This window comes from Lepidochelys olivacea, assembly GCF_965140295.1.
Source record: "Lepidochelys olivacea isolate rLepOli2 genome assembly, chromosome: 15".
Classification (NCBI taxonomy): Eukaryota; Metazoa; Chordata; order Testudines; family Cheloniidae; genus Lepidochelys; species Lepidochelys olivacea.
The window spans coordinates 30798140-30928469 of NC_140425.1; the positions used below are offsets into that span (position 1 = coordinate 30798140).

The 130330-nt window shown below is 48.0% G+C and overlaps 5 protein-coding genes across 5 annotated transcripts; 2 read left to right on the forward strand and 3 right to left on the reverse strand.

Moving 5' to 3' along the window:
• Positions 1–15120: 15120 nt before the first annotated feature.
• On the reverse strand, positions 15121–22624 carry LOC311531781 (uncharacterized protein). Its single transcript, XM_084649480.1, has 2 exons — positions 20592–22624; positions 15121–15626 (listed from the first exon to the last, which is right to left on the reverse strand). Exon 1 carries the CDS (start codon positions 22600–22602, stop codon positions 21457–21459), a length of 1146 nt encoding a protein of 381 aa, XP_084505606.1. The 5' UTR covers positions 22603–22624; the 3' UTR covers positions 15121–15626; positions 20592–21456.
• A 14941-nt stretch (positions 22625–37565) lies between these two features.
• Positions 37566–44430, forward strand: FICD (FIC domain protein adenylyltransferase). Its single transcript, XM_084649246.1, has 3 exons — positions 37566–37636; positions 40006–40353; positions 41444–44430. The coding sequence occupies exons 2-3, from the start codon at positions 40020–40022 to the stop codon at positions 42517–42519; spliced, it is 1410 nt and encodes a 469-aa protein (XP_084505372.1). The 5' UTR covers positions 37566–37636; positions 40006–40019; the 3' UTR covers positions 42520–44430.
• A 495-nt stretch (positions 44431–44925) lies between these two features.
• SART3 (spliceosome associated factor 3, U4/U6 recycling protein) lies at positions 44926–68796 on the reverse strand. Its single transcript, XM_084648633.1, has 19 exons — positions 68491–68796; positions 66133–66259; positions 65272–65376; positions 61444–61628; positions 60343–60448; positions 59237–59361; positions 58556–58711; positions 57453–57591; positions 56879–56986; positions 56132–56209; positions 55831–55889; positions 54955–55064; positions 54606–54718; positions 54047–54123; positions 52535–52703; positions 50157–50617; positions 48744–48896; positions 46659–46846; positions 44926–45926 (listed from the first exon to the last, which is right to left on the reverse strand). Exons 1-19 carry the CDS (start codon positions 68680–68682, stop codon positions 45746–45748), a joined length of 2832 nt encoding a protein of 943 aa, XP_084504759.1. The 5' UTR covers positions 68683–68796; the 3' UTR covers positions 44926–45745.
• A 2046-nt stretch (positions 68797–70842) lies between these two features.
• Positions 70843–76135, forward strand: ISCU (iron-sulfur cluster assembly enzyme). Its single transcript, XM_084648847.1, has 5 exons — positions 70843–70995; positions 72634–72747; positions 73615–73725; positions 74507–74585; positions 75599–76135. Exons 1-5 carry the CDS (start codon positions 70894–70896, stop codon positions 75694–75696), a joined length of 504 nt encoding a protein of 167 aa, XP_084504973.1. The 5' UTR covers positions 70843–70893; the 3' UTR covers positions 75697–76135.
• Positions 76136–89673: 13538 nt separating this feature from the next.
• On the reverse strand, positions 89674–103464 carry TMEM119 (transmembrane protein 119). The gene is made up of 2 exons (XM_084649189.1): positions 103214–103464; positions 89674–91947 (listed from the first exon to the last, which is right to left on the reverse strand). The coding sequence occupies exon 2, from the start codon at positions 91930–91932 to the stop codon at positions 91033–91035; it is 900 nt and encodes a 299-aa protein (XP_084505315.1). The 5' UTR covers positions 91933–91947; positions 103214–103464; the 3' UTR covers positions 89674–91032.
• Between the last annotated feature and the right edge of the window lie 26866 nt (positions 103465–130330).

Genomic DNA, 130330 nt, shown 5'->3' on the forward strand with positions numbered 1-130330 from the left:
ACCACGGCACCGGCAAAGGTGACGCGTACGCCCATCAGGCCACAGCACCAGACTAGGTGACGCGTACGCCCATCACGCCACGGCACCGGCAAAGGTGACGCGTACGCCCATCAGGCCACGGCACCAGACTAGGTGACACGTATGCCCATCACACCACGGCACCCGAGTAGGTGACGTGTACTCCATCACGCAGCAGTGCCAGGAAGGGTGACACATATGCCCAATCACATCACAGCATTAAGGAGGGTGACACATATACCCATCATCTGTGGCACCAAGGAGGGTGGAGTGTACATCTGTCAAGTCTCTGGAAAGCTCCTGTCTTGGCCCTGACGTGTCTTCGCAAAGGAATGAGACTGGCACGTATACGCTGTTTGCAGCCATTTCAGTCCCAGGATATCAGAGACGAGGCAGGGGAGGAAATATCTTTTATTGGACCAACTTCTGTTGGGGAGAGAGAAAAGCTTTCGACTTCCCCAAGCTCTTCTTCAGGAAGATCTGGGGAAGACCCGAGGCTCTGTTAAGCAAGAAAGCTCGTCCCTTCCACCAACAGGAATTGGTCCAATAGAAGATATTACCACACCCGCCTTGTCTGGCTCTTATAGGCAGGAAGAGGGGTAACCAGGCAGACATAGGTCCAGGTTCGCCCCCCACTACTGGCAGTGAGTGATGGGGCTCTGACACCCTCCCCCCTTTTCTGTCTGTGCCATCTGTGTAGGGACGAATGCCCCTTCCAAAGCCAGAGCCTTTTTAATGAGAAGCTACAGTGCTAAATTGCATTCCTCTGTTCGCTGTCTCCTGACAGTCCAGGCTCTAATGAGATTCTCCCTGGCTAACGCATTTTAGCAGCAGCCACACTGAAAACTCATATTCTGATCCAGCAATGACTTAAGCTATGCAGAGGACGAGAGAAGGGATGGCCCCCAAGAGGACTGAGCTCCATTTTCCCAGCACCGTGGGGGAAAGCAGGTAATCTAATCGACGCAGGGACATTTCCCTAATGCCTGCTGCGAATGCAGCTGTCAAACACTTTTGCATTAGAATGATATTGATGATGGAGACACTGGCATGCTGCAAACAGCAGAAGGTCCTTGAAATGGGAAGAGGTAGCACGAGTCCCTCTTTGCTGCTGGATGAATTCCATCTAGCCTTTCTGAATAATGCACAGGATTCGGCATGGAGCGGTGCCTCTGAACAAAGCCTTCACTGGTCAGCGCAGTCAATATGGCAAGGTGAAAATCCTCGAGAGCAAACCATCCCAATGCCGTTCACCTAGGAGCAGTCAGTTATGTCGTTCTGCACACAGTCACCTGACCTTTCAGACATTTCTCTGAGATGCTCTGGGTGCAGACGGGATCAGAACCTGGACTCCTGGGCTCAATTCCCAGCTCTGGCAGGGTCTTGCTCTGTCTCCTCGGACACGTCACTTTCCTACTCTGCATTTCAGTTTTCCCACCTGCGAAATGAGAATAATATTTACCCTACTTTATAAAGCCCTTTAAGATCTTTAGATAAGAGCCCTCACTAACCAAGACTGTGCTTACTTACTCCCAGGGCTGGAAAGGAAACAGTAGCAAGGTCAGCTCCAGCCCACAGGACTGAGCTAGGTACAAGGAAGGTACATGGTGACAAAGGGAAAGATCAGCCATTGCAAGAAGGGTCACACAGAGAGCAAAGCCAGAGCCAAGGGGCGGCAGTAAAGCTTACTAGGTAACTTTACTACCTAGTAGAGAGTTTGTGCCTTTCCCCACTGGGGTAAGGGTGGTGAAGGGCATCGGGCATCACCAGGGCTTGAGAAAAGCAACAGCCTGGAGAGTAAAAGGCTGATACTTCCTGGCACATGGATACTCGGAAGCCAGCAATGAGAGGGTTAAATGCACAGTGGCGCTAGAAAAATCCTGTTGGTTATTTTCTCCTGCCATGGAGTGTTTACGCTCAGAGGGGATGGCTACCACTGAAATAATGCACCCGCGGCTGGCCCAGGCCGCTGGCTCGGGTGTGGGGCTATAAAATTGCAGTGTGGATGTTCAGGCCCCAACCGGGAAGTCTACGCTGCAATTCTATAGCCCCACGAGGCTGAGTCAGCCGATCCGGGCCAGCCACCGGCGTTTTATTGCAGTGCAGCCAGACCCAGACCCCAGCCACACAGAAGGGCCATGGCCTGGCATTAACATTCTGTGGTTCTACCTATATGTTGCATATCGGTTATGCAAAGTCCTTAGGAAATGCTTTGATCGCAACAACCTAAGCGCTGCTGTTTCTTCCCTGATTGGAGAGGAGGGAACACGGGGAGGTATTAGACTCTCAGAAGTGCCTATTTTCCATTGCCTCTCCAAGGCATTTAGGCTGGTTGTGCTAGGATGTGTGGGGGTGGCAGGAAATGTATGTGTTTTCCCCTCATAGCGCGTTTCTCCTTCCACTTCGCAGTTAATGATACTGTGCTCGGCACAAAGGAGAGACAAATTGCAGTGATACTTAAAGCTAATTAGTCTGAGAACTGACTTGGAAATTATTATTAGAATTACGGAAAACGCGGATTTGTTTGGAACTTCTTGTTGATTTTAATATGGAAATGAAGCCATTGGAAATTCAGCTATGAACGGGGTACAGATTATCTAGCTCTATTGCTCTCGCTCTCTCGCGCCCTTCAGAAAATGGACTTCCGATAGCTTACCATTAAGCCGACGAGGGAAGCAAAGCTGAGTCTCTCCGCACGCACGCCCTCGCCTGTTCTCAGACAACCCTACGCCAGTCACAGGCTGGATTGGGATTTCTAGTTCATGTGCATCAGGTCTCATGAACTCGACTCATTGTATTTTACGCTCTTGTATTTTATGCTGGAAAGATCTCAGCCAGTCACGAGGAGCTGATCGGGATGCCCTGTCCTGCAGAAGGAATTCCACTAGATAGCGTGGCGTTCCGGACACACCCTCGCTGCTGGGGAGGTGGAAATGTAAAAAGCCAGAGTAATTAAACATGTGGTGGTTTCAACACCCATACATTACGTAAAGCTCTGCAATCTGGCTGGTTCCATTGGGTCCATTTCTGCCCAGTCCGAACTGCTAATGCATATGGTCCCCCACGCCCTCAAATTCTCAGCTGAATAGTAAATATTATTTTAACTCAATTAGGCAAAGATATAGAGTCACTGGCCATTTCAATATAATAACCATGTGACGGTGCTTCCTGCTAACTCAGTAATCACCATATCACAGGTTAACGAGGCCCTCTGTCTCCAGGTGGATTTAGCTCAGAGTACATCCTAAGAAGGATGCTAAGCAGCCTCACCACGCTGATGGCTGTGGATCGGCCGGTGCTGTGAACTGGATTTCTGTGAGCAGCAGTGACCCCCTGTGGGCCTCTGAAACACTGCACACTTTTCCCAGCAGTAGGGCCCCGTGAACAATTCGCTCAGCAAAGGTCACCCTCTCTCCTCCTTGCAAGATTCTCAGCTGGCGTAAGCGGGCATGACGTCACCGGTGCTTTGCTGATTTACACCAGCGGAGGAGCCAGCCCTCTGACTTTCCCCAGCCAATTTGCTGTCAGCAACCCTCCGATACATGTTTCGTGCAAACCAATTGCAGCCCGTGAACTTTTCGCTGCGACGACTAATTTGAGTTCTCGCCAGCGACAAATTTGATAGTCTCACTGCCCTGTGGATCACATAAGTCACATGGCACATGCTCCCTGATTGGATGACGCCAATCTTTCTAAACAGGCCGGATTAACTCAGTGAGAGGGTGGGACACACTGTAGAGGAGCAGGGCATTGCTAGAAGCCACAATAACGGGCGAGCAACAGGCTTAGAAACGTCAGGACACATCGAACCATTTCCATTCTTCACTTGCGTAAGGAAGAGTATTAGGCTTGGCTCCATCCCTGGATCTCAGACGTGAAGTAGCCAGGCCCGTTGCTGATTGAGGGAGACAGAAATTCAGTGGGCCTGTTTTACCCAACCCAGAACCCACACCCCTTATGGCCCCGCAGTCCACACGGGAGCAAGCTAGAGCACCGACTCTGTTGCACCCCCCAGCTCAGGGGCTGGTTACTGGCCAAGGGGCAGGGTATAGATTGGACTGTTCCCCAGGGTTTTTCCTTCTCTAACAGCCACAATTAAACTGAAGCATCTCAGGGTCTTCCAGAGGAATGTTGCTCCACTGAGAAGTGTCATGCTGAGAGCCCTGGAGAAGGAAGCCCCCTCCCCACGCATTAGCCCCCACCAATGTGCCTCCCCCTCCAACCTGGAACGACCCCTCTCCAAGGGCAGGTGAAGTCAGGTCTCCAGGACTCATTCCTTGGCCTCTCCGAGGAACTGCCCTTATCACTGACAGAGGAACTGTCACCTTCGCTGCTTTACAGACATTCCCGGCCATTCCCACACCCCGCAAGTAAATGTCATCAGCCTCCTTTTACAGACCAGAAAACGGAGGCAGAAAGGTTAAGTCATTGGCTTAAAGCCACGCAAAGAAGCAGGGTCGCAGCTAGCATTAAAACAACCCATTCCTGGCTCCCAGGCCTGTGGTTAGACCACCCCTGTCCCTGCTGAATCTGCCAACAAGCAGGCCACTCACAGCTGAGGTTCGGGCGGCGTGGGAACCCGCCCACTAGGAAGTGTCTCCATAGACACCAAGCAGCCATTGGGGCAGGTGACACATAGGTAAAATCACCTGTACTCTGCCCACCCTATCTGCTACTATCCCCAGTGGAGTTGCAATGGTGCTTATGAATTTTCCCGTGGTGGATGCACCTCAGAGGACATATTCCAATGCTGAGAAGCTGTAACCACAAGCCCTTCAGCCCCCCATGTTAAAACATGGTTGCAGCCCAGTTGTGTTCTTCACAAGAACGACCACATCAAGGGCCCCAGGCACCTCCGTTCAACCTGGACATAGCGTAGCGGGGACTTAACCACGTCCGAAGCCCTGCCACAGCCTCAGCCAGACCGAACCAGACCACGCTGGAGAAATGAAGGGATAGGGACAGAACACGTGCAATGAACATGGCACCGGGCAATGTTTCAGCTGAGGTTTAATAAACAATAACAATAGATTTTAAGGCCTGAAGGAACCGTTATGATCATCTAGTCTCTCACCCTGCATAACACAGGCCATAGGTTTCACCCCTGAAAATTCCTGCATCTAGGTCAAAGGTAAAGACGTACAACCTACAGGTTCTGGAAGGTCACAGAAAAACGTGTGTCTCTCTTGAGGCCCATGTCAGAGAAGCTGCTCGAAATGCAGGCCTAAAAATGAGAAACAATACTCCCAAATCAATAAAGTGTTGACCCTCTCTGAGCATCCTGTTTAAACCACTGTCATCATGCACCTTTCATACAAAAGCAAGGATGAAAATGGACTTGCTACATACACAGGCCCCAGGGTAAAGCTCTTCTTGCTGGTCTGATAAAATTCACTGAAATCCATAAATATTTCAAGGCAACTAGGTTTCATCTCCCCAGTTCAATAACCATAGCTCTTCATGCTGCAGCAAAGTTGGGGAGGATTAGAAAGAAGTTATCATTAAGGAACAGCAAATAATTTTGCTTCTATTGGACTTGAAGGGGAATATAGGGATTTCTATGGATTATTTGGCCCTATCTAGATTAAAAGCTTGTTAGAGTCAAAAATAATGTTAGCAAATAACACTGGCCTATTCCTCCCATTCATCTAGTAATGCTATTACCTTGGCAATCTCTTTGAAATTCATAGCAGATTACAATGTGTGTACAAGTTAATACTTCCAGTGCCTTACAGCTAGGATATACACCCGGTGACAGGGCATTTTATAGACACAGACATGCATCTTGCATTAGACTTCCCACCCCACAAAAGGCAATGGGGTTGATTCCACAGTCCTTGCACAGAACTGTCACCTTGCATGAGTGAGGATTGAAGATCCCGTGCCCTGGTGTAAGGCGGCTGTATGAGATTTGCCATGGGTGGCTAATCAGATAGAAGATGTCAGTGCTTTAAAAATCACCAGTCGCCCACTTCTGTTTGGTTGTTATTGTGTTTTTAAAACTCCTGGGTTATGGCCACAAACGTATGGACGGATATCCGCTTACATGAACATACATTCATCTATGTGGCCATAAACTTACACCACACTTTACACTAAGATGTCCCAACTCTGATCAGCCTCCAGTCTAAAATGTATGGCCCAACCATTCACTGGGAACATGAGCCCTCCTGTCCCCTTGGCATTCCAGCTTGAGAGGTCCTCTGGGTGCTGCTGTTCACCAGGGGTGTTATCCTGGCCCAAACTCCAAAGCTACCCAAGGGCTGTGGCTGGACTTCATGGTCCCAGAGGAAGACTGAAATCCAGTGCCATTGTCACGGCTGGTGCTGAGTCCTGCCCCACTCCCCTGAGGGTGGAGTCTGAAACTCCACCCCTCCCGCCTCATAAGGGGATGGACATCAGGGGATGCTCTATATTTAAAGGGACAAAAGCGAATGAGATTGTCCCTTGCGGATCTGTGCTGGAAGGAGCCTTCCCCCCAAAACCTGCCCTCTCCCTCAGCCCTTCTTCTGGGGTGCCACAGGGATTCAGGGAGCAGGGCTTGCAGAACCTCATGCCACAGTGGAAATCAAGGAGCTGGGAGCTGTACTGACTCATTCTGGGGCCCCTCCACAGCCTGAGGGGGCCCCAGCCCATGGCAGCATGGTGCCTGAAGGGACTGCCCATGTCTCCCCTGCTCTCGATCCACAGGGCTGGAGCTGCCTTTCTGAATCATGAGCTTCGATTTAAGTGACTCCAGCAAAGCCGCTTCTCCGATCTCCCTCGGGACTCTTCCCCCAGTGTAACACATTGCCCCCTCCTGCAGAACCACGGATGGTGCTCAGAGGCCTGTGACTGCCCCCCCCGCCCCGGCAGCAGCTCTGTGGCTCATCCTGGAGTCTCTGGAGGAAACAGAACTGTCCCTATAGAAAGGGGCAGCCCATTAGCACAGAGAAATGCACAGAGTTTGCTCAGCTCAGCTGGAGAGCTCTTTTCAAGGGCACAACAAGGCATCAATCAATCACTGGCTTCAGCAGCTTGTGTTCTCAAGACATTACGGTCTCATAAATACAGGCAGCCGGCATAATTAGTGCGGAGTTAGAACGGGGAGAATTTTAATGTAGGTGTCGCCTGCCTGGAGGGTGCAGTAACCCGCCAACCCACACCAAATGCCATATATTTTTGCATGGCACAGAGATGGGGTCTCTGCATCTCACTGCCAAGGACACCATGGACCCTGGCACTTTCATGTCCAGTTCATTTCAGTGTCTGTCTGAAACTTGGCATAGCCAGAAAGTACACAGCTGTCGCTTTGCTCAGTCACGCTACTTCGGTAAATTCCACCACCGCCACCTGCTTGGAAAAGAAAAGAAGTGTGTCTACTCAGCTGCTTGGGTCTTCTCACTCCCTCCACCAGGCAAATGGAGCCCCTCTGGGGCATCAGCATTGGGATAGTCACCTGCCCTACAACCACAGAGTAAAATCCCCGAAAGGTGGACTCAACCTCTCACTTTTTAGCTTTTTGTGGTATGCATCTGTCTGGGCTCTCCAGTGCCCCCTTTCTCACATACTCACTCTCTTATACACACATACACACACACCCCATTCTCTGCAGCCTACCTGACGTTTCTATAGCCCTTTTTCTGGAAGGTAGCGCAGAACTTTTCAGAATAATGGTTGGATGGAAATTATTCCATCCACCACTGAAGTGCAGCCACCTCTGGGATGGACACAGCAGCACTATACAACAGGAAGCCAAGAAGAGCACATCCCCCAATGAAACTATTGAGTTTATCCATAAGTCTATAGAATTATTGTTGAGGAGAGCCTCTTCTTTCGCCCTAAAAGGAATTTCTTTGCCAGGAAATTAGAGAGAAATGAAAGCCATGCTTGCAAAATAATCATTGCATTTTATTTATATTTAACAGCACCCTTTGTACCAGTCTCAGCCAAACTGAGATTTACAATAATACATCCAATTTTATAGTACGTAAAACTCTACACACCTAATACAAAACTACAATGAGAAATCGCTCGCGCCTTCCATAAATTACTGCAGAATGGCGCTACTTTTAGCCTCACCGTCAGAGGATTTCTGAGTGCACACCAAGCAGGTTTTAGCTCATTGTGCTAGAACTGAGGCAATGGTCCCAGTGACGGGGGGGAAGGCAGAGTTCCAGTTGGATATGTTACTCTAATGCCAATGCCTCCCGTGTTGGTCCGATGGGCACTAGGCCCAGATCCCTGGCTGCAGCCAAGAAACACACTGCACAGCTCAGGATGGGTGCAAAGTTGGCTTTAAGCCATCTTTGTGCTCCATATCTTGGGCTGTTTGTGTCCATCTGATCTAAATTAGAGCAGTCGGCACCAGCAGCCCCAATGGGCCAACACAACAGCTAGGAGACAGCAGAGTGCAGAGAAACTCCAGCCTCACCTTCCCTGGCCAGCAACCCCTATCCCAGGAGAGGGACTGACAAGAGACCCCATCTCTGTGCCGCGTGAGGATAAGGTGGCCTAACCCTTGCTGGCCCTCCTGGCACGAGGGCTGCTTTGTACTGTGAATGTAGTGTACAAGTGGCAGTAGACTTGGCCAGGAACTGGGCCAGACGTACTGCAATTTTAAAACTTGGTTTTCACCGTGCTTGGTCTTTAGGGAGATAGTCAATTTCTTCCTCCATCCCGAGGGGGGATATGGCCTGGAATTCTGTGTCCGGTTCTGGGCCCCACCTTTCAAGAAAGTTATAACTTGGTGAAAAGTCAACCACAGGATCACTTGTGGGAGACATGATCAGACTTGACAAATATGCAAGATGCAACTATCCAAGATGCAAACCCCACGGAAGGAGAAGAGTTGTTTAGCAGAGCCGGAGGGAGAATAACTAGAAGTAATGGGATGAAATGTTATAAGTAGGGCTGTCAATTAATTGCAGTTAACTCACACAATTAACTCAAAAAAATGAATGGCAATTAATCGCATTTATAACAATAGAATACCAATTGAAATGTATGAAATATTTTTGGATGTTTTTCTACATTTTCAATATTGATTTCAATTACAACATAAGAATACAACGTGCACACTGCTCACTTTACATTATTATTTTTGATTACAAATATTTGCACTATAAAAATGATAAACAAAAGAAATAGTATTTTTCAGTTCACCTCATACAAGTACTGTAGTGCAATCTCTTCATCGTGAAAGCATAACTTACAAATGCAGATTTTTTTTGGTTATATAACTGCACTCAAAAACAAAACAGAGTAAAACTTTAAAGCCTGCAAGTCCACTCAGTCCTACTTCTTATTCTGCCAATCGCTAAGACAAACAAGTTTCTTTACATTTACAGGAGATACTGCCTCCTGCTTCTTATTTACAGTGTCACCTGAAAGTGAGAACAGGCATCCGCATGGCACTTCTGTAGCCAGCGTTGCAAGATATTTACATGCCACATATGCTAAACATTCATATGCCCCTTCCATGCTTCGGCCACCATTCCAGAGGACATGCTTCCATGCTGATGCTGCTCATTAAAAAAATAATGCGGCAATTAAATTTGTGACTGTACTCCTTGGGGGGAGAATTTTATGTCTCCTGCTCTGTTTTACCCGCATTCTGCATATCTTTCATCTTACAGCAGCTGCACATGATGACCCAGCACATGTTCATTTTAAGAACACTTTCACAGCAGATTTGACAAAACACACCTACCGATGTGAGATTTCTAAAAATAACTACAGCACTCGACCCAAGGTTTAAAAATCTGAAGTGCAGTCCAAAATCTGAGAGGGATGAGGTGTGGAGTTTGCTTTTAGAAGTCTTAAAAGAGCAATGCTCTGATGCGGAAACTACAGAACCCAACCACCAAAAAAGAAACTGCTAGTGGCATCTGACTCGGATGATGAAACTGAACATGCGTCAGTCCTCACTGCTTTGGATCATTATCAAGCAGAACTCGTCATCAGCATGGAAGCATGTCCTCTGGAATGGTGGTTGAAGCATGAAGCATAGGAATCTTTAGCACATCTGGCATGTAAATATCTTGCAACGCCAGCTACAGCAGAGCTATGAGAACATCTGTTCTCACTTTCAGGTGACAATGTAAACAAGAAGCAGGCAGCATTATCTCCTGAAAATTGTAAACCAAACCTTGTTTGTCTGAGCGATTGGCTGACCAAGAAGTAGGACTGTGTGGACTTGTGGGCTCTAAAGTTTTACATTGTTTTATTTTTGAATGCAGTTTTTTTGAACATAATTCTACATTTTTAAGTTCAACTTTCATGATAAAGAGATTGTACTACAGTACTTGTATGAGGTGAAATGAAAAATAAATTTTGTTTTTTACAGTGCAAATATTTGTAATCAAAAAGAAATATAAAGTGAGCACTGTGCACTTTGTATTCTGTGTTGTAATTGAAATCAATAGATTTGAAAATGTAATAAACATCCAAAAATATTTAAAATAAATGGTATTCTATTGTTGTTTAACAGCGCGATTAATTGCAATTAATTTTTTAATCGCATGACAGCCCTAGTGATAAGGGGAAATTTAGGCTGAATACTCGGAAAAGCTTCTGGGCACTAAAATGTATTAGATTGGGGTCTCCCAAAGGAAACCTCATTGCTCGGGGAGTTTAAAACAATGCCAGATGAGACGCTTGGAAATGTGCCCTAAGCACCCATGCGTTAGGTGACCTACCAGGTCTTGTCCGTTTCTAATGTCAGTGAGACGGGAAAGCAAAGTGCAAGGGGCAGGAAATAAAATGGGGGCGGGGAACTCAGAGGACAGAATGCAGGAGCAGCATTTATGTGGTCTAGCGAGAGGGATTCCAGGGAGCATGGTCAGAATCTGAGTAGAAAATAGCCTCTGGGGGCAATGGAAATGAAGGAAGGGAACTCTGCACAGCCTCAGCAGAGGGCAGAAGCAGGAGCCTCAAGCAAAAGGAAGGAAAAGATTTGGGGCCAAATCCAACTTCCTTTGAAGTCAAGGGGAGTCTTCCCTTTGCAACTCAAGGCCCTGTGTTAGACATCGGGGGAGAAAGCCACCCCTCTCCCAAGCACAAGGTGCACCACGCCGATGCCTATTTTGAGGGTCTGAGTGGTGCATAGACCTTCACCCAGGGGGAATGTCACCCAGAAAATCTAAACCCCCCTGGGGAGGTGGCAGAGGTTCCAGAATGCATTCACCTGAGCAGTCATGAGAACCAGCACGGGAACGGTGCTCCCCCCAGAGTGCAGGCGGATCAGACTGCTACATCAAATGGCTTGTCCAGGCTCTGCTCTGTACATGCCTGTGATTATTCATGGCACTCAGATAGATACGCTCTCGGTCCATTGCCGGGGTCTGGGTTTGCACTGGAAATGGATCCAAATGCACCTTCCTTGGGGGAACTGGGGGGTGGAACATTCCAGCTCAGGTAGTTGCCTTAACAGGACGTCCAAGTCTTGCCTTTGGCCACTCAGTTTTGCACTGGGGTGCAGACCTGCCTATTTCGCATCAATACGAGAAAACATATGCAAGATCCAGACCTTCCACCTTTGAAAAGCCATATTCCCTTCAGACACCCCATTTGAAAGCAATAAGGAAGCTCAGTGCTTGTTTGACCCCGGAACACAGGTACGGTAGTCCAGAAGGAAGCACTTTCCAAAGCAATAAGGAAAGGCAGCACTAGAATTTGAACTGCTGGGACACAAATGAGCACGATTCCACTGAGCTGGCTGGGAGGTCTATGCCAGCAGCTCTGATTTACAGTTTGTCAGGCAGTGGAAGTGCTCCATGCCAACAGATCATTGCACCCTTCACTGACCCAGTTATCCATCAGAGAGCAGCTCACTTTCAGAGCGGCAGTCCCCTGTCACTCGCGAAATATAAATCTGCTCAGCAGAGTCACGGGAAATCATTGGTGGTTTGCTGCTTGGGCCTCAGAAATTCAAAACCCAAAATGAGGTCGGTTGGTTTGCTTTAGATCATGGATTTTTCCTCCTTGCTGAAGAAGGGAGGAAAATTTTGAGTTCCTCAACCCACCCACCTCCCCGGGCTGTAGAGGAAGAAGAAACAATAGGTTTCCATGCCTGTGCTGGTGTTAAAGGGAGTAAACTCGGGTTTTGATGGAAGAATTATAACCCCAAGCAGCCTGGCTGCAGTATAGGCTCAGTGTAAGGAAAAGATTGGATAGGACTTTAACCTGGGACACGAGCCTCATGTAGGGCCAAAATGTAGGGATTTTTTTTGTTCAAAAGGAGGTGGATTTACAGATTCTAATGAGTAAAATTCATCCCTGCGGGACTTCAATGATACCTAGATCTGTCAGGGGCGCTGGAAGGGGTGGGTCTGGGGGTCCATGCCCCCCCCACTTTTAAAAGAGGGAGGGCTATGCCTTCCACTTTTTATCCACCCTAAGGATGAGCAGGGGGTGGGGTCTTGAGGGGAAGGGGCAGTGCAGGGGCAGGGGATCAGGGAGAAGGGGCAGTGAGAGGGTAGGGGCTCGAGGGCAAAGGGCAATGCAGAGTGTGGGCCACGGTTCGGGCTCCAGGGCCCCCCCCAACACACACACACACACACTGTTAGGAAGCTTCCGCCAACCCGAGATCTGCTGTCCCTTTGCACAAGGTGCGAATTTCACTCTGGATTAAATGGTTCCTTGAATGTATCAAATACAATTAAACCACGATGTTTGTTTAATTCAATCATTCCTTCGCAGCCTTGGGAACCCAAATGCACCAGCATGGGAACCAGGAAGTGAAACTGACGGCAAAGAAAAGTATCCCTCTCCAAGGGGCAGAAAAGGACAAGAAGTAAATGAGCACGCAGCAGAAATGGTGCAAATATAAAGGAGCACCTCTCCGATCATTTCTCATGCCAAGGAGCTGTTAGAAGCAGCAGTGAGGAAAAGAGATTGCAATCAGCTGGCAAGAGTGTACGTAGCTGCTTCCCTCTTTGCTAGGTGGAATGAGAACATCTCGAGTGTGTGTGTCAGAGATGCTGCACTGCTAGACATTTAGGAAGATTCTCCTTTCGTTCCAGTGACAGGGGCCTATGAGTATTGGAGCAGAAGGACGTGACTTCTATCTCTAGTGTCACTGCGGCATGAAGCAGAGTGACAGGAAGGAGGTTCCCAGGAGGTCACAGATTTGTTGCCATGTGAGATTTGCCTTGGCACTCTCTTTTTCAGTAAGAGAGGAGAGGATTGGAGACGGCGTAGAAGAGGGTGATGAGCAGAAGCAAAGGGAAAGGAAGAGAAAGGATGCATCTGTGTTTGGATGCTTCCCTTCTCAGCAGAGGAATGGGAGGGCAGGGAGAGAAATGTGGGACACGTTACGACTCTTTAGACACCGAGATTTACGGTGCCGTGCAAATGCCTTTGCTTTTTGCTCCCATATTGCACCTCAATTTAATTAAATTTAATTGAATTGATTTCTTGGAAGAAGATGCAGCCAAGCAGAGAGTTTATTTACAGCAGAGTATTTCAAACAGCTGCACTAATAAAAGCCAGCAAAAAGAACACGAAGGAGATCTAGACAGCACCTGGTGCAGGGAAAGAATGGCCCAGTTTGGGTTGGAACTGACACTACTTGCTTGCCTTCCATGCCCAGGATTTACCTTCCTCTGAAACACCCCCAATCATATCCACCAGCCATTGCTAGCACCAGCCCACACTCACTGGCATTATTGTGCACTGCTGATTTGCTGCAAGCCCAGATGCGTCTGTCTGGTGCAGAATTGAGCCCTGCCCAGCTTTAAGTGTCTGGCACGACAAGCTTTGGCCCTTGCCCAGCACTGGGGCCTGGGGAGCTACACCGCCATGGTGAAGCGAAGTGCATTTCGTGCTCGCGACAGGAGTCGCATTGAATTGGATCGTTAGAGAGCAGAGTTCTCTTTTCCCCCCGAAAAGGCACAGTCCACGCAAGTGTCCCCTGCTCTGCCCCGCTCTGTGCATCATCCCTGACCGGCAGGGGCTGCCCTTGAGGGAGTTCAGCCTCGGAGTCCTTGGCTTCTCTGCGGAGACGGACAGCCCGGGAAGGGCCATGCTGTGTTTGTGCAACGCAGGCCCCTGGGCTGAGATCAACAATTCCAGCACACAGCAACCAGAGGGCACAAACCCTTTGGTCCTTCCAGGCCTTTCCTGCAGCGTGCTGAGAGTAACCCCTGGGAGTGCAGAGCTCCTTCCTCTGCCTTTGATTTCAGTTGCAGCTGAGGATATCAGCACCATGCAGGTTGAGCCCAAGCTCAGGTCCTGACCCTACTCCCCATGCAGACAAAGCAACGCTGCCATGGACATAGCAAAACTGAGCCCCACGGGGAGCACCATGCAAAAGGCCAGATCCCCAGCAGGTGTAAACCAGCGCAGCTCCTGAAAGCTCATAATGCACTGCAAAGCTTTCTTCTGCTTCTCAGTTGGGCAGCTAGTGTATTCCTAGTCTAGTCTCGAAATTCCCTTCCTGCTAAACGGAACGAAGACAGTGGGCTTAAAGCAGAAAATCACCCTGTATTCCAGATGGTCTGAAAACCCCTGTCATTTGGCAGCTAATCATGGATTTTGCTTTCACCGCACTGAGTTTCAAACGCCGAGAGGTCAGGCTCGGTTTAGAGAAAGCAGCAATGTGTTCTAGGTTTTTATCTCTGCTAGACTGACAGCGGAGATGTGCCAGGCTCAGAATTCCAAAGCATTAGATAGATGCAAGAATGTTGTGCGGTTTGTGTCAAGAATAACAGTCTTTGTGCTGAGACGTGTCTCATTTCCACCCTCTTGCCCCTCAAATCACTGCTCCCCAGTTCTGGTTTCTTGCTATAATCAGACACAAATCAGACACGGGCAATGTTTACGTTTTTAGGCTCACTTCCATTCTGCAAAAGCAGGGCAGTACAGTCATGCAGTGGTTAGAGTAGGGTGATCAAGACAGCTAGAGTCTATCCCTGGCTCTGCCACTGGCTTTGCTGGGAGACCTTGAGCAAGTCATGGCACCACTCTATGCCTCAGTTTCCCCATCTGTAAAATAGGCAAAATCTGTACTTACCTCACTGGGAGGTTTGTGGGATTTTGTTAATCAAGGTCTGTACAGCCCTTTAAGATCCTTGGTGAAAGATGCCAGAAAAGGACAGCTTCTTAGTATTTAGTATTTATTACAATCATGCCATTAAATATTCATGTTGCCGGAAAGAATATGCTGGGTCACATCTAACCCCTCCCACTCCAGCAGCAATGAAGTGTCCTCTGCATTAGGTCCCCCATCATTCAGATCTGCCCTGACACACAGCTTCAAAATATTGGTGGATTTTGTGTGTAATGAGGGACCAGTCATTTGTGGTGGATTCCACCCTTTCGTCTTCATGGACCTGTACGTGAGGAAGGGGGACTCCAGATCTGCACTTCTCTACAGGTCCATACAAGGCCATGCCCATGTTTCTGATGGAGGAACTTCAACATGTTCAGGAGTTTGACTGGGTAAGTTTAGATACTCACAGGAGGGCTTCGGTCTGAAGACAGAGTTGGATGCCCCAGGAGCATGGGCTTCTTGGTGAGATTTGGGGTGTTTCTTGGTTCCATTGTGACAGAAATATTGCGAGAACCTCCTTTCCTGTGCTCTTTAGATATTTGCACTCCTTGACGGAGTGAGGACGTAGAAATGCCTGTGAAAATGGGAGAAACAACAAAAAGTCACTGAGCTTTTTAGACACTTGAAGAAGATTCAAGGCTTGGGTGAAGATTCTGACCAGCTGCCCCATTCTTTATACTTCCCCTCCCACCATCTTGTCCCTGGAACGGGGCTTGTTTGGTCTTCTGGGCACCAAAGGTGTGCATATGCTACACGGCAAGTGTGAGCAAACGGGCCCGCTCAACCCCCTCTTGTGTGAAGAACTGGATTTTCACACATCAGACCTACCATTTGTACTCACAGGGAGGAAGCACAGGAAAGCTGCCTAGAAGAGATTGCACACTCAGAACCATGCCCGTGCAATGGAGGGCCCTTTGAAAACACCGTGCAGAATGGAAGCCCTGAGCTCTTCTTCCCTAATGTCAAATAAACCAACGGGTGACCGGGGTACTGCCACGTCTGAAGCTCATCCACATGGATTCGGATACTTGTTAGCCAGGGAGGCACCAGGGTTTGCGTAAGGTGTGAGATGTTCTGCACCGGAATGACAGAGCATCCTGCGGCTTGAAGCTTTACTGAGACTGGACGCTGTCTGGACAGAGACAGTAGTTTTATTGTATGGCAGCACAACGCCTACTACAGCAGAGCCTGGAGCCCTGACTGGGGCCGCTCCACGTTACGGCAAACAAAATAATAATCATTCCATAAAGTATCCTGTAGTTTGATTAAGACTGTGGTAAAAATGCTGGAAGCTGCGGGAACCTCACCACTCTAGGGTTCCCTGCACTTCACCATTAGGAATGTCTGCCCCCGGCCGCTGCCCATTCTGTCCCCAGTCTGCGGATAAAATATGGGGTTGCTGTCCCCAGCGCGGTTCACAAGCAGCGAATGAGAGGAGGAAGTAAATCAAAATAACGTAACCCACTTCTGAAGCCAACTTTCTCCTTTGAGGGCAAAGACAGGCTTAGAAATACCTGGTGCACACCTGAGGGAAGCTGACCAAAGAGGAGTTCTCTGAAAGGAGCCAGTTTGCTGCTGGTGCTGTATAATCCCAGCAAGCAACGCTGCACGTGCTGTCATAACAAGGCCTAAAGAGGGTTTCATGGCAGAACACTCCTCCGACGGGCCCAGCACAAAGGGAGGCAAGCACTGAGAACCAGCCGACAACCTCCTGTAGGCAAAACTCTGCCTACAAATGCCACAGACTCCCAAGTGCTGGCGTTAAACCACTTAAGAGGCACGGCAAAGATCTCCTGCACTGATTGCTCATGCCAGAGAAAAATGGGGAAAATCAACTTTTAGAAATGAGAGGCTAAGGCGAGAAGCAGATGTGCCGGCAACACTGAGGCAAAACGAGGCTTTTAGAAACCAAACTTGAGCTTTGTGCAGATTAGACATTAAAATGAACTCAATTTCACGCCCCATGCAAATCTTTGCCAGCTGTCAGCTCTGTAATTGCTGGAGACTAGGTGCAATAACTAAACAAGAACAGAAATACAGCAAGTCCATTTATTAGGAGTTTATTGTTCTGGGACTTTAGCAAGCATGCCTAGCCTTTACCATAGACATCCAATGCCAGCAAAACCCTTTTCAATACAACATCTGCAAACAAAGGAAATACAGGACTAGGCCATTATTTATTCCTGACATTCAAGGAATCCCAGTTCAGCCACAGTTACTAGGTTTCTGTATGGCCCCACCTTCCTTAATCTCCCAGCTGGCTGAGCGGGTCTCAGGGAGGTCACATTTCCCCAGAACAGAGCATGAGCTAGGTGGTCACGATGGACTCTCTTGGCCCACTAGCTGATGTTCCCAACACTACACCAACCCACTGCCTCCGTCCACAACCTGTCTGCTTCCTTTCCCATCTTCACCCCAACCTCTGGGGTGTACAACGTGGAGCGACACACTCAGTGGCTTCATTCCCGAGTGAAACACACGGAGAAGAACACTAGACCTGACCGAGATCAAGAATCCTTCCGCTTTTCATTGCCATTGGTAACCAGGTTGCGTCAGGTGGCACATTAGAGCTATATGAGGCCCCAATCCCTGATGTAAGCAGCGGAGCTGTGCTGAATTATGCAGCAACGCTGGCTGCTTATGAACTCGTTTGTCAAACCTCCGGTTTACCAGAATGACTCTATAAATGTCGCGCAGAGTAAAAATCTGTAACTCCTGCCTGCAATCATTTGCTCTGCACCAGGGGACTGGCACTCAACATCTTCCAACGTTTCCACAGCGTTTCTTCCGGTCCTCCAAGGAAAACAAAATCCCTGTCTGAGGAAAGCATTCTCTCAATCTGCAGCACGGCTAGGATGCTTGTCCACACAGCAAAATGCCATGTGGGCCTAACTGGTTTCAGGAACCAAGCCAGGTGCAGGGCTAAGCAGTCAGCACCGCGTAGAACATGGTGAAGATTCACGTGGTTGAGCGGCTCGTTAGCCAGGAACGGTACAGAGGCAAACTGTGTTTTTAGCCGACCAGGGAGAGCGTGGGAAAAAGCGGCCGTATGGGAAGGAACAGACAGCAGCAGCAGTCCACCTGCCACAGGCTGCAAGCCATTTCACAACTGAAGAGACTCACAGAGAGAGACACACACAAACAGCGTGGTGAGAAGATGCTCAGAACAAGTTTGCTAGGAAGGAGCAGGTGATAATAATAACGCTCCATCAGAGTCGCTTCTTAGAGCTAAGACATCAAAGCAGGCGTTGGCAATCCCTTTGGCTTCCAGGCTTGACGTGTGTGTATGAGCAGAGGTGCGTCCCTCTGCTCTGCTGTGTAACTGCCTATATCTCTGTGGTGTTTGCTTTAAATCCCTGGGTAAAATACCTCATTGTGGACAGAATGTGAATGTGGAGGAGGCTTGGATTTACTTTAAGTCAAAGTTGCAGAAACTTGTCTGCATCCCAAGCAAGGGGGAAAACTCATAGGGAAGTGTTGCAGGCCAAATTGGATGAATAAGTATCGCCGACCGGTTATTAAGTGAAAGCAGAAAGCCTACAAGGAAATGGAAGAAGGGCTGAATCAGCAAGGAAAGCTTCCTCTTGGAGGTCAGAAAGTGTAGGGATAAAGTGAGAACTGCCAAAAGCCAAGCAGAGTTGGACCTCGCAATGGAAAGTAAATCCAACAGTAAAAGCTTCTTTAGCCATATAAATAAAAAGAAAACAAGGAAAGAAGAAGTGGGATCCCTAAACACTGAAGAGGGGATGGAGATTAAAGATAATCTAGACAGGGCCCAACACCTAAATGAAATTTAGTAAGGGTAATGAGGAGCTTGGGGACAGTGGGACGGTGGCTAATGGAAGTAGAAATTACCACATCAGAGGTGGAAGCCAAATTCAAACTTATTTATGCCCAGATGTGGCTGCTGAGGAAACAGTGGAAGAGCCTCCTGGGGTACCTGCTCTCATTGGCATGAGGTCAGATCTCCATTTCAATGGGACCAGCTGCTGAGGTGCTTTGCGGCTCATGGGGTCAATGTAAACAGTTTTTAAAACTGTTTAGCAGGGAAGATAAAAGCCAGGTGAATATTCCAGCTTCCCAAACCTGAGCACCTTCCAGGACCTCTTTTACCTTTTGACACTGAAACGGACAGAAGAGTAAAACTGGACTGAAAGGACTGGGAGTAAAATGACAGCTGATCGGGTGTTACCCTACAAATGCAACTCGAATCATGCTTTGCCATTAGAGTGAGACTTTCATCAGAAAAGGGCCCCAATTCACTTTACTAACTCCAGCCCAGAACCTGCATTCCCAGGACTGCCACCAACTTCCTCAAGGTTTGGGGTCATGGCAGCAGGGAAGCCAGTCCCATGGAGTTTGCAGACACAGGGCTGGATTCTCACCAGGTGCAAATCAGCATTGTTCCATTGACTCTGCCGAGCCCTCCCCATGCTGCTGGACTACAATACATCCGGGTATAACGGGATCCTCTGGCCACAAGAGTGTCTTTTCCCAAACACCAGGGCCTATCTTCATCAATGCTTCCTCCGCCCACATCAGAGTGAGTGGCGCTTTATTCAGTTTTAAGCTCCAGAGTGTCAGTTTCACTTCACTGGGATTTTGATGTTTAAATGGCTTTTAAACACCGTGTTTATGGAAGTTTCCCATTATCAAGCAGCGCTCGTGGGGTGGGGGGGCCGGATTAACAAGAGCATTGGCAAGCAGCCCAAGGTGATCAAAAGATTGAGGAGTCAGGATTCTGAAATGTCAGAACTTTAAAAAAATTCAAAACCTCCTGAGTAAGTCCCAGTGCATCCCAAGCAAACCAACAATAATCGAGGCCCCGGTGGCTGCTGATGAAAGGGACGGGGGCTGCAGAGCGACTGATAGCATATGTGGTGGGGTATGGCTCTCTGACAGCATGTGCATGACTGTGGTGGGGATATACACCCAGCAGGGTTGGGAAAGGCCTTGTCTGCACTGTGTATCCCCCCAGATCCCAAGATTTAGAAAGAGGGGAACGAAGTGGCGAGTACTCAGATACAATCCTGATCTGCCCCAAGCATGCTGGTGTAACCCTTCTGCCCGTCAGAGTTGGCAGCAACAAGGGCCGGGTTCAATATCTAGGGGTTCCATTCCAATAACACAATGCAAACCGGCTCGAGCCCCCACCCAGTGACCTGGGAAAAATATATACCACCCCCGCTGGGCGCCTCCAAGAGGCAATACTTCCCCTCTCGCAAGCACATAGTCTGAGTGTAGCAAAAGTCTTTTAATAACAGAGAGAAACAATGTGGCATTATGTTGGGGAAACACCACCAACAGGATTCATAACACAACCCATGAGCAAAAACAACCCCACCCCAGGCAAATTGGGGCATGCCCTTTTCCCTTTGGTTCTTGAGTCCAGCAACCCCAAATCACCCAAAGTCCCAAAAGTCCAATGCCCCAAAAGTCTCTGTCCCTGGTCAGGGCAGCCCCAGAGTTCGAAAGTTTATCGGCGGAGCTTTACCTCCCAACCTGGGTGGAAATGGGACGGGGGTAAGAGGCACCTTACGTGATCTGAAGCTGACCGCCCCATAGCTCCATAGCGGCGCTCCGCCAGCCGCCCCACGAACTCCTTCGCTCAGCTGCGCTCCGCTCCGTCAGCCGCCCCACCAACTCCTTCGCTCAGCTGCCCCACGAACTCAGCTCCACGGCCCACAAGCAGCTCCTGCCATCCACACACTGCTCCGCGTCGAACTGCTTCACCAGCCGTCCCGCAAACTGCTCCACAATATATCTTCAGGCTCCCCCACTACTTAACACAACACTCAGTGATTTCAGCTCTTAGGTGAATTCAGCTTGTAGTAGGGGAGCCCCAGTGCTGGTGCACTGTCAGCCCAAAGTCAGCTCAGCAGCCTATAACTAGACTTCTAATGAAATCAAAATTAGCTCTGATATTCCACAGTGGAGAGAGGAGGAAGTGCAATCAGCATGTAAGGCCCTCACCAAGGGGCCCATGCCACCAAGTACTACTACTTGTCCCCAGCCTCTCTCCATTCACACAGTTTTGGAACCCATGACCCTTGCCTAGCGAGTGCTACTTAGTTGATGGTGAATCCCTCCATCATAACAAAAGGCCACGTACAGTTCCAAGCACAGTTCCCATAATCAGGGTAATAACAATTTATTCTTCCTGCCCCAATAACAGAGACACTGGGGATCCCACAGCAGCCAAAGTGACCATTTGGGCAGCTATGGTCTCATTCTAGGCGTGGTGGGTGTGCCTATGCAAATGAGATCGGCCCCTGAAGTTCTTTTCCACAACTTGCCACACCTCACCACCAGATGTCAGGGTGGAGCTCATCCTGACACTGCTTACATCCTCCCCCCAGCCGAGACTTTGTCGTCCCGACAAATCACACTCCCTTTATACCAACTCATTGGTTTCCTCCAAAGGGCCTCAGGAAGCCCACTTTAGCTTCCACAAGCCTGTGTGCTAAATGTATTGGCTCCTCACTAGTCACCCCAGGTGCATCATAAGTTAACCGTTTCACTGGTCTTATCACCCTGTCTCGTCTATTGAGAATCTCTGTTGCCGAGGTAGGGGGAACATCCTCTTGAGTGACGGATGGAGAGGCTTCCCTGGAGGGTCCCTCGGCTACTGGCGTAGGCCCCTGCACTCCTAGTTCTAACGCTGGAGGGTCCAAGGTGCCCAGGACATCCTCTACCTGTCTGTCCCCATTGTCCAATAACCTGTGTTTGTCATCACAGGGGGGTCTCATCAGCAGCACCGGGGTATCAGAAAGGGGCCTAAATAGTTCCGCCATTGGGTTTAGGGCGGAAGAGGGAAAACTCTCGTTTGGTTCAGCTGATCGAGACTGAAATCTTGTCTCCATCCCAGGATACACCAGGGTTGTGTCTTCCTCCTCAGACTCACTCTCAGATGTGCAGAATAGGGGTAAGTTAGCTGCAGGGGGCCCACTGTCTGTGTTGGATGGCGGCTTTGGTCTAGCACCTCTGTTCTGCCCGGCGGCCCTGCCGTGGCCCATCTCACAAGGGGTGCTTACCAATTCCCCCACAGGGAGCAAAAGGTTTCTATGCACCGTCTTTATTTGCCCTGGACCGTCTTCAGGTTTGATCTTGTAGACCGGCAGATCTCCCAGCTTTTCCATCACCAGGTAAGGTATTGCCTTCCATCTGTCAGCTATCTTGTGTTTGCCAGCAATACCCAAATTTCGCAGCAGGACTCTGTCCCCCGGCTGGAGCTCCTGCGAACGCACTCTAGCATCATATCGATGTTTGTTGCGGTCTGCGTTCTTCCGAGCCGCAGCGGTAGCTAAGCGATAAGCATCCCGCAACTTTTCTCTTAGTCGGGATACATACTGCTGATGAGTTTCATAGCTATCTCCATCCTCTGATACACCAAAGCACAAGTCTATGGGTAATCTTGGTTCTCGCCCAAACATCAAGAGATATGGGGTGACTCCCGTAGCATCGTTCTTTGTGGCATTGTAGGCATGCACCAGAAATGCGACATGCTGGCTCCAGGTTGCCTTCTGCTCTGGTCGCAAAGTTCCCAACATATCTAATAGGGTTCGATTGAACCTCTCGGGCTGAGGATCACCTTGGGGGTGATAAGGCGTTGTCCTAGACTTTTTAATTCCTGCTATCTTCAGCACCTCCTTCAGAAGGTGACTCTCAAAATCCCGCCCCTGATCAGAGTGTATCCGAGCCGGGAATCCATAGACTGAGAAATATTTGTCCCACAATACTCGAGCAACGGTGGTGGCCCTCTGATCACGTGTGGGATATGCTTGTGCATACCGTGTAAAATGGTCAGTCACTACTAGAATGTTTCCAACATTCCTCTTGTCTACCTCCACAGACAAGAAATCAATGCATACCAACTCCAAAGGTTTGTTGCTGGTGATGTTCTTGAGATATGCAGCCCTCGTGGGCAGAGTTTTCCTTTGAACACATCGAGCGCAAGTCTCACATTTCCTGCGAACATCTTCAGCCATTCGGGGCCAATAGAACCTACTACGAATAAGTTCCAGGGTCCTCTCCATCCCTAAATGCCCAAAGTCATCATGCAGGGCCCTCATGGCCAGGGCTCTGTACTTTTTTGGCAGTACTAGTTGTGCTCGTTGTTTTTGTAAAGGGTCAGTGGTCATTCGGTGTAGCACTCCCTGAATCAGTTTTAGTTTGGTCCATTCTCTCAATAGTAGTTTACCCTCCGGGTTAGGTGGGACAACCGCAGCTGGGCTTCGCCCCTCCCTTTTGGCAAGTAGTGTATCACGAATGTCAATATCTTGCCGCTGGGCTTCTTGCCAGTCAGCCGCATTGAGCATGGGCAAAGGAGATTGGTCTAATGCAATATAGTTCACCGAAGCAGAAGGCATGCATTCAGGGGGCAGGCCCAAAGCTTCTGCAACACATCCCTGAAAGCCTTCACGGGCCTCTGGCTCTCGGCGACTCACACTGCAAATAGCTCTCACTCCATCTGTGGGTATCACAGCAACTTCTGGAGCCTGCGGACGCCTGGACAATGCATCTGCATCTACATTGCTTCTCCCTGATCGGTACTGAATGCTGAACTCATAGCTAGCCAAGGCAGCCACCCATCTCTGCCCTGTAGCATCCAGCTTAGCACTTGTTAACACATAAGTCAGTGGATTGTTGTCTGTCCACACCTGGAACTGAGCACCATACAAGTAGTCTCGAAATTTCTCAGTGATGGCCCATTTCAAGGCCAAAAACTCCAGCTTGTGGGTGGGATAGCGAGTTTCACTATCAGACAATCCTCGGCTGGCAAAGGCTACCGGTTTACATTTGCCTTCCACTTCCTGGTACAGGACTGCTCCCAGACCCTCCAAACTGGCATCAGTATGCAGGATAAATGGTTTGCTTGGGTCAGCAAAAACTAGGACTGGAGCATGAGTTAGGCAAGTAATGATTTCTCGAAAAGCCCTTTCACATCTCTCATCCCACCGTGGCCCAAATGGTGCAAAGGGGCCATTGTGTCTCTGCACAGGAGGCTTTGGGGACCTCCCCTTATTCTTGGACTTAGATTTGTTCTTGCTGGACTGATGTCCCCTGGTAAGATCATTCAGAGGCTTTACAATCGTAGCATAGTTTTTCACAAATCTGCGGTAGTAGCCACTAAATCCAAGGAAGGTCTTGAGTTCTCTGTAGTTACTTGGACGTGGCCATGTAGTGAGTGCTTCTATTTTATCAGGATCGGTACTCACACCTTCTTGGGACACAATGTGACCCACATACTTCACTGAGGTTCTGCATAACTGGCATTTGTCAATTGAAAGCTTCAGACCATAATCCTCCAACCTATCAAGCACTTTAAGAAGTCTTTCTTCATGCTCCTCTAAGGTTCTTCCAAACACAATCAGGTCATCCAAATAAACTAACACTTGCAGTAAATTCATGTCTCCCACAACTTTCTCCATGAGACGTTGAAAGGTGGCAGGTGCTCCAGAAATCCCTTGGGGCATGCGTTCGAACTGATAAAACCCTAATGGGCAGATGAAGGCTGTCTTCTCCTTATCTTCTTCTCCCAGAGGGATCTGGTAGTATCCACTTCGAAGATCCAACACAGAGAACCACTGGCTTCCCAGCAAACAGTCTAAGGTGTCTTGCACTCGAGGCATAGTGTACTGGTCGACCACAGTACGGCTGTTTAGGGTGCGGTAGTCAATACACATCCGGATTTTCCCATTCTTTTTGCGGACTACCACAACGGGTGAGGCGTATGGGCTGCGGGACTCTGTAATGATGCCATTCGCAGCCAGCTCCTGAAGATGATGTCGCACATCTTCCATCTCAGAGAGAGCAATCTTCCTAGATCTCTCCCTGAAAGGTCGAGAGTCATGTAGTCTGATATTGTGCTCTACTCCTTTTGCACATCCCACATCCCACTCATGCAGTGAGAACACCTTGGATCTTTCACAAAGTTTCTTCCTCAGGCGATCTTTCCAGTCCTCGGATACTGGTGAATCTCCAAAGTCAAACTTTGCTGGGTCTATTGCCGAAACTGGAGTTTCATACTGGGGTTTTACAATCGACTCAGGCTCAAAGAGGTCTGCTATCTTTTGTCCTTGCTTCACAAAAATATCACGACTCGTTTCATTAGCAATCAGTATAGTCACCCTTTCCTGGGCTTCAGCAGGTAGGGTTATGACTCCACTGGGGACCAGCACTCCTTCAGGGAGCTCTCCTCCCATCGGCTGCTCTATCATTGCTAACGTCCCTTTACTGCCTTTCAGACAGGTACTCATGACAAGCACTTCTTGCTCCGTCCTTGCAGGCACTACTAAGGGGGTTGTGCCCGCGTACTTCAGTGCCCCAAGCGGTAGCTCAGATGTGTCCCTTTTAGCGCTCTCAATTTTCCTATAGGCTTCAGCACAAAGCGTATGGATCATCAGGGTATTCAGGTACTGGTCCCCAGCCCGCCTTCTGCAGTAATCCGCGAGTACCTTGAAGAGACTGGAGTTGGTCCCTATCAGCACAGACACATCAGAAGTCCCTTTAGGGTCAGGGCATATTAAGGCAGCTGTGTCTACCTCTTCTCTTACCCCAGCAACCTCCTCTGGGAATTCCAGGTGCACTATGACATACCCTTGATAGGGGTATTCATCCATGCTGAGGCCACATAGGCCAAGGCCAGTCAGTGGCTGTATAGGCAGGTGCCTAAGCATCTGTTGGTAGAATGACTGAAATATAATAGTCACTTGAGATCCAGTGTCAAGCACTGCTTTACACTCCACCCCTTCGATCCTCACCATGACCTCTGCTCGAGGCCCTATCAGTCCTGCAGGGATCCCAGCTGGACAGTCTTTTCTGGGGGAATCTTCAAATCCTGCAGACCTGGGGGGTCCCCGTCCCCAGACCCTCTGGCAGCTACCGGATCTCTCCCAACTGATCCTCAGCTTTCCATACACTAAGGAGGGGTTTTCTTCATTACGGCACTTGGCAGCACTGTGTCCATCCTGACCACATCGGTAGCAGAAGAATTGACCTTTCCCCCTTCGCCTGGGGGGGATGGTGGCTCTAAGTGCGGGCTTCTCAATCGCCACAGTTTGAGGCTTCTTATTCCTAGAAGTCTTAACTCGGTCAACGGTACTTTGCAGCTCAGCTATCCGTTCCGTCAGGACCTGCATTTGTTGGGCAAGTTCCTCTCTGGTGCTCACCATCAGTACACTGGCCATTTGCAGTGGTGTTGTGCTGGCTGGCTCCGATGTTTGGGCTTCCCAAAACTCACTGGCAGCCTGCCTTTCTTCCTCCTCTCTGACCTCTTTTATCAGCTGGGAGTAACTTGGGGGATGTTCCCGTCGTTCTCTTAGCTGGAGATGAAGTAGAATCGGGTTCTGATACTGAGTTCCTCTTACAATTTGAGCCAGTCTGGTCTGATCCATCTGCTCAGCAGTCACTGCTCCCCTCATGACAGCTCTCTGAAGCAGTCTCTCCAGTCTCTGTATGTAGGCTGAAGCCTTCTCGCCCTTTTGTTGTCGGGAATTAAGGAACTTACAGTAGCTGTCTTCAGGGCCCTCTACGCTCCCAAAGTTGTGTTCAAGGGCCTCTAGGCAGTCCTTCACACTGACCCCAGGGTCAATGAGCTTCAGGGTGCGAATCACATCTAATGCTGGGCCGCCAAGGCTCTCTATAAGGCATCTTCGCTTTTCTGCATCTGGTACGGCCCACTCTTGCAGCATTTCAGTGGTATGCTCTAACCAGGGTTCAAACTCCTCCTCCCCAGCAAATAATCTTAACTTACGACAAGAGTCTGACTCAGCATGGGGCAGCACAACCTTTTCCAATATTTGCCCCAGAGCTTTTGTCCAATCATCAGCAGAGGCTGCAGCCTCTGAGCTAGAAGCTGCTGAGCCAGGGCCCAACAAACCTGACATATTAGCCATTATACAAACAGTAATTTCCTCAAAATATAAGCACAAACAAAAAAAAATATAAATTGTTTCCCAATGTAGTGGATCACTCAACAGGTGCTTGCGAGGGGTACTGACCCAGGCGATCCCGGACGAGCCCCCAAAAATGTAACCCTTCTGCCCGTCAGAGTTGGCAGCAACAAGGGCCGGGTTCAATATCTAGGGGTTCCATTCCAATAACACAATGCAAACCGGCTCGAGCCCCCACCCAGTGACCTGGGAAAAATATATACCACCCCCGCTGGGCGCCTCCAAGAGGCAATACTTCCCCTCTCGCAAGCACATAGTCTGAGTGTAGCAAAAGTCTTTTAATAACAGAGAGAAACAATGTGGCATTATGTTGGGGAAACACCACCAACAGGATTCATAACACAACCCATGAGCAAAAACAACCCCACCCCAGGCAAATTGGGGCATGCCCTTTTCCCTTTGGTTCTTGAGTCCAGCAACCCCAAATCACCCAAAGTCCCAAAAGTCCAATGCCCCAAAAGTCTCTGTCCCTGGTCAGGGCAGCCCCAGAGTTCGAAAGTTTATCGGCGGAGCTTTACCTCCCAACCTGGGTGGAAATGGGACGGGGGTAAGAGGCACCTTACGTGATCTGAAGCTGACCGCCCCATAGCTCCATAGCGGCGCTCCGCCAGCCGCCCCACGAACTCCTTCGCTCAGCTGCGCTCCGCTCCGTCAGCCGCCCCACCAACTCCTTCGCTCAGCTGCCCCACGAACTCAGCTCCACGGCCCACAAGCAGCTCCTGCCATCCACACACTGCTCCGCGTCGAACTGCTTCACCAGCCGTCCCGCAAACTGCTCCACAATATATCTTCAGGCTCCCCCACTACTTAACACAACACTCAGTGATTTCAGCTCTTAGGTGAATTCAGCTTGTAGTAGGGGAGCCCCAGTGCTGGTGCACTGTCAGCCCAAAGTCAGCTCAGCAGCCTATAACTAGACTTCTAATGAAATCAAAATTAGCTCTGATATTCCACAGTGGAGAGAGGAGGAAGTGCAATCAGCATGTAAGGCCCTCACCAAGGGGCCCATGCCACCAAGTACTACTACTTGTCCCCAGCCTCTCTCCATTCACACAGTTTTGGAACCCATGACCCTTGCCTAGCGAGTGCTACTTAGTTGATGGTGAATCCCTCCATCATAACAAAAGGCCACGTACAGTTCCAAGCACAGTTCCCATAATCAGGGTAATAACAATTTATTCTTCCTGCCCCAATAACAGAGACACTGGGGATCCCACAGCAGCCAAAGTGACCATTTGGGCAGCTATGGTCTCATTCTAGGCGTGGTGGGTGTGCCTATGCAAATGAGATCGGCCCCTGAAGTTCTTTTCCACAACTTGCCACACCTCACCACCAGATGTCAGGGTGGAGCTCATCCTGACACTGCTTACACTGGCGTGACACAGAAAAAGTGGGCATTGCCATTCCAATGGAGCTGCGCTCCGGCTCGCCCAATATCTTGTCTTGGGCAGGAACCACCGCCAGATGCTTCACAGAGAGTCAGGAGCAACCTGGCATTGGGCAGATCCACCTTAGGTCTCCGGCTAATTCCTAATAGCCAGAGATTGTCTTAAACCCTGAGGCCTGGGCTTTCATCGAGCCTCCCAAGTGTGGGTGACCATGAACCATGGTAACTCTGGATATCTGTGCTGTCCAGATGAAGGTGTGGGGCTGTGGGGAATCTTGGGCCTTAGCAACGTCCTGGAGCAAGGATGACCATGTGGCCAACGGCAGGGACTGAAATGGGGAATATCTACAACATGAGCTAAAGAAGCAGCGTCCCTGGCACGTAATAGACTTGCACCCCTTGTGGATCAGGCCGGGCACCCAGGGGAACACACAACACAGACCAGCTGGTTACTCTGGCACCCGCAGTCTAAGGGCTTGAGGCCTTGTCCACATTGGGGGTCCAAGCACCCGTGTAACTGAGCTGATGCAAACCACTCATTGCGCCAGTGTAAACTGTGACATGCACCCTGGGGTGGAGGGACACCAGTGTAAAATGGGAGCAACATGTGGGAATTCAGGCCCCGGGGGATCAGCTGATTGCAATTTGGTATGGCACTCCCCGATTCAGCCTTTCACCTCTCAGCCTGGAATGCCCTGAAGGTATCTCCCTGCATATCCCTGGCTGTGCTACGGTTACCATGCTAGAACCTAGAGCCCCAGCACACTGAGAGATGGCCCTGCCCTGGAGAGCTTAGCCAGGTTCTTTAGCATGGGCCTGTATGTTCCTCCACATACATACATTCAACATGTAATGGGTGAGAAGAGAAGCCAGGGTGTTAATAGGCATGACGGAGGAAGGCACGAGACACTGAGGTGAGTGAGGACAGGAGATAGGAAGGCAAGTGGAGTGTAGAAGGCAAGGATTGTTCCCATTTATTATCTGGTTGGAGCCTACGGGGTGCTTGGCGCTGGAGTGAATTCCCGCTAGGGCTGGGCCAGACCAGTGCTGTGTTTATCTCTAGGCAGGGCAGACAGGAGCCATGAAACCAGCAGTTTCCCATTTCACCATGAAGCCTTGGGGGTCTTTGATTACAGAGCTCCCGGCGACCCGGGACGCGCCCCAGCCAGAACGGTGAAAAGCAGCCGTTGCCGGAGGCTGTTTGGTAGCAGTCTGGAAGGCTGCTCGGGGCTCAGAGTGAAATGATATGGGGCATCTGGCCTGCACCGCAGCAAGCTGCCGTTCAGTGGCCACTTTTCAGCCATCTCAGCAGAGAGGCCAAGGACAGAATGGGCATGCGGGCAGACCAGCCCTTCACGGGGGGCCCTCCAGAGCTAGGCTGGGGAAAGCCGGCAGGGGGGGAAAGCCTGCAGTGCTACTGAGCGTGCTCACTGGAGAGAGGCCGTTGTGTCCCCGGCTGTCAATCACCAGTCCTAACTGCCTTCTAAGAGTACAGGGGTGCTGGGAGCAACACCCAAAGCCTTTGATCTCCACCATAGTTTTTCTTTAGAGAGTCCCAGTGGGCTGAGCCTATGAACTCACCCGCTTGGACTGACATTGGACTGTGTGTTTGCTTATTCCCCCCCTCTCCGCCCCCATTAGAACAACAGGGAGAGAACAAGGGTGGGGGGATCTGCTTTTCTCCGCAGCATCCTTGCTCATTTCCATTTTTCACGGTTGCTATGGGGACCAAGGATCATACCTTCAACAGACACCATTTGTTTTTCTTTTTTTGGTGCTCCAAACGCCTTTCCGATCCAGCCGGCAGCTCTAGACCCCACCTCATTAAGTAGCTGCCTCCGTGCTGCCAGGCCTAACAGGTTCAATCATTTCAGCTCCATCCCCCCCTGTCGCTGGGCCCCCCAGCCTGCCGGGAACCCCTGCGCACCAGGCTCTGAGTGGAAATCTACAACAACCAGAAAGTCAGAATTTCCAAATGTGGGGGGAAGACCCTTTGAAATTGACACAAACTTCCCAGAGGGAAAGGAGAGGGACAGTCCCTGCTGAAGCAGAGAAATAGCTCCCTTTGAAACAAAGAGGGCCCCATTCTCCAGATGCCAAAACCCTCACAAATTAATAAAATACAATCCACAGTCTCTGATATTAATCAGAGCTGGGAATAGTCCACCCTGAGGAGGGATCAGGGGAGGAGGCAGATTGAATCTGGATTAGAGCCGACTCCTTCGGCTCAGATGTAGAAGGAGCTCTCTGCTCCTGTCCTTGCCACCTGGAGATTGGCCAGCATGGGATGAATCTCATGGGCCCGATTCTGATCTCATGCTGGGTTAAAATTGGGAGCATCTCCCTGGAGCTCCAGGAAGCTCTACTGGTACACAAGGCGTGAGACTGAGAGCTGCTCCATGCCGTACAAATGCAGCATTTGTCCCCCTCCCTCTGGCTGAAACCACGTCCGTGTAAAGGGACTAACTTCAACCCTGGAGTAAGTTGAGCCCGCTGTATTGCTGTATGAGTGGGAAAAACTGCCTGTCAAAGTCTGTACAGCCACCACCATGTTGTCCTGGGACTCTCCACTGCTGTGACGCCTGCCAAGCACCGCCAGCTGCCAAGGCCTCAGCTAACGGCCAGATGAGCATGCAAACAGTGCTAGTTTTACGCCGATCTTTTCTTCCCGGCTCAGTTGCTTCTTTCTTCGCCCTCTTGTCATGAGCCTAGATGGCGTGCATGCTGGGGCAGGGACCCTTTGATCGGTTTGCACTGCACCATGCACAATGAATCTCCAACCCTCAGGGAGAGCCTTTAGTTGCTACTGTAAGACCCATTGTGTAAACACCCTGGGTGCACAGCAAACCGTTTGCTGGTACTGGAGGAGACTGGTCTCTGCCAAGACAGACTGGCAAATCCATGCAGCAAGCAGTGCCAGAGTCTGAAGCTCCTTTGGGTGACAGTCTGCTAGTCTCTTTCACCAGCAGCATCCAAACCTCTTTCTGCCACAGGCTGTCTCTGATCCATGGGCTTCAGAGGGTCTGATGTGGAATCATTGTGAATGAGCACCAGCTCTCTGCATTAACAGCCACACCCTCCTCACTCGGTCAAACTACCACAGTCAGCAATGGGGGGAAAGTGAGTAAGAGTCTGAGTCTCTATCTCTACGAACCTGCTCATCCCACAAGGTGCTGATCACCTCTTGGACTTGATTAAGTTAATAGGAGCTGTGGGTGTTCAGCTCTTCCCAGGATCAGAGCCCTTAGAAAGGAAATTGGTGAAGGCAATTTCCCTACCTTTATTGACATGCAAATCATCAGCACTAAAGGTAGCTCGCAGGATTAATATATTTCCAAATTGCCTGGCATGGAATCACATTAGTCAAGTATATGTGGCAGTCCGTCCAAAATGTCTAGTTATTATACAGTCAGCAATTCTGCACTAGTTTCAAGGACAGCCCAGAACCAAATGCTCAGGGAAAGTCACTTGGTAGTTCGTTCTGTTAAGGCCTGTTGGATGCAGAGTCCCCAGTGACCTAGTTTTCTAAGCCGCACGAAAGTGACGACGAACGCCGCGCAAAATGCTGGGCAAAAGCATTTGTCAAATCCAAACATTTCGGGGGAGCCGTGTACCATGTCTGAGAACACCCACTTTCTGACCCTGGGAAGCTAACAGAATTGGGGCACTTCCTGAGCAAAGCAAGTTCTGAAATTTTAACATTTTTTACTTCAAAACAAATTCCTGAGGGTGAAGAGGGTCTTTCACTCAAACACAAGGTCCGGCTGTCAGGCAAAACACTGACATCTCAGTGGTGCTTCTCCCCACGCAAAGTTCCATCTGTCAAGGGTTTGAATCAGATTAGACTTTTCATGCCCCTTTGGGTACGTCTACACTGCAGTGTAAACCCAAGTCGGTGGGACCCAGGGTTGTGGACTCAGTGATTCCAAGCCTGAACTTGCGTGTCCACACTGCCTTGTAAGCCTGGGTTTCCAATTGCAGGATCCGGGTCTCACGGCCGTGCTAACGCCTCCACACTGCACGAGGAGACCCTGTGACCAGGGCCTGCAACCCGAGCTGTATCGTGCCAACACTGTGGAATGCCAGGGCTGGGGCCTGAGCCACAGCAGGACTTGGGCTCTGACCCACCCCCCTACCAGGACCCTGAAACCCAGGGTCCAGATGCTTGTTGACCTGAGTCCGACTGATGTGTGGGTGGATGGAAGAGGAGCTTGGGTTCAAACCTGAGTCAGAACCTGGGGTTAGTGTGCAGTGTAGGACATACCCTTTGTGTCTTATTGCTTTTTGAGCACTTGCCAAACCAGCAGCAGCCTGCAGCCAACCAGCAAACCGGGCAGACAGCAAGCACAAGAAATAAAGGGAGTCTCTTCCACCCCACCTGGGACTTCCTGTCCCACTCTCTCAAGCTCTGCTGAGCGGGATCTATCCTTAGATGTTCCAGTGTGGCTTGTCACTTGGGACCTGCTAGGTGAAACAAGCCCAGCTTCCTGATGTTAAAATTAGACGTCGCTGAAGGTTCTGTACATGTGTGATGTGATTACACAGCATGCAGCTCCAGAAGGGCTTTTCAAGTTCCCTTTTTGTCCATTTATTCCCAGTGTTACAAACCAATCTGCTACAAAACCTTGCTTTGGGCATTTATTAAGAGAGCCAACAAAGGCCTCTGTTTCTGTCTCATCCTCATCAGAGCTTTGTTCCCTAGCCACATATGCATGCATGTTTTTTGCTTTTGTATTTCTTTGGCATTTGTATGTGGAGCAACACACTTTGTCAAAATTGTTGCTTTCATTGCATGCAAAGCACAGCACCCCTGGTACTGGGTGTCGTTGCATTGTGTTGTAAATGTCTCCATGTACAGCCAACAAATCTGGCCTCTGCCTTTTATTTACCTTTGTCCTGTCTTGCATATCAAGGCGCTTCAAATGTTTCACTGCTTGCTAATGCTTTTATCTGGGAAGCACCGTCTTCACTAGCCTGCCAAATATTCACTGTACTTTGTGATATCTACTCCATTTCTCACAATAACCTTCCTCTGACCTGGTCATCAGCTACATACCACAGATAATTTGGTCTCTCCTTAGACCATCTTCTAACTGTTCAAAATCACATGACTTAGCTTTGGTATGTAGGTCTCTAACTGCAGTCAATGGTGTCTCTGGCAGCTGGATTCTTGCCAAGAAAAAGTGTTTTTTCCCAAGTGTTATTCTGACATGGATCATAGTATTCTGGACAGTTTTGAATGACTTTGCCTGCAAGTTTGAAATCCCCTTCACCCTAGCACTGGGCTGCATCCTAGCTCTCCAAAGCCTCCAGGCCTGAGTTCACCCTCTGCAACACTGAGAAATTCAAGGGGCATCATTTCCTCCATTTTTGCAAAGATTTAATTTCCTTCGACACCACATAATAAAAGTGTGATGCCCAGGAGAGCCTGTAAGAGATGGCTGCTTTAGTTCCTGATACAGGTTATGAAAGATTAACACCATCACAAAATTGATTCTAGTGGCAAAACCGCACACGCTGCTAACAGATACAATATAACAAGGACGGCTCATCAGGAAGAGATTTCAAATATGCTCATTGCAAACAGCATCAAGGCAACTTTCAGCCAATGCTAACAGTCCCCAAGGCCATTCTGGTGCCCTTCTCAGCCTTAAACTCTGTTTTTCATGCTCACTGCATCTAAATGCAGAAACGCAGACTGAGTCCAAAGGGAAAAAAAATTGCAATATTTTCTTACAGGGAGAAGACAAGCAGAATGAATTACTGCCATCTAGTGACTGCAAAGGACATTTTCTCTGTTGGATAAACAGTTGAGCATGGTACTGAGACAGGGATGAAGGAACAAAATGCTCCACCATGTAAAACTCCATTGGTGCCTATGATAATAATGATCAAGCCTTTGCAATTCTGTTAATGGGACATGGTCTTAATGCTTCTAGTCTACGCATCTGTAATTATATGACCATCATGACGTGAGCAACAGAGTCATCATGGGAGTCAATGGTGAAACGTTCAGACCCACTTTTGGCTACTTCCTGTCTAGAGAACCCGAGTAAAGGGCACGGCAAGGAAAGTAACCTCTGGGCTACATAAATGTACAAACATACAGCCCTAGACAATGAAGTGTAATGTTATTTTTAATGAACTGGAGAGCGTGCATGGGTATATCATGGGCCTCCGAATCAGAACAGTTCAGAAGCATCTTAGGCCCTATAGTGCTAATGGTGATCCTCCTTTAGTTCACGTCACAGTGGCCTGGGCTTCTGGAATTCTCTCTCTGCTACCCCTTGTGAAGCTGTGAATAATGATGGTGTGCAACCTATCAACAACTGCAGTCCTTAAGCTGCCATGGATTTGTCATTATACTTGGCATGTACACAGCACTTTATGAAACACTGACTAATTAACCCTCACCACACTCTTGAGGGATGGGTCGGTATTTTCATCCCTGTATTACACATATGGCAACTGAGTCACAAAAGGAGCACTTTTCAAAGAAGTTGATATCAAAGCCAAGAATAGATCCCAAGCATTCCTGGCTACTGGTGATGTGCTCGTACCATTAGATCAAATCTAACTGGATCACCAATGGCAGATTATAAATGTGCTTCTTAGAATGTAGCATGGAACTGTCTGAATTTAAAAAAAAATACAGCATGTACTGAGGTGCAATTGTTTTCTAATCCTCAATCATTAATTCCCCAGTTAGGTTTGAGTGCAACAGAATTAAGGACAATGCATTCGGTGTTTGTATTACAGCTTCTTTGAAGAAATGTTTCACTGATCTCTCAAAGGCTATTTGATTGTTCCAAAACTTGTTCCTCCACATTTTGTCATAAAGGACATTGGCATGTTCAAAATTAATAGACTACATGGTAATTTCCTGCTGTAGGGATTGCCTTGGGCTCAGTTTGATGCTGAGCGGTCTCCAAGCTGAGATGCTGTCAGGCTACCTTTAGGGATACAGATCTGATTGAGCTGATCAAGCTTCTTTTGTCAATCCCAATAAGTCAAAAAGCACATGGAGAAGTCCCAGTACTGAGAATGTGGATACTGCATTTCGTATTTCTGATCTAAAACGAACCAAAAAGAAGTGGGTAGACTTTCTATGAGCACCCACCTCCGTATAATGTCAACACCAGAGAGCTCTGCCCTCCCTGGAATCCTTAGGAGGACAGCAGTGGCCTAGCTCTGAGCTGCAGCTGAGCAGGGTCAGCACAGCTCTGGAGCAGTGGAAGACAGGTGAAAAATAGCCCAGAATCCAGGTCATGTGTGTAAATCATTACCTCCTGCTAAGAGTAGATTTCCCTGTTAATAATGCTTTTACTTAAGTGTTTATTGTTTGTTTGGTAATATTCAGGACACAGAAGGCAGCACTGTATCCCCCCTTCCCCCCAGCTTATCACCCAAAGAGAAAACACCACACAATGTCCTTGAAAAAGGTTGCAAGTATCAAGGGGTAGCCATGTTAGTCTGTATCGACAAAAGCAACAAGGAGTCTGGTGGCACCTTAAAAACTAATAGATTTATTTGAGCATAAACTTTCATGGGCAAAAACCCCACTTCTTCAGCTGCGTGGGGAAAAAGTGGTGTCTTGGACCATTACTTGGGCTCCAAGTACAATAATGGAGGAACTGGACTTATGCTTCTGGCACTGACAGAAAACTCAGATCTAAATTATCTTCCTGATTCCGCCACCACACCCCAGCGTGACCCGGGAGTGAAGTCACACTCTCTGCCTCAGTTCCCCATCTGTAACAAGGGGAAACAACCCTTCCCTACCACACTGGGTTTGTTGTGAAGGCAAATGCTTTAACGTCTGTGAGGCACTGTGATGGGGGAAGGGAGTTCCAGCCATAAGGGGCAGCAAGGAAAACGGTGAACAAGACAAGTAGGGAAGTTTTTCAAATGAGACTTGCAGCCTGCGCATTGCCAGCAGTCCAAGGCTTTTCTTCTGCTTTGCTAGGATACTTTGCTCTTGTAAAGAGCATTAAAAAACACTTGAGATGCACGTAATTAACCCCATTTTACAGCTCAGGAGACTCCAACGGTTCTGTTGTGGCCCATAACCTTTCTGTGGCAGAGATGGTAACAAGGACCAAGCCTAGCACTTCCTTGCTCCCTCACCTGTGGTGTATCACACCCCTCTGCAGGAGTTTGTTTAGTGGCAGTGGGCTGTGCATTGCAGGTGCCAATAGATGCTCTGAAAAAGGTCACTGCAGGACACTGCTGCGAGGCCTTTATAGATTCCAAGGCCAAAAGAGACTATTGATAAGCCAGGCCAGAGACCTGACCCACAATGATCCCTAGAGCAGATCTTTAAAAATAAAATAAAATCCAGTCTTGATTTTAAAATTGCCAGTGATGAAAAATCCACCACAACCCTTGGTCAATTGTTCCATTAGTTAATTACCCTCCCTGCTAAAACTTCACACCTTATTCCCAGTCTGAATTTGTCTAGCTTCAGCTTGCAGCCCTGAGATCCCATTGTATTTTTCGCTGCGAGAGCAGAGAACCCTTCATCAAATTTTTGTTCCCTAAGCAGCCACTCCCGTAATCAAGTCACCCCAGGCCCTTCGGCCAGCCACAGAGCCAGAGAACAGCTCAGGAGACCCTCTCGCAGCAGGAGAGGCCCAGGTAACTCCATCCCCACACACGTCCAAGCGGCTCCAGCATGCAGCACTACACCCCCTCCCGCCCATCAGCCCTGAGCACCCCAGGAAGGGCTTATCTGAAGCCCCAGCTCCTGGAGTCCCAGGATGAAGGAAGAACCTGGGCATTCATTTCCCCACAGATTTCTAGCCCCAGGGGGATGCAGACAGCAGCTTGGAAACAGGCCCCTAAAGGCAGCAGCTGCCTACCCAACACTGACCGGCTACCCCCTCAGCACCCAGCCCCAAGCAGCTGGGCGGCCCCCTGGCTTTTAAATAGAAGCTCCCGCCCTTCACGATCGAACGGCCTTCTCATTGGCTGCTAGAGCTCAGACTGGCGTGAGCGCCCCGCCTATCGCGGCTCTCCACGAGCCTCTCCGGCGCCGGAGACGTGGAGCTGAACGGGAAACACGGCCGGAAGAGGGGGCGGGGCGAGGGGAGACGGATAGGCCGGAAGGCCAATGAGAAGGAGAGGCCGGGGGCGGACCAGCCAATGGTGGTGATCGGGGGCGGGGCAGGGCGGAGCGCGGAGACCTGTCTGGCCCGGGTGGGGACAGTAGCCGGCAGCCGGCGTCTGTGGGGCGGCCGCCAGGTGAGGCCTCGGGAAGCCCCGGGGGGCGCGGGCTGAGCTCTGGGGACAGTGGGCGGGCCATGAGGCCAGAGGAGCGGGGGCGCCCCGAGGGGGACGGGCCCCAGCCGGGGGGCGTCCCAAGGCCAGGCACCACCCAGCTGCCTGCAGGGAGCCCTGTGGGGAGCAGGCTGCTGGGGCCAGGGGCACCGCAGAGTCGCTGGGTGCTTTGCTGCCCCAGGTCCCCAGTCAGGCCACCCCCTGGGATCTTGCAGCCCGGGGATGGGTGGCGCGCCATAGATGGCCCCAGGAGGGGGGCGCCCCGAGGTCCGGGGGGGGACACGGGCCCCAGGAGGGGGGCGCCCCGAGGTCCGGGGGGGCCCCAGGAGGGGGGCGCCCTGAGGTCCGGGGGGGGACACGGGCCCCAGGAGGGAGGCGCCCCGAGGGGGGGGGACACGGGACCCAGCCGGGGGACGGGGCCCCAGGAGGGGGGCGCCCCGAGGGGGGGGGACACGGGCCCCAGGAGGGAGGCGCTCTGAGGTCCGGGGGGGGACACACGGGACCCAGCCGGGGGGCTCCCCGAGGGGGGGGGGACACGGGACCCAGCCGGGGGGTGCCCCGAGGCCTGGGGATGGGCACGGGCCCCAGCTGGGGGACGCAGCCCCAGGAGGGGGGCGCCCCGAGGTCCGGGGGGGGCTCCAGCAGGGGGCCGCTCCGAGGGGGTGCCCCAGCCGGGGGGCGTCCCAAGGCCAGGCACCACCCAGCTGCCTGCAGGGAGCCCTGTGGGGAGCAGGCTGCTGGGGCCAGGGGCACCGCAGAGTCGCTGGGTGCTTTGCTGCCCCAGGTCCCCAGTCAGGCCACCCCCTGGGATCTTGCAGCCCGGGGATGGGTGGCGCGCCATAGATGGCCCCAGGAGGGGGGCGCCCCGAGGTCCGGGGGGGGACACGGGCCCCAGGAGGGGGGCGCCCCGAGGTCCGGGGGGGCCCCAGGAGGGGGGCGCCCTGAGGTCCGGGGGGGGACACGGGCCCCAGGAGGGAGGCGCCCCGAGGGGGGGGGACACGGGACCCAGCCGGGGGACGGGGCCCCAGGAGGGGGGCGCCCCGAGGGGGGGGGACACGGGCCCCAGGAGGGAGGCGCTCTGAGGTCCGGGGGGGGACACACGGGACCCAGCCGGGGGGCTCCCCGAGGGGGGGGGGACACGGGACCCAGCCGGGGGGTGCCCCGAGGCCTGGGGATGGGCACGGGCCCCAGCTGGGGGACGCAGCCCCAGGAGGGGGGCGCCCCGAGGTCCGGGGGGGGCTCCAGCAGGGGGCCGCTCCGAGGGGGTGCCCCAGCCGGGGGGCGTCCCAAGGCCAGGCACCACCCAGCTGCCTGCAGGGAGCCCTGTGGGGAGCAGGCTGCTGGGGCCAGGGGCACCGCAGAGTCGCTGGGTGCTTTGCTGCCCCAGGTCCCCAGTCAGGCCACCCCCTGGGATCTTGCAGCCCGGGGATGGGTGGCGCGCCATAGATGGCCCCAGGAGGGGGGCGCCCCGAGGTCCGGGGGGGGACACGGGCCCCAGGAGGGGGGCGCCCCGAGGTCCGGGGGGGCCCCAGGAGGGGGGCGCCCTGAGGTCCGGGGGGGGACACGGGCCCCAGGAGGGAGGCGCCCCGAGGGGGGGGGACACGGGACCCAGCCGGGGGACGGGGCCCCAGGAGGGGGGCGCCCCGAGGGGGGGGGACACGGGCCCCAGGAGGGAGGCGCTCTGAGGTCCGGGGGGGGACACACGGGACCCAGCCGGGGGGCTCCCCGAGGGGGGGGGGACACGGGACCCAGCCGGGGGGTGCCCCGAGGCCTGGGGATGGGCACGGGCCCCAGCTGGGGGACGCAGCCCCAGGAGGGGGGCGCCCCGAGGTCCGGGGGGGGCTCCAGCAGGGGGCCGCTCCGAGGGGGTGCCCCAGCCGGGGGGCGTCCCAAGGCCAGGCACCACCCAGCTGCCTGCAGGGAGCCCTGTGGGGAGCAGGCTGCTGGGGCCAGGGGCACCGCAGAGTCGCTGGGTGCTTTGCTGCCCCAGGTCCCCAGTCAGGCCACCCCCTGGGATCTTGCAGCCCGGGGATGGGTGGCGCGCCATAGATGGCCCATCCCCACCCTGGAGCCCTTCTCTTGATATTTGCATTGGGGGTCTGGTTGGGGGGCCCTGCCCCCAGGAGCTCACAGTCAGAGCAGATAAGACAGACCCAGGTGGGGTGGGAAACAGCAGCACCCTAGAGGGCTAGTGACTTGCCCAGATCGCCCAGCAGGTTGGTGTTAGAGCCAGGAATAGAGCCCCGTTCTCATGAGTCCCAGACCGCGGCCTTCGCTGCTGCATCATACCGGCATGGCTACAACTCCTGTGCTAACGCAATTCCTGTTCCCAGGTCTGGCCCGGCCCATGAGAGATGCTCTTTGTGCCCACCCCTGGGGCCAGATGAATCTCTTGTCGATGGCTGTGGTGGTGGATCCTGAGCTGAAATGGATGAGTCTGTGGCTCCGTGTCAGATGGGCAGCAGTGCTAATGCTCCTGGTGGGCTCTCTGTTGGTGCTGTTGCTCCCACTGGCTGCGGTAGAAGAGCAGTGTCAGGCAGTGCTCAAAGGACTCTCCTTCCTGAAAACTAAATTGGGAGTAGGCTATGTAGGGATTACCAGGCACACAGGGCAGACAACTGGACTCAGCGTGACTTCAAGTGGATTAGAGCTGCTGGTGCTGAAATCCAAACCCTCCCCAGGTAAGAAATGGGCTTTCTGCACTTGAGAGACTAGGGAAATGTTGTGGGAGCATGTGCTGCAGACACAGGTTACTGCGTGACTGACTGTGTAACTCTCTGCATTTGTAGAGAGTCCTTATCCAAGGATCTCCATAAACACTCTATAAACGTTAATACTCTATAAACGTTAATAAACCCCCACAACACCCTTGCAAGTGAGAGAAGTTGTCCCCATTTTACAGAAGAATTAAACCTAGGTCGCACAAGTCAGTAGCAAAGCTGAAAATAAAAGCTAAGACTCCTGATGTGTAGTCCATAACTGGGCTAGCATGCATTGATTTGAACCATGAAAGGAGTGTGTGCTGGTATTTTACTAGCCCTGTTGGTCCTTTCAGATTTTCTTCCCACTTTTTCTCTGTTCCAGTGAAGCTGCATTAAAATTTCAGGATCTTGAACACAGTATTTTGGACTGCATTTGTAGTGCACTAGAAAGGTATTAAATATTTCAATAAAGAAACTGCAGAAATGCTTCTTCATACTGATCCCATTACCTACCTTGCTTAACTGACTACATGCATCGTATGAACCATCTGCCATTTCTGAAAACTGGATCCTAGGCAAGACCAGTCATCTGATTGTAATAGCAACACCTGTGCTAGTTGTATGTAGTTGGAGCAAGAGGCCTTCTCCACCAGCAAGCTGTGCAGGCAGGGCTGGTCCTGATCTACCTACCTTTCTCTTTAGGCTAAGGTCAGGTGTACCCTTGGAAGGCTTTGCTGGTACAGCTGGAGCAGTATACTATAGTGGCAAAGCCCTCCAAGTGTGAATGGAGTTTGTCAGCAAAACTCTGTTTCTTCCAGTATTCCAGCCCACTCACCTTCCCAAGTGAAAGAAGCTATTCCTGCTACAGTGCAGTTTTGCTAGTGTAAGTGCATCTACACTGTAGGGTGGGCCGGGCCTGAGTTTCTGGTATTTGTAACCCACAGTAAAGTCTGGAACATGAATTCTTTATATCGCTCTTGGCTTGATTAATTTCATTTTAATATGTATTAAAGGAACACTCTTAGTACCCATCGCTGTGGTGTCTAAGTACTGTTGTTGTGCATTTCAGAAATCAAATTAGAAGCCAAAGCAGCTTTGAATCAAGCCCTTGAAATGAAACGGCAGGGGAAGCGTGAGAAAGCCCATAAACTCTTCATGTATGCCCTCAAAATGAATCCAGATTACGTGGATGCTCTGAATGAGTTTGGCATCTTTTCTGAAGAGGAGAAAGACATCATTCAAGCAGACTACTTGTACTCCAAAGCACTGACCATTTCTCCTTGTCATGAAAAAGCTCTGATCAATCGGGACCGAACTCTGCCCCTGGTTGAAGAGATAGACCAGAGATACTTTAGCATTATTGACAGCAAAGTTAAAAAAGTGATGTCAATCCCCAAAGGCAATTCAGCCCTGCGTCGAGTGATGGAAGAGTCTTATTACCACCATATTTATCACACCGTTGCCATTGAAGGGAATACATTAACACTCTCTGAAATACGGCATATCATTGAGACCAGATATGCTGTTCCTGGGAAAAGTCTCGTGGAGCAGAATGAAGTCATCGGTATGCATGCTGCGATGAAATACGTAAATACCACACTGGTATCCCGAATAGGCACTGTAACCATCAGCGACATTTTGGAGATACACAGGAGAGTGCTGGGCTATGTAGACCCTGTGGAAGCTGGGAGGTTTCGGACTACCCAGGTGTTTGTAGGACATCATATCCCACCCCATCCTCAAGATGTTGAGAAACAGATGCAGGAGTTCGTACAGTGGATCAACTCCGAAGATGCCATGAGCTTACACCCTGTGGAATTTGGGGCCTTAGCCCATTACAAACTGGTATATATACACCCATTTGTAGATGGCAATGGAAGGACCTCACGCCTGTTAATGAATCTCATTCTAATGCAGGCAGGCTATCCACCCATCACAATCCGTAAGGAGCAAAGGGCGGAGTATTATCATGTCTTAGAAGCAGCCAATGAAGGAGATGTGAGACCTTTCATACGTTTCATTGCAAAATGTACTGAGACCACGTTAGATATGCTGCTTATTGCCACAACAGAATATTCAGTTGGTTTACCTGAGGCTGATGGCAGCACTGCTAGATACAAGCAAACTATTCCAGTCAAAACTTGAATGTTATGACGATCCAATGACAAAACGAATGTGTGGAGTAACAAAGCTACTCAACATTCCTGTTGAGAAACAACTCCACAAGAGGAGAAAATCACTCTTAGCATTTCATTTATTTAATGTTTAGTAAATTAATGTACTTTTTTATATCCATTATCCTTATGCCAAGCTAAACTGTGAAGCATTAGTGTTGAATGTGCACTAGGTCCAGCTTGTGTTACTGGAGGGGAAAGGAGAGAGAAATCCAAAGTGAGGCCACTTTGCAAGTGGGATCCAAGCTGTAGTAAAACTTATTGAATTACTTCCTACAATCCTATGTGGGATGGCTTCCTAAAGCCAACACCTTGTAATTGCCTTGATGCCATGTGTATCTTAATTTGTATTGTACAGGGAAGGCACAAGCACCCTTTCTAAAAGTCACAAGGTATTTTATTGTATTGCTACCATTGCCTTATTTTGCTTTCCAACAAAAACCCCTTCAGCCAGTGTTGTAGCACTTTATTTAAAAGCTCGTTAGTGGGATTATTTTACAATTGTCCAAAGGCTAGAGATCTCCTTTCCGCCCTCGCCCCATTGCTCATGTGCCATACTGCTCTTTTGGTAGCTAATCTATTTTTGTTAAAGGTAACATCTAAAATTAGGGCTTGTTTTGTTTTTTCAAACTTCGTATGTGCAGCCATACTTTGTATGGTGTCAGTTCCCTCTATTTGGGTGAGTTTTATGCAGCAACTGGGGGGGAAAAGGTTTAAAGTTGGTTTGAGACCACTGTCCAGGGGATTGAGGAGCAACTGAACAACCCATCTGTCCAAATTTAATTCAACGGGATTGCAAGTTGATTTCTTACATTGTGTGTAAGGACCCTATACTGCCTCCTGCAGCTTAGTAAGGATAACAGCTTACCTAATTCTGTCAGCAGAAGTTGTCATGCCATAGAAAGTGCCTCTTGCAATGAACACTCCAGTTACATGTTTGAAAACAGTTAGCTTCTGCAAAACCCTGGGAAGTATGTGTTCCTATACATGATAGGATTCAAGATCCAACCCCACCATTTCAGTAGAGATAGCAAATTTGAATACTAGATACTCTACATCCCAGTTAATGCATTTTCAGCCTCAACTGATACAAGAGGCTACTAGCCCTGACTGATGGCTTTAACAATTTCTAGATTTTCTGACTGCTACTGTGGTTGAGCTATATATGTCATCTCAACAGTATGGAGAGGGCCTTTCTGATGCTATAATTTTGCAAGTACTCAGAAGCACATCAGTTTCTTGCATTCTGACTCCAGTTACTGTTTGTAAATGCTTAAATTGGCAATATCTAATGAAACAATGTCAGTATGCTGCCATGTGCTCTTGCTTTGATAAAAATGCAGTTGAAGCTCATGACAGTAGCTCCTCAGACCCCTTCCCTGCTAGTTAGGTGATAGTATGACAAAAAACTGTAGCAAACTGAAAATATAACAGCCCAATGCATCCTAGTTGGATTACCTACAGCAGCATCCTGAATCTGAGAATGCAGTAAGATCTTTCCATAGCTCATTAACTGACCGGTATCAGCCACTCCATTTCTGAAGTCACAAGTAGCAGCTTGTAATTGTTATGCTGCCTTGTTTACTATACACAATAATTTCCCCCACCCTCTGACAAGTATTTCTCACTAGAGGCCTGGCATGAATCCCATTTAATAGCAAGTTTCATAATAAAATCAGGAGACCAATAAAGTATCAAGATATAGTGTTGCCTGTTCGTACGTGCTAGCTCATGTTCATGTCATGTATCATGACTCAATGCACTAAACATCACTGCCTGGGACAGTAAACAATGGGGATTGTTTTTAAAAGCATGCTTATTTTAGTACAAGATGTGTATATGGATTCTGCACTTTAGCTTTTTGTGGAAAATGTTATTTTAGTAACAGATTAATAAAGTATTTTACTATGTAAATCTTTGTTTTGGGATATCACTTAGCACAAGTTTAATACACTAAATTTTAAATTTTACATAGTAGAGCCTGGTTCCCCGAAATTTGTGTGTTAGCTGTCATTACCAGTTATTGTTACATTTTTTTTTTCCATTCAGGCAGATGTGGATTATTGTGCTTAGTTACAGCAAGAATTCCTGACTCCACTCATTATGCCCTTGCAGCATGACTGAGCCACTGATAACTACTCTCTGGGAATAGTTTTCTAACCAGTTTTGCACCCACCTTATAGTAGCTCCATCTAGGTTGCATATCCCTAGTTTATTTATGAGAAGGTCATGTAGGACAGTGTCAAAAGCTTTACTAAAATGTACAGTAAATAAAGATCTTGTGAGAAAAGCTAGGTATCAATATCATACTGCTACCGTACACAATTCAGACACCACATCTAAACAAAAGCGACAGTATTTTAAAAAACCTTTGAGAACTTTAGTTTAATAAAGCAATAACTCGCACTTCACATTGTGTACAAAACAAAATTCAAGCAGCAAACCATACAGAAAGCAACTGTCAAGCCATGGAATAGTCATTTAGCAAACAAAAGGTAAAATGGTCCGCAGTACCATATACAGCTTTTACATGAAACAAAGGTACCAGCTCTAATATTGTTTATGAAGCTTAAAAATAAGTTTGAATGTCATTTACAAATACACAATATAAAACCAGAGCAACTCGAGCAGAACATCCATTGAATACATTTTTATAGAATTCCCTCCCCTCTCAATATTAAAATAGGCCATTGTGGTGAAGTTACTAGCATCTGTCATATGAACTTTTTAAATGGAAGGAGGTGTACGGGCCCAGGACTTCTGAAATAAGTCTGTGTGTGTGTAAGATGGGTTGTATGTTGCCACAGAGGCTGTTTACCATCACCAACCAAACCCTTGTGACCAGTGGGGCTCTAAATCACAGCATTAAGCTTTTACTCAACCATCTCATTCTTTAAAAAAGTAAAAAAGAATACTCCATAAAACTTCATCTTGTACCCAATCTGTAAAGTGAAGATTTCCCCCCCATTACCCTCAATATGAGGAATCATTTAAAGCTATTTTACCGGAACAAGAAACATACCTTTTTGCTCTCAGAGAAAAATAAAAACTGGATTTGTACAGCCCCGTTCTGGATCTCGGTGAATGCAACAGTCCAGAGAAGTATTTACACATGAGTGTGATTGGCTGTTTCTCTTGCTAGCATAAATAAGGACACAACATGGCTTCCAAAAAGGCATTTCTCATTTTACTCTTGCTCACTTTTCCAGTAGCATTCTGGCAAAATCAGCATTGGACATCTTTTTAGGCTCCTCAGTGGATGCAGATGAAGTTGCTGGTGAATTCTGGACCATCCCATTCTCGGCCTTTGTCACAAGATTGCTCTGGCGCTGTAATGCACGAGGCACCATTGAGAGCTGAGTTCTGCCCTTCCCCCGTCTAAAAAAAAACAAAAGGCATGTTTGAGAATATTAAGTAGTTTTGAGGGGGTGGTTTTGGTACATTAATTTGAATCAAGAGGAAAGAAACAAAGGTTTGTTTGCCAAAAGGAACACCCATTTAACTACTGTTCCTTTCTCGCTTATTAACAGGCAATGCAGTGTTTATGTTGCTTTCATTTTGTTGCCCTTTGAAAAAGTATTTTAGTGCTGGCAAAAGGCACCAACCCTGACAGCCCTGGAGACCGAAGTCTCCTGTTTATCCACTGAACAGATACACAGCAGCAGCACAACCCTGGTCTACTAGCGTGCCTTAAACCCGTATCTGTGGGAGTACCTTTGCAAGATGAAAGGAGAGCTCTGCCTTCCTACCCATTTCAAACCCTAGCCAATTTGCCAAGACTGCCAATAGCAGATAATTCAGGCCAGTTTTATGCTCAAATGTTCACATCAGAAATCATCATCAAAACAGCCATCAACACCATGGTACCTTTCAGTCACTGCTGCACTGGGCTGGGCTGGATTTGAACTAGCAATCTAGAAGTGGGAAGCGTCTACATCCCATTACCAACCCTGTGAATTCGCCACTCCCTAAACCATAACAGTAAGGCACTTCTATAGCACCTTTCAAACATTATCCACACCTGTCCTTGGTGCGGTTCCTAAGTATCCCTGTGTTGCAGACCTGATGTTTTCTAAGCATCCACAAGCAATACATGCCATGAATACTTACGCTCCATAAATCTGTCGTGGTACCATAGACTGCGAGGTTCTCCCTGCCTCAGGTTTGTCTGGGAATTTTCGGAGAGGTGGATTACTGATTGCCACCTTGATGACATTTTCCTTAATTGTCAGGCCATCCATTTTCAATACAGCCTGCGAGGCCTGCGCTTCATTTTCGTACTCTACATAGGCCAGGCCCTGAAGACAAATTAGGTAAGTGTCAGTGTATATTTTCTGCATGACAGCTTCTGCACAGAACTTACTCAACTGAGATGACTGAAGTGACAATGGTAGGTTATAGACATGACATACGGCTGAGATGAAGTCCCACACTTCACAGTGAAACTGCAGGTGTGCTGAAAAATTCAAAGCTATATGGCTGTTTAGAGACCAGAGTTTGCTACCTGCTCCTCATGAGACCCCTTTTAATTGAAAATGTATTTTGTACATTAGCAAGTAGGTAAACAGTCACTCAAGCGCTACACCACAGAATGCGGTCTTCATGGTGAGACCTCACTGCAGCTCTCGAGTATCTGAAACCAGGCTGAGACCATAGGGTTGGAAAGAATCATCAGATTTACAGGTTAGCCCAGTGAAAGTTAGTGAGAGTCCATGCAGCATCATCTAGCAGCTACAAGGGCAAGATCCACCTGGAATCTGCTGCAATTCTTTACTAGGTTAAAACATCCATTACCCTATGGCATAAGCAGTTACTTTAGTTTCAAGAGCAGCCAATATATTTTAGGCAACATCATCAACACTGAATGGTAGAAGTGGTCTCTGAAGGATTGGAGAAATTTGTCCTACAAACCACATGGGAATACTTTTAAGTCATCAGTAACAAAGCATTCCCCAAAGGCAATGGTCCTCTCTTCAGGTTTCACTGTACAGCAGCTGCTAACCACACTGCTGATGGTCCACGTGGGTGAGAGTTTCCCCACTCATTTCAAATTCAACATGGATAAGGAGAGGCTGCATGGAGGCACTTCCTCCCACACAACACAGGAGATTTCTAGCAGCTGTCACTGCACAGCAGGCCAGTGATACTGGCAGCGACTTCACGAAGTGCAAAACTATGCCCTTCTAATTGTGTTACCGTTGCTCTTCGGGCCCCATAGTTTGTATGCACTCTTAAGGCTGGATAATCTCTGAAGACACATCATTCTGGACCATAAAAATATATCCAGTTTTAAATGTGACCTTGTTTAAGCTATGAATGATTTAATAAATTCTATGGCTTTTAAGTAGGAATCCCAGCTCAAGCCAAGCTCTGAACATACTATTTAGGCTAAGCGAAGCATGTGGAGAGCATCGATTACAAGACCTACAGTGGGAACCATTTTTGAAAGGTTATTTTGCTTTAAAATGGATCTGCAAGCTCTTAGTACACGCAACTTACACATGATTAGCAGGACGACAGCTGTTAGAGTGACTACCACTTAATCATGTCTATTTGAGTAAAATGTGGAAGGGCAACATTTTCAGGGAACAGCAGCTGATTTAATGAATGTCCTTAATTTTATACAGGTGTAAATCTAACAAAATCTGTCATGAGATGAGGTGGCTAATTCCTTACTGCCACATCCATTGCTGGAAGACATATTGAGATCACTAGAGTCAAAGAATTAAAAACAACTGAAGTAGTTTTATAACTAGTTATGATCACAGCTGTATTTCCATATACTTATATCAGAAGGATACTGTCAGGTGAGATCAGTTTAAAAAATACATATTCTTCACAGACTACCAGTGCCTATTACTAAAATTGAAAGTTCTACAGAACATCTTTTTCTCCTATTTATACCCATACTTTTTGCATTTCACTTAATTTGGACAAGACAGACTGACTCAGTTTCACTTTTTGGTGCTCATGCACTAACACAATGCTGAAAAGTTTGGGTTACAGATACCGCAAAAGATATAAATCTGGTTTTGGATTAAGAATAGCTTGTGAAAACATTCCAACTCCCTTGTTTGATTTTAAACACAAAAATCTATCTTTTGGACCCAAAATATCCAAGAGATTCCTTTTGAAGTTTATTTTAAAATTTAGATTAACGTTAACATTAGATTAACATGGGAGCTGGACACTTACCTTAGGTTTCCCAGCTCGATTAGTGACTAGCCTAATGTCTTTCACATTTCCATGTGCTTTACACATCTCCTCCAGCTCTTCTTTAGTGCAGGAAAATGGCAAACCAGAAATAAATAGTTTATGCTTCTCTAGTGCAGTGCTGTACCTGAACACCTGGGGTAAAAAAGGGACATTCATTCCTGTCCAGTTGCAGACATTCAGAGAACCTATGTCCAGTTTACGCCATAATTTCAGACTATTAAATATTAGTATGAGACTGGGGTTGTGTGTCTTATGTGATTATAACAGCACTTAACACAATAGGGCCTCTGTCCTGCTTGGAGCTCTTAGGCACTACAACTATACCACTAACAGGTACGCACTTCTAAGAATTCAGTCTGAGCTCTAAGCAAGCAAAGGTTTCACCCCAATGAGTCTCTACAATAGTATAGGTCTGCTCCAAGTTCAGGAATAGCTTCCCTAACGGTGTCTTCATGCTATATTTTGAGCGTTAAAATAATATATGATATCTAGCTAGCGTAGCAAGTTGCGTGCGCGTACACACCCCCTCTGCATCTAACACAGAAACATTAGCAAGACTTTAAGGATAGTGACTATACTTCCACGGCTGTCAATTGAAGTGCTGATGTGCTTCACAAACACTGCACTTTGGGATCATGAGTGGATAAAAGTTCACTATATACAATACCTGCAAATGGTTACTTCTGCCGTATTTGGCGCAAACCTTTCCCTGTATTACTAGTTATGTACCTAGCACTAGCTGCAGCCTCTTGAAAAGCATATTACAGATTATTTGAAAAATATACAGCTGGGAGCTTTTTGAGAAGTACAGTTACTACACTGAGTACACAAATGATGGAGGATTTATTCAAATGTAGACAGTCAGAGATACACTGATCACTGCAGAAGTCAGCTCTAGCGTGTGTCTCAGCTACCTGAAAAGATGCAAGAATTCTGAAGGGCTTCAAATGCTTTGGAGGCTCAACCAGTCAAGTGCCTTTCACTTTATCTAGCACCATCCAAAGAGATCACAGTGTGGGTTTCTCAATCAACAAGGCAGCACAATTACCCTCCCTTATTTATGGCTAAATTGCAAAGGGCGGGCGGGGGAGAGGGAAGAGGAGTGATTTTTTTTCCTGTAGTAACAGGAGAGTACAGAAAAGGTTGAGAACCACTGCACTAAGGTACCAATCAAGCTATTTATTGATAATCTATTGTGTCAAAAAATGTCACCGACATGCACCAAGCGTATCTAGTGCAGATATTTCTCAACGTAAATTCTGGATTGCTAGTATGAAGAGGTTAGCGCAGGGTTGATCACTTGGAAGATTACTGGAGACTAGACATGCTGCTAGTTTTCCTATACAATCTCATCAGTAAGGTTATTTATTGAATGATTAAGAAGTAGTGTACCTTAAAATCTGGATTCTTGTTCTTGTCAACACAGGGAGAAACAAACATTGGCCTCCCCTCCACAATCCTGCGATCCAATCCCAGGGCCTGTAGAGCTGATTTTTCATCGATAAATTCTACATAGCAGTAGCCCCGGAAAGTCCCCCTGTTAGAAAATATGGGACGGATTTCCACCACTTCCCCACAGCTCTCAAAGAGCTCTTTCAGTTTCACTTCAGGGTCTGCCATGCTATAAGAAAGATTGCTGACAAAAACGGTGACATTATCTTTAGCACTGTCATGGAGAACTCTGGGAGCTTCTTTTCGGCTTGCAGGTGCCTTTTCCTTTTGTTTAGAGGAAACAGCTGGTCTCGCAGGTGTACTTCTCCCAAACAGGCCAGTTTCTATCTCCATATCTTCCACCTCTTCTTCAGCATGCGTACTGTCACCATCACCCTTGTGTCTCTTGCTGGGCTGCTCTGCTGTTTAGTGAAACAAAAGCTTTAAATGACCTAGATGTTCTAGCAAACAGCAGGGTTTTATTTACATATATATTAAGGGAAAGGCTGCCTTTCTCTAACAGCCTGATCTAGGGAAGTGCTCAGCACCTGGAACTGCAGGTGCAAAATAAAATCCTAACACAAAGAAGAGCAATCCTTTTCGAGTTGGAGAGATAAGGACTGCATGCCTAGGACAGTGAAGGCTTTAAAGGGAAACAAGGTTAGCAGGCAAATTTTTCCACTTCCTATCTCATCGCACACATTGTAACTATATGCATGATCAGGTGTTTTTCCCTCCCCACAAACAAGTGGGTAATAGCATTCTTTCCAAAAATGAGCAGTCTTCTCAAACCAGCCTGAGTAAGGCTGTGTGCATGTTCCTCCCTCTGGGGGACATTCCACAAGAAACTTTTGTTTCAACCTTCTGAAACGCTGTTATAAATACAGGAAAATGCAAATTGTTTGAATAGCTTGGAGGACATACATAGAGTCAGGGGGAAAATAGGGAGATTTCAGCTAATTGGGGTTTAGATAATACATAAGAATGGGTCAGACCAAAGGTCCATCCAGTCCAGTATCCTGTCTACCGACAGTGGCCAATGCCAGGTTTCCCAGAGGGAGTGAACCTAACGGGTAATGATCAAGTGATCTCTCTCCTGCCATCCATCTCCACCCCCTGACAAACAGAGGCTAGGGACACCATTCCTTACCCATCCTAGCTAAAAGCCATTAATGGACTTAACCTCTATGAATTTATCCAGTTCTCTTTTAAACCCTGTTATAGTCCTAGCCTTCACAACCTCCTCAGGCAAGGAGTTCCACAGGTTGACTGTCTGCTGTGTGAAGAACTTCCTTTTATTTGTTTTAAACCTGTTACCCGTTAATTTCATTTGGTGGCTCCAGTTCTTATATTATGGGAACAAGTAAATAACTTTTCCTTATTCACTTTCTCCACACCACTCATGATTTTATAGACCTCTATCATATCCCCCCTTAGTCTCCTCTTTTCCAAGCTGAAAAGTCCTAGCCTCTTTAATCTCTCCTCATATGGGACCCATTCCAAACCCCTAATCATTTTAGTTACCCTTTTCTGAACCGTTCCAAACCCCTAATTATTTTAGTTACCCTTTTCTGAACCTTTTCTAATGCCAGTATATCTTTTTTGAGATGAGGGGACCACATCCATACACACTATTCAAGATGTGGGCGTACCATGGATTTATAAAAGAGCAATAAGATATTCTCCATCTTATTCTCTATCCCTTTTTTAATGATTCCTAACATCCCGTTTGCTTTTTTGACTGTCGCTGCACACTGCATGGATGTCTTCAGAGAACTATCCACAGTGACTCCAAGATCTTTCTCCTGATTAGCTGTAGCTAAATTTGCCCCCATCACACGGTATGTATAGTTGGGGTTTTTTTTCCAATGTGCATTACTTTACATTTATCCACATTAAATTTCATTTGCCAATTTGTTGCCCAATCACTTAATTTTGTGAGGTTTTTTTGAAGTTCTTCACAGTCTGCTTTGGTCTTAACTATCTTGAGCAGTTTAGTATCATCTGGAAACTTTGCCACCTCATTCAATTTATGTTTATATGCAATGAAATAATTGTGTAAGCCAGGAGACGTATCTAATGAGCATTCTTTTAAACTTATTTCAATTATTAAGGTAATTTAAGTCTTCACTCACTATTTCATTTTATGATCACTGATGACCAAAAAATGCAACAGAGGCAGTTTTGTGATTGACAGGTGGAGATAAATTAAGATCCCTTTGCAACACACAGCTACAAGGAGACCCCAACAAGACTTCCTTGACCTGTGCTGACTGCAGAAAGGCAACTAAAAGTCCTGCTGTCTTAAGTGGTGAAAAATGTTAAGCTACAGTTTATACCTTCCTCCTCTTGCCCCCACTCTCCATCGTCGTCATCTTCTGCTTTGCGTTTGTCTCCAGGTTTCATTTTTTTAGCCTTTTTGGAAGCTTTTTTCTCAGCCCGAGCCTGCTTTCGTTGTTCAGCTTTTTCTTCTTCCTGCTTCACAAGAGCAGCTTCCTTCTCAGCAGCCTGGAAACATTGAGGAGTTTTGTCAGTCACTGCAAACTGACGCAGATTTTTTCTGAGGCACTTCTTTTTAGAAGTATGTTGCTTGTATCTATAGCAATGAGATATAGATTCGTCCCCTAAGCTTTATACACACAGCCCAAGCGGGAGGATCACTTAACACATAGATTTTAGTTGGTCATTTCCATAGTTTTAATTGTCATGTTAATTTTACCTCTTCATAAGGATCAACTAGACGTCCGCTACAGAAGAAACTAGTTATATCAATACACTAGGAAGTTAGCAATTTTTAGGATAGGTCTACACTAGCAAATTTCTGCACAACAAGTTATACCACTTTTATTAAAGCACTGGAATTAAACCGCTGCTGCATGTCCACACTGTGCTCGTGACAGTGGAGTGCATCCACATCAGCAGCTCTTGCAATGGCAGAGAGCAGTGCACTGTGGTAGGTATCCCACTGTGCAACTGGCCGCAGGGTGCTTTGGGAAGGGTTTGCAGTGCCTTATAGGGCAGGCACAGCATCACATGATGATCGCAGGTTTCCCAATCCCATTGCTCCATGGGCATTCGACTACATTGACAACTGCTTTTCAACTGAAGGGGGAGGGCAGAGTGGGGGGGGCGGGGGAGAGACAGTGTGTTTTGGGGGACAGAGACTGTGTCAGCATGCTGTCTTGTAAGTTCAGTCAGTCAGTGGTGGGAAGCAACTAGTCCTGAGGGAGCGGGAAACCCTGACATCAACCCCCGCCCCATCTCCCTCTCCAGCTCTCTGCACAGCAATCTGTCTGTCTCTCTCTCTCTCCCTCTCTCATACACACATCTGCCTGTGTTCAACAGCAGGAGCATTCCACATTAAAGGTTTGCTTTGTGTCCCAGAGCAAATCAGCACAGCATGCAAGGGCTGTCAGAATCAGTGTTTTGAAAGGGGAGAGGAGCATGTCTCCAGGGCAGCTGAATTCAAAACAATGAGCACAGTGGACATGTGAGGGATTATGGGACACTTCCGGAGGCCAGTTGATTGCTTTCTGTGCTGTAATGTGTTTACACTGCCAATACAGCGCTGGAGCCTCTGCGCTTTAAGTGGTTTTTTGTAACACTGCAACTGAGGAGTTTCTGCGCACTAGTGGCTTGGCAGTGTGTACACCTCAGGAGTAACACAGCAGAAAGCTGCTTTTCTGAGCAGCAACTTGCCAGTGTAGACAAGGCCTTAGTCTTGAAGATATTTCAAGATCATCTGTGGGGCTTAACAGAAGAAGCTTAAGTCAAAACACTCCTGTAAAGATGACCTTGGAATAACAGTTTCCTACTGACTTCTCGGATAGTTCATATAAAGAAATTCTGACCTTTACTCTTTGTTCATTAACTCGAGCTAGTCTATTTTCCGTTTTTTGAACAGCTGCATCCCAGTCTTCTAAAGTGCCTATAGGATACAAAAAATGATTTTTACTCTTCCCATAATTTGGGGGAAAAAAACATGTTTACTAAAGAAAAAGAAACTTTTAGAAATATCCCTCAATATTACCTATCATTAGACACAATGCAAAAACAAAGTCCTAATCTACCTAGTGGTCTTTAAAAGGATTAGAATAAAATCAAATTCAATGGAAGCCTTTTATAGGGTGTGATGCAAAGTGCACTGAAGTCAACTGAAAGAATCCCATCGACTTCAATGGGCTCTGGATCAGAACCCAGTCAAGAATTTTTCCTGCCCAGAACTTCCCTGAAAGTAGAGGTTTCTTGAGAAAATGCACTGTGTACCAGAACAATTCAGGACTACCATTCTACTTCACCAGAAGCACAGCCTCACTAACTTAAGAGTTCACGACACAGGAGTTCCGCTGGCCAATAACTTTGGACTTAATAAACCAAGAAAGTGACACGATAGTGGGCTACAGAAGTTACCTTCTATCCTCTCAAGAGATAGCAGCACCTCACAGACATGCTCTGGGTAGTCACTTGTACACTGCACAGCTCGATGCAAGGCCTTCCTACAGTGCTGGGTATCTCCATGGGCCCTGAATTGGGGAAATGTGACAATAAGGAGCAATTATATTTGCTGCTTTCACTCCCAGATAACATGCATAACCCATTATTATAAAACTTAGCGATTCTACAGCAGCTTTCCCTAGAAGATCTCAAAAGCACTTAAACATCAAACAAACATGACCCAGTGAACCACATTGGACCCATCTTGCAAATGGAGAAACTGAGGCAGAAATTAAATCATTGCTTCATTAAGCCAAGTCCTTACCGTTCCAAGTTATAGTATTCTAACCACATATTGGCATATTTGGCATTCCCTTTAGTCATAATGCTGTCCCAGAGCTCTCTGGCCTTCTGCATATTGTTACACAGGCGAGCCTAAAAAGGCAACATTAAAAAAAATTCAATATAGGTAAGAATCATCCACACAGAGGAAACCAGAAAGGCACATTCATCACACTTTGCAAACCTTTTAAGTGACATGCAAGAAATGTCAGAATAAACTATTGCTATCAAAAGCTAACTTCTCCACAGTTAGAGCTGTTCTCATCCCAATGTTGACCGCTGGTTGCCAGACATATTTCAGTTTATACATTATATAACATCTTATTTAAATATTTCTGAATGTCTTTAATTTCAGATATTATTTGTGACTGAACACCTTTAAAAATAATGAGACATTAAAACATCTTTCTTCATATTTATAGATACAACAGATGCCCTATTTAAATAGGAAAGTTTTACAGCCAGTACTACTGAAATGATCTTCATTAGCACCTTTGAGGAAACCAAAGCATGTTGTGATTATAATATCTGTGCAAGTTAGGCATATATCCCCTTTTATACGTGTAAAAAAATGAAAGAGGTGACTTATCCAATGTTGAACAAGATTGTGGCAAAGCAAGGAACAGATACCATGAGTCTTGTTTCTAATCTGAATCAGACTGCTGCCTACTCAAGGGTCTTTGAACTCATGCCTTCAGGTACACCATGAGTGGTTGATCAGTTTGGAGTGGTTGTGGTGGAACAGGGAGAAAGCCTCAGCTATACAGAACACTGACACAAGGGCCCAATGGTTCAGAGGAAGGAGTATGTACACCTCTATAAACACAATTTAAATACAACTGATTGAAGAAAATATTACCTCAATCCTTGCCCAGTTCTGCATTATAGTGCAGGATGGATCCCCACTTTCACTAAAACCTTCAGATTAAAAAAAAAAAAAGCAGAGTTGTTTGACACATGTTTAAAAGCAGTGATTCACAAGCAAAGTATTTGTAACACTACAGCAAAAGACTTGCATTACAGATTTACCACATTTGTGGTCCAAGCTTAGAACATTATCAGAAAATGAATATACCTCAGCCTCAACGTAACACACACAGAATAGAAAAGAAGCCATTTTGGAATGAAAAGAATGAGAATATTTCAAAGCTCTGACTTACGTTCTTCCACTTCTTGTTTTAAATATTCCACTGCACGTGCAAATGCAGACCTCAGCTCTTCTAGTTCTTTACTTGAGTCTTTAGAAAAACAGAGAAATATATCTGCACCTTAAAATAATGATTTCCGTTTCCTTTAGCCTACTATGGTTTCTTCACGAATGTCCAGCTTATCACTTAAGCTATTACCAGCAGGACAGTGGGGTGGGAGGAGGTATTGTTTCATATTCTTTGTGTGTATATAAAGTCTGCTGCAGTTTCCACGGTATGCATCCGATGAAGTGAGCTGTAGCTCACGAAAGCTCATGCTCAAATAAATTGGTTAGTCTCTAAGGTGCCACAAGTACTCCTTTTCTTTTTACAATTAACTTAGGCTTGAATAAAGACTGAGTGGATGGGTCATTACACAAAGTACAACTATTTCCCATGTTTATTTCCCCCCCACCCCCCTTCCTCAAACGTTCTTGTCAACTGCTGGAAATGGCCCACCTTGATTAACACTACAAAAGGTTTCTCTTCCCGCCCTCCCCCCGCTTGCTGGTAATAGCTCACCTTACCTGATCACTCTCGCTATAGTGTGTATGGTAACACCCATTGTTTCATGTTCTCTATGTATATAAATCTCCCCACTGTATTTTCCACTGAATGCATCCGATGAAGTGAGCTGTAGCTCATGAAAGCTTATGCTCAAATAAATTTGTTAGTCTCTAAACTAAGGAGAGTTATTCTCATAAGTTTATATATAGTTACCTTGTGTAAAATCCACCCTTCTTCTTAGATAATCAAGATATGCCTGCCAGATCTCTACATAATCCGTAGCCTGAATAAAACCAGCATTCAGAGCCTTTTCAAAGTTTTCTAGGGAGAAAAATAAAACCAAACATGTATTTGCTTTTGTTCCCTTTGCCAATAACTGGAATTAGTAGATTGGGGGATGGGAGGGAGCTATTTCTGTGGTTTTATGAATCAAAAGTTACACTTCGAAAAACTGAATGATGCAGTAGAACCTGTATATAATATATTCTGATTTGGCAAATTAGTATGAAAACTGCAAATTTGTTTCAACTCAGTAATGTGCAATTATGGTTATAATGAAACCTCTGCTTAAACGTGAAATTGTTGCAGGAAAAAGACTTTACTGTAAAATGGTTCCACTGTGTTTCCATTAATCCAACCTAGTTCTAGTGATATTTCAGAATGGGTTCCATTCCTTGTTCAATACTATGCACATCATCATTCGTCTACAAGAAAACATCCTGGTCCAAACACTTTGGAAGCTAGCTCTGTACAGGGTAAATAACTAATGACAGCAGTATTTCGTTACCAGAAACAATCTGATGATCAACTCTGTGCCTCTCCATTGCTAAAAGATACCGATTCCACAGCCCGACAGTCCAGGGACAATTCCTAACAGCTCGATCATGTGCTGAGAGCACCAATTCTTTCACTTTCAACTGCCGGTCCTAAAATAACCACACGATTAATTAAAAGATGCAAAACAGCCCACTGCTCCTCTCATTAGACAGGCCCCCAACACAGACATATACATTACCAAAAAAAAAAAAAAAAAAAAAAAAAAAGCTGCCTTCAAAAAAAAAAAAAAGCAGGTTTTGATTTCAGATAAATTTTGAGAATTGTAGTTTCAAGTTGACCACCTCAAAAGGGAGAGGAGATGTTACACCCTGTTACAGTGTAGCATATTAGTCCCACTTTCAATGGGCACAAACCACAAGCAATTAACCCATTCTGCTATGCTACCAGATGTACTGAGACAGATGTCAATAAAAGCACTGAATGAATCCCCAATAACCTCTTAGTCGCTTAGAGCGCAAGAAAGAAAAAATAATTTAGCATCACAGCATAAGACACCCCCTTTAAGGGACCTAGGTATAGCACCTGCGCCTAACTCAATACTTTCCAGGAGGTAAGATAGGAGACTAGGAAGCAGCTCAGTATGGCTATGTCCTCACTGCAGAGTTAACCTGGGCTCTTACTTGGGTATTGGCTCTAACCGCCTTCCCATCCACACACAAAACACATTGGGATCGACCAGAGGGCAGGACCCAATTTACCTGTTCTGATCAATGTCAAAGTGTGTCTGTGTTTGAACAATAAATGCATCCCTGAGAAAAAGGAGAGAGATACTGGTGAAAACTTAATTGACACAGTTTAGGATGACTAAATAGCAAGTGTGAAAAATCAGGACCGGGGCGGGGGGAGAATAGGCACCTACGTAAGACAAAATCCCAAATATCAGGACTGTCCCTATAAAATCAGGACATCTGGTCACCTGTCACAGCTGTCTGATTAGCTGGCCTGACTGCTTACATGAAAGTGGGGAAACTGAGGCAGAATCCAACACTGAGTCTGAGGAGACACGTATGGCTACAAAATAGGGTAAAGATAATATTCTTTTGCTTTCCTTACCAGATACTGATTGTAACGTGCCCACAGATCAGGCACAAGGCAGTTCTCAGCCAGAGCACGCTCATAGATTAACTGAATGCGAGCTGGATCCCCTGCTTTCATCTCAAAGTCAATATAGGCTTGATATTCTGCTAGCTTTGGTGTTTCAGCAACTAACTAGAACACAAATATGAGTACAAAAAGGAAACAGTCAGGAAGATACACAGATCAACCTTGAATCAAAACAGCATTTTACAGGCCAAGAACAATATTCTGAAGAACAAGAGTTTAGCCCCAAAAACATCAGCAGATCTGGGAGAACTCTAAGCAGTGGACCTGGATTATGGTCTTTGATTTTCACCAATCTCTGAATACAGGTCAGGCTCTGGGAAGGTTCAAATATACACTTCTATCCCTAAGAGGTCAAAACGTCTGGAAAGTCTGGAAAACTAACAAGAATTCTAATGGGCACCACAGGAATATTGTAGAATGATTCTTGATGTAGGAGTCACTGTATAGACAGTACTATTTCAAGCTGCTATAAAATTCTCAACAGTGTCTATAATAATAATTCAGACAACTGGAAAGTTTCCTCTATGTTGCTTACTGCTGAAAAGGGTTTTCAAAGTCACTAGTTTACTTCTGAGGTTGTTTAGAAAAATCAGGTTGCTTAGTCTCACAACATATGGTTAAAATAGTTACCAGTGCCTCTTCATATGGTTTATTCTTTTCCATCTGCTGCAGTGCTTTCTTGTAGTTCTTTATTACTGCTTCGGGTATAGGATCCTCTGACCATTCTTCATATTCAGCATATGTGGTTTCCATGTCTATTAATATACATCAAGAACCAAAGTAACTGAAACAATTTTACTAAGTAATCTGAACTCAGCATCATGAGTTTTGATGCTGTCATGTTTGTATACTGAGTTGTATAGCTTGGCCACTTGGTTAAAGGGCTGAGGTAACGGTTCCTACATAGTACAATCTAATTCAAACTCAAGACGAACTGTTTTTAAAACGTCAATGGTTTTGAACAAAAACACAGCAGGGTTACTCTAAGGCTTTAGGGAAGAGAGAGAACAAGCCAAACCGTTTTCACGTGCAAGTCAAAAAAAGTGAGAGAACTGTGTTTATCTGGGTTTGGTTAGACTCTTAAAGGAAGGGGACACAGAGGAAAGTGAAAGCATGATGGAGCTGGCAACCTTATTGGGCATTAGGGGTGAAAACACCAAAAGCTAAGATAATGGTGTGCGCCCTAACCAGCAGGCTATTGGCTAGTTTGGGGTGTAGGCTCTTCTTTTATATTTTTTCCCCCCTGGAAAAAACCTCAGGAGGTCTCGGTTTTATCCTGATGGGGAATGGAAAAAATGGCTGAAATCTCAAAAGCTTTAGTGGGACAAGAAAACCATTTCCCACCCAGATCTACTCTTATACCATGCCTATAGCCATGGCATCTTCATGCCTTACTGTCTTCTGTTTAAAAGTTCCTAGTTTAAATTGTAAGACACATTACACCAAAGTATGTAAATCACTAAAAGATTTTTGGCAATATCTATTTCCTTAAGAGTTGCAAAATCAAGTTATCAATTAGTAAGCAAAATATTTCCAAACAAAGCAGAGGCACAGAAAGTCTCTGAAGCCCTCAGAATGACACATCCATGACTTATCACTTCAAAAATACACAACCCTTGCAGCAGTATTTTCTGTGGCATGACCAAAAGGAGAACTCAGTGGCATAATCATTGCCCAACTCAAAGGAGGACTTATAGCCTTATTAATGCAGTCTTCTCAAGTTCATAGACTCTTACCTAGCAGCGGGATCCCCAGCTGGCGCCTAAACAACGTGTGGATCTTCTCAAGCTGTGCACAGAGTGTCTGCTGCTGTTCAGGGGAGGGAATACTGCCAGCAGCTGGCTACAAACAAAGACATACTGAGCATTACCCAACTCCCTTGTGTCCTGGGTTGATAAACAATACACCCAAGTGCAATTTTACATGACAAACCTCAGATCCAAATGACAATCTTTAAAAAGCAGACATGGAAAACAAGCGGCTCATGTGACAGAGCTGTACAAGCTCACAACAGGAAAGCTGCTCAGTCTGGAGGTTTAAGGCATGCAAGTAGCATTTCTCACCAAGAACTGAGATGTACATACATTTGTAAATTATGTTTAAGATCACAACAAGCCTATTACAGTTCTTGATGAAGACAGTGACATGTGATAATAGCAATTCACAAGCCCAATGTCAGTAACTGCAAGACAGTTTCTAACCTAATTTAATAAATCCCTGAAGTTCATACACAAAATGTATCCTCTAAGACTTCCAGGTACCCTAACAACCCTGACTAAAGACTGGATTCCTTAATACCATGATCTCCAATTACCCCTATTTAAATAGTTATTAGCATTCTGAAAGTGGCTCCTTCAATGTCTTATTTTGTAAAATACCAAGAAACAGGAGTTGTAATGTTATCAGCCAGGTTGTGGGACTATTTTTTTAGGCTTTGTGCTTGCATATTTCATAGAGAAAATATGCTCTGGAAATTTTGTCTGGAATCCAACACTCATTCACATAGAAGAAGAAAATGAAAGAATTCTGAGGAAAGGTAGAAAATCTCCAAAGACAGAAAACAAATATGGGTGAGTTTTGTTGATAAATATTTACTGAGAAAAAAACAAGTGTTTAATAATGAAATATTTGGTTTAATTTAAAGCTATTTTTCTGAGTGCCAAGCCAATGCAAAAGCAGGAAGGAAACTAATATCTGGACTGAGGTTCCTCACTGCATGCATCACAAATGACACCACTCCACAGCAATGGAACAGATGCATTGATTGTTGAGAAGCCTATTGGAACTGACACCACTAATTGCTCACTCCTGAGATAACAGAAAAATCTGAACATTACCTGTACTGTTTCCAAGATGGCATTTTCAAACTCACGGTAAGCTTCCCAGATTGCTGTTCCTTTTGTCACATGTAAGCCGACTGCAGTCAGCGCTCTTTCGAAAATTGAGCGAACTTTCTCAATCCCGCCTTCCTGACCAATGCCACCAATCGAATACTGAGCATACTCCAGCCAGATTTCAGGACCTAAACAAAAGTCATGAGAAAAAATGAAGTAAAGTCTTCTCCTAGGGAAAAAAGTCTCCCTTCTACTTCCCAAATCATCTAGTGTTTATAGCATATACACAGCATCTAATATATACTAACAATATACTTTCCTTGCACCCTACACTTGAACAAAGAAAAAGAGAAACTAAAATATTATTTCATGATGCACTCTTGCCCCAATACAATTTGACTGGGTTACTGTCCTAGTGGATAGGGGAGCAGCAATAGACAATATCTTTATTTTAGTAAGGCTTTTGACGCAGTCCCACATGACATCCTCATAAACAAATCAGGGAAATGTGGTCTAGATGAAATTACTATAAGGCAGGTGCACAACCGGTTGAAAAACTGTTCTCAAAGAAGTTATCAATGCTTTGCTGTCAAACTGGGAGGGTGTATCTAGTGAGGTCCCACAGGAGTCCGTCCAGGGTTCAGTACTATTCAACAGTTTCATTAATGACTTGGATAATGGAGCAGAGAGTATGTTTATAAAATCTTCAGATGACATCAAGCTGGGAGGGGTTGCAAGCATTTTGAAGGCCAGGATTAGAATTCAAAACAATCCTGACAAATTAGAGAAATGGTCTGAAATCAACAAGATGAAATTTAATAAAAAACAAGGGCAAATTATTTCACATAGGAAGAAAAATCAAATGCACAATTACACAACAGGGAATAACAGGATAAGTGGTAGTTTTGCAGAAAAGGATCTGGGGGTCATAGCAGATCATAAATTGAATGAGTCAAAAAAGTGATGCAATTGCAAAAAAGGCTAATATTCTAGGGTATATTAACAGGATGGTCATATGTAAGACAGGGGAGGTAACAGTCCCACTCAGCACTGCTGAAGCCTCATATTAAGGTCTCTTATAAAGAGGATCATGATCAGTTGTTCTCCCTGTCCAACGAACGTAGGACAAGAAATGATGGGCTTAATCTGCAACAAGGGAGATTTAGGTTAGATATAAGGAAAAACTTTCTAGCTATAAGGGTAGCTGATCTCTGGAACAGGCTTCCAAGGGATGTTGTAGAAACCCCATCATTGGAGGTTTATAAAAACAGACTGGACAAACACCCATCAGGAATCATAGATCATAGAATCATAGAATATCAGGGTTGGAAGGGACCCCAGAAGGTCATCTAGTCCAACCCCCTGCTCGAAGCAGGACCAATTCCCAGTTAAATCATCCCAGCCAGGGCTTTGTCAAGTGGTCTAGTATACCTGGTCCAGCCTCAGCAAAGGGAGCCAGACTTGACTTTTTGAGGTCCCTTCCAGCCCGACACTTCCATTATTCTAATTTCTCTGCCAATTAAGGGCACGGATGCCCTGGCAATGGGCAAGGTATAGAGAGCGAAGGATATGAGACTGCATAACTTTTCATCACATACCCTAAAAAGCAAGTCACTCAAAACCTTAAGTGTAATCCACTCACCAGTTCCCCTGCAACCTCAACTTCTGTACCTCCTCCTTCCCATAGTTAACATATTTCTATCTGACCTACCAACAGGCATCCTTAAATGCCAGCCATGTTAACTATTACACTCATGTCTTTCAACGAGTAGTGGGTTTGTTTGGATTTCTTAAGTTTCTCTGTACGTCATCCCGCATGTAGCTCCATACCAGTATGTGTAAGTAAAGTAAAGTGTATCAGGCTGAAAATGGATGGATGCAAAGATTTTCTGTAACAGGTGGTCAAAAAAATTCTATGAAAACAGGTTTCCGTCAGAAAATGCTGTTTTGGCAAAACCAATTATTCTGCAAAATTGGATAGATTGGCAAATTTTGTTTCTAAACAAAACTGGAAAAACACGTTTAGAATGGAATGTTTTGATTTTGTTTCTAAATTTACTTTATTCACATTAAAATATATATAAAGTATGGATGAAATCAAAATAAAACATTCCAAATGTCCCAAAAACAAAGCTTTTTTCAGAACTTCATTTAGCCAAAAAAAAAAAAAAAAAAAATAGATTTTTGTCCCGAATCAAGACAAAAACACTTTAGACATCTCAAAAAATTTTCATGGAATGGAAAACCCATTTTCCAACCTGCTCTATTCTGTAATGTTTATGAAAACTCCAAACTCTTAATGCATTCAGGGAAGGGTGGGAAGGAAGATGAGCTGGACATTGATAGGGACAGCAGAGACGAGCAAGAAAGGACAAAGAAGTTGGCAGAAGAGCTGCAAAGCAGAGCCAGACAGCAGGGTGGAACACCAGAGCTCCCATGTGACTCTATAGCCCTCCACTATGTTCCCAGCTCCACAACAAAACTCAGTGGGCCATTCATCTCCCAAGTCCCATACATCCCACTCCCCCACATGCCATTGCAAATTAGAAAACTAGCACATTCTCTTTCCCTTTAGCTTTGAGTGTTTATTTTTATTGCTCTAATCAAACTATCATAAAACAGTGTAAAAAAAATAAAGAAAAACAAAAAGTAATGGTCTGTTGGAAATGGAGATAAGAAGCGCTGGGTGAGCAATTCCGTCACTTTTCTTGGAGATCAATTCAATTATGACAGGTGAGGGAATAATTCCTTTTTACATGGTTTTTAGACGTTCAAGAGTGGCTTTGCCTGCAGATCTGAAGAATTAACTATGAAGCCACTACTGATACCTCCATAATATCTGCCAATTCATTTCACAGCTAGCTCCACCACCATAATACATTAAGCGAACCTGGTTGTTCAGCGCAATAATTAGGTATTTAGCAGCAGCCATCGCCTGGTGAACAGGTGTAAACAAGTACCAGATATTTGTCTCTTTTTAATGAGAGTCCCCATGGTCCAGCGCTGTAAAGTGTAGGCTGGCTGAGGTACTTAGCAGGTTGGTTAATAAAGGATAGTGTCTTTGTGGTAATAATGGCAACGCACTCTGAAAAAGCTTTCATGGATAGTGGGCACAATGAAATACATTAAAGACAGCAAGAACTAACAAAATAAGGGCTACAGAAAAAATGCAAGGCACTGAAAATAAGCCTTTTAAAAACACTTTCTAAACACAAGAATAGAAGAATTCACTATGGGATACAGGATTCAATAGCTTTAGGGAAATACTCCTCATCAGGTAACAGCATGATACAAAACCAGAAAATGTAGTGTTCACCATCTGCTGCCCGCTGAAATAAATGAAATGATACAATCTATCTGAATCATTCAACGACTTCTCTCCAATTTGCACAAACTTGAAATCTCCAACTATATGTCACCAACAGATTGTGAGTTATTACTTTTAAACAAAAAGAACAGGAATACTTGTGGCACCTTAGAGACTAACAAATTTATTTCAGCATAAGCTTTCGTGAGCTACAGCGATGAAGTGAGCTGTAGCTCACGAAAGCTTATGCTCAAATAAATTTGTTAGTCTCTAAGGTACCACAAGTACTCCTGTTCCTTTTGCGGATACACACTAACACGGCTGCTACTCTGAAACCTACCTTTAAACAGCTATTCTTTTCCTCACAGATCCAAAAAAAGCTTTGGGGGAGTATTTTTCATACTAATACTTCTGATCCAGTTTCAGTATTAACCATAAGAAAAGACCTTCTTAGGAAAAAAGAAAGCAATGATTTGAATGCAAAGCTACAAATGTTTATTTTGTAGGATGTGTTTGCAACTTACAGATATAGTCTTTCACAGCTCTCTCAAACAGCTCATAAACCTTCTCGCGATCGGTACTTTCAGAAGCCATTCTTATCTCATCCTTCAACCAGTCAAGCCAAATTTCTGTAAAACAGCAGGAACTTTAGAGGTACATTACCAAGAATATTCAAGAGAGTCCAAAAGATAAGAAATTAGTTTAACCTGGCATCACTAAACAGAATCGTTTGAAAATGTGATTTTTTTTTGTTACACTTTTTTTAACCTTTACAGTTAATTTCACTAAAGCTTTGGCCAATTTTTACCACCATGGCACCAAATATATAGGCAAATTTCTATTTGTGAAGGCAGAATGTTACCATGATGCCTATTTGAAAAGAGTATAATTGGTGTCAGGTTCAATTCGTGGTGAACAATGGTCCATAGCACAAGGGATCACCAGCACAAACGATACCCTTCTGAACACACTGCAGATACCAATCATTGAATAGCCACAGAGACTGTTCTCCCCCTCTCTTCTGGAACAGATCCTTCCATGTCAGAGCCAAGGCACATCAGCCAGGCAGTGTAGGGAAGCTTACTCAGCTGCTGTCTGTACCATCAATAAATAAATAAAAGCTTCTGGCTCAAGGGCTATCTGCAACTTTCAACAGCATCATTTTCAGACGTTTACAAAATATTAACCCTTTGGCAGGAGTTTGTACGCTCAACACTGGACATTATAGCCAGAATCATCCACATAACAGTAATCCCCAAAGATGTCTGATTTGGTCTCATGGACTTCATGTTAAAATTCAATGCAAATATTTTACAAAATGTCCAGTTTAGCTGCTAAAAACGGGGGAGGGGGTTCACAAGGATAACACTGAAATTATCCTGTACCTTCAGTAAGTGGAAAGAGTTCACTCATCTTCTGGCGGGCTCTTCTAAGCTTTACCAGCTCTCCTTCCTGGCGGAGCAGTTTTATCAGGTCCAAGTGACAGTTATAGTCAAATGCATTGATGGAAAGCTTTAAAAATGAGATTTAAAGAAATGTAAGACAGAGTATATCTAGCAGCTGGGGCAGGAAACTAGAATACAGAACTCCAGAGTTCTATTTTGCACTGTGCCATCGACTCCATGAACTTCAGCGTCTCAGGTTATGGCTACACTAGAGATCTTACAGCAACGCAGCCGCTCTCGGCCAACAGAAGAGAGCTCTCCATCAATTTAATTAATCCACCTGCAACGAGCAGCAGCAGCTGGTGCTTAGGTCGTCGCTCAGGAGGTGGTTTATTCACATCCCTGAGCAACATACATTATACCGACCTAAATGGTAGTGTAGACATAGCCTCAGTCTGTTCATGTGAGATGAATACAATACATACCTCCCACTGTCCCTCATGGGGTAGTGCATTCATTATCATTTGTAAAACGCATTCAGGGCACAAAATGAAATATATACATATAACAGAAGTATTCAGATGTCAGAAAATGTCAGAAGTATTCTTTATAAACCTGATACAGATGATTGAATTAGGCTCTCAGAGCAAGAAACCACTGTTTAATAGTGTGGATCCTCAGGTGATAAGCATAATAAGCGAATGCCTGCAAGCCTCACTGAGCAGAGGTTAGTTGTGCATATTGACCAAGTCATCATTTCAATGGTAAAAATGATGGTATGTATCCAAACTGGGTTAATCTCCATTTTTCAATAACATTGTTTAAAAAAACTAAGAATTTGCTCTAGTAAACTAATATAAAAACCTAAAGAGTTTCAGCTTCCGCTACAGTAACTGGAAATAGCTAACAAACACAGTTCTCATCTACAAGATACACTAGTTCTGAGCTGTCAGAAGACTGAAGTTCTCTTCTCATTAAGGTTCTGCCTCCCTTTTCTCAAGCTCAGAAAAATTCCTAGACTTGTTACTGTAGGGTCCACCTTGCAGTCCATTTCAGCACCAGACAGTCATGCTCTCAAACTGTACCAGTCCTCAAAAAGTGCTGCTCGTGGCCGCAGCCATCAACTATTTCAGTAATCAGTGCATAAAGAAAACCCTCTGAAGTTAGCATATAGCTTGCCATAGCAATTAAATTGCTGAAGGATTACACAATAGTAGGTCTCCTTTACACAGGTATAACATTTTCATAATTACCACTCTGAAACTCAGAGCAATTAGCACACTTTTGTAGAAATACTGAGTGTCTCTCCAACTGAAAGGGCTCTGTAGCAAGATGCCCAAAGAAGGTACACATTTCAATTCTCAAATTAATAGACAAGATTAGGAACAGTGTAATTTACATACAGTTCATGATTATAAAACTTGGAATTTGAAAGTTGGTTTTTTGAAAGCAGTTCCAGGGTATGATCAAAGAATTTGAAACTATATATAAACGCAAAGGATTAAGAAATCATTTCAAACAGACAGCAGAGTTATACAATCCTGGACTAACCCTACAAAATGGATATACATGAAAGAATTCCCCACGCCTAAAAGTGTAATCCAGTACACTCACTTTCTTCCACAAATTCACCCATCAATAGTACCACATTCCTAGTCCACTGGTTCACAAAAATCCCACACTGTCTTCACATGCTAACTATGCCCCAATATTTAATGAGGGACTATAATAAAGACTCCCTCACATATTTATTCATTTGCTCTATAGAGATATCTATACTTCATTAATCATTTGTAGCCCAGTAGCACCCACAACATGCAAGGACACTGTTGTGTGTGTGTATAGATAGACAGACACACACACAGACAGTCCCTGCCCTAAAGATCCTTACAGATGAAGACAACTAGAGCGACAAATGATACTACCAGTTTATGTACATTACAGAAAGTGTCTTTTCTCGTTAACAACACTGACGAGCCCCCCGCCCGGACACCACGGCGATGGGGGCCGCAGAGCGGCGGGCGAGGTGGCAGCCGGCCCTCGGGCAAGGGGGGAACCCCCCCCGCCCCGGCCCCGGCCCCGGCCCCGGCCACGATGTTACACGCGCCAGGCCCCCCGGGCGGCGGGCCGGGAACGAGGGGCTCCCTCCCGCGCACCCCGAACCTGGCCCCGCCGCCTCCTTAGCGCCTCAGCCGCGCAACAGAGAGCGCGGACCCCCCGCCCCCCGAGATCCCGACGGCCGCGGCACGCCTCTGTGCGCGGGGCCCTGGGGGCCCGACCGGGAGACCCGGGGACGGGGCCCGCTGAGGGAGGCTCCGCGCGGGGCCGGAGGGACACGCGCTGCTCCCCGCCCCCTACCTGCTCCTCCAGCCGCTGGATCTCGGCCTCGTTCTCCTTCTCCTCATCGTCCTCGCCGTCCGCCGAGGAGTCCGAGTCGCCCTCGTCCCCGCACTCCCCCTCCGACTCGCGAGCCCCCTCCCGCCGCCGCTCTTCCTCCGCCGCTGCCGCCGCCGCTACCGCCGCCTCCTCCTCGGCCCCGGCCGCCGCCATCTTGTGCAGCTACCTCAGTTGCGCAGCCTGCCGAGCTCGGCCAAGCAGTGGGGCTGCCGCTGGCGCGCCTGACCGGACCGGACCGGACCGCCCTCGTAGACCAGAGCGAACACTTGCCAGGAGCTCGCTCCACACAGCTCCGCGGCAACGGCCGTTTCCGAGTAGGCATTCACGGCCTGCTCGTGCACGTGCTCCTACAGGCACCTGTGTAGCCGCCTCGGGCCCTGAGCACGTTGGGGCCTTAGGGAAGGTCCCCTTAGCTTGGCGGGAGGGGAAGGACCCAGGCTCGGCCGCCATGTTGTGCGTGGCAACAGGCGCTGGAGCTTGGTTGGGCTTTCTGAACAGCTCGGTCCATAGCAAGTGGGTCCGGTCCTGGTGCTGCGTCCGCTGCGGAGTTCGTGGTAATAACTGAAAATGGAGTAAACCCTGTACGGGTACCATGGCGCGGGGCCCCTGCACAGGGAATTAAATACTCATTACCTCCTTTTTTATTTTATTTTATTTTATTTTATTTATTTATTTATTTTGGTAGTTATAAAGTTCCCGCAGCTGCAACACGGGCGTCACGGCATGGCAATTAAATGTAGTCATGTTTACTGTGTTTGCAAAGCTCCGCCTTGCCCACTTGGCCCCTGGCTGGGGACGCTGCACAAGAAAGTAAAATAATAACTATTTGCGAAGCTCTCCCCGTCCTGTCCAACCGCGGGTGTTCACGATGCTGTCTTAAATAGTAATGCATCATATGAAAGCACGGTCCTAGAGATGTTGGGAATGGGAACATTAATTCATCAAAAAGCTTGAGGCCGCTGTTTGCGCTCACTCCCACCAAAGCCAAATGAGGCAGCAAGTAATGGTCAAAAGAGACCAGCAAGCGAGCTATTGCGTTTAGCTTTCCTTAACTGCTGGAAATGGCCCACCTTGATTATCACTACAAGAGGTTTTCTCCCCTCCTTCTCCTGCTGATAATATTCTCCGTGCATAAATAAAGTCTGCTGCAGTTTCCATGGCATGCATCCGATGAAGCGAGCTGTAGCTCACGAAAGCTCATGCTCAAATAAATTGGTTAGTCTCTAAGGTGCCACAAGTCCTCCTGTTCTTTTTTCATCTTAAGTGATCGCTCTCCTTACAGTGTGCATGATAACACCCATTTTTTCATGTTCTGTGTGTATATAAATCTCACTGTATTTTCCACTGAATGCATCCGATGAAGTGAGCTGTAGCTCACGAAAGCTCACGCTCAAATAAATTGGTTAGTCTCCAAGGTGCCACTAGGCCTCTTTTTCTTTACGGCTGCTACTCTGAAAGCTTTCTGAGAGTGAATCATCACTAGCTAGGTGTCAAACTGCAACCCTTTAAAGCAAATTCAGGGGGGACAAATTCAGGCTTGGGCTAAACAGCATGAGAGGCAATCCTCTGTCAGGCAGCTGTTAGGGTGAGTCCTGTAGAGGGCTCTGAACAGTAGGACAGAGACTGAAGGGAGCTCTGAAGTCACGGGGGGGGGCAGTGCCAAAAACAGGCACCGGATAAATGTCAGCACGTGTACCAACTGGAGCTTTTGCAGGGTTTGTGGCCTCAGTCCGAATTATAGTCCTCTAGCCGCCAAATACAGCCCTAATTTACATGCGCCTAGGGTGACCAGGCAGCAAGTGTGAAAAGTCGGGATAGGGGGCGGAGGGCAATAGGCACCCATGTAAGACAACGCCCCCCCCCCCCAAAAAAAAAACCCGGGACCGTCCCTCTGCAATCAGGAGACCAGGTCTCCCCACATGCATCGCTCCCTGGCGGACTGAGGCGACAGTGAACCGCCGTAGTCATCAAGCCTGGGGGGCACGAACACATGGCTCGACGGGGTGGCGGACGGCCCGCAGATGGACGCGGGTGTCTGGAGGGCGCTGGCCAGCCGGGGGGCGGGGGGGGCCCTGCAGAGCCCTCGGTTGGTGCCTGGGTTTATCTCGTGCAGGCTTTGGGGGGGGGGTCCGCGCACGGCTCGAACCCCCCCCCCCTCCGGGGCTGCCAGGCCCTGAGCCGAGGTGGAGGGGCCACGTCCCCGGCTCCGGGCTGCGAACCCCGGCCCCGCGCGGCACAACGAGGCCTGGGGGCGGTGCCAGCGCCCGTGTCGGGTCACGTGGGGGCAGGGGCGTGATGTAACGCTCGCCTAACAGTGCGCGGGGGGGAGAGGGGGGGCGCCTTGCGCTGCCCCGTGACGAGAAGATGGCGGCGCTGTGGGCGACGGGGGGCCGGGCCGCTGCCGCTACCCTGCTGAGACCCGGGCCCATGGGGCTGGCGGGCCCCACCGCGGGGTATCACAAGAAGGTCGGGCAGGGGGGCAGCACTGGGGCGGGGCGGAGGGAGTGGGAGCAGCATTGGGAGGGGGAGCAGCATTGGGGAGAGGAGGGGGGCGGGACTGGGGGGAAGGGAGTGGGAGCAGCATAGGGGGGAGGAAGGGGGTGGGACTGGGGGGAAGGGAGTGGGAGCAGCATGGGGGGGAGGAAGGGGGGCGGGACTGGGGGGAAGGGAGTGGGAGCAGCATTGGGGAGAGGAGGGGGGCGGGACTGGGGGGAAGGGAGTGGGAGCAGCATAGGGGGGAGGAAGGGGGTGGGACTGGGGGGAAGGGAGTGGGAGCAGCATGGGGGGAGGAAGGGGGCGGGACTGGGGGGAAGGGAGTGGGAGCAGCATGGGGGGGAGGAAGGGGGCGGGACTGGGGGGAAGGGAGTGGGAGCAGCATGGGGGGGAGGAAGGGGGGCGGGACTGGGGGGAAGGGAGTGGGAGCAGCATGGGGGGGAGGAAGGGGGCGGGACTGGGGGGAAGGGAGTGGGAGCAGCATAGGGGGGAGGAAGGGGGGCGGGACTGGGGGGAAGGGAGTGGGAGCAGCATGGGGGGGAGGAAGGGGGCGGGACTGGGGGGAAGGGAGTGGGAGCAGCATAGGGGGGAGGAAGGGGGGCGGGACTGGGGGGAAGGGAGTGGGAGCAGCATGGGGGAGAGGAAGGGGGCGGGACTGGGGGGAAGGGAGTGGGAGCAGCATGGGGGGGAGGAAGGGGGCGGGACTGGGGGGAAGGGAGTGGGAGCAGCATAGGGGGGAGGAAGGGGGCGGGACTGGGGGGAAGGGAGTGGGAGCAGCATAGGGGGGAGGAAGGGGGCGGGACTGGGGGGAAGGGAGTGGGAGCAGCATAGGGGGAGGAAGGGGGCGGGACTGGGGGGAAGGGAGTGGGAGCAGCATAGGGGGAGGAAGGGGGCGGGACTGGGGGGAAGGGAGTGGGAGCAGCATGGGGGGGAGGAAGGGGGCGGGACTGGGGGGAAGGGAGTGGGAGCAGCATAGGGGGGAGGAAGGGGGCGGGACTGGGGGGAAGGGAGTGGGAGCAGCATAGGGGGGAGGAAGGGGGCGGGACTGGGGGGAAGGGAGTGGGAGCAGCATGGGGGGGAGGAAGGGGGCGGGACTGGGGGGAAGGGAATGGGAGCAGCATGGGGGGGAGGAAGGGGGCGGGACTGGGGGGAAGGGAGTGGGAGCAGCATTGGGCGGGAGGAAGAGGGGGCGGGACTGGGGGAAGGGAGTGGGAGCAGCATTGGGAGGGAGGGGGCGGGACTGGGGGAAGGGAATGGGAGCAGCATTGGGCGGGAGGAAGAGGGGGCGGGACTGGGGGAAGGGAGTGGGGGCGGGATTGGGGGGGAGGAAGGGGCTGGGGTTGGGATCCTGGGAGTTGTATGGGGACCCATGCGGGTGGGAGGCAAGAAGAGGGTCTGGCTGTTGGGGGACAAGGGTGCTTACGAACCCCCCATGCACTGGTTGAGAGCCCCTGTCCTTGAGCCTGGGTCAGCTGTGGGGGTTATCAGCTGCATATCTGGTCATGCGCTGGGCTTTGACTGATGCATGTTTTAAACCACGCGGGCTGTATGAGTACTTTCCCAGCCAGGACCCTAGACACAATAGTCATTGCAGGTAAAATTTCCTTGTAGGTGGTGGATCACTATGAGAATCCTAGAAACGTGGGCTCTCTTGATAAGAGTGCAAAGAACGTTGGCACTGGATTAGTGGGCGCTCCTGCCTGTGGAGATGTGATGAAACTACAGGTGAGCTTTCAAATACATAACAATGTCCTGCTTATTTCTGTGTGGCTAAAAAATAAAATGCTTATTTTGCTATCTAGTGACTTGAAGTTAAGCTGTATATATTTATAGCTCTAGTCACTGAGAGAGAATTCTAGTATAATTAATATTATGAATTGACCACACTGATTATGTTGACAGTCATAAGTTGTTTGCAAGAAAGAATAGCTGATGAGACAAAGTAACATTACAAAATGGAAAGCTATGGAATATGAGCTTGTTAGTCTTAAATGGAAGCCACCTAAACATGACACTTCTGTCCGAGAATTCTTATCTAATGGTATTACAAGTGGTACCTTCTGCTAAAGAGAGGTTTCTGTCTTGTTTATGCATCTGATAGCACTTCGTGAATGTTCACCGTTTCCCCTGTATTGTCGTTTTTCCCCATTGTTGTTTTTGTGGGTTCTTCACACAACATAAGGCAGGGGGAAAAAGTTAAAAAAGGAAAATGTTCTGGTAAAACCACAAAAAATAAAAGAAGGGTTCAGGGGCAGGTGTCAGACTTGCAGACTGCTTTTAACTCGCCTTTTGCAATTAAGTAGATTTTAAGTGGATTATGTTATCTGAAGACTACCAGTAATGGCAGGCTTAAACCATTAGTAAAATGACTTCCTATTTCTAGAACTAAAACGTAAATGTTTTACAATATTCCTTGCCTCAGTCATAGGCCCTATCTATCCTGCTTCACTGGACAGAAATGAGAAGGGAATCTTGCCCCTGACTTCTACATGACTAGGCTCAAATTAAACCATTATCCAGTTGAGTCCTCTTCAGTGTTATGAGTACAAGGATGTGATATAAACAGAACTGACATCATTGAAACTCTTGCAGGTTGAAGTGGATAAAAATGGAAAAATTATTGATGCAAGATTCAAAACATTTGGCTGTGGATCAGCAATTGCCTCAAGCTCATTGGCCACAGAATGGATTAAAGGAAAAACGGTAAAACTGACTTCACACCTATGAAAGAGCATATTACACAGGAGCTGGCAGCAGTTTCTAGAGGTTGCTGTTAATGCTACACCATCCATTATCAGAGACCATATGTGGAACAGTAGTCTGAAAAGCATAGTATGGAGTTTACATTTTACCTAGTGTGAATTTTTTTTCTAGAATGAGGGAGATTAAGTTCCATTTCTGGAAAGGCAGATCTTGCTTGGGTAGCTAGCTTGGGTAGCTTCAGAATGGCTATGGCTTACATTTATGTATATTCTCTTCCGCACGAGCACCATGACTTCTTCCAACAAATAAGAAGCTCTTGTGAGATTTAGGTTTCTACCTATCCTTTTCCCATCAGTCTAAAACATCAAGTTGTCAGTCTTATACACACAGTGCCGTACAGATGTAAATGCACAAACTGCCAATATAGGTTCCTTGTAGGGTCACAGCCTAGAACACTGTGTGTGCCTTGACTTGGGTCATCTGCGACTGTTCATTTGAAAACCTTCTCCCTAAATCTGGTATTTTGGGATGGAAGGAGAATGGGAAAGATGTTGACAGGAGTGGTTGTGTCAATTTGTTTATACACCATCCTTTAAAATACTTCTGCACTATCATGGAGTATAACGAAATAATTCTTCCTACATTTCTCTGAACCCCCATCCTGAAGGCTAGTCCTCAAAACACCCCTTTCACAAATCTGTGGAGTATGTACACTACCTCAGATGGTTAGGTGTTTGGTGACAAGCAGTCAATCTTATATTAACAGGTTTATAAATTTCAGGTTGATGAAGCCTTGAAGATCAGAAATACTGATATTGCTAAAGAACTCTGCCTTCCTCCAGTTAAACTACACTGTTCTAGTAAGTCACAAGTTAAATACAGGTTGTTTAAACACTGAACTATTCTAAAAATCTATGTTGTCTGACAAAGCCCGGAAACATGGTACAACTTACTGCAATTTGACTCTAGCTCTTATTATTGAGGTTTCTAGGTATTTGCAGAGGACTTACATGGGTGCATCAGGATGTACGTAGTGTTACCTGTCTTTTGAGTCTGCCATAAGTTCTCCCAAGTCAAGTGCCCAGTTCTAATGATCTCTTTTTAAAGGTGACCTGCAAAAGAAACAAATCAGAGTTTGGCTGCTTTAGGATGTTCCATGAAGGCCTAGAAGACATTCTGCTTTTATTTTTACATTAGAAACCAGCTCTTTCATCTAGAGGAGTCTCTGGTGACTAGAGAACTAGTGAAGTAACATCAAAGAGCCAAAATTGAAACCTGAGCCTTTAATCAGAAGGAGTCTTGTCTGACCAGTTTTCCTTTCTCCAAAATATTAGTCATGGACTTAAAACATTCAGTACCCCTTCCCCCTCAATGTAAGTGTAAGTTCAGAAACAAATGATTACCAGAGTTGACATTTCTGATGCTAGTATGGCAAAGCAGAAAAGATGGCATAGGCTCTGTTTTAAAAAAAAACTCCTTTGTTGGCTCCCTTGAAAGGAACATAACACAGATTAAGGATGTTGAATGAGATACATGTGCAGTTGGTTGGCAAATGGGGAAAAGGGGAGTGTCTGTCTAAAACTTCAGTTAATTCCTCAGAAAATGAAGAGGATTTCCTCAGCTAGGGAATAGTGCAGGCAGGAGCCAGGGCAAGCTTCGCTGTAGAAACACTTCTCATGTATCTCAGTTGTGACCTGCAAGAAGATCTAGCCTTCTCTATTGTACTAGTGTCCCTGCTGTATAGTCTTACAGTGTATCTGACCCCCCCCCCAAAAAAAAATTTTTAAGAAAGTGGATCATTCCATCCACCCCCCCCACACACACACACTTACAAACAGGTTTCAAAGTGCTTGTTCTCTCTTTTGCTTTTCAGTGCTAGCTGAAGATGCAATCAAGGCTGCTCTGGCAGATTACAAGTTGAAACAGAATCCTAAGAAAGAAGAGCCAGAGAAGAAAGCAGCCAAAGCCTAAAACTGTATGAGACTGTAAAGCTTGCTTTCATTCCACTTAAATTTACAGTGCAATTAGTTGAGATGTTAGAGACGAGAACCAGTGCAGTACTAAATGAAGCTGTAAGATACGCACATAAGAGACGCACAACGTTCACTGTTCCACGTGTATTAAGCCACCGTTGTGGTGCTCTAATTACTGGAATTTTGAGCTTAATATGAAGTCATCTCTGCTGAAATAAGTGTACAGGTGAGGGAGACAGAGTTCTGAGTGTGACAGTTGAGTTTTCAGCAATGAAAATCCTGGGATTTCAAATGTTGAAAGGGCTAAAATGCATAAACTAAATTTATAGTTTTGCTTAAAGTTTTGTATAGAGATGGGTTATATTGGAAAGTGTTTTGCCTTGATCTAAATATTTAATATACTATGTACCGCATATGCAATAAAACTGACTCTGCAATTTCCTGCGTAAACAATCTATGACCATTCCTGTTGGGTACAGTTGTGTTGGAAGTCCATTTCATTCTGACTCTTCGGGGCATTCGTATATCCACCCTGCAATTCGGTTCCTAGCATTTCAAAACTTGGAACATATCTGTTTAGAGGCTACTTTAAAAACACCCCTGTTTCATCCTATAGCATTTAACAACCGAAAACTAAATTGAAAGAGCAGGTAATGGCCACTAGAAGGCAGTACGTTCATGAGCTGTTAAGAATAGGCAGGTACAATATACTGATTTTCCAGCTCAAGTACCACTTTCACCATCAACCTATACAGTAGTTTAAATAAAGGGTACCAAATGTGACAGAGGTGGACCTTTCAACACTAGGTCACTACCAAGTTTGGGTCCCTCCTATTAATGTGGATTCATGTCTGAGTTTGTGAGACATTCTTGTTTGGGATCATAGGGCTGTTGCTTCTAGCCTATAATGTTTCCTGATCTAAATGTAGGGAATAAACAGAACTCTCCATATTGTTCCCATTTCCTATCATTAAAGTTCTCAAAGGGCTTGATAAAGTCCAATTGAAACCGACAGGTTTCAGAAACAGGGTACTACAACTGACTTCAAGAAAACACTTAACTACCTAGGTTTCAGAGTAGCAGCTGTGTTAGTCTGTATCCGCAAAAAGAAAAGGAGTACTTGTGGCACCTTAGAGACTAACAAATTTGTCAAACAAATTTGTTCGTCTCTAAGGTGCCACAAGTACTCCTTTTCTTTTTGCGGATACAGACTATCTAGGACTTTCATAGCTTCTGACTCTCAAATGGAAAGCTAGCCACCCTGCCCCTTTGCACCTTCCTTCTTGGATGAAAATCTGATGGAGGAAAAGCAGTCTAGTTTGTAAAGGCTTGACTTTGCTATATACACAATGAGTGTCTCCTGCTGGTATCAGTGGCCACAGTACAATGTCCGTTTGTGTAAAACTGGCTTGCATGTGGTGAGTTCCTTAATGCTGCCTTTCATACTGGATACAGGAAGGGATCCTCCATTAACTATTTGTTTATTACAATGGGACCCAGGACCCCTTTTTTGCTAGGCTCTGTACAGACTTCAAGTTTTGCCCGCAAAGTATTGGATGGACAACAAAGGGATATAGTTAGGGGGAAACAAGCAAACAGTGAGACAGTAGTGGTCAACATGATTTGCAGTGGTACCGGTGAGTTGAGCGGTATTTTTTTTATATAGGCATTATGGCTGAGGAGGGAGTTGAAGAATGAAGTACTTGTGTGGAAGTTTAGAGGGAGTTGTTCCCACACACAAGGGCCAGTATGGAAGAAAGCATGAAGGTGCTTGTTTGGAAAACTTAACAAGTGGGCAAAGGGGACAGGAGTTGACATTTTGATAGCAAATGAGAGAGAGTAGCTGGGAGCAGGAGGGGAGACTATAATAGAGCAAGGGGAGAGCAGTATTTTGAAAGGCTTAGCAATGGGCTGGGAGAATGATCTTATGCAGTGTACAACATATAGCTATATTATACAATCTCTACAAAATGGGAACATCTTTCCTCTTCTAAAACAAACTCACTGGCAAAGATGCACTTTTTGATAGGCTTTTAACTTGCATTAGATAGCACTGTTCATCTTGTAGGATACCATAGAGCTTCAGCATAACTAGTCCAGAAACTTATAGAAGGTGCTGTTTCATCCCCTGCAAGTCTTCATTTTCAGAGTGACACCTAATTATAGAATTCCTGCTCACTGGTATTAGAGATCTGCTCAACTAGATCTTGTATTGTTTTAAAACCCCAACTCCTAGAAATCTATTACATGTAAAACAACTACATTAATGTTGCAAAGTCCACCAATCAAAAGATAGGAAATGCCAGAGTTAAAGTTGCCTATAGAATCTTAATTCATCCCCCATAGGCGTTACAGCCTAATTACATTATCACTCAAGTCCTAGGTAACTCACACTGGACACTCAAAATTAGCAGATACTTTTAACTTTATTCTTTTTGCCTCTGTTCCCCTACTGTAAAACTGGGACAACGCCCCCTCTTACAGAGTGTTATGACAATAAATTTGTATTTGCAAAGCACTCAACTACTAGAGTGATGAGGCTGTAGGAAAGCCCATAATAAAGTTGATTCTCTCTGCAGAGCAGGGTGGGAACAGTGAGCAGTAAGTAAAGCATGAGGCCGCACCCTGACCAACAAAATATTGAATAGATGCTCATTAAGTGAGCACCATCCATCCCATGCACTGAATGAGGCAAGGGGCTTGTAGGGGAAAAAAGTCTGTGATCATGTAGTAAAATGTATCATCATGCGTCAGCACAAGGAGGCTGAATTAAGGTTGCAGAGGCTCTGCAGCAGCCCACCTGGTTGGGAGCTTGGGAATGGGGACTCCCAGGCTTCTCAGCCTCTGGGTGGTGGGCTGCTGGTTACCTAGGACTCTCCCACCTGGTGCGGAAGTGGGCAGACCAGTTCCCCAGCTGCCTCCCTCTGCAGGCTGCCCTGCACCCTGGGCCGACAGATGGGGCCGTGAAACTGGCCAGCCCAGCCCTGGGCTCTAGGGTTTGCTGGCTGGCTGTTGACATGGCACCTGACATTTTTCCAGAAATGTCCTTTGGGGTTGTTTGTTAGTTTTTTTAAAAAGTTTCCTTCCCTCAGAAGATGTTGAGTTTCTAACTTTTCATTCAGATTTAGAAATGCAAAATTTTTCACAGGAAGGAAGTTCTGGTTCCCTCCCATCTGAAAAAGGCAAATTAAAAACACATTAATAACTCCTTGTTTGGTGGGGTCTTGTCTCATGAGTTTTGAGTACTGGAAGCTGGTGTTACTCCATCCGCTTTGTAAGCCTGTGTTAGGAGGGGAACAATATGTTTGTCTATAGCAGTGATTCCCAAACTTTAACAGCCTGCTAACCCCTTTCGCTAAATTGTGAAATCTCATGAACCCCCTCCTAAAATGAATATTTCCAGGGATTTAAGTTTAAATTCACTCCACACTCTGTGGGGCTCCTGCTGCTGGACCCCATTGACCGCTCTAGTCAACTGAGCTCCGGCTGCAGGTCCTGCTGACCGTCTGGGCTCAGGCTGTCCAACTCCCCTGCCCCGCTCTCCCTGGGGCTCGGGCTGCGAGCCCCATGCAGAGCCCCGGGGTTCGGGCGGGCAGCTCCCCTGCTGACGATAGGGCTCAGGCTGCTAGTGCCAACTCCCCTGCCCCGCTCTCCCTGGGGCTCGGGCTGCGAGCCCCATGCAGAGCCCCGGGGTTCGGGCGGGCAGCTCCCCCGCTGACGATAGGGCTCAGGCTCTCCCTGGGGCTCGGGCTGTCTGCCCTGCAACCAGGTCCCACCTGCTGTCTCCAATGCCCGGGGTCCTCTGGCCATCAGTGAATTTTTTCTGGCAAATCCCAGTTTGGGAACCACTGGTCTATCGGCAGCGGTACATCAAGAAAAAGGTGGGCTTTAGTATCAAATATTACACATCCCCTCCTTTCCGTAGGAAGGGAGCGGGGCACTGGGCCGTTCCTTCTCCGGGCTAATGCAGAAGAAGGTGCTGGCCCTTTAGTCCTGCAGGGGCTGAGGCTTTTCATGGGGGAAAACGGGAGAGAAAGCCGCTTAGAGGGAGGACCCTAGGAGGCGAGATCCACCCAACCCACCCCAGCTCCAGTAGGCTGGTGTTGACTAGGTCAGAGTCTGCACCACTGGTCCTGCCCACATGAGGGAGGCATGTGCAGGATTCCAGCATGTGGGGGCTCCACACCGAGCCCACCCATGGCTCCGGCATGGGAGGGGTGTGGCCTGCCTCTGCTAGGCTGGATATCAGTGATGCTGGAACAATTTTTATAGGGTCCTGAAGGGTGGAAACCATGTATTCGGGTTATCACTGCTTCAAGCCAGGAGGTGCAGCACCACCCTCAGCATCTCTAGTTCCCGCACTTATAGTGGCTGGGCCCCTGGCTGGGCTATGTTAGTGCTGGCAGGGTGTGCACTGGGGTCCCTCCCACCCAGACCCAGTCGGTTGTACCTCTGCGTGGCACAGCCAGGGCCTGGCCACAGACAGCTCTCCCAGGGCCCGTTCCTTTGAGGGGGCAGGGACCTCCAGAGTCTCTCAAGCTGCAAATGCACCGCACACACTATTTTAACAGCCTGGCCTCCTGGCTTCCCCCTCTGGCTTCCGCTTGGTGCAGTGGTTTGCAGCGTGTGGCTGAAGAAAGTTGTAGCCAATGGAGTATCATAGCAAACACTGCCACATGGCTTCCCTGAGCCCTTCTGTAGATTCACTTTTCCAGACCTCCCTATGAAATAAGCACATGGGAATTATTTGGCAGGTTTTTGGGGGTGGGTGTGCAGTATTGGCAGCCCCAGCTGTTCAGAAATCGTGCGTCATCCCCAAATTCATAAAATTGGCTCCAAAAAAATCAAACGTTTAAATGTTCTGTTGAGTTTTTCAGCCTGCCTTTTGATTATTTAACTCCCCCTGCCGTCCACCACCCCAACTATGTGTATGACTGACAATCTGCATCGTCAACTCTTCCAAATGTACGGGGAACGGGGATTTTGGCCCCTGGTTCGGGAGCTCCTAGTGCTGCCTGACGGCACAGAGCATCCAGCTTACCCCAAAATTCCAATTAATTGTATGCCTCCTACCCCCACATCTGCCCATCCCTCAGCCCAGCAAATAATTCTGCTGCCCTCACCCCCCTAATATTGGTTCTTCCCCTGCCTCAGTTCTCCACATCATTCTGCCCTCAGCCCCCATTCTCCCACTCATCACTTCTCCCCCCAACATCAATTCTGCCCCCTAGCCCCTTACCCGCCCTTCACCCACATCAGTTCTCACCCCAGTGTCAATTCTGGTCCCCAGCCCCCCACATCAGTTCTCCCAATAGGATTGCCAACCCTCCAGGATTGGCCTGGAGCCTCCCAGAATCAGCATCGATCTCCTGGTGATTGACTAGTGAAAGCAATCCAAGAGATTTTAATAGGAGATTTTAAGAAAATGACATTACGTCGGGGGGGGGGGGGGGAAGAGTCTCCCAGAATAATTTCAGTCAGAGTTGGCAATCCTATCCCCTACACACACCCAGCCCACTACATCAATTCTGCCTCCCCGCACCAAGCCCAACAGATCAATTCGTCTCCTATACATCAATACCATCCCCGCAGGCACCATTTAAATTTGCCCCCATGCCCCACATCTGACTCTCCTCCAGGCCCCAAGGTCAATTCTGCCCCACATCAATTCGCCTCTCCCCCAGATCTGCCATCTGCCTGTCCCTCCAACCCCCAACGTTAGTCCTGCCCTCTCCTCCCAGTCTCCCAAGTGCAACCAGCTCTGGGGGGTGAGTGCCCTAAGCCGGCCCAGGGGCAGTACTTTCCTCAGCTCAGTTGAGCAACACCTTAAAGCTGAACGGGGCTGATGTCCAAGGTTTGAATGCTGAGGATCCCAACCTACGCTCTGGGAGAGAAGAGCTGTCTTCACCCCACCCACAGGGGCAGGCCAGACCCATGAGGATAATCTCCAAATCGGCTCCAATTAATTCTGTGGGGCGCCATCCGTTGGCAGCACAACTGGGCCAATCCCATTTATACCGGCTGGCAGAGGTGCTCCAGCAGGTGTGTCCATGGCTCCCCCTCGGCATGGCAGCACACGCAGGGATCGCACTGCAGGGGACTGGAATAGCAACATGCAGGCTTCACCCTCGAACCCATGTAAGGGAAGCTGGGAGCCAGCATACAGACATTTTCAAGCACCTTCATGCTATCAACTGAGGCTGCCCTGGGGGTAGGGGCAAAACTCTGAAGCAGGCTCAGCAAATCCCCCATCCCCCTGTTGCATTCACGGTACAGACAGCCCAAAGGTGTTTCCCCTACCATCCATCCCTGCGTGAGTTTCCCTGTGACCTTAGCAAGTCAGTTCGGTGCAGGTTTGGGGACGGGAACGGGCTGGGGACGATGGAGCACTTTCAGGCCCAGTGCCGTAGCTACAGGTCCCCTCACTTCCCCTCCCCAGGACCAGCTGGCCCCTTCCCCCCTTGTATGTGACAACACTCCCCAATGTATCATGGTGATTCTGGCCCCTGTTGCAGGCGCTCTCAGCCCCAACTGACCATGCCCCATTCTGCTCCCAGTTTCCCATGGAGTCTGACCCTTTCCCTCCACCTCTGCTCCCCTTTTAGCTCTTGGGGCTCTTTATCCCCCTCCCCATCTTCCCAGTCTGGGTGTTGCAGGGAGGCAAGGGAAGGGCCAGAGGAAATGTCCTGTCCACATTGCTCACAGGCCAGGTAGAGACTGGCAGCAGCTATGATTGGTTGCTCTTTCCGAGGAGGCGGGGAATTGGGAAAAGCAGCCAATCAGAGGAGACTGAATTACCAGCCTGCATCGCATGACTGGCGTAGAAATTGCAAGAGCTGACAGCACTGCACCTGTGTTGTATTTTAAAAGACTGGTTGCAGGTGTGAGATGCACATGGGCCCTGCAGCACTTGAAATAATTCATTGCTAGCTCCAGTTTCCAACAGAAAAGTCTTTACAGCTACTACAGAGCAGGTCACTTCTCAGGGTCTAGGGACAGCATCACCTGCAAGTCAAAACGTAGTTCCCATTGCAAGAGGATCTGGCGCTGTCACCTCGCACAGTTTTATCTCCAGCTGTGTAATAATTGGTGTTTTGCTTAAATCCCCAGTTGCTGGAATCAGGAGAATCTCAGTTTCATTTTTTTCAAAGTCAAGATTCTAGCCCGCGAGGTTGCAGAGAAGAGCTTCATAATCATGAAGCAAGTGCACCATAAAGGTTTGAAAACCAGAAGGCAATTTAAAAAGCCCAGTTAGTATTGGGTGCCTTAGGGGTGCCTGACTCATGATATTTGAATGGTTGGGGTTTGCAGTATTATAAAACCCTCCTGACAATAATAATAATAATAATAATAAAAAATGTAAATCCCTTCTAAGAAATAAACCCACAAAAGCAAAGAGATTCTGAGCTAAAAGTCTCTGTAGCCTCCAGAACTTGGGCCTAGTGAAGGAAGCATGATATGTGTCTAGAGATCCCACGTTTGTTCATTCTCCCCTTCACTCTCCTGCCAATGCCCTGCAAAGTCCTGGGACAGGCCAAGCCTCCTCTAACTGAGCATACACAAGCTTTGGCCAGAGGGAGTCACTCACTGCTCCCTGCACCTCCTTCCTTCAGCATTCAACGAGCTGCCTCCACAGTGCTCCTAACCCGTGGTGACTCGCAGAAGGGACTGGGCTTAGAATCAAACTCAGTTCTGGTCAGGGGCAGGTGTCCCATTACCACGACTCTGCTGTGGTGTCTGTCGTACGCAACATTTGCCCCTTATCATTGGAGATTTCTTGTGGGCAGTGTAGCAGTGAGGCAGCTAGCCGTGTAGATGGGACGTATTAGCAGTGCTGGGACTCCTTCCTCCTGAGTCTCTGTCCCGACAGTTTCCTAAAGCTCTGGCAGATGGTTTAAAACACCCTGCTGAGAGCCCTTTAGCCACCCTGAAGGGGCCTGTCCTTCCTCTGGTTCAGTTGTTATGTAGGCACAGCATTATTCTGATCGTGACTCCATAGTTTGGGTTGTGTTCTAAAATGGAGCATAAATGCCTGCTTCTCTCTGACAGCAGGACGACACTGGTGTGGAATTTCACATAGGGTTAGTTTTTATCCCCTTTGGCGTTTCTGAGGAGTTTTCAGTTTGGTTTCTCTTCATACATTTTTTAAAAGAAAGTCTTTGAAATTGGTCCCTGGCTCAGATTTTTGCTTTGCAGCCCCACTTTTCATTGTTGACTGCCATCCCTTTAAAAAACTTCCTCTCTCCAAACAAAATTTAGCAGAAAGGTGGATCCTGAGTAGTTTTGTTTGTATGTTTGCACTGTGGGATTTAGGGTCATTTTTAGCCGCTATCTATATTATAACCGAAAGCATATGCCTTGTGCTTGTTAGGAACCAGGTATGCATGAACTTGAGTGACTGGTGCTGGATTCATCAACCCTGACTGTGACTGATGGGGGCTCTCTATTCATTTCTGTGCATCATGGAGAGGGCTGTTTATCTTGCCCCATACCTACAAGGTCCAGGAATTTGGGGTTCACCAACCCATCTAGTGGACCCCACTAGCCACTGAAAGGGACAGTAGGTCCATCCAGCAAAGACGATGGAGAGGGAAACCACCAGGTGGGAATGGAGAAGGATTTTATGAGGACACGGCCCTATGAAACCTGGTGGATCCTCTGAAGGTTCGGATAATCATCTAAGCTCTGAATCTCCTGGGATTCTTCCACTACTGGAATTATATGGAATCCGGTTCTGAAGAAGGGGTTTGGGTTGCTAGTTTTACACGTAGTGTGCCGTAGAATTTTGCCATTTACTTTAGTAGGAGAAGGAACAGGCCCTTACTGAAGACGGGTGCTGTATGAATTGCAGAGAGGTGCAAGATGCAAAGGCACTAGCCGGGGTTACAGTGAAACTAAGCCTTGTCTCAACGCATTTATCAAAGCCCTCCAGTTCCAACGCAGGGGGAAACCACACATAAATATCGAGCAATGGCCGTTAATCCGTATCCCAGAGCACATAAAACTTACCGAAAAGCTGAGTGCAGCTCCGTTGCCTTTTGCCAGACCTTGTTTATATGCTGTATCCATTAGCAAATGTTTCATCTTTCACTTCCACTCTGTGTCATCAAAGCAGTGAGCTGATATATGGAACTGAACTGCATTCTGTACTGCCAGATTTCCTCAAGGTAACTGGTTAATTAAAACAAAAAACAACAAAAAAAAAAGAAAAACGAGGCACTTTATGTGCAAAGGGCTGCTGGGTTTCTTTGCAGTTTATCTGGTCCCCCTTGATGTGTCATCAGCCTTTGATCATTTCTACAAGATCGAACACCGTGCCCTGGGCACAGGTTCCAATCCTTTCCTTCTCTTGCGCGCACGTATTGCCTCATAGCATTTGATGCTGGGGTGTGCTTTCTATTGTGAAGGGTTCAAATTGCTTAAAGCCAGCTTTTCCCTCTTTTGTCTAGGTCACCAGCGTCCAGGGGGTCACAGCCCAAATCCCCCCTGGACAAAAAATAAATAAATCAGCTAGTGGCTTATAACACCCAAGACCCACATCTAACCCTCCCTCAATCCAAACTCCCAGCATTCTGCCAGCCTCACCCAAAATCCATCTCCCACTCACTCCTCACACATTCAGAACCAAGCAGGTGAAAAGGATTGTAGGTTATGGGTGCAAATTGTTGTGGGATCTGACCACAAAGAATTGTGGGAGTGGGGTAATCAGGTCACTAAACCGAGACCAGGTTTAGGGTCACTGGAGGGGAGAGTCTGAGCACTCCCATATTAGAGGGGAAGCAACTGTAAACTAATGATAGAAATGCACTGAAAGGAGCGAGGCCTATGGCAGAACTGAGCGTTGAATGGTGGGGGAGAACTCCGAGTTGTAGCAAAGGCCTTGGAATAAAACACAGAGAATGTAGAGAGGCAGGGAAGGTGGGTCAGTGGAGGGAGCGTGTGGAAGTGGCCCTGTTCTGGTTCCGTTGGCCGGGCACACAGGAGGTGTATTAAGAGCATTTTGACTATTAATTTGATTGTGTTGCAGCTGTTTATTAAAGTGACCACAATTGCTTCAGAATGGCTCTATTTAAACCACAGGTGTGACAGGGAATGTTTAAAACCAAGGGAACGCTTCAGAAAGCCATGTCATCCCAGCTAGGAGAGAGGTTCTGATGCGATGGTTCAATCCAGCAAGGAGGAACAACGGGAAAGGTTTGTGGGTGCCCCGGCAAACGTGCCTAGCCACATGCACGTGCCCCTACAGGCACAGCCTCACACACAGGCATGTACACATGGCCCACATGCCAGCATGCACTTCCCCCATACCTACACACATTCACAGATGTGTCCACCCCTCATACGCTGCCCCCACCCCACACTCTCCTAGCGAGGGGCCAACCAGGGGAGCTTCTGAGTTTTGCAACAGCTTGGTTAAGACTCCAGGGTTTAGTAAGGAGCTACTTCTTTGCAGAGCTAAAAGGACTTTAAAAAACTCCCCTGTATTTATAACACCTTAGTTGACTCATGAATATCCCCTACTTCTTTTGTGCTTTTCCATGTGACAAAGATTGCAGTTGCCTTCCAGCTACACACACACGCTTTGGATAGAGCAGGAACTGCTGGGCTCAGGTGTGGATTATGTTCTTGTTTTGCCCCCTTGACCAGCTCTGCTGAGGTCTTATTTGCAGTCATTATTGTCCACAGCTGAAGACTATAGTAATTAGAGGTGGAAGAGGCTTATTACATCCCATCTAGCCCACCTCCTGGAGAGAGGGTGGGAACTCGGGATGTCCCTTACTCTCCAGGGATCTGTGCAATCTAGTTCAGACATTCAAAGCATCGGAGCTCCCCCTCTTCTTCACTTGAGAGATGATCCCACTGTCCATGGAGTTCATCCTGATCTTTCCATCCAAGGTTTTAGTCATTTCATCCACTACACTTAGGGGTACAACCCTCAATAAATTTCCCCTTCCCTTATCCTTCCTCTGAGATTTACACCATACTCCAGCTGACAGGGTACTCCAAGACACTCCAAACTCTGTATGTTTTGAATCCAGCTCCAGACATCCTTGCTGATTTCCATCTCTGCAGTGAGGCCAAAGAAAGCCCCAGCTCCAGATACTCCTGCAAGCCACAAAGGGAGGTGTTTGGATCCAGCTCTTAACGTTTGACATCAGCTGGTGGAATGCTTGGCCCTGGGGTAGAGCCTGAGGCCCAGATCTCCTAACCTATGGAAGCCAGGCACCTAAATACCTCTGAGGATCTGGGCCTGAGCCCTTAAGGTCCAGTCCTGCCATGCTCTCCCCATTCATAGCTCTCTGTAGGATCAGGGAGTTGGATCATCAGGTCAGGAGTGGCTGCAGCAAAACTGCAGGTGAAGGAGGCTGTAGGTGTGGGCTGAGAGGGGGTCCTGACCGCAGGGGTCCCCCAGGAACACAATAAACGTGCCGAGGGCCAATCTCTGCTGTTCTACAGCTGTGAATCCCTCATACCAGCGAAGCCAGTGGGGGATTCACACAGGTGAAATGGAGAGCAGAACAACTACCTGAAAGGGGGTTCCAAAGAGGATGGCTCTAGACTGTTCTCAATGGTAGCAGATGACAGAACGAGGAGTAATGGTCTCAAGTTGCAGTGGGGGAGGTTTAGATTGGATATTAGGAAAAACTTTTTCACTAAGAGGGTGGTGAAACACTGGAATGCGTTACCTAGGGAGGTGGTAGAATCTCCTTCCTTAGAGGTTTTTAAGGTCAGGCTTGACAAAGCCCCGGCTGGGATGATTTAACTGGGAATTGGTCCTGCTTCAAGCAGGGGGTTGGACTAGATGACCTTCAGGGGTCCCTTCCAACCCTGATATTCTATGATTCTATGATTGCCCAAAATCTGGAGAGTAGAAAAAGTGCTGATTTGCTTGTACCCTTTATCTCAGCCTTGCTGGCTCACTCTTTAATTGGGCAGCTGCTGCAGCGACACCGGGACTGAAATAGAGAGAAATCCATTTGAAAATCTCTCTAAGGTGCCATAAGTCCTCCTGTTCTTTTTGCGAATACAGACTAACACGGCTGCTCCTCTAAAACCTGTCGTCTTCCAAGAACGAGTCCTGTCTTACTGCAGTGACTGATCCCCATTCACGCTCCCCTTGCCCTCTAGCATTACTAGCCTGCAGAGAACCAGGCTAAAAGCAAAGGAAATCAGTCCTAAGGCCTTTCAGCTGTTCCCACTCAGCTCTTTCCTATGGCCAGAGCTATGCCAGCTATTTCCTGTTTTAATCCCAAGGGAGAAACATATTTAAGGCGGCTTTTTCCAGACGTGGCACTGAGACATTCTGAGGTTTAAGCAGAAGTCGCCACTAAAATTGTTTGCTACTATTTAGGATGTCTAGGAGAGCTGGACAGATAATGAATCACAAGGGATGGGTGGGGTGGCAGTTGGTAGGCAGATTGCCTGATGTGGTGTAGCCAGGCATATATTTGTATGCAATGTATGCACAAAATCTTGAGCCTTGCTCTTGGTTGGGACTGTGACACTAGTAAACCAAGTGCCAGCTCTGGCCAAGGGCATAGGCATTAGCTAAGAACTGGCAAACTCATAGCTGGAAACCAAACCAGCTCACCTCTAGATTAGTTTTGTTCAAAATAGGTGTTAGTCTTATGATAAAGTATTTAGACTCTATGAAATGTGTGTAAATTGCTGCGTGCATTAATCTCACTTGTAATGCCTATATTCCACGCTATAAGGAAATATGTTGGTTTTGATTTATAACTTTGAAAATGTTTGCTCTGCACTTGTGAATCCAGGAATGGGAATTACCCCTTTCCCCCCATCATAAAACAAAAACTTTGTTAATTGCCCCATCCACCCATGGAGAAGTATGTGCAGAAGGCCTTGTCCTATTGATCTGACTGCCGGAAGAGGGACATAAAAATAGTTGACATGAAGATTTTTCCTCTCTATACTGTTTGAACTCTCACAGGGCCAGAGATATTGAACTAAGGCAGAGAACCCCTGGGGTTACCCATGGGTCTGTCCTGAAAGACATTTTGAATTGACAGATTACCATGGCTCTGTCATCTTTAGGAACCTTAGATGGTAACTCCTTTGTGTATATGTTTGCTACTTTAACCTGTAAAAAACTCATTTCTTTTTCCTAGTTAGTAACCCTTTAGATAGTTTATTACAGGATTGGCTTGTTGTCTTTGGTGTAAGATCTAGGGTACCAATTGGTCTGGGTAAGTGACTGGTCTCCTGGGACTGGAAGCAATCTGAATATTTAGTGATTTTTGGTGTAAGTGACCAATTAGGCTTGAATAAAGACTGGGAGTGGATGTGTCATTACACAAAGTAAAACTATTTCCCCATGTTTATTCCTCTTTCCCCCCCCCCACCCCGTTCCTCACACATTCTTGTCAACTGCTGGAAATGGCCCACCTTGATTATCACTACAAAAGGTTGTTTGGTTTTTTTGTTTGTTTCCTCTCTCCTGCTGGTAATGCTCGCCTTACCTGATCGCTCTCATTACAGTGTGTATGGTAACACCCATTGTTTCATGTTCTCTATGTATATAAATCTCCCCCTGTATTTTCCACTGAATGCATCCGATGAAGTGAGCTGTAGCTCATGAAAGCTTATGCTCAAAAAAATTTGTTAGTCTCTAAGGTGCCACAAGTCCTCCTGTTCTATTTGTCACTAAGTCCAGCGTGCCTGGGTGGCAAGATAGACTGGAGAGTCTAAGGGAACGGTCTGCGACTCCCTGGTAGGACTGTTATGTGTACGACTGGAGCGCTTTACTGGCTTGGTGAAATTTCACTACAGAACATACCGCCAGTGGAGGTGTCTGCCCTGTTTCTGTCCGTCCGCCCTGAGGTAGGCACTCATGGTTGTGAACTACTCCAGACAGCATGACAAGGGCTCTTAGCAGCCCCATAAAACAAACATACAATTACCAAACTAACAAGTCACCCTCCTCATCTTCAAGGCCACAGAAACAAAACAAATCTGCATAGAAAATTTCTTTATTAATAATGGTAGAAAAGGGAGGTAAGAAAAAAAACAAATAAAATTGCAAACAGGAATTTTCTTGTTTAAGAAATCAGTGGAATGTTGGCATAAAAATTAAACGCTAACTTCTTAGCATTAGATTTCGCTTTCTCCGCCCTCCATTACCTAGTATCTTTAGTCAAGTTGTTATGATTGTGTTGTTTTTTTTAAATGGAAACCCTGAGTAAAATATATTTCTTTGAGTCATATTAACATCTTTATGGAACAGTTAATCAGTGGATATAAAGAAGCTTACTCTTTTTAATCTATACTTAATTATTATTACTATACACTGCAACAAAATATGGAGGCCAAAGAAAACAACTGTAAAAGTCTATCAGTTGTGGAAGTCTACAAAGAGCTGCAGGTTCCATCTTATAGTTCTTTGAAGATCAGGATGTTTGGGGAAAAAAATATCACAGAAGGTCATAAATATTGGTAAAGCCTTTACGATGCCAGACAAAAAGTCTGAAGTTATGTTTGAAAACAAGATTCTTCACACTAGATGGAATTACATGGTCCAGTTGCCCCTTGTATGAAGCACCCCCCTCTTTTCAGACTAGTCGAGAGGGTGAGATCTGAAAATCCCATCTAGAGTCACTCACTCCACACACACAATTTCTTTTCCACCCAAAGTCCTCCATCGAATAGTATAAAAATGAATTAGAAAAATAACATTTGCAAGAAAGCCAGCAACAGCTTATTTTACAGAGAACAAAGAATTGCCTGGAAATTCTTCTGGAACTATATGTTGACCCTAATGGATAAAAGCCCTAGATTTCCCACCAAGTAGAGTTCAAATCCATAGATGCTCACACAGTTTTTATTCAGGCAAAACTCCCATTGATTTCCCCTAGATACCTGGGTAAGGACCTGTAGGATTTGTGCCATATAAATGGCTGGTCATACCATCTATAATTAAAGGCCACTATTCAAGACAGGCTTAAGCCCCAACATTTCATTCTGGATCTGTCACTCACTCTGAAAGCTAGGTCATGGATTCTGATCACGCCCACCTCTAACCCCTGCATATGTACTTACTGAAAGTGAGAGCTACTGAGCAATTACACAGTAACGGAACGGTCTGTTAATGTAAAATACAGTGTACTAAATCGAATCTGTTTTGATATTCAGCTGGGCACCATGGCTGGTATAATGACAGGGGTATCTATTGTGCCCACTTAATAGAAAAATAGTCTGTCGCGTGTTGAATCAATTTCCAAATCAATAACGTGGTCTGCTGATGAATGGTGATTGTCCGCTGCTTTAGCATTGTTCAAGAACGAAGGTCCGTTTTTCTAGCGCCCGAGTTCCTGTGTTAGACACCGGCAACACTGGTATCGGGAGCCGCCGGAACAGACACATCTTGCTTCTCACCTTCAGGGGTTTGCACGATGGGATCGGCAGACATGGGGCATTCTTTGGGCTCTTCTGGTGAGGACTCATTGGCCTGCTGAACTTCCTCAGTGGAGGGAGGTTCTTCTCCTTTGGTCTCCGTTTCTGCTGCGCAACTTGGAGCTGGCATCTCTTTTGCTGGTTCAGCTTTCTCCTGGGGAGCCACCTGTTCTTTGGAAACACACTCAGCTGTTTGTCTGTTGTCCTCCACTTTGGTCCCTTCCTCCTGTTCTTTTTGGGGCTTATCCTCTATTTTGGTCCCATCTCCATTTGCCATGGAGACCTTGGCTGGGGATTTCAAGTTCTGGGCAGCAGCCAAAATATCAGCTTGCAGCTGTTTGGATGAGTCCACGGGCTCCTCCGGGTGGGTCTCGGGAGCCTTTTCAGGAACTTCGTTGAAAGCTTTGGCACCCCCTGATCTGTCATTCTGGTCCACGTACTTTTTCTTAGGAAATGACGATGGGTAATAGGCAGAGGCCTTGTGTTTCTGCCGGACGATGACGGCGGCACATATAATGAAGAGCAGCACAAAAACTAAGGACCCCACCACAATGATTAGCAGCATGTACTCTTTAAAGAAATTCACAATCCTATTGAAGATGTTGACTGAAGTCAAGGTGCCATTGACAGAATTCACAGCAATAGTCCCGGATGTAGGACTCACCCCCAAATTCACGCTTGCAGAGGGGGGGATGGAGGTACCTGGATTGTCTCCACTCCCACCGTTATCATCCAGGACAGTCGCCTGGATGCGTGTCGATCGCGTGGTGCACAGAGGTGCCATGAGCATAAGGAGCACACAGACCATAGCTGAAGCAGCCATTTCCCAGACCGGAATCTGCCACAAAACAGAGAGAAAACAGGGACAAGTTAGTATCTGTCCTGGGCAAAGTTCCAGTGCCTGGTCTCGGTGCCTGGGAGTTGTGACAATGGTATGGCGTGTGCTTCTGGGTAAAAGAATGAAGGGTGTGATGTGGCAGGTAGCTTCACTTTTCATGCCCTTGATTTTGTGGTTTGTGCCAGGTAGGTTGCTTGTGTAGCCACCCTGGCTGCTTCTCAGCAACCATTCGGGTGTATTCATGTCCTAGGTTTATTTTGATGCTTTAATTGGGGGTGGGTAGTTTGGGGGAGGGGCGCAGTAGGTTCATCCCTCTGCTACGTTTTATGTAGCTGGAGTATGGTGGGGGGTTTATTTGGGGGGCATGGGTCTTTAAGACATAGGAGGGCTTCCAAGGAGAAATTTCAGCCACAGCCCCATTTCAGAGACTTTCTATTAAACATTTATGATGAGAAACCAAAGAAAACTGAGGCCAGAAAACTCAAAGGACCCAGAGTGAAATTTCACATGGATTGGCCTCAGGCTTTCCGAGAGAAACAGGAATTCATAAATCATGATCAACCCACATTAAAACGTAACTTTAACTATAGAATGGCTATCAGGTACCGCTATAATAAATTACAGAGAAAGAGTGGGAAAAGCAGCTCTCAGGACATTATTGCTTTAAACATCAGCCAGAGCTTCAGGAAACGGTGAGGACAGAGAAGCAGGAGGAAGAAGTGGCACTTTCTAGAGCTGTGCGTCTCAGCCCCTGGGCCCTCAGCACCTGCTCATCCTGAGTGAAATTTTCATGATCTTGCAGAAAGCACATGGCTACTGTTGATATTTCAACCCCAAACCCCCCCCCCCATGACCTCTACACTGCTAGCTACATCACAAGCTTTTCATTATTCATGTTGCATAGATGTATTGCCCATAGGAAATCTCCAGCAATAAAGGGCAAACACTGCGTATGACAGACGCCACAGTCAAGTCGTGGCAATGGGACACCTGCCCCTCGCCAGAACTGAGTTCCGATCCTAAGCCTGGTCCCTTCGGTGGCTCACCACGGCCTAGGAGCACTGTGGAGGCAGCTCGCTGAATGCCGAGGAAGGGAGGTGCAGGGAGTGACTCCCTCTGGTCAGTTTCCTCAGTTTGGGGATGGGAGAAGACTATGAGAACCAACCCCCCACCCCCCTTGTACATGTGCATTCCCACACAACCAGACACGGGTGGACATGCATCCAAAAATCTCCTACCCAACAAGCTCCAAACCCTCTACCTCGTTTTGCTTCCTTTTTCCGTAGGGAGGACGATTGGGGCCAATTTTCAGGAACGCAGCTCCGATTTGCACCTCCAAGAAAGCGGGGCTGGGCTTCCACCCTTCAGCCCATTGACCAAGTTGTCTGGAACTTCCCCAGCCACTAGTTTCCTCCCCTCACTGACGAGCAACGACATTCAGCCAGTGGCAGGGTGCGACTGTCAGAAGATGCATCACCACCGCCACGCCCAAGGAATCTCGCAATGGAGACCACCACAGCAGCATTAACTCAGCCCCCACGGGTTTTCTAACCACGGGGACCTCTGCTAGGAGGAAGCCTCCCAGGCCAACCAGAAAACAGGGTGCACAGTTTAAGCAGTGGTTTGACACAAGACCTCCAAACACGGTGTATCCGGCTTCCTTGATGAGGCCCCTGTTCTGGAGGCTACAACCCCTTGGAACTCCCAGCAACCAGACTTTGCTTGTGCCGGGCTATTTCTCAAACCCACCTTTAACGAGGGGAAGGGCTGGGAGGCTGATGCTGTGCAGCTTTTACTAGACCCTGGGAAGCTCTGTGCGTTCTAGCAGCTATAAAGATACTTCTGGTGGAAACCAGACCTGGCAATAAATTACTTTGAGCGCCGTGGGGCCTGGGCATGTCTCACAACAGAAAGTGCATTTGCAAAAGATAGCACACAGGCACACCCCGGGAAACTGACAAATCATTCCCGCTTACTTATTTTTATGGGGAAGAAGCGTACGCTGCGCTCCCCTGTCGATTACAGTTCTTCCCAGCCATGCACTGCAAACTCCCTTACCAAGCAGAAGCCAGATGGGGAAGCCAGGAGGCCGGGCTCTTTAAATAGTAGCCTGTTTAGTGCGTTTGCAGCTTGAGGGACTCTGGGGGTCCCTGGGCCTTGAAAGGATCGGGCCCTGGGAGAGCCGTCTGTGGCCAGGGTTGGGGGGGGTCCCTGGGCCTTGAAAGGATCGGGCCCTGGGAGAGCCGTCTGTGGCCAGGGTTGGGGGGGGTCCCTGGGCCTTGAAAGGATCGGGCCCTGGGAGAGCCGTCTGTGGCCAGGGTTGGGGGGGGGTCCCTGGGCCTTGAAAGGATTGGGCCCTGGGAGAGCCGTCTGTGGCCAGGGTTGGGGGGGGTCCCTGGGCCTTGAAAGGATCGGGCCCTGGGAGAGCCGTCTGTGGCCAGGGTTGGGGGGGGTCCCTGGGCCTTGAAAGGATCGGGCCCTGGGAGAGCCGTCTGTGGCCAGGGTTGGGAGCGTGCCACACTGCGCGATGTGAATGTGTGTCGGGGGGGGGCCCCAGTGCACACCTGCCCAGCCATGGTTTTAGCCCTTTAACTAATCCCTCGACTGTTGGTGGCAGCAGCCACGCCCTTCCAGGTACAGCCCCTTGCTCGCAGGCCTTGATAAGGGGTGTCCCGACCTCCAGGCTGCCAGACTAAAGTATGCTTGACTGGTTGCTCTTGCCATACAATTGGGCAGAACACACGGTTGGGCAGACCACCAGCGGATGGCACCGAAAGACTGGATTTATCACCCACCGTAGAGGTCTTTAAGTGGTCCTTATCTTAATCTGGGAGCAGCACTGCCGTAGGACTCTCTTTCCCGGGACAATTTTCAATAACAACATCCAAGAGTCACAACATGCAGCTTGCACAGCGTTGGCTGGTCACATCAATCATCGAATCAGGAGCCACAAGCAAATGCCAGTGACTAATAATGTATTAATAATAAACTCCAGCGTTCACTCAGCCCTGGCTGGCTCAGAAACCTTTCAATCAGGGAACATGGACACCATTTCCCCAACATGGAGTAAGCTGCACATTTTGAATATTTGCAATGCACTGTTGGAGAGCTGTTCGCTTTGGCCTGGCACAGAGCCGAGGGCTCATTTAAGATCTGCAAGGGGCATTGTGCTGGAGTGTATTTCACCGAGAGCGTCCGATTCTGCTACCCCTGCTCATTGCTGACTAGCACCTTACTCTGTGAAAAGAAAAGGAGGACTTGTGGCACCATAGAGACTAACAAATTTATTTGAGCATAAGCTTTCGTGGGCTACAGCTCACTTCATCGGATGCATAGAATGGAACATCTAGTAAGAGAAGCTCACCTGAAATCAGTGCGTCAACAGGCAGCAAAAATAGAGGGAATTTCACTCAGAAATTCCTGAATATTTGCAAATGACCAATACAAGAATTTTGCAATCTGTTTACCGATCACATCGGTTATAGGGATACTGAACCAATAAGATCAGAACATTTCGATGGAGATGGAGTCTAATCTAGCCCTTAAAGACACGTTTTTAAAAATGTTATTTATTCAATAAACCCCAATGGAGTGAAAATTAGGGCGTTTTCTTTTAAATCATGTCTGAGACAAAACTGCATTTACTTAAATAAATTTGCTATTAAAAGGAGGACGCATACATTATCCTATTCAAAGCAGACGCGATAGCTACCAAGCAGCCCCTTTGAAAAGTTTAATGTCATTGCTTTTGCCATTTGTTTCCAAAATAACAAAAGCCTGTTGATTATTTTAGGCACCGAGTTACTTGCCAAGTTACATTTCTTAAAGAAAAACTAGCCTGAACTTTGATTTCATTTCTGTGATTGCAAAGAAACATTGTAAAGTGCAACATTCCATTTGTTTTACGCTGACATACTTGAAAACCAGATGAAAACCAGATGAAACGATTTCCCCCCCTAAGTTTAGTGTTCTTTATAAATGCACTGCTGGGGTGGGAGTGCTGCCTGCCAAGATTCTGGCGCAAGCAAAATTAGTTTGGCTGATTAATAAATTCCTGAAACCTGAGATTGACAATGGAAACTTTGAACAGACTTAACTGCAGAAGGGCAAACGTGCAGCTCCACTGATCCATTCCACACTTTGTTCTAGCTATACACGCGGCTCTGACAATTAGTAAACAATGGTGCAATGATCATCAGCCTCACGCATGGTTAGAAATAGATTCAGACAATGATTGAACTCCCCACGAACATTATTGCTGTAAATAGTCCCAGAATGGCACCCCTCGGAGAACAGCCACGGCACAGGTACCAGGGCAAGTTTCTGATGCTGCACTGCCCCTCATCCCTTAGCTAGAGACAGTACTACATCTGTAGCTCATTCAAGTTTGCAAGGCCACGTGCTAAGGTTCATACCTATTCAGGAGAGCACTTAAACACGTGCTTAACTTTAATATGCACTTAAGTCCCATTGAATTCAATTGTGCTGCACTGGATGGGGATGTTTTCCTGAACTGGGGCCACTAGGAGCTAACCAGCTCACGTCACGTATTCTATCATTTATTACATTTTACACAAATGGGTATGAAAAACACATTTCAGCTCTAGGGCTAGGAGAAACAACAAGTCAGAAGCTTTTCGGGCTAAGAGCTCACATTTCTGGAAGCGCTTGTTGAATTGCTGCCTGAGTGACCTCTTGCATGCCGATAGAGAGCCAGAGCCCACTCCAGAGTAGCTCTGGGTTTGAAGCATGGCTTTCTGGGAGTTTGGAAAGCATGAGAAGAGCAACAAAAGAAACAGGGCGGACAAAACCACAGCAGTAATTTTAAGCGGAGTGTAACGTGGGCGCTGGAAGATGTGAGCTGCACATATGAGCATGGTCAGCTTCAGATAACTCATTGGTGGAAGACAGATCACAGACCGCCAAAACTCCAGACTATGAGAAGAAGCTCTCAGTTTTACCAGGGGCAGAAATGGGACTTCAGGTACCTCCTCCCAATCTAAAATTGTGCAGATGGCCCTTTTCAAATTGGCTGCAATTGGCGCCCCAGCCAATGCGAAGTGTTCTCATTTCCTATTAGATCGTTACTGAAATCTGGGGGTGATTTGTTCCATCTGAGCATGCCAGGCTTCAAACCTAGGATGGAATTAGTGGAAGCGATTCTGCCTGCAGCTCCTTGCAAAGTCACTCTCACAGCTCATGGGAGAGCTGGTTTGCTTTAATAAGAACCCAGTGGAAGCTTGGAGTCATCGTGGCTAGTTCTCTGAAGACATCCACAGAGTGTGCAGCAGCAGTCAAAAAAGCAAACGGGACGTTAGGAATCATTAAAAAAGGGATAGAGAATAAGACGAAGAATATCTTATTGCCCTTATACAAATCCATGGTACACCCACATCTTGAATACTGCATACAGATGTGGTCCCCTCATCTCAGCTGGCATTAGAAAAGGTTCAGAAAAGGGCAACTAAAATGATTAGGGGTTTGGAACGGGTCCCATATGAGGAGAGATTAAAGAGGCTAGGACTTTTCAGCTTGGAAAAGAGGAGACTAAGGGGGGATATGATAGAGGTCTATAAAATCATGAGTGGTGTGGAGAAAGTGAATAAGGAAAAGTTATTTATTTGTTCCCATAATGTAAGAACTAGGGGCCACCAAATGAAATTAATGGGTAGCAGGCTTAAAACAAATAAAAGGAAGCTCTTCTTCACTGAGTGCACAGTCAACCTATGCCTCAGGAGGTTGTGAAGGCTAGGACTATAACAGGGTTTAAAAGAGAACTGGATAAATTCATAGAGGTTAAGTCCATTAATGGCTTTTAGCTAGGATGGGTAAGGAACGGTGTCCCTAGCCTCTGTTTGTCAGGGGGTGGAGATGGATGGCAGGAGAGAGATCACTTGATCATTACTAGTTAGTCAACCTGTGTCACTCCCTCTGGGGCACCTGGCATTAGCCACTGTCGGTAGACAGGATACTGGGCTGGATGGACCTTTGGTCTGACTCAGTATGGCCATTGTTATGTTCTTATGTTCGTGAGCTTCACCGATTCTTTGAGTTGATCCACATTAAAGGACAGGGACAATTTACACAAAGGTTTCCCCTCCCCACACTCAATCTCTCTCCTAAATTAGCAGGCTTTGCAGGGCTAGAAGGAGAGATTCTCATGCATTTAGGATTGCCCAGCTCTTCAGAGCACTGTGGTCAGCACAACCCAGATTTCAGAGTAACAGCCGTGTTAGTCTGTCTTCGCAAAAAGAAAAGGAGTACTTGTGGCACCTTAGAGACTAACCAATTTATTTGAGCATGAGCTTTCATGAGCTACAGCTCACTTCATCGGATGCATACCGTGGAAACTGCAGAAGACATTATATACACACAGATTGGTACCTAAGAGGGACAGAGAGATGTTTGCAGGCTCCCCGCTACCAGCTCCACCACCAAGACCCTCCCACTGACCAACACTTCAGATTAGCACCTACTGGGCTAGGAGAATATCCTCAGACACCCCTACAATGCCTCAGTTGCCAGGATCCTTGCTACGAACAGCATTTCAGACAGCCCCGGACGGCACTTACACCAGCAGCCGTGAAACAAACTGCCAACAGGACCACTTAAGTATATTACATCTTTTGATCCGGTGGAGGACAAGAGGGTAATGTTTGCCAAGTGCCTATGAGAGCAGTGACTTTTGCTGTCTTGACCCCGTGTGGCTTGAACAGAGGCATTACAGGAAGACCTGGCGTGTTCAGCGAACAAAGGCTGCCAGTGCCCCCACACTCTTCATCAGGAATGATGTAAAATAAGATGTAAGATGCACTTATGTTTTTCCATTTCTCTGGAGGAAACGGGGCTGTGCCCAGCAGAGAAGGACATTACACGTGACCTTTGGCAGTTCTTTGTACAAGTTATGTTTCCCTGTGGGCACTGGGGGTATATTAAAGCGATAACAAAGGCCGTTTCCCAGCTTCCTTGCTGCCCTGTCGAATGTCTGCATTACATCAGTAGAAGTGGTGCAACAGGGACGGGATGGCGTCGGGTACCGGGGCACAGACAGTAACCAAATGCTGCCGCCTCGGCTGGCCCTTGAACAAGCCTTTGTGAAGTGAGTTGTGGGTCCCCGTTCCATTACCGGAGTGACGAGTGCAAACGGCCTTTTCGTTGGTAAATGGGTGCAGAAGGCAAAAACCGCCACCAGAAGCTGCTGGAGCCTTGTCTGCACTACCCCGATCCTGGGTGTGAGCCCTCCCTGGCCAATAGCGCGGGAGCTGTACTGGCAGAATCATTCAATTCTCCCAGCTGCTGTTGAATGGGATTAGCCCCTTCATGCTAGAGGCAAGGTTAGCCTGGGGGGGACACCTGCCCTGCCAGCAAACCCGGATTTCCCTGCAATCACAGAGCCAGATATTTTGGCTCACCAGGCAACGTGCAGTGGTGCTTGGTGAGCGGGGATGCATGTGCATTACCCTGCAGGAGGCAGGAACAGCTCTCAAGATGTGTGGAGTGTGACCTCAGATCTCCATGTTCTGCCAAGGCTGTTTCATGGCCTGACCCTGCTGCAGGTCATCGCAACAAACAGCATTTCCCCTTTTGCCCACTCCCGAATTGCATGGGGGTCACTGCACCCTGCCAGTTCATATGGTAGGATCTGGGATGGCAGGACCAGCGTAAAACAGTTGGCTTGGCAACTTCAAGGTCCATATGAGGGATAGCTCAGTGGTTTGAGCATTGGCCTGCTAAACCCAGGGTTGTGAGTTCAATCCTTGAGGGGGCCATTTAGGGATCTGGGGCAAAAATTGGGGATTGGCCCTGCTTCAAGCAGGGGGTTGGACTAGATGACCTCCTGAGGTCCCTTCCAACCCTAACCTTCTATGATTCTATGAAACCATATTTGCTGTCCCCACACCTCCCAGGCAACCAGCTTTAACCCTCAACAGGAAAGACACAAGCAGCTTCTTGCTCTCCAAGCTGCATGGGCCGCAAGCCACCGAGAGATGATCAGTGACACGGATAGACCAGAATGGACACCTGTAGCTTCCCTCAAGCAAACTGCACAAGGAAGAGGTATTTCTCCCTGACTGGGAGCGCACTCCACCTCTGATCTCACCTCTCCCCTAGTCAGGACAGGAGGAAATGCTGAGACCATCCGGTCTCAGATAGCTAAATGCTCACAAGGATGGGCACCTAGGTGTATCTAGACCAACCCAGCTAGCTGATTAATGTAGGGAGGGGTTTCCCCTCCATTGTTTCAGCCCTTTTGTGTTATCCTCCCCCATTCTCTTTGCTGGGATGGATTTAACCTGGGATCAGTGTAATCTAGACAGAGCTATGCAAACAGACATGCCAATCCACACCTCAGCCCTGCTGTGTTGTCACTCCCCCCACACCACCCAGATCTGCATAGCTCTCATGTGGTCAGGCAGGGTGTAACCTAGCATCCTCACAGCCGAGTCAGCTTTCAGCCAACACCTCACCCAGCTCTCGCCACTGTCCCACTCCTAAAGGAGAAGCGATTATAAGCCTGAACTCACCTCCATTGATCACCAGCTGGCTCAGTGAAAGAGCTCAGAGGAAAGATGGCCCTGTGGTTAGGGTGCTGGCCCGTGGCGCAGGAGATGAGGGTTCATTTCCCAGATCTCTTGTGCCAATTTAGGCCACTCTCTAGCTTTATTTTACAGATGGGGAAACTGAGGCAGTGTCCTCCCTCACAGGGGTGCGTGTTTTGAGGATAAAGATCTTGAGGTGCCAGAGAAATAGCTAAAGAACCAACAGCCTTGCTCTGGGTTAGTTTAGCCATTAGCGGTTCTATTTTTCCCTCTCTACATGCGATGGGCTACAAAGAACAGTCACCCGGCCACCCTGGAGCGTGTCCACGTTCCATAGACGGGCAGCAGCAGGAGAGTCCCCTGCCTTCCTTGCCCCAGCAGTCAGCCCACAGGGAACCCCCAGGACCTAGCTGCTCTCCATTCCCAGTGTGCCCATCCCCAGTTTCAATGCCCCCCACCCCACCCTCGTCTTCTTTTTAAAAAAAAGCTGATTTTAAACAAAAGAAAACATATTTTGAAAAAAATTAAAAGAAAACAGAAGCTGCACTTTAAAAACACACCACAGTAACTCCCCCCAAAATCCAGTTCCCATTCAAACACAGAAAAAAGGACCAGAGTCTCTCCTCTCCCATCTTTGCAAAGAGGCTTGCAGCTAGCAAGGAGGAAAGGAGCACCTGATGCTGTGGTCACCCAGGTGCGTGCTTGAGACCAGCTCAAGCTGCAAACTTTGAATCCAGATCCCAACTTCTCCAAAGTCAGCCAGAGGAGCTAGGGTTTTGTTATGAAGGCCAGAGTCATGGCAACCAGCAAAGCAAGCAGCCGCTCTCAGGGGCGCTAGGGTCCTTCTTACCTGCTATTACTGGCATTTTTTTAAATCAGATTTGTTTATTTTGTGAACACTTGTTTGTTTTGTAACTCCCATTTAGTCGCCTTGTCCCCCAGCCCCACCTTCTTCTCCTGGACCCAGGAGCTGCATTGCGACCCTTAACTACATAGCAAAAAAAGCCACGAGCACGGACCAACAGGAGAAATGAGGAGATGAATCATGATTACCACTTAGCCTTCGTTCACACAGCATTATAAAGCACTGAACAAAAACGGAATTAAGGAACTAGACCTGGGCCCAGATCAACATGATGAAACCACCCACGCCCTAAATTCGGGGGGGGGGGGGGGGGCAGGGAAGCTTCAGATCTGGAGCTAAACTTTATGGCTTGCCCCACTTCCGCCAAGATAAGGGATATTATACTTCCAGCCTGCAGTCGTTATTCAGGCAAAACTCCCACTGGCTTCACCAGGAGTCTGCATTGACGCCACATTCATCTCAGAGCCAGTTTTGCTGCAGCAGACCCGAAGCCCTGAATGGCTTCAGTACCACTTGGATTACATTGTAAGCTCCGTTTGCAGTGAAGTTTTCCTCCCCGCTGTGTTATTTAGTTCAGTGTTGGCTTCCCCCGCAAAGTTTCCGTTGGTGCAGCAGTGAGAAGGCGGCACAGAAAGCCGACCGGGACTTTTCTGGCCCTCCTGGCTTCAACAAAATTAAGAAGCCATCTAGTAGCCTTGAGCTATGAAGGGAGCCGCAGCAGGTTTCAGCCACTGAAGCTTAACGCAAAGAGAAGGCCAAGCCCCACTTCTCTTCCCCCCCACCTTTAAAATGTTCAACTCTGTTCAACGGTTTGCCACGTGCAGCTTGGGCAAAAAGAGAACAGGGGGAAGCTGCAAATTTTCACTCTCTTCCCCTGCCACCCAAAACCTGCCTGCACCCAAATTACTCCCCGTTAGGTGGGTCAGTCCTACCCAGCCGTCGTACCCCTCAGCACACGCTGCTTGGGCCATGTTCCTTGGACTACAAGAAAGAACGGAGACGTGGAACGCTGAGTGCCCGCTGTCCAGGCAGCTCATTTCTCCGCCACATTGCCCATCCAAAAGCCAGAGTGCGTTCCCTCCCCCAGCCCTCCTGCACAAATCCCCAGCATATTGCCCCCAAACTCCTGTCCAATCACACCCTATATATCCCCAAGCCCCTCCCTAAGTCCCATCATATCCACTTCCAAACTCCTCCCCAGTAGCATAATGTACCCCCCCCCAAATTTCCCTCTGAGCCCCCAGCACACTCCTCTCCCCGCAAACGCCTGCTTCGATCCACAGCAGAGATTTTTAACTGCAAAGCAAAGGAAGCAAATCTAACGCAATTTTCCTCTTTTTGGCAACCCCCTTTTTTCCCCCCCACAACCCACTGAGTTCTGCTACCTTCATGCAAATGCATATCTGGCCTCTCACACAGGCACCCTGCTTTGCCCAGCAAGCTCAGTCGGCTCATTTCAGTGGCACTTGAGAACTTCTTGGAAGGGTCCAAAGCGAAGCATCTGGCTCCCTTTGTCTTTCACTGGTATTCTGTAAGCAACTCCAATATGAAATCTATGCACCATGCTGAACAATTATTCCAAACAGAACTCCGCCAACATGCCTGTCTAGCTGAGCACACTCAACTTGGTTCACAGATGAGCATGAAATCCTAACATCAACACACTGGGAAAAATAAATATCTAGATCTATGGCAAAGAAACAATAAAACCAGCCCAGGACTGTGCTGCGGTGAGGAGTTCAAAAAAGGAAAAGAGAAGGTTGCTGGGGGGAGGGGGGAATCCAATGCAATTTTGTTTGTAGATTAAATATTGTAAAGCGAAATGAATGATCTGAAAGATGGGGGCATTGCATGTACTCACCAGCTGTAGGTTAAAGTCTCCCAGCACCCTCCTGCCGGGGGGCGGGGAGGGGTGTCCGTCTGCAGGGCCTGAAAGAATGTAAAAGCAAAGGGGAAAAGTTTGCTTGTCCTGCACTCTAGCCCAGTTTCTTCTGGCTCCTTGGGACGGTGTCTATCTGAGCCCAGCCTGGAGCCCTCCTCCTCTGCAGCCTTGAGCTCACTGGCTAGGATCGCATTGGAGCAGCTTGTTTTCATTAAGGCTAGGCTGGTTTCATGTGGGGACAAGGGAGGGAGAGAAGGGGGGGCGGGGAGACCCTCAGTGTCTCCCCCGCCTGCTGGCAGCTCCCTCCAATCTTGGGAAGCCCTGAGCTTTCACTCCCACATCTGCAAAGGGGGAGCTAGGGGGGCGGGCAGAGAAGCAGGCAGAGGCAAGGAGCTTGTTCTTTACTGGAGATCTGTCAAAGGCAAAGCCCGAGCCCCATCAAAGCTGCAGCCCCAGACAAAAGCAATCTGGGGAAAGTTTTGTCTTTAATTCCTTCCAGCAAATCTCTCTCGCTCGTAGTTCCCCTTCATTAACCACCACGATAGAACAGAAATCAAACGCCCTTCACAGCACCACTACTGAATTACTCTAGGGGTGACGATGGGGGCTGGAGGGTCTAACAAAGGCTTTATTACATACTCTGATGGAAAATGTGGGGAGGGGGGAGGAATAAAACCCTGGCTTGGCACGCCTGGCCATCCCTCACAGCTGTTCTTCACCTTGTCCACGTGGGCTAATTGGCTCCAGCCAAGATACCAGCAGCAGAAGGCTATGGATTTTCTGACATACTCCCAAGAAAGCCAAGCACATTAGGAGAGCTGCCCGTGGGTCCCCTAGCTGCAAGGAGAGCTCAGCGGCCAGGAACGTGCCCAGCATGATGCTCCCATGTGGTCCCTCGTGGCTGGACATTCCTGAGCCCCCACTGTCAGGACAGGACTCCCCATACAGAGGGGAACCCCCTCCCAAGAAAATGCTGAGGGGAGGTTATCTTCAGAGGGGGTTGGTCACCTCCAGCATGCAGGCGAGGTATTTTAACCCACACATGCTCTAGTCACCATCCCACCTCCGTTCCTCCCAGTCCTGGCCTAGAGGAGCCCACGTCTGCCAGGGCACCTGTTCTCAGAGAAAGGAGGGCAGCATGCTGGGGACATGCACCCCCTCTGCTCTCCTATCCACCCCCTTGGTTCCCCTGCATGCAAACCAATGGCTTTAAAAACCAGGTACAGTATTACTATCTCCCCAGCCCCCGAAGCACATGTGGCCCCGTACGGTAGAAGCGCCCCTGGGAATGGTCACCTCTGCAGGCCGACACTGTGCAATCCAGGGGAGGCCGGCTGCCAACTGCTCCTTTTGATGCACATTCGCTCCACCCCCGAGGGTGCCCAGCAAGCTGCCAGTGCAGCCCTCAACTGGGCAAAATCTGGGCCTTGCTAGCCTGCTCAGAGTCTCAGCCACTTCTGGGCATCCACCATACTTCTATAACATTACCTGGAAGCAGCAGATGCTTTGCACTCCTTCCACGCTTCCTCCCTCCAGGGGACCCCCCCCCACTCCTCTCCCAGGACGCTTCCCACAATCCTCCCCCACCAGCCATTGGCTCTGCAAGTAGCTGCTCTGCTCCCCACTCCCTCGGGGTGGCTCTGGCCTCCTCTAGGGCCCTCCGCAAGGCCTCTGGAGAAGAGGCTGCCAGGCTCAGGGCAACTGGTGGGCAGCCCCGGAAAGGCCCCAGTGCACCCTTGCGCTCTTGCTGAAATCAACAGAAGTTCACCAGCAGGAGGCTCTTCAGGATACAGCCCCCGTGAAACCCCTCTCAGGAGCTGGTCCCTTGCTAATTAAACCACTGCTTAACAGAGACGAAACGGAGGTCAGACATCTGGCTTGAGAACTAAGGGTGGATTTAATCCAAAATTCCAGAAGCAAAAGGTCAGCCTTTGACCTGCTAACCCTGGGGCTGCTTCCATCAGTCCGTTTCCCTTGCTTTTGGTTTCCCCATTGCTGTTGGACTTGCCAATCACCTGCAGAAGAGTTTAGCATCGAGCCACTGACAGAGTTCAGCAAAGTGTATCTCCAGTTAGCTCGATGTTCTGCAGGCCACCCAGCGCTGCTCCCAATGGAGACAGAGCGGTACAGAACATGGGGGAAGGGGAATCGCTCTCAAGAGCCAGGCTTGCATTCAGAACCAGTGATTTGCAAGGCTCACGAAGGAGAAATAAAGAGTTAAAAAGTTACCTTCCTGGCCGTAACTCAAGGCAGCGCCGTTAAACTCATGAAGGGGAGAGGTGTCTGGATTTCTTCTGGAAGCATTGCTGGAAAAGTCACTCCTGTATGACACAGTTTAACAGGCACCGAACTCCTTGTTTCCGAGAGGCCATTTCCCAAAAGCTCGAGCCAGAAAGCACCCTGTACTAAGAAGAATGCATTTCTCTCCCCACTGGCAAAACTGGTATAGATTAGGGCCCATATGATGCTTTCTCTTTTTATACGGACCAAGGGTATTTTCCCCACAGCCCCTCCGTGGCATCCTTCTCAGCTAAGCTCATCCAAGCTGGGTGTTTCCTGTATTCGTCGTTGGGATCAGTGGGCAAAAAATCCACGTCATTTTGCCCCCACACATGCTGGTTTTGTGCATGTGAAACTGACGTGTTTGCACATTTTGCACACTCAGTGAAAGCAGCCCTGGATTTATTAGAAATTGGAGTGTCCTCACTCCTGTTCTGGAGTTTATCTGGGCAGATCGCCTATTAGCTTTGAACAGGCTGCTGTGTCATGAAGGCACATCGAGGCCTTCAGGCTCAGGTCACTGAGCCCTGAATAAAAAAGCCAAAATAGTAATAAACCCTGGGGTGTGTAAATACTAGGCACAACCTGAACAAAGTTACAGCTATAATAGAAGAGACAGTTATAGCGTAAGGCTAAGAAGTGCCCTGGTTACTTTGGGCTTTAACAATGGGTGATTGTAGGTTCCTAACACTTTTTCCCCAAACAAGACCATAACATTGCATGGGACATTGAAAAAGTACGTGGTTCACTGGAACGAGCGAAACTGTTTAGGACACACATTAACTGTCCTTGGGTGAGTTCATCGACTTGGTATTTTATTTCTGAGCTTTTTCCCAGCATTGTTTAAATAACCCCCTAAAAAGCTTGTGATAAAAAACACTTTCTTCACTTCATTCCCCTTTTGTTTTCCCAAAGGAATGGAGCGAACATGCCTCCTTGAGGGGATCTAGGTTGTGAGAATATTGCACCCGGGACATTTATTGCACTGCTAGGATGATTTGGGATGGAAATATGAGCCCTGTGATCCTTGACCCTCCCTGCTGGAATTTTTCCAGTACTATACTTGGGTCCCAGGGCAATTCAAAGGAAAGCCATTGGGTTTCAGATTTCATCCATGTTGCCAAACTGAATCAAATTAATTTCTTTCAGAAATAATTAGTCTTATGCGTTGTCTGATTATTGCATCCAGCAGCATAATTTACCCCGGCTGCTGGGAACGCTCTTCTGTGTGTCAAATCACTGGGCCCAACCCTTCCAGGAAAACAGAAAAGGAGAAAGAAAGATGGGGAAAAGGAAGAGAGCTGTGGAGAGTCTTCTGTTTCTCTGAACTAATTTGGCTGCACTCCAAAGATTTCAAGACTCTGCTTCCAGAAATGTATGGTTAGGAATCTGGGATAGAATGGGGAAATGGGTCAGCTTGGCTAGAGCTCCAGGGATACCTGGCACTGTTGGGAGACTTCCTGCCTGTCCTCAATTTCCAGGCTGAGCTGCCGGGTGCCTCTGTGACAACACCTCCGGACAGCAGCCCCAGAGACAGCAACTAATTCCGCCCTGCACCCAACGCACCGCTTGGAGAGATGTTATAATTCAGGTCCCTCAGGTCTGGTCCATCATTAACCCGTAGTGACCAATCCCAACACGAGAACAGGTTCTGTGGTTTCGGTCAGTCCGTACTGCAAAGTTTTCCAGATGGCAGAGATGCTTTGGGTGAAGCTGAGTTGTCAGTTTCTTTAATAAAAAAAAAAACAAACAAAAAAAACCCCACCACCTCAGGAACAGAAAACCTCAGCATTTAACTAGCCTGGAAAAGGGCCATCTCTGAAGGTGGTTGCTCTCCCTTGCCTTTGGCGTGAGGATCTAAACGCATGGAGCGGAGCTGGGTGCTACAGCAACCCACCCTGAAACACACTGGAGTGACACCCTGATGACAGGGAACAGCAGCTCCCATCCCAGCCCATCTGAACAGGAATGCCAGTTTCAGTTTGGTGAATGTTGCGTTCCCTCACGGGAAGAAAGGAAAGGATGGTCTTGTGGCTAAGACGTGGACTGACAGTCAAGACATCTTGCTTCAAGTCCTAGTTCTGCCACGGATTTACCATGATACGTTGGGGGGAGCCATGTGACCGCTCTCTGCCTCAGTTTCCCCCTTATAAAATTGGGACAAAAATAACTACTTCTTTCACAGGAGCATTACAAGACTTAATTTATAGATCTAAAGTGCTTAAGATCTTGTGAAAGGCACTAGAGAAGTGCTAAATATTTTTAATGTGTGCCCTCCCAGTTCTGGTCTGTTGCGCCATTACCCTTTCTCCAGTCAAGTCCGTTCTTCTGATTCTAACCAAGTCTGTTTCTAGCCGCTTAGAAATAAAACCATTGATCCTTTTATGCCTGCACAGGGAGGTCATGGCTTGCACTGTACATGGCAGAGGCTAGGGAGCTCAACTGGATGGTCCTGCAGCTGCCACAGGCAAAAGCTCCCATCAACTTCAGAGCTGGGGCACTGAGCTTATAATTTTGGTAAAGTCTGAACAGCAGAGATTTCCATTGCAGAATGTTATCACCCTGGCTTCCTCCTGGCTCCTTTTTAGTCTGAAGTCTGTCCTCTTTGCTTGTTAATAATGCAACAACTTTCTCTAGGCATTAGATCTAGAATTAATCTAGGTTACAACTGAGAACTAACTTGTAATCCCTTCCTGAAAGTGATCAGAACAAAGAGTGAAATTTGCGCTATTTGTATTGCAGAAACTATTTGGGTCCAGAGGTTTGGATCAAATTCACCAGTGACTGAATTAAGTGGCCAGCTCTCTGTATTCAAAATGTTTAGGCAGGGCTGTCACCCATCATTTCTAACTATAATAAGTAGGGCTGTCAAGCGATTAAAAAAAATTAAGCCCGATTAATCATGCAATTAAACAAGAGAATACCATTTATTTAAATATTTTTGGATATTTTCTACATTTTCAAATATATTGATTTCAGTTACACACAGAATACAAAGTGCACAGTGCTCACTTTATTTTTGATTACAAATATTTGCACTGTAAAAAAAAAAACAAAAAAAGTATTTTTCAATTCACCTAATAAGAGTATTGTAGCGCAATCTCTGTCATGAAAGTTGAATTTACAAATGTCAAATTATGTACCAAAAAACAACTGCATTCAAAAATAAAATATAAAACTTTGGAGCCTACAAGTCCACTCAGTCCTACTTCAGCCAATCGCTCAGACGAACAAGTTTGGTTACATTTGCAGGAGACAATGCTGCCCGCTTCTTGTTCACAATGTCACCTGAAAGTGAGAACAGGCATTCACATGGCACTGTTGTAACCAGTGTCGCAAGATATTCCAGACGATATGCATCCATGCTGATGACTGGTTCTGCTCAATAACAATCCAAAGCAGGGGTGACCGATGCATGTTCATTTTCATCATCATGAGTCAGATGCCACCAGCAGAAGGTTGGGGTTTTTTTTTGTTTTTTTTATGGTTCTGTAGTTTCCGCATTGGAGTGTTGCTTTTTTAAGACTTCCAAAAGCATGCTCCACACCTCCTCCCTCTCAGATTTTGGAAGGCACTTCAGATTCTTAAACCTTGGGTCAAGTGCTGTAGCTATTTTTAGAAATCTCACATTGGTACCTTCTTTGCATTTTATCAAATCTGCAGTGACAGTGTTCGTAAATCAAACAACATGTGCTGGGTCATCATCCGAGAATAGCATGAAATATATGGCAGAATGCGGGTAAAACAGAGCAGGGGACATACAAGTCTCCCCCAAAGAGTTCAATCACAAATTTAATTAACACACTATTTTTTAACGATCAGCAGCAGCATGGATGCATATCCTCTGGAATGATGGTTGAAGCATGAAGGGACATATGAATCTTAAGTGCATCTGGCACGTAAATATCTTGCGACACTGGTTACAACAGTGTCATGCAAACGCCTGTTCTCACTTTCAGGTGACTTTGTAAACAAGAAGTGGGCAGCATTATCTCCTGCAAATGTAAACAAACTTGTTTGTCTGAGCTATTGGCTGAATAAGAAGTAGGACTGAGTGGACTTGTAGGCTCTAAAGTTTTACATTGTTTTGTTTTGGAGAGCAGTTATGTAACAAAAAAATCTACATTTGTAAATTACACTTTCACAATAGAGATTGCACTACAGTACTTGCATGAGGTGAATTGAAAAATACTATTTCTTTTGTTTATCATTTTTTACAGTGCAAATATTTGTAATCAAAAATAATAGAAAGTGAGCATTGTACACTTTGTATTGTGTTGTAATAGAAATCAATATATTTGAAAACGTAGAAAAACATCCAAAATATTTAATAAATTTCAATTGGTATTCTCTTGTTTAACAGTGCAATTAATCTGGATTAATTTTTTTAATCTCAGTTAATTTTTTTTTAGTTAATCACATGAGTTATCTGCGATTAATCAACAGCCCTGCCAATAAGCTGTCACTCCTCTGCTGACGGGGATTTCTAAGGCAGTTCTCAGTCAGCAAGGGGAATTCTCCTTGTCCCTTAGAACAGGAATCATGCTGTTCTTCACTTTAGTCTCCAAAGTCAAAAGCCGCCTTTGTCTGCTACTCTGATACCAAGAGCAGCTGACTTTTAGACTTCAGAGGCTGGGCATGAGGGACTTGTACCGGCAAAGCTAACTGTTTTTTTAAATTATTTTTTAAAAGACTGTGGTGTCCCTGTCAGTAGAGGTGAAGTGACCCCAGTGCAATTCTACAGAATTGGAAAGACTCTGGTTTGAGGGCGACAAGCCAAAGGGATCTCCAGGCTTTAAAATCACAGGCTGGTCACTGGAGGCTGTTTGCCTCGCCTTTGTTTGGTCTCACCCTGGAGAAAGCAAGATATTTCTGCAGCAAAGAGCAAGTCCCTTTAAGCTAAGTTCCATGCTTTATCGCCCAAGCGGCGTGTTTTGCTGTCTGAACAACATAGCAGTGGAGTATTTGCATGCTTATCAGCCTGAGCAAAGTGTTTCAGGAGCTGAATTTTCTTATGCTATCCCTAAGCTGCATTCTTTGCCAGGCACTGGGGCTGCATCATGCACCTGATTTGTGCTTGTTTCCATAACTTGCTGATTAAGCTACATATTTCACCTACTGACCTGCACTCTTTGCTAGTTCCCACTTTGACAAAGGTGCTTTCATAATCAAGCTTCCCACATCCTTGCCTGGAATTCGGAGCTGACGAGGTTTCCAAAGCGTACTGCACTTGGAAAGCACGGCTCTCACTCTCGCTCGCTCTCTCTCGGGATTTGATGCAGATTTTTCCCTTTCTGCGCAAACGGAGTTGGTTTTATATTGACAGGCATTACAGCATGAATTTTAATTTGGCTTCTTCACTCTCTTGGTTTTACCTTTAACATAGAACAAGGAAAACAAGTGCTGGAAGCCCGTTAACTCCTGGTTGGTGGAGTTACACACTCACCTGTGTGAAGCTGTGTATGTTGCAAGTTAAGTTGCATTTTCCACTATTTGGGGTGTACATGTTACTCACTGAGGGCAACATCCTGAGGTCCTTCCTGAGGCAAACTACAATGGGTGTTTAGGCTGAGTAAGGATTATACCATTTGCCCATTAAGTAGTAGATTATCCAATCCTTGTTGGTCATTCTGGTGTGGACAATGTTTGGGGTTAAAAAAAAAGAGAGACACAAACAGCTGGACCAATGGAGTATATTAAAACTCAGCAACTGCCATAAAGCACACAGTTCAGGCAATTTTCAGAGTAACAGCCGTGTTAGTCTGTATTCACAAAAAGAAAAGGAGTACTTGTGGCACCTTAGAGACTAATCAATTTATCTGAGCACAAGCTTTCGTGAGCTACAGCTCACTTAATATGCTGCATACAATTTCAGCCACTAAAATGAAGTCCTCGTAGTTTATTAATGGAGCTCTTGATGGTTGGGTGGCAAAACAGCTATCAACTCACTATCCACGACATGCTGCAGGATCATCAAACCAGGCATCTGAAGCAGTTGAATATACAACTGAGTCGTCAAAGCATCGTGGAGCATACACATCTCTGAGTACTAAAACACACATCTGAACTGGTCAAGGAGCCAGGGCACAGCTGAGAAAGGGCCCTACAGTTGAACCATCCAGGTTTGATCTAGAAACAATCACTAGGTTCTGCTGAGCCAGTCATGCTCCATCCATCATCTCTTCTCACAGCTAGAGAGTCTCCTTGCCTCAAATCTACAGGTGTCCCAGCTTCTACCTCCCGGAGCTCACCGGGATGCACTATCCCTTGGAATAGTGCATCCCTGATTCCCTTCCCTAGGGATCCAGACCTTTTACAATAGGAACAGAACAGGAGGTATCAGATAAATGACAAATAAAGACCTTCAGACAAAGAAGACATCTTCCACCCTGCCCCAAAAAAGAAGCAGGGAGAAAAGCAAGATCGATTTGTGGGGTTTAAAAAAAACAAATACAAAAAAAAAAAAAAACCACTGTTGTCAGAAGAGGCTGAATTTGAAACTCCCCAGACTGCCCCCCGTGACCATTAAAGGGTTTGGAATCAGCACAGGGATCTGGATCTGAATTTTGCAGCTTGGGCCTCTCTCAGGATAGCACCAGTCGGCCCAGATGGGGGTCAGCCCAGAGGCGGAGGGATTGCTTGAGGGCAGGGAGACAAAGCTCCAGCCCAGATGAGGCTGCGAATTCCAGGAAGAAAAGGCATATGCGGGGAAGCTCATTGGGCTGCTGCTGTCCAGTCCACAGTTAGGAGATTCCAGCCCCCAGAGCCCTTTCCCTACCACTAAAGTTCACTTCTTTCCTGTCTTTAATAAAGAGAAGCTGTGTTGAATGCTGAAGGACCATTTCAGCCAGGGCAGCGTCAACAACAGCCTGGCCAGATGCTTAGCCAGCCTGCACACATGCCATATTGATGCCACATGCAAACCAGCCAAACCACACGCCCAAAGAATGCTGGGAAGCCAGGCCACAAAGCACGACAGCAGGAAATCTCCAGTAGCTCCTTCCTCCCCATCAGTAAGATCTGCAAAAACTCCAAGGCTTCGACAGCCCCGCTGACACAACTCGATTTCTCCACTGCTTGAGTCAAATATTCTTTGTTGTAAGGCATGTCCCATATCATTGACTCCCCCACCAGTTTTCTGACCATAAAAAAAACCTTGTAAAGGTAAAAGTAGACAAGTGTGACACTGTGTCCAACTCCTCCATCCTCCATGTGGGGGACATGAGGGAGAGACTGAGGGAACTGGGATTATTTAGTCTGCAGAAGAGAAGAGTGAGAGGAGATTTGATAGCAGCCTTCAATTATCTGAAGGGGGGTTCCAAAGAGGATGGAGCTCAGCTGTTCTCAGTGGTGGCAGATGATAGGACGAGGAGCTGTGGTCTCAGTTTGCAGTGGGGGAGGTCTAGTTTGGATATTAGGAAACACTATTTCACTAAGAGGGTGGTGAAGCACTGGAATGGGTTATCTAGGGAGGTAGTGGAATCTCCATCCTTAGAGATTTTTAAGGCCCGGCTTGACAAAGCCCTGTCTGGGATGATTTAATTGGGGATTGGTTCTGCTTTGAGCAGGGGGTTGGACTAGATAACCTCCTAAGGTCCCTTCCAACCCTGATAGTCTATGATTCTATGACATGGGTGTTTTCCATGGCTCGTCCACTCGCTCACTGTTTTGGCCCTGAACTGTACAAACTTAGCTTACCGAGCTGGGCTAGTGCCATCGGAAATGCACTCTGTGTCTGCTGGCCCAGCTGTCAGGAGCCAGTGAGGTCTCAGCCAGGCTGCGCACCCCACAGTGCGTTGTATGGAATATGCACTAAACAGGTGTAGAGTATGGAGACGAAAATACTAATCCGGAGCTCTTCTGTAGCGCTTTTCATCAGTAGCTCTCAAAGCGCTTTACAACGGAGATCAGTGTCATTATCACCACATTACAGAGAGTGGGAAGACACTGGCCCAAGGTCACCCAGAATGACCCTGGAGTTTCCTTGCAGGCCAAAACCACGCTGAAGAGGATGCTGTGACTGGGGGTGCCCAACAGAGCCCAGAGAGTCCCCTTTTATCATCAACATCATCATCAGTTTGTTTCATTTACCCACATGGGGCCTCTGAGACACTCCCCCTCCTCCGCTCGGCACTTGGAAGCAGATCCCAGCAGCCGCACATTGATTCTGCTGCATACGGGCGAGGTCCCGCCGAACTGCCAGCCCCCAGCAGCCATGTGTGACAGCCTGGACACCACACGCAGAGGCACTGCAGCCCAGACATTATGATGCCGTTTTAGCTTGCGGGATGGGGTGGCTCAGCTTTCCGACACTGGGCAGGTCTTGCTGCTCTACTCCTGCTTTGTAATTTAGCCCAGATGAAATGCGGGTGCCTGCAGCTGTCTGGGCTCTGTGGGACCCTTTGCAAGCCAGGCTCAGCTCTACCATGCAATTTTACAAATTTCAGCCCCTCCCCGCTTCTCATTTGCTTTTCTCGGTGGATGTTTGCTGGCACGGCTCACTGCAGAGCTCCATGGAGAACTTACCAGACTGTGTGCACCACAGGCTGCCTATACTGCTGCCCTATGCATAGCATAAAGAACGTGTGTGTATACACACACACACACCCCCTAATTCCTGTGCACAAACTGACCTCACTGCCACCTTTCCCTTCCCATTATTCATCGCCGCTGCTCCCATTCACGTCTGCTCTTCAACTCCTGCGTTATAGGTCTGATCTAGGGCCTGATCCTGCAAAACCCTGAGATTCTTCAGCTCCAGCACCTCATCGGACATGGCCCGTAAGCTAGAAGGAGCATAACACCCTTGTCAATGTGTTTGCAAAGTGCCAGGCCTCTCTCTGGCGCTATCGAAATAACAAACTAACCATTTCATAACAATACAGAATCGTTCTCCATGCCCACATGCTCTAGCCCGAAAACGTGTATGCAGAAGGATTGAGTAGCAGCCAAGGCCATTTTCACTATCTCTGTACAGCACAATGCCCAGAGCCCCCTGATTTTCCACGACTGGAAAAAGCCCCGTGTTCCGAAGGCAGCATGGGCTGTTTGCTACAGGCCTGCAGCCGACATTTCTATGGAAGCTGCAGTTTCAAAAGCTTCTGGTTATTAACAAAAACCACAGCCCAGCCAATGCTAACAAACGCACAGTGCAGACAGCGAGTGAGCTCACGAGAACCGACTGGCTCGGCAGCGTTAGGCTTTCAGATTCTTCTGTTCTGCGCGCCAACCTGGCAAACAACATAGGAGTCATTAACGACGCCAAATAGGGCGATGCCATGCTTCTAAACTCAGGCTCTCGTTCCAAGGGTAGCAGAGAGTTTACTCTTTGTGGAGGCTCATAAAAGCTCGTCGTTACCCAGGCTTCTTCCCCCTTTCCCCATCCCAGCAAGGCCCCAGTGAGCATCTAAAGGCCCTAAACCAGAGGTGGGCAAACTACGGCCCGCAGGCCACATCCGGCCGGCGGGACTGTCCTGCCCGGCCCTTGAGCCCCCGGCCCCTCCCTCGCTGTCCTCCCTCCCCCGCAGCCTCTGGACAGCGGGGCTGCGAGTTCCTGCTGGGTACCAGGGCTGCGAGAACCGCCAGCTTGCCCTGGGGCCCTGGACTGCACGGCAGCCAGTCCTGGTCGCTCTGAGCAGCATGGTAAAGGGGCGGGGAGCAGGGGGATTGGATAAGGGGAAAGGGGTTCCGGGGGGGTCTGTCAGGGGGCAGGGGTGTGGATAGGGGTCGGGGCAGTCAGGGGACAGGGAGGTTGGATGGGGGTGAAGTCCCAGGAGGGGGCGGTCAGGGGACGGGAGGTCCCAGGAGGGGGCGGTCAGGGGACAAGGAGTGGGGGGGTTGGATGGGTGAGGGATTCTGAGGGGGGCAGTCAGGGGGCAGGAAGTGGGAGGGGGCGGGGGCCAGGCTGTTTGGGGAGGCACAGCCTTTCCTACCTGGCCCTCCATACAGTTTCGGAACCCCGATGTGGACCTCAGGCCAAAAAGTTTGCCCACCCCTGCCCTCAATGATGGGCACAAGTGAGTGACCAGGACAGGAGGCCGCAAACAACATCAGTTTGATTTGCATAAACCCCATCTTCTGTCGCCTGAGCTCTAGGGGGTCTGCACTATCAGGAAGTTGACAGGAGGGTTTTATGGGATGGAGATAAACCTGGGTGTAGAATGAGGGACAGCTGAGAGCAACAAAACCAGCCTCAACGCAGCGAAACATGGTGCTCTCCTTACCTGAAGCTGAGAAAGTTGCACGTGCTCATGGTCTAAGAACAGGTGTGAGGACAGGACCTCCTGTGTGCTCATCACAGGGCCAGCACATTTACTGTGTGACCTTCATCTTCAATAATCTCTGTGCTTCAATTTCCCTCCCTGTGAAATGGGGATAAAAACACTTACTACCCACAGCCCTGGAATCTTAGAAAGCCCTCTCCTTCAGAAGGGAGGGTCTTTTGACTAGTAATTCAGTGGAATTCACCCTGCAAAGCGGGAAATGCCCTACAAAACATAGGTGAATTTCAGGTTTCGGCTCTGTCCTTCACAGCAGAGCGGTGCGGGTTATTAACTGCTATCCATAAAGAGCTCTGAGATCCTTGGATAGGAGAGGCTCTGCCAGTGCGAAGCTCTGGGAGATGCTCAGTGTTATCATTCAGCCACCTAGCAGTATCGTTTTCCCTCTTCCCCTTACCATACCCCTGGAGCTGTAGGAGAAGTAGCCGCCTGCCGGATCAGCGAGTTATGGGCTAGTTGTCTCCTCTGCTAGCAGAGGACAAGGTCAGGCTTGTAGGAGCAGAAGTTGTATCTCCTGGAAGTAATGTTGGAACAAAGACACCTCCCCCACCCCGCCCTGCAGTATTTCTTGGACTCTTCTGCACTCAAAACCCAATCCCGCCATTCCAAAGCCTTTCCTTTCAGCCCATGTGCTAAGTGGATGCTCAGATACTTATTGCCTGGCAGATAAACAACACAACACAAAAACCAGCTCAGAGCAAAACCCCATAGAACCAAACATCTGCCAGCAGAATGATGCCCCAGAGACACAGAGAGAAGCCCTAGGAGATGCCACATGCCAGAGTTTCCTGTCCCAGGTATTTGGGAGGGAACTAGGTCTGGTGGGTACAACAGAGAAACAAGAGCCATCCTGCTGGCTTCCACACTTACTTCTGCAGTGGACACGTTGGACTATTTTCTCAACTCATGGTGCCTTGGGAGCCCCATTTGTAGAAGGGCTAGAACAGCTTCCTGCCTACGTACCTCACACTGCAGCTGACAGGCTGAATTTGTACACAGAACTGTGAGCTAGGCATATGAGGAAGGATGGTCCAGTGGTTAGGGCCCTAGCCAAGATCACAAAAGACCTGGGTTCAATTTCTACCTCTGCCACTGACTTCCTGGTGTGAACTTAGGCAAGTCTCTCCACAGGTATCGTTGCGGAGAGTGGACCAGATGATATGTCTGGGGCGAGAAAGCAGAAGGAGACTCCGCTGGTTGGAAGGCATGAGATGCGCTGTCCTGAGGTTGGGGGTTCCACGACCACCACCCCCAAGAGGAGAAGGCGGGTGGTGGTGGTCGGGGACTCTCTCCTCCGGGGGACTGAGTCATCTATCTGCCGCCCTGACAGGGAAAACCGAGAAGTCTGCTGCTTGCCAGGGGCTAAGATTCGTGATGTGACGGAGAGACTGCCGAGACTCATCAAGCCCTCGGATTGCTACCCCTTCCTGCTTCTCCACGTGGGCACCAATGATACTGCCAAGAATGACCTTGAGCGGATCACTGCGGACTATGTGGCTCTAGGAAGAAGAATAAAGGAGTTGGAGGCGCAAGTGGTGTTCTCGTCCATCCTCCCCGTGGAAGGAAAAGGCCTAGGTAGGGAGCGTCGAATCGTGGAAGTCAACGAATGGCTACGCAGATGGTGTCGGAGAGAAGGCTTTGGTTTCTTTGACCATGGGATGGTGTTCCATGAAGGAGGAGTGCTGGGTAGAGACGGGCTCCATCTTACGAAGAGAGGGAAGAGCATCTTTGCCAGCAGGCTGGCTAACGTAGTGAGGAGGGCTTTAAACTAGGTTCACCGGGGGAAGGAGACCAAAGCCCTGAGGTAAGTGGGAAAGCGGGATACCGGGAGGAAGCACAGGCAGGAATGTCTGTGAGGGGAGGGCTCCTGCCTCATACTGGCAATGAGGGGCGATCAACAGGTTATCTCAAGTGCTTATATACAAATGCACAAAGCCTTGGAAACAAGCAGGGAGAACTGGAAGTCCTGGTGATGTCAAGGAACTATGACGTGATCGGAATAACAGAGACTTGGTGGGATAACTCATATGACTGGAGTACTGTCATGGATGGTTATAAACTGTTCAGGAAGGACAGGCAGGGCAGAAAAGGTGGGGGAGTAGCACTGTATGTAAGGGAGCAGTATGACTGCTCAGAGCTCCGGTACGAAACTGCAGAAAAACCTGAGTGTCTCTGGATTAAGTTTAGAAGTGTGTGCAACAAGACTGATGTAGTGGTGGGAGTCTGCTATAGACCACCGGACCAGGGGGATGAGGTGGATGAGGCTTTCTTCCGGCAGCTCGCGGAAGCTACTAGATCGCATGCCCTGATTCTCATGGGTGACTTTAATTTTCCTGATATCTGCTGGGAGAGCAATACAGCGGTGCATAGACAATCCAGGAAGTTTTTGGAAAGCGTAGGGGACAATTTCCTGGCGCAAGTGCTAGAGGAGCCAACTAGGGGGGGTGCTTTTCTTGACCTGCTGCTCACAAACCGGGTAGAATTAGTGGGGGAAGCAAAAGTGGATGGGAATCTGGGAGGCAGTGACCATGAGTTGGTTGAGTTCAGGATCCTGACGCAGGGAAGAAAGGTAAGCAGCAGGATACGGACCCTGGACTTCAGGAAAGCAGACTTCGACTCCCTCAGGGAACGGATGGCCAGGATCCCCTGGGGGACTAACTTGAAGGGGAAAGGAGTCCAGGAGAGCTGGCTGTATTTCAAGGAATCCCTGTTGAGGTTACAGGGACAAACCATCCCGATGAGTCGAAAGAATAGTAAATATGGCAGGCGACCAACTTGGCTTAATGGTGAAATCCTAGCGGATCTTAAACACAAAAAAGAAGCTTACAAGAAGTGGAAGGTTGGACATATGACCAGGGAAGAGTATAAAAATATTGCTCAGGCATGTAGGAATGATATCAGGAGGGCCAAATCGCACCTGGAGCTGCAGCTAGCCAGAGATGTCAAGAGTAACAAGAAGGGTTTCTTCAGGTATGTTGGCAACAAGAAGAAAGCCAAGGAATGTGTGGGCCCCTTACTGAATGAGGGAGGCAACCTAGTGACAGAGGATGTGGAAAAAGCTAATGTACTCAATGCTTTTTTTGCCTCTGTTTTCACTAACAAGGTCAGCTCCCAGACTGCTGCGCTGGGCATCACAAAATGCGGAAGAGATGGCCAGCCCTCTGTGGAGATAGAGGCGGTTAGGGACTATTTAGAAAAGCTGGACGTGCACAAGTCCATGGGGCCGGACGAGTTGCATCCGAGAGTGCTGAAGGAATTGGCAGCTGTGATTGCAGAGCCACTGGCCATTATCTTTGAAAACTCGTGGCGAACCGGGGAAGTCCCGGATGACTGGAAAAAGGCTAATGTAGTGCCAATCTTTAAAAAAGGGAAGAAGGAAGATCCTGGGAACTACAGGCCAGTCAGCCTCACCTCAGTCCCTGGAAAAATCATGGAGCAGGTCCTCAAAGAATCAATCCTGAAGCACTTGCATGAGAGGAAAGTGATCAGGAACAGCCAGCATGGATTCACCAAGGGAAGGTCATGCCTGACTAATCTAATCGCCTTTTATGATGAGATTACTGGTTCTGTGGATGAAGGGAAAGCAGTGGATGTATTGTTTCTTGACTTTAGCAAAGCTTTTGACACGGTCTCCCATAGTATTCTTGTCAGCAAGTTAAGGAAGTATGGGCTGGATGAATGCACTATAAGGTGGGTAGAAAGCTGGCTAAATTGTCGGGCTCAACGGGTAGTGATCAATGGCTCCATGTCTAGTTGGCAGCCGGTATCAAGTGGAGTGCCCCAAGGGTCGGTCCTGGGGCCGGTTTTATTCAATATCTTCATAAATGATCTGGAGGATGGTGTGGATTGCACTCTCAGCAAATTTGCGGATGATACTAAACTGGGAGGAGTGGTAGATACGCTGGAGGGGAGGGATAGGATACAGAAGGACCTAGACCAATTGGAAGATTGGGCCAAAAGGAATCTGATGAGGTTCAATAAGGATAAGTGCAGGGTCCTGCACTTAGGACGGAAGAACCCAATGCACAGCTACAGACTAGGGACCGAATGGCTAGGCAGCAGTTCTGCAGAAAAGGACCTAGGGGTGACAGTGGACGAGAAGCTGGATATGAGTCAGCAGTGTGCCCTTGTTGCCAAGAAGGCCAATGGCATTTTGGGATGTATAAGTAGGGGCATAGCGAGCAGATCGAGGGACGTGATCGTTCCCCTCTATTCGACATTGGTGAGGCCTCATCTGGAGTACTGTGTCCAGTTTTGGGCCCCACACTTCAAGAAGGATGTGGATAAATTGGAGAGAGTCCAGCGAAGGGCAACAAAAATGATTAGGGGACTGGAACACATGAGTTATGAGGAGAGGCTGAGGGAGCTGGGATTGTTTAGCCTGCAGAAGAGAAGAATGAGGGGGGATTTGATAGCTGCTTTCAACTACCTGAAAGGGGGTTCCAAAGAGGATGGCTCTAGACTGTTCTCAATGGTAGCAGATGACAGAACGAGGAGTAATGGTCTCAAGTTGCAGTGGGGGAGGTTTAGATTGGATATTAGGAAAAACTTTTTCACTAAGAGGGTGGTGAAACACTGGAATGCGTTACCTAGGGAGGTGGTAGAATCTCCTTCCTTAGAGGTTTTTAAGGTCAGGCTTGACAAAGCCCTGGCTGGGATGATTTAACTGGGAATTGGTCCTGCTTTGAGCAGGGGATTGGACTAGATGACCTTCTGGGGTCCCTTCCAACCCTGATATTCTATGATTCTAAGTCCCTTAGTCTCTGTGCCTCAGTTCCCCATCTGTAAACTGGGGATAATAGCACAAGGTAAAGCATGCATGGGGTTCTGATGCGATGGTGATGGAGGCCATATCACTGCCTTGCATTGCTGATAGCACACACCCATGAATCCCAGCTGAAAATGCAAATTGTAATTAATAGCTTTGCATTTCTCTATGTCTAGAAGCTGGCTTGCCACTATCTGTGTTCCTGCAAACAGTAACAGAGTCCTGTGCTTTGTGAAAGGGAGACAGCATTGGGGGTATGAGGTGGACCCAGGCTGCTTTGACTTACAGAAAGAATTCAAGGGGGGTTATCTGGAAACTTGCTTCTTCGCTAGCCAAAGCCTTCGATAAAGGGGCAGAAACAAACGCTGGCGTCTATCCATGACTCTCACAATGGAATATTCGTAGCATGTGATTTTTAATTACTTGAAGGTAGAAAAGTAATTTGCAGGGCACAGAGAGATTCCTTTCCCCATGCACAAAGAGTCCATTATCTGAACCTGGTAGAGCTGGGATCGCTGGGTATGGACCATCAGCCAGTGACATTCTGCAGTCCTCCCGGTTTGCCCTTGGTTTGGTTCTTGATTTTTCCAGGGAACAAATGGACCTGACCATGAGCCAGCTACTGTATTAAAAGAGAATTATTACTATTCCACTAGCACCTTGAGGGCTCAGCTGAGATCAGGACTCCGTTGCTCTAGGATCATCGAGAGAAGCCCCCCAGGTGATAGCTGCCCATACGGCTGCATTGCTAAATGCCCACTACCAGGTTCGAAAACTCACCTAGGCAGCAGCCCTGAGACGCCCCAGTGAAAGGCTCTATGAAAACACCTACAACAGAATGGGTGAAGATGGAAGGATGGACGACTCCGTGAGTAGGGTGTCAATCAGCAGAACCCAGCTGAAGTCCAACTGACCCCAGCAGGGGATCTGGCCCGAGGATTTCACGGATGTTTCTCTTGCATCGTCAATAGTCCACGGCAGTAACATGGCCGGGGGCTCAGACCGCCCTGAATGAAGCCATGGGGGCTCAGACCGCCCCGAATGACGCTGGACAGTCACCGTCTGAGTATTACTCACGGCTCTCCGAGCGAACAGCGGCCTCTTGCTCCAGGCTCGAGTCACATGCCCTCCATACTCTGACACCACAAAGGGGAAGCTACTGGGCCACAGAGGTGCACCCTGGGGATGTGTATAAACAATAACACTGGACCAGCTGGTGGAAATCACTGTCGTTCCACTGACCGTCCGGACTCATACCAGCTGAGGCTCCAGCTCAGTCACTTTCCCTGCATAAATCACAGTTTGCACTGGTTGCTTTTACACGTTACCCTGAGGAATGCTGCGGCTGGCCATGTGGCTAACGCAGAAAAAGTGACAACCAGATGTGTGGGGCTCAGCACAAAATGGCCTTTTCCCTCTCACACACTCCTTAGAGGAATGTGAGGGTCTCTGAACCCAGGCAGCACTCAGCTGGGTATTGTCCACTCACACCGGCTGGCAGCCGGGACAGGATACCTCCACGAAATGGATAGACTACAGAGCCCTTTGGTGTTAAATTGCCGGTTCAAACCCAGCTTAAGTCAGCAGTGACTCTCCCTAATCGGGGGCCTGAGTGAAATGAGCTCAGTGCATGACCCAGGCAAAGGTGGCCACGCCAGAAAAATTCCCTTGTTGGCAATTTCAGCTGAAAGGCCAAGGACTGATGGGCCTGCAGAGTAAGCTGCCCTCTGAAAGCTCAACATGGCCCCTCCGGGCCCAGGAATGCTGGCAGAGGCGGGGGAGCTATTGACGGAGGGGTCAGTCCAGCACCTTTCCCTGATGTTACATTCATCCCAAATATTTAATAATAATCCAACAGAGCAAGCAGCGCCAGTGAGGACTATGGGTTAGAGCTGGCTCTGGGATTCAGGACTTCTGGGTACTGTCCTGACCCTAAGGGGGAGCGTAGGGTTCCCGGGCTTAGAACAGGAGTCTGAGACTAGGATCCTTCATACCATCGCGACTGTAAGGAGGGAGCGCAGGGGCTCTGAGCCAGGGCAGGGGGCTGGAAGCCAGGACTCTTGAGTTCCGTTCTTGGTTCTGCAGCTGACACGCTGGGTGACTTTACTGGGAAAGCAAAGTCAGTTCAGTGACTTTCCTAAAGCCCCATCCAAAGAGGCCTGGCAGGCTGAACGATGCTTGCTGGAGGCCCTGCACGCGAGCAGGGCGTTTGTATCGCTCTGAGCGGCGGCAGAGAACCAGCACCACCATCTGCAGCCGGAGGCCGCTCTCTTCGCTCCCCCAACATGATCTGCCCTCCACACACTGCCGCACTCTCGACCATCACGGTCTTTGCTTCCATTAAGTCAGCCTCACGCACTCGCTCCCAGGATAAACCAGGTGGGCGCATTGCCTGGCACCATAACATGTCTTTAGGAAGGAGGGGCGGGATCCCAGGCCCCTCTCAGCACCTAAGCAGGCCCCAGGAAGGAATCACTGAGCAAGCTGCAGGTAAAGGGGAGGACAGAAGACGTTGCCGGAGGCCTGGGTGTTACACCACTTCAGCACTCTGGGGCTATCTAGCTTGTTATCCCAACATCCGCACCAGGGCTGATCTCGGTGATCCGAAGATCAAACAATTCATCAGCAGGATCCGCTAGAAACAAGAGTATGGCCAACAGCTCCACCCTTTGGCAGCTGCCCCCCCACAAAAGCCCCAGAGAATCACGTCTTATCCCCACCTGTCTCCTCCTGCAGTGGGTAAAAATCGGTTGCGGGAATTTAAAGAGACGCCCCCGGCCAGCTCCACTCCCCAAGAAATCCCAGGGGGTGGACACTGCGGGCCTGTTCCCTGAAGCAGCCTCAAGGCTGGATCGCACAACGGCCGTTGATCAGTCTTCCCACCCAGGCTCTCAACCAATGTCCTCTGCTGAGCCCCAGCCGGGCCGGACTTGGCTCACCATGGCGGGAGCGATACACATTCCCGGCCGGATTTAGAATAGCCTGAAGTCACGGCGAGTTCGGCCGCTGGTTTGGCCAGCACAGAGCTGGGGAGACTGGCCCCCCTATGTGAGTGCTGAACCCCTCCGGCCCTAATGCTGGGGATGGGGCTGGGCCCAGTTCCTGGCTACAGTCCTGGGTGTGAGGAAGGTTCCTGGGAGTGGAAAGGGGACTTAGCGAAGCTCCTGTTGTCATGCTGAGCAGTCTCCGGTTCAGGTAAACGTCCTCCTGCACTATCAGCAGCCTGCTCCGTTCGCTGGGGGTGGCACAGGCCAGGCAGTTCACAGGGGCACCCGCCCGGCCTCCCTGGGGGCTTTCCGCACGCACAGCGCAGGGGCTGCCCGTTGCTAATCGGACCAGCTGTGGGGTTATGTGGGGGTTTCTTTCCCACCAGCTCCTGCTCCCCTGTGGCTTCACACGGGGGCCGGGTTTCCTGCAGCTTCCTCGGTCTGATCCTCTGCCAGAGACTCACTTTGCAGGATCAGATTGTTCAGCACCAGTTCCCCACACATCCCTATCAGCAGGAAATCGAGGGGACAAGGCCCCACTGGGAAAGCCAGCAGTGTTCTGGAGCAGCCCCAGGGCAGGGCTTGAGACTCCAGAGTAGCTGGGGAATGGGCCAGCCGGGGAGCCGAGCTGAGCCCAGGGTCTGGATGCTGTAGTTCTCTGAGCTCGCTTTGCAACAGAGAACTGCAATGGCAAAGCCGTGGTAAGGGATCGAGCGATGCAAAGAGGAGATGTGGGGCAGAAACACACGGCTGCAGAGAGGCCGGCCCCGGGGGGGTAATGAGAGTAAAAAGGGATGTGCAAACAAGCTGGGCTAATTTAGAACCAGTGAGAGCTGCCATCAGGCCTAGCCTCTAATTTCCCGTTTTCCCCTTTGCTTTTCATTCCCCGCTCAGCGCTGGCGGGACCAGAAACACGGTGCAAGGGACTCTTTTTGGGCCATTTCCAAAGCCACAGAAGGAGGTGAAAATCAGCAAGGGCCTGTTTCTCGTGGGTTTGCCCTATTCTGGAGCTCTGGGCTGGCCAGAGAAGCACTCCTGGGTGCTGCTCCAAACACCAACCCTCTGAGATCTGCCCCTCTTTCTGGCATTGTCCCCTCAAGGGAGGGCCCCCTTTTGATGTTATCCTTAAGGAAAAGAGCAGATTCCTTCCCCATCTGGCTGGCTTGTAAAACTCAGGGGGGCCCTGGACAGACCCTCAGAAGGCAGAAACCAATCTAAGACTTGAAACAGCACTCAGAGCTCTCGAGCCAGGGGCAATGACAGCTGGATTGGAACGCCTTCTAGCCACCTGCACAACTTCTCTGGAGAACATAAGAATGGCCAGACTGGGTCAGACCTATGGTCCATCTAGCCCAGTGGGCAATGCCAGGTGCCCCAGAAGGAATGAACAGAACACGTAACCATCAAGTGATCCATCCCGTCACCCATTCCCAGCTTCTGGCAAACAGAGGCTAGGGACACCATTCCTGCTCATCCTGGCTAATAGGCATTGATGGACCTATCCTCCATGAATTTATCTAGTTCTTTTTTGAACCCTGTTATAGTCTTGGCCTTCACAACATCCTCTGGCAAGGAGTTCCACAGGTTGACCGAGAAGGTCTGTGTCCAAATGCCTCCAGACACCATGGGCTCCCAGGCTCTCCACCCCATTACCTGCAGGCTGGCTAGTGAGCATGGGAGCACTGATCATTGTGTCATGGTGCTGGAGAGAAGACTTTGGATTCTTTGACCATGGGATGGTGTTCCAAGAAGGAGGAGTGCTAGGCAGAGACGCCCTCCACCTAACAAAGAGAGGGAAGAGCATCTTCGCAAGCAGGCTGGCTAACCTAGTGAGGAGGGCTTTAAACTAGGTTCATAGGGGGAAGGAGACCAAGCCCTGAGGTAAGTGGGGAAGTGGAATACCGGGAGGAAGCACGAGCAGAAGCGCGCGAGAGGGGAGGGCTCCTGCCTCATACTGAGAAAGAGGGACGATCAGCGAGTTATCTCAAGTGCCTATACACAAATGCAAGAAGCCTGGGAAACAAGCAGGGAGAACTGGAAGTCCTGGCACAGTCAAGGTATTATGATGTGATTGGAATAACAGAGACTTGGTGGGATAACTCACATGACTGGAGTACTGTCATGGATGGATAGAAACTGTTCAGGAAGGACAGGCAGGGCAGAAAAGGTGGGGGAGTTGCACTGTATGTAAGGGAGCAGTATGGCTGCTCAGAGCTCAAATATGAAACTGCACAAAAACCTGAGAGTCTCTGGATTAAGTTTAGAAGTGTGAGCAACAAGGGTGATGTCGTGGTGGGAGTCTGCTATAGACCAGTGCTGAAGGAGTTGGCAGAGTGATTGCAGAGCCATTGGCCATTATCTTTGAAAACTCATGGTGATCGGAGGAAGTCCCGGACAACTGGAAAAAGGCTAATGTAGTGCTCATCTTTAAAAAAGGGAAGGAGGAGGATCTTGGGAACCACAGGCCAGTCAGCCTCACCTCAGTCCCTGGAAAAATCATGGAGCAGGTCCTCAAGGAATCAATCCTGAAGCACTTACACGAGAGGAAAGTGATCAGGAACAGTCAGCATGGATTCACCAAGGGAAGGTCATGCCTGACTAATCTAATTGCCTTCTATGATGAGATAACTGGCTCTGTGGATGAGGGGAAAGCAGTGGATGTGTTGTTCCTTGACTTTAGCAAAGCTTTTGACACAGTCTCCCACAGTATTCTTGCCAGCAAGTTAAAGAAGTATGAGCTGGATGAATGGACTATAAAGGTGGATAGAAAGTTGGCTAGATTGTCAGGCTCAACGGGTAGTGATCAATGGCTCCATGTCTAGTTGGCAGCCGGTATCTAGCAGAGTGCCCCAAGGGTCGATCCTGGGGCCGGTTTTGTTCAATATCTTCATAAATGATCTGGAGGATGATGTGGATTGCACCCTCAGCAAGTTTTCAGAGGACACTAAACTGGGAGGAGAGGTAGATATGCTGGAGGTAGCGATAGGATACAGAGGGCCCTAGACAAATTAGAGGATTGGGCCAAAAGAAATCTGATGAGGTTCAACAAGGACAAGTGCAGAGTCCTGCACTTAGGACGGAAGAATCCCATGCACGGCTACAGACTAGGGACCGAATGGCTCGGCAGCAGTTCTGCAGAAAAGGACCAAGGGGTTACAGTGGACAGAGAAGCTGGATAGGAGTCAACAGTGTGCCCTTGTTGCCAAGAAGGCCAATGGCATTTTGGGATGTATAAGTAGGGGCGTTGCCAGCAGATCGAGGGACGTGATCGTTCCCCTCTATTCGACATTGGTGAGGCCTCATCTGGAGTACTGTGTCCAGTTTTGGGCCCCACACTACAAGAAGGATGTGGAAAAACTGGAAAGAGTCCAGCGGAGGGAAACAAAAATGATTAGGGGACTGGAACACATGACTTATGAGGAGAGGCTGAGGAAACTGGGATTGTTTAGTCTGCGGAAGAGAAGAATGAGGGGGGATTTGATAGCTGCTTTCAACTACCTAAAAGGGGGTTCCAAAGAGGATGGATCTAGATTGTTCTCAGTGGTAGCAGATGACAGAACGAGGAGTAATGGTCTCAAGTTGCAGTGGGGGAGGTTTAGGTTGGATATTAGGAAAACTCTCTCACTAGGAGGGCGGTGAAACACTGGAATGCGTTACCTAGGGAAGTGGTGGAATCTCCTTCCTTCGAAGTTTTTAAGGTCAGGCTTGACAAAGCCCTGGCTGGGATGATTTAGTTGGGGATTGGTCCTGCTTTGAGCAGGGGCTTGGACTAGCTGACCTCCCGAGGTCCCTTCCAACCCTGATATTCTATGATTCTATGTAAGGAACTGTTTAGAAAGTACTTGAGCTTAGTGGAGCACATGTGACTATATTGTCCAGTCCTTTTAAAATTCCAACTAGAGTATTTGAATTCAAAGCATCAAAGTGTGATCATGTTTGTAAATGAAGGAATTATTGTACCGGATAGGGAAAGTCCAATATAACATGAACAATCAGTGGCTGCAGGATAAAAGAGACAACAGCAAATTAAAGCTGCCAGAGCAAAGGTGTGGTGTGGGTAAGAGACTGGTAAATCCAAAAGGCTGGGGAGAGAATTCAGCACCCTTTCTAAGTGAGTGAGAAGGACTCTGAACAGAAGGGGCAGAAAATAAAGCAAAAGGCATTCAGAATCTCTCCACAGAAGAGCTTTCATGGATTGCCTTGTAAAAATATGAGCTGCCTCTTAAAGCTGAATTATTTGGCATGACAGGACTTGATGGGAACTAACAAGTGTTGCTGAAAGTAACTTGGAAGGACTTTTCCCATCACACTCCAGTGACTTCCAAACAGAGAACTGAGTCCCCAGGAATATTGAATGAGCTCCACAGAGCTGCCGGACCTGTTAAAATGGGAAAGGAGAATATAGCTGAGAGAGAAACTCAAGAATCTGTCTGGCATTGACCGACAATGGGAATTTATTTTCAAAGTGGTGAAAATTCTTCTACAAAATTAACAAATATTCTATATAAAAAATGTTCTTGCATCATGAGACAAAAACTTCAGCTGGCAAGAAACAACTGTGTTCCCATCTATCTTTGGACAACGGGCTTTCTGTAACACATGTTGTATTTCAGAGGGCTAGGAAATTATAGTGCAGGCCTTTTAAACAAATTCTAAAAGAAGAAACGCTAAGAGCCGTCTCCAGTAGCAGGAGTTCCTCTGATGTGTGTCTCAGCTGAGAACACTTTAATTATGGAAACATGGCTGAATTATAGTCCAGAAATACACTACACAGAGCAGGGTGGACGGCAGTTACACAGTATAACAACAACTAGCAGGAGCTTTCATTATGAAACCACAGACTTTTCATGTGGACAGAAAGGTCTAGGTGATGAAGAAAGGTTGTTTTAAAAAAGATCATGTAAAGGGAAGAGAGTTCTTGTAAAAAAAAAAACTAGGACATTTGATGAAGATGGAGGTGGTGTAATTAACTAGTGGATGACCAAACGGGTGGTGCTGGGATCTGGAGGAGCTTTAGGATGGGATTCAGAGCCGAGTCCATATCAGGGATAAAAGGTCCAGATTCAACAGCCACAAAAGTCCCAAGAAAAGAAAAAGCTGTTCTTGTGAGATTTCTGGCCCGAATAGTAGAAGTCTTCTGATCTGAGATTTCTGCAGCCTGGAGTCCAAATCGCATGAGAACAGTTTCCATGAGATTGCAGGTGGCTCTTAATCAGAGCTGGAAAATAGCCCCTTCCTGGCAGGGATCTGACCCTGGATAGAACCGTAGGGGCAGCTTTAAGCCTAGGGGTTCATCTCAGACTCTAACTCGAAGTGCAGGTGAGATGGTTGGGTTTCCAGATTCAGGTACCACTTGCATTAGTTCTCCACTGAATCAATATTCCATGGCCCTCAACATACTAAGGGAATGGGAACATTGTGTACTGAAAAAAACCCCACACAAATAGACCCCAGCTCACAAAATTACGGGAGTCAGCTCTGGACTTTGGTTGCTCGTTTGTGCATTAGCTGGGTATGCAAATGACCCTTTAAAACCTCAGCAGATACAGCATCCTTCCCTACAGCATATTCCCCACTGCCTTCTCCAGGCCAGTGTCAAATGGCTCAAGCTATGATGCTTCCACCATGTCCTTTGTTCATCTGTAATCTGGCTAGGTTTGAAATACAGTACTCCTGTACTCATGGATGCACCTAAAATACCCACTGCACACCTATGCAAGGACCACCACCACCAGGGCAGCCAAGTAGCGTTAACAAAGAGACAACCTCAATCCAAAACAATGTGAAGGGGTCCATGGCTCCGTACAAAACAGAGACATCAGAGTTGTCCTCTGTGTGGCACAGGGAGCAGAACTCTCACCTCACTGCTCCCAAATCACCAAACTCTGCCACTTGAGCTCAAGGAGAAGGAGTAAGACTCCAGTCTCTGGAGGACAAGATTATTACAAACAGATCTATGCCTGAGCAGTGGGAAAGACTGACACAGACAGACAAGCCTGACTCTTAGGAAAGGGCTCGTTACCGAGAGGAGGTGCAGATTGTATCTTTCAAAAAGGGCAGACAGAGCAGGATTCAGAAGGAGCACAGGTGCCAATCAGAACCAGTTTTAGAACCAGTTTGCCCCAGCTTTAAAATACAAGGCTGCACAACTAAGCAAATTATCTACCCCCTACCCCCTCCTCCCGGGGAGGAAGTCGCCATGGCCAACATCTGGATCACCTCTAGTTTTCCTTTAATTTGCAAAGTCAGAGCTTTGCTCAAGGCTCGATTCCTGCAATGGAAAAATCACAGTCTGCAGATTCCTACTGACCCAGGGTTTAAACTAACGAGCTCAAAGCTCCCATTTCCTGTGGCCACAGGCTAACCAGCTGCTGACTCATTTATAAACATTTACATTCACCAGGATAAAGCAAGGGGAGAGTGAGGTTTATTAGCCTCAGATGGAAAATATTTGAAGCAGAGTATGAATGTAAACACCAAAATCTTCAAGTGTGATCTTCAAGCAATTTGTTCTGATGCCCCTCGACTGAATTCTGAGAATGTCAGACCAGAAGGTGAGTGGAAAGCTTGCAAATACTGCTCCTCTCAAAAAAAAATATGTGATTTTTCTCTCGTCTTTGGTTTGATGGGCTGGATCTTTGATGGGAGCCCAGCCCTCACCAAAATTAAAGGACTCTCAGCCCTGAAAGCAAAAAATGCTGCCTTAAATTCACCCACAGCCCAGACACTTTAGAGACGGCTGCTGTATCAGATGTCTTACGCTGCTCTGCGAAACCCACTG

Bases quoted from the DNA above. Each gene is read 5' to 3' on its own strand.
- LOC311531781 (XM_084649480.1), bottom strand. From the start codon at position 22,602: ATGTTGGGAACTTTGCGACCAGAGCAGAAGGCAACCTGGAGCCAGCAT.
- FICD (XM_084649246.1), top strand. From the start codon at position 40,020: ATGAGAGATGCTCTTTGTGCCCACCCCTGGGGCCAGATGAATCTCTTG. The intron at 40,354-41,443 runs GTAAGAAATGGG...TGTGCATTTCAG, and splicing joins GAAATCCAAACCCTCCCCAG to AAATCAAATTAGAAGCCAAA.
- SART3 (XM_084648633.1), bottom strand. From the start codon at position 68,682: ATGGCGGCGGCCGGGGCCGAGGAGGAGGCGGCGGTAGCGGCGGCGGCA. The intron at 54,719-54,954 runs GTAAGGACTTGG...TCCCCAATTCAG, and splicing joins GAATACTATAACTTGGAACG to GGCCCATGGAGATACCCAGC. The intron at 50,618-52,534 runs GTATAAACTGTA...TTCACTAAACAG, and splicing joins GTGGGGGCAAGAGGAGGAAG to CAGAGCAGCCCAGCAAGAGA.
- ISCU (XM_084648847.1), top strand. From the start codon at position 70,894: ATGGCGGCGCTGTGGGCGACGGGGGGCCGGGCCGCTGCCGCTACCCTG. The intron at 72,748-73,614 runs GTGAGCTTTCAA...AAACTCTTGCAG, and splicing joins GAGATGTGATGAAACTACAG to GTTGAAGTGGATAAAAATGG. The intron at 73,726-74,506 runs GTAAAACTGACT...TATAAATTTCAG, and splicing joins AATGGATTAAAGGAAAAACG to GTTGATGAAGCCTTGAAGAT.
- TMEM119 (XM_084649189.1), bottom strand. From the start codon at position 91,932: ATGGCTGCTTCAGCTATGGTCTGTGTGCTCCTTATGCTCATGGCACCT.